This window comes from Dreissena polymorpha, chromosome 3 (assembly GCF_020536995.1).
Source record: "Dreissena polymorpha isolate Duluth1 chromosome 3, UMN_Dpol_1.0, whole genome shotgun sequence".
NCBI classification, from domain to species: Eukaryota; Metazoa; Mollusca; class Bivalvia; order Myida; family Dreissenidae; genus Dreissena; species Dreissena polymorpha.
This window is the reverse complement of record NC_068357.1, coordinates 71,790,244-71,912,139: the sequence shown is the minus strand read 5'-3', so window position 1 is coordinate 71,912,139 and position 121,896 is coordinate 71,790,244. Positions and strand designations below refer to the sequence as shown.

The window sequence follows — 121,896 nt, the reverse complement described above, 5'->3', positions numbered from 1 at the left end:
CGGGCATTTAACCCGGTCACCTAGTTGAGAAGCGGCTGTACCAACCACTGCTCTAACCGGAGAGCCAAGTGTTGTACTCACGGCGAGGAAAGCCCAATATTAGCAGCGAGTAATATACAGCTGAAACTGAAACAATCAAATCAAATGAAATATTTGAGAAAATGAGAAGAGTACGTATTATGGACTAAAACAAGGAGTAGAATAACCCTCGGGTTGTCAGACTCCCTATATATAGTCGTCATTTAAAGACTATGAGAGAGTCACTGATAGGGATGAATGAAGTATGGAAGTAAGGAAGTAAGGAAGTAAGTAAGTAAGGAAGGAAGGAAGGAGGAAGGAGAGGAGGAAGGAAGGAAGGAAGAAGGAAGGAAGAAGGAAGGAAGGAGGAAGTAATGACGGAGAAGGAGGAATGAAGTGAAGGAGGACGGAAGTAAGGAGGAAGGAAGGAAGAATGAAGCAGGAATAATGACCTGCAGTATTGCCTAAGCCTTAAAGGAGTCCGAAGATGAAATAAGGAAGGAAAGAAGAGTGAGGCCGTACGTTCGAACGAACGAGCGAAAAACGTACGTCCCTACGTACGTACGAACGAACTAAAGAACGAACGAACAAACGAACGAATGAAACGAACGATAAAAGGAACGAACGAAACGAAACGAACGACGAGCAATAAAAGGAACGAACTTAATTAAAATCTGGGTATTACATGTATACCCCTGTGTACTGGGGTGCCTTGCTGTGGGACACAGTGTAATCGGACCCTTATCAGCCAATACTCAAATACATGTACACTGCAGCAAAATATTTCAGTCAGCAGAGACAAAAATTCACATATTAAGATCATACCAATACACTGACCAATACACTGAGTGGAAAACAACCTGGATTGGTCCCAGGCATTCCTTTAATAAGGTCTTTCAATTAAGCCTTTAAAGCGACTTGTTGACAGACATTAGTATTTTTGTAAAAAAATGTGAGTTAAATGTATTTACTAACAAAACTATGATTTTGTATATAATCTAAAAAAGTTGAATAAAACTTGCTGCATTCACCGGGACCTTTTGGAAGCAGAATCTAATGCGCTACCAATGGGCAATTTATACATCAGAACTTCATAGCGAATTAAAAACCGTATGTAAGAAATAAGCTCCGGAACGATTTTAAAATCTGGACAATGACTAATACAAAATTAGCCACACTTATTTTCACGTAAAAACGGAAGAATATAAACACAAAATGAAATAGACCAACAACGATGCCTGCTTCAACGTAGTGAAATGACGTATTTGTTTTGACGTCACAACGGTATATCACTTTTCCAATTACAACTCGGTTAGAAAGAAATTAATTATGTTTATTAAAATAAAAACGGTACAATAGTGTATAAGACTTAATATTTTTATCTGGTTATAATTTAAGATTTAATATCTATTTTACTTAAGAAATTATTAAATACAATTATTTAATGGTCGCGGGTATGTTTTTATTACTGTTTATCGAAATCGATGCAAATTATCACATGTGATAGATTAAATTTGTTCAACTTTAATAATTATGCTGACATGTTTGAAATACACAGACAACTGTATCCAACATACAAATTGATATTTAAAAAATTCTTAAATGTATCTAACTTCAACAGAAAAAGCTATATATAACTCTAACAACGGGGGGGGGGGGGGGGTAACTTCCTATATTCGGGTATAATATAGGGGTGTGCCGATTTTATGGGGTGTGTTTTTCGACTAAAATTATAGATATGGGTATGGTTTTGAGCATCTCAGTATAGATATGGGTATTGAAATCAGAAATTTGATTGTATATAAATGCATATAGATTTGAAAGTATCAGTATCAAAATAGGTATGATATATGTCATTCTTGTATATAAATGGATATCAAAAAAATTTAGTAGCGGGAAAGATATAATAGCAAATTCAATAAGTATACTGTATTGATATGAAAGAGATTAAAATTCTAGTATGAAATGTGTCCACTTTATCAAATTCTAGTATTTAAATGGGTCCAGTTTATCAAACTTCTTGTATTGAAATGGGTCCACTTTCTCAATGTTATCGTATACAAATGGGTATGCTTTTTCAAAAATCTTGTATACAAATAGGTCTACTTTATCAGAGTTTCGGTATAAAAATGTGTCTCAGCGGGACACACCTACCCTAAAATTTGGGAAGTTACCCCCCCCCCCCCCCCACCCGGGCTCTAGCACGGGTCTCACGTGTGACCAAAAGCAATTTAAAGAAAAACCAGATGTTTTATTTAAAGATGGCACACATGCGTTACAAACTGGGTTCATACATTCACGTTCGTGTATTGAGTTTATGAATTGTAAAGTTGCAACTAGAATCTAGAATTACAATATCCAATCAATTAAATTGTAGATCTTTGGTAAGGTAAAATATTGTACAAAATCTAGCAACATAGATAAACAGCCTGCCTATTTTATCTGATCTCATGTTAAGTATCCGTATACATTTCGATGTATTGCATAACTAGAATAATCGATTTTATATTTGACAGTGATCATCAAAAAGCCACTTATTTCTGGCCAAATAGCCCGAAGTGACCTTGCCCTGCGTAATGCGCATGCGCAACATTAGCCAGTCTCTGATCGACATTGCAACTTCCGCGATTTGTTTTACATCGCTAAAAATAATGTCGGATTCCTTGGAATTTGTGCCATTTCTATGCTAGTTATGAGGATTATAAATATAAAATGTGATTAATATTTTAGTTTGAAATTCCATCGGGTCTTCAAATCAGCCATGGTGTTCTTTAATGGTTCAATGAAGCTTAAAATCTGCGAGGCAGTCGATCTGAGACCGACCGATTACTCGGCACGGTTTTCCATGGGTGCTTCGAAGAAGGAAGAGGAAAAACCCGCACTAGACCCTTATATTGCATTTGACGTAGATGAGCTGCATGTAGCGAGAACTACAACTAAAATAAAAACATCGAAACCAGTTTGGAACGAAGATTTTACGGCCGAAGTTCATAACGGACAGGTGTTCGGATTGACTGTTTTTCACGATGCTGCCATTCCACCAGACGATTTTGTCGCTAATTGTTCACTAGCATTCCAGGATCTGAAGTCGCAGTCGGATATATGGGTATTTAAACTCTTTCATCACAATTTTGTTTGACACCCGTTGTGGCATTCTTGGAGTTGCATATCATTTCCACGGATAGACCAAATGTAGGACACGCACCGACTCAGTGTAATGGCGCCCGTATTTCGTCAATAAATTAACATTTATATTCGTATACATAAAACAGTGCACGATAAAATGCGTTTGTTTAATTTAATAAGGTGTTGATATGTTGTTTTACTGTATCTTATTTGTTTTTATTGCAGATTGACCTAGAACCTAGGGGGAAATTACATGTTATTATTGAACTTCATGGCTCAGCTTCAGAAGGTAATAACCAACTGGGTTATCTGATCATTAACATATTCTGCCTACTGTCTCTATGGGTTGGCATCCAACATCAAATTAGTGCTAAATTGATTTTCTTTCTTTGCATAATGGTGTGTTGTGACCATTTCAGATGTTACTATGTGTTTGCAGCGCAGTTTAATTATTTTTGAGACATATTTTTGCTATCTAATTAATGGTGGATTTGTGGTCACTAAGCAAAATATGTGCAGCACATATTATGGCATGCTTATGATAATTAGATGGTGTTTTATTCTGAGTACTCCATGTCTAAAAACAAAAAATAGCCCAACATAAATATGTCAGGAATAGCTTAATATAAAAGTGAACATCAGCAATCTTGCCAGCATATGATAATGGTATTAATAATTTCAATTATGTGAAGACATGTATTGGTTGTCAGCAATAATTTGAATGTACACATAAATCACCTTTTGTTGGGTCTTTTCAACATTTTAAGACTTAATTTGATTAATGCTTGTTTAAATGTAACGATAAATACCATTAATGTTGGTAATTAAAAATAAATATGTTCAGCGTTTTTCCTCACCACTGTTTGAATGGTATTCAGGTACTGGTGAAATTGGGATATTAAGCGTTGTTTTCAGCCAAAGTGTGAATTTAATCACTTTCTTTAAACTAATGCACTAAATGTATCCATTTTTAAAACAAAATTTATCTTGTTACTGAATTAATGTAAGAAAAGTATCTTTAACATTCAGGTCCAATTTCCAAATCAGGACATCCCATGCAAAATGTCGGGACATATGACTAAAAAGCGAGACACCTAAAACGATCAATTATTCCGTCTTAATTGTAGTCAGTAATCAGTATATTACTTACAAAAACTCATAATGTCTTGCAAATATTGACGATAGATGTCAGGGGTCTCATTAAGATTGTAATACCGGAGTCCTTAGACTCCAAACTTGGAAAAGTAGGAGTCCAAATTAAAGGAGTCCCATTGAATATTGGACACGTCTTCAAATTTCAGCAAAAAATCCATTTAAATAAAGAATGAATAAATAACAATTATACATAATTTAATTTTTGGTTTCATTATTGAAAACCTAGATACAAAATGTCCATTAGGAATCCCTCTCATTACATTCTCTCTATTGATCATTGTTGCTTAAATAAAAAATCATGTAGAAAAAACAACTACAACATAAACAACTCTCTTAAGTAAAGTGTATACATTTGCTTTTTTGTCTAAACTAAACATTATAATTCAGGGTTGGCATATTGACCGGTCGATTGAGTATTGACCGGGCCGGCAGTCAATACCCGGTTAAAACCGGTCAATACTGGTCATTACTGGTTAATATTGGTTAATACTGGTCGATTGAAAATTGTAGCATTTAAACATGACAAAGGAAGAATTTAAGCTATTCTATATTAAATCAATCATTATTCTGTAATTGATAAACTTTTTGTGAGTTATCTAATGTAAAAAAAATAAATTTAAGCTGTAAAAAATACTTCTTTATTATTTATGTAAACGGTCTCAAATACAAAAGAACTAAGGCAATATCTTTATCACAGTGTATCACATCTGTTACTGAAGTATTATTGCTATTGTAGTTACCATAGTATTTCACTGATCTATTGATAGATCTATTTGATAAGCTGATGGACAAACAGAACTCTTGTGGTTTCTAGGGTCATAAATGATCTGGCTCCTAAGCCTTTAATGGTAATAAAATGCATGCACTGGTATGTCTCTGGTAGAGACAATGAAGCAAATCTGGCCTTAGGCTATTTCATTTCACTCAAACAAAATGAGATAACTTGCTATTATTGTTATTAATTTAATAGATACTTCTAACTTGCCTCCTTTCTATATTAAGAGGGGTTTTATATTTTAAAGTTCAATTGGTCTTCAAATGAAAAAGCAATCAAAGTTCTTGATTTTGGCAACAAATAATGTTTACTAGAAATGGCGCGGCAGAGGCCGACGCGTATCCCCACGCCGAATGTTTGACCTAGGTGTGCCCCAGGGTTGGTAATGGGGCCATGCATAGCTGAGATTGACCGAATTGTCATAAGAGAAGTTCATCATCAATTAGAAGTGAATTGGTGTAGAAATGAAGAAGTTATAGTAAAAGGCAATTTTGGGTGGGTGTGACATATGTGGGCAGGGCGCCCCAGGGTTGGTAATGGGGCCATGCATAGTTGAGATTGACCGTATTGTCATAAGAGAGGTTCAGTATCAATTTGAAGTGAATCGGTGTAGAAATGAAGAAATTATAGTAAAAGGCAATTTTGGGTGGGTGTGGTCTATGTGGGCGGGGCGCCCCAGGGTTGGTAATGGGGCCATGCATAGTTGAGATTGACTGTATTGTCATAAGAGAAGTTCAATATCAATTTGAAGTGAATCGGTGTAGAAATGAAGAAATTATAGTAAAGGCAATTTTGGGTGGGTGTGGTCTATGTGGGCGGGGCCCCAGGGTTGGTTATGGGGCCATGCATAGTTGAGATTGACCCTAATGTCATAAGAGAAGTTCAGTATCAATTTGAAGTGAATCCGTGTAGAAATGAAAAAATTATAGTAAATGGAATTTTTTGGTGGGTGTGGCCTATGTGGGCGGGCGCCCCAGGGTTGGGATTGGGGCCATGCATAGTTGAGATTGACCCTAATGTCATAACAAAAGTTCAGTATCAATTTGAAGTGAATCCGTGTAGAAATGAAAAAATTATAGTAAATGGAAATTTTTGGTGGGTGTGGCCTATGTGGGCGGGGCGCCCCAGGGTTGGGAATGGGGCCATGCATGGTTGAGATTGACCGTATTGTCATAGGTGAGGTCCAGTATCAATTTGAAGTGAATCGGTGTAGAAATAAAGAAGTAAATGTAAAATAACCTAAAAAAATGAGTGATAATTTCTGACGCGGCCCCACCCCAACCCCTATAACTTTTGACCCAGGGGTCAGATCAAAATTCCAAATAGTGCAGGGTCGCACATATGCTCATAGCTACCATGTGTGTAAATTTCAAGGTTCTAGTGCTTTTAGTGTAGGAGGAGATAGTGGCCAGGACGGACGGACGGACAGACGGACGGACGGCGGAGATCACCACAATATCCCCACCTTTTTTTCAAAAAGCGTGGGGATAACAATTGTGGGTCTACTCTAAACGCTTCTTTTCAGTTATTTCTTTCTTTTAAAAATTATTTCTTATAATGTTTTTTGTTTTATATCAATGGAAAATAAAATATTTTTTCACTATTTAGTTAAAGAAATCCAGGCAAGAATACATGACAAGTAAGGGTTGTGTCAAAGGTGCCATGTAAGGCCCTATTATCAGTTTTGGGTGCCCTAACCTGTATAGGTTTGAAGACTGTGAAAGACTGTGGAGACAGTGGGGCATGAGGAACAACTAATACACAGTAATTGACAGGTTCTTGTTGAATCAAGCACAGAATTTTCTGAGCATTCATAATTCGTTAGAATTGGAAAAAAATTCAATTGACTAGAAAAATCCAATTGACCAACTTGACTCATTTGCAAAATTTTGAGAGATTGGCCTACAAATTGCATGAACAGGTATAAAATAGTGGGTATTATTAGCTTAAGACATTATTGGCAACATGTCTGTTTAATTTATATTTTCAATATTGTTTAATTAAGCATGGAATATTAATCAAAATTGGGGGTTAAGTTCAATCGACCAGTATTGACCAGTAATGACCACTTTGGGAGTATTGACCGGGGCGGTTTTAACCGGTAAAAACCGCCGGTTAAAACCGGGGCGGTCGATTGGTGCCAACCCTGTTATAATTACCTTGCAATCATTTCCATTTGAAACAACAATAAAACCAGTATTGATATGCACAAGTCTCTGACAATCACAACATTGTAACCGATGACATCACTTGAACCTTTGCCTCCACAAAATCTGCAAGCTGTCAGCAGACCTCAAAAGTTCTTTGGTGTGAATGCAAAGTTTGGGCCAGTTTCTGGAAAGTTAAAACTGTAAATTTGTAACACATCAACAAGTGGCCATTTCAAATGTCATAAATAAATGCTACATTCCTGGAAGAATGCGAGGTTTTTTTTGGTCCGATTTTATAGCCTAATAACGGCTATGTTCCCAATGGCAAAAGGTATACTTTTTTCCCATAATATGGGAAAAAAAAAACAATTTTTTTTTTTTTTTTAGCAGTGTCAAATGATTATTTTATCACAATTTTATTTCAAGTACATGTAACAAAGTACATAATAATGATTTATATGATTTTGATCTTTTAATTTGAATTATATACAGAGTTATATCAATATATATGGTTGTACTAAAATGCTACCAAAGAAGGCTACTGAATATATTTTCCCAATTTCTTGAAAATGTCGATAAAATTCCCAAATCCAAAGCCATGGGCTATCTTCCCAAAAAGGGGGAAAAAACCTGAATGCACATGACATACTGTCAGATACAGCGTTAATGCGAAAGTCCATAGTCTATTAGAGGATGGGATGTGAGAAAACTATCGGACATTTTACTGGCTTAGATTAATGGGATTTTTAAGTAAACATAAGTGAGGAAATAAATTCTTTCTGTGCATTGATTCAGTGATTTTTTTTTGCCCAAAATTACCGCTGATATTCGGCTGCTTCCCAATTGCAAAAAATGACGTTTTTTCCCAAAAATCTGACCAAAATTTCCCAAAAAATGACCAAATTTTCCTACTTAAGCCAATAAGATTACAATGTAATTAAGCGTTAATTTCGTAGAACGAGTGCCGATCGAGCTTGTCCAGTCTTTGCCGAATGACAACTGACTTACGAATGTTCGCGAATGTAGCCGAATACGATTTTACGTTGCTATCCACACATCTCTCTCTATATTGCGGAGGATACCGACGATAGTCGATGTATCCCGATTGTTAACGCCTGTTTTTACACACATCCAAGATGGCGGCAAGCAGACGAGAAGTTTGCGATGAGAAGCGAAAATGATAAATAACACTAAAATTAACAGCAGATATCACATGGTTATTAGGAGATAATTTAATGTGTGTGTCAATTAACGCAAACTACTATGTTTGAGATGAACAACAACAAATATTTATTAGAAATGTTCACAGTGAATGTGTGTCATGGAAATCTGTGTTGGTAAATTGGAGTTCACAAAGTTAGTTAAAGCATTGAAGACGAGAACTGTTTGAAAATGGAAAGAGACAAACATGATTTGATTTATATGTTAGTGGATCTGTGTATATTCAGATTCATATGCATATTCTGCTTTATTATGTTTGTCACGCTGTATAGTTTGGTGAAATAGCATTGGACTGAGGATGTCAATTGTGCAAGATATTAAAAGGTAAACAAATGAAATGTATTATTTTAGCTCCATTTAATACAACATTAACACAGCAAGAACACAAAAGCGTGTTTGTTAATATTTGTTAATGTTTTCACCATATCATATTTTACTTTAAAAAACATCCTGAATTAAATTCATATTCTTAAAGAGATTATCATTAAATCATAAAGGTACATGTATATTGAAGAATCTATAGATTATTGCAAGTTTAATATGCACGTGGAAGGATATTAACTAAATGTTGTAAGAAGACATGAAAGCAACACTATAATATAAAAATGCTGTCAAACATGATGATGAACTTAGCAATTTTTATTCTGTTCTTATTATCATATTTATAATGTTTCCCAATTTCATGGTTTATCATGCTATTTTTCCCTTTTTCATGGTTTATCACCCTAATTTTCCCAATTCAAATGCCACAGGCTGTAATAAAAAAAGCAAAAAAAATCACTGTGATTGGTAAATATGATATCCGGGAAGAATTTGATTGACAGCTGGTATCATGACTTTGATGTTGGGGAAGTGGGCTTATTGTGTTACACTGTCGCACTACACACACATGAATGTGATGTACAATCATAGCACAAACATCTGGACCAAACTGGAATTAGTTATGAATCTCCATTCAGCGATTTTGTTCCTTCTTGATAAAGCACCGGAAAACGGCACTTTCTAAATGGAGAGGAAAAAACTACAAATTTTCCAATTGCTTTTCTAAAAAAAAATATTTTTATGCTCCCCTTCGAAGAAGGGGGAGTATATTGCTTTGCTCATGTCGGTCTGTTGGTCGGTCCTTCCACCAGGTTGTTGTCAGACGATAACTCAAGAACGCTTGGGCCTAGGATCATGAAACTTCATAGGTACATTGATCATGACTCGCAGATGACCCCTATTGATTTTGAGGTCACTAGTTTAAAAATAAAGTGCAACATTAAGATCCCTATGCAGCTCTATGGCTTGAACCTATGTTAATATAATATTGACAACTTGGCAACATTTAGTTATCAATTTTAAAGTATTTGGGAGCAACAACTCAAATACACCAATTTCCTTATATATGAAGACTTTACAATGTGAATTTTGAACTTTTTCAGTGTTTTTTTTTATGGCAATTTCGGGGCCGATATTCGGCTCCATTCCCCTCAAAAAAGAGTATATATTTTTCCCCCATTTTGTAAAATAAATCCCCTCCAGAAGTTAAATTATATTAAAATTTTTTTTTTTTTTTTATAGAATGAACTGTCTCATAATCATGATAAATATATCTCAAATTTATTTCATAAACAACTAACAAAGCATATAACTATAATATATATTATTTTGATTTATTTTAAAGAGTTGTTTTAAATTATACTAAGTTTTTTCCAATTCAGTGGACTTTTCACATTAAGTGCATTTTCCTCCTAAAATGGCCAAGAAAAGGCCTGATGTGTCTATATTGTGTCAATATTTGATGATAAAATCATTCCAATTTGTTCCATTTTATTGATATCATAAAAATGCTCAAATTTGCCCTTTTATCGATTAAAAAGATCCCAATTAGACGCAAAATGGCTAAGAAAACGGAGACTGTGCATGAAGGCTGCTGAACTGTCTGAAACTAATGTTGAAAAAATCTTTGATATATATTTTAATTTTAAGAAAAAGGACAAAGACATTCAGCTGTGAATATTATATTCATACAAATATGTGTATTTATATAATATATATATATAATATAATATCATTTTCCTAAAAAACGATGCATTTTTTCCCCTTTGGACGGGCCCCGCCACCATTTCCCTATAATTGAAAAAAACACTGTTTTTGTTGAAAATTATGTTATGGATTCCCTTAAACCGATCCATGCTAAAATGATGGCTTCAATTCCTAAGTACGCAAAACAAGACACAAGAGTGTGGAGCATTGTTAACTGTGATTTATTGCAATAGCCATGTCTTGACAAGCTCTGTCATATGGCTTGCACACACACTCTATCAGAGGCTGCATTTTTAACATTCTATTGCATTAACAAGTACATTGTTGAGGTGACATATAACATTCTAAGTACTGCATTAACCCTTTACCACTTAGATACGTATTTTGACGCATTTGTAGTCCATTAGAAAGTTAATTAAAGACCTTTCTAACTAGATAAAAAAAAGTTTTAAGGCTTCATTTCCAATCCTTAGATACTATGACCAGCAAACAATAAAACCTGAACAGACTGCGAGTTACTCGCAGGCTGTTCTGGTTTTATGCTGGTTGCGCATAGCCATTTTCACTTTGAGGTGACATTCAACAGTGACAGTCTTTGCATTAATTTTTTTCAAAGCATAAGACCTGATCCGTCTACAAGCTTAGAAATTTCACAAGCCCAAATCAATTTGAACTAGTGCAAACTTAAGATAATTAGTATGTAGCAAAGTTTACTATGAATGCATTGAAAAGCATAAAACAATAAGATAAAGGCTTTTGTAGTTCTGTTTTATTTATTTGAATGAATGTCTGAAAACAAACTAGTGAACACCAGATGTTCTCAAATCTTATCACTGACTATGTCAATGCCATTAAAATATTAGCCGTTTGGATTTGGAAAAATAATGTCATTTAACTTAGCCCTTTACCACTCAGAAATGGACTTTTGACGCATTTGAAGTCTTTTAGAAAGTCAAATTAAATTTAAGTCCTTTTTTAATATATTCAAGTTTCATTTCCAACCCTAAGATAATCATAAATGATGAGTAGCAAATAGAATAAAGCTGAACAGAATGCAAGTTATCCGGCCCCATTCCCAAAATGGTGAAAACAACACTGTCATATAAACCTTAAATTGGTATAAAATGACCCTTAAAAAGATATGGATACGCATACTAATTTGTTACACCTGGTCCCTTTTAGAGCCCCCAAAGGAGCCGCGGGTGTTCAAGGAAAAGGAAGGGCTCCTCAACCGGCGACGTGGCGCCATGCGGCGGCGGGTGCATCAGGTCAATGGTCACAAGTTCATGGCCACCATGCTGCGGCAACCCACATTTTGCTCATTATGCCGTGATTTTATTTGGTAAGTCTGGTTGCAACCCACATTTTGGTCATTATGCCGTGTTTTTATTTTGTAAGTTGGTTGCAGCTTAAACATTTACCTTGGGAATACTCTAGAGGCCACATTAATTTTCCAACAGTCAGAATATTTGTCTCATTGATATGTTTACCGAGTTCAAAAATGTCCTGTGGGAAAAAAACCCAGTAGGTCTGCTTAAAGAAAAAGCTTGTCAACACTCTTGAAGCCACATTTAATATAGTTTAATCTTCATGAAACTTGGTCATAATATTTGTTTTGCCCCCCTTCGAAGAAGAGGGGGTGTATTGTTTTGCACATGTCGGTCCTTATGTCCATCCGTCCACCAGATGGTTTCCGGATGATAACTCAAGAATGCTTAGGCCTAGGATCATGAAACTTCATAGGTACATTGATCATAAGCCGCAGATGACCCCTATTGATTTTGAGGTCACTAGGTCAAAGGTCAAGGTCACTGTGACCCGAAATAGTAAAATGGTTTCCGGATGATTACTCAAGACGCTTATGCCTAGAATCATGAAACTTCATAGGTACATTGATCATGGCTCACAGATGACCTCTATTGATTTTCAGGTCACTAGGTCAAAGGTCAAGGTCACAGTGCCAAAAAATGTATTCACACAATGGCTGCCACTACAACTGACAGCCCATATGGGGGGCATGCATGTTTTACAAACAGCCCTTGTTTTCATGATGTCTCAGTTGAATTTTAAAAATCGTTTTGGTTTATCAAAAGCATGGCCGTTAGTGAACTGGGCAGTTTTTCTGATATGGGTGTAGTAAGAACTTGTTAAAACATTATAGGTAACATTTTTAGACAGATCTTTTTGAAACATCATGGTCAGAACATTAGTTCTTTTGATAGCTTGGCCAAGTTTAAAAATGGTTGTGGTTGGTAAACAAAATGAGGCCGCCAGGTGGGTGGGTGGCATTTTTCCTAATATGGCTATAATGAAACCATATGAACACAAGCAGTCTCATATTTAGTCCAATTTTCATGAAACTTGATCAGAACATTTGTTCTTATAGCTTGACCAAGTTCGAAAATGGCTATGGTTTGACGAAAAAAAGGAAGCCAGGGGGCATGGCAGGGCAGGTTTTCTTATGTATGGCTTTAGTGAAACCTTGTGAAAACTATAGAAGTAACATTTTTAGTCCAGTCTTCATGAAACTTGGTCAGAACATTTGTATTCATTGATTTTTTTTGCCCAAAATTACAGCCTCTTACAGGCTGTTTCCCCATTGCAAAAAGAATTAAAAAGGCTGTATCTTAAGGGCAAAATGTAGCATTTCCCCGCAAAATCTGATCAAAATTTCCCCCAAAATTTGCCAAACTTTTCCAATAAACTCAATAATTGGCTTATTGAGTTTATTATACAGCAATTTTATTCCCTAGCACTGTAATTTATAATCATATTAATAATTTTTATTTTTATGCCCCCGGATGGAAAGATCGGGGGTACCGGTATATTGTTTTTGGCCTCTCTGTCTTGTCATTCATTCATTCATGTGTGTCCCAAAACTTTAACCTTGGTTGAAGTTTTGCAATAACTTTTGCATTATTGAAGATAACAACTTGATATTTGGCATGCATGTGTATCTTATGGAGCTGCACATTTTGAGTGAAAGGTCAAGGTCATCCTTCAAGATCAATTATATGGCTTCAAAGGGGCGCAATAGGGGGCATTGACAAACACATCTCTTGTTTCTCAATTGCATGGACTATCACGCTTTTTTTCCCAATCCAAAAGGCACAGGCTGTAAAATATAAATTGAAAAAAAATCACTGGTACTAAAAATATCTCGGTCGAGTTCAAAAATTATTACGCTGTGTTGAAAAAATAGCCAACATGGGTGGAGCAGTTTTCCTTATATGGCTATAGTGAAACCTTGTTATCGCTCTATTGCAGGGCCCTTGCTACACTTTGGGGGTTTGGGGCCGGGGTCCATAGAGGGGGGGAATTTCGCAACTATATGGGTGAAAATGCGAATCTTAGAAGATCTTTTCACCAACCATTCAACACTTAAAATTTCTATATTTTAATGTACAGTAATTTACATAAATATACATTAAATCAAGCGTTAATAGCACGATTCCAGTTGGCAACATTATGTATAAAATAAAAAAATAAATATATAAATAATTTTTAGAGGGGGGAATTTTTAGCTGAAATAGGGAAAAAAAGTATACTATTTTAAGGAGGGAATGGGGCCGCAAAAACGGCCAAACGAGGGCCCTGTATTGGGACCTTTTTTTTAATCCAATCTTTATGAAACTTGGTCCGAGCAGTTGTCCTATAGGATTATCAAATCTCGTTTGTATGCTTCAGCACATGATCTGTGTTTGTGACTGGTTTGAATCATGGTCAGAAAGTGGTGTATCTTCAATATGTTTCGCATCGTTGCCGAAATTCTGAGTCAACTTATCTTGTGTATTATTTCTTAATTGAACACTTTTTTTTGCAGGGGCCTCGGTAAGCAAGGCTATCAGTGTCAAGGTACGTTCAATCAACTTTCCCCCATCCTGCAAAAATGGGTCTTGTGCCATATGTAGCCGTGAAGCTTCAGACCAGCCTGTGGAGTAGCACTGTCTGGTCAGGAACTTCCCTGTCTGCTATTTAGTCATGCACACTTTCTTATAAGCGGATAGTGTAACTCCTGCGCAGGCTGGTATGGAGCTACCCTTGCCGCATATGGCATAATACCCTTTTTCGGATTATGCAGGTGAAATGTGATATATTATCATAAAATTGTTATTGTTGAATTTAGATTTTGCATTTCTTGTTGGTGTTGAATTAAAAATTAATTGTTTATTGCAGTAAGGTATCATTATGGCATACTTGACAACCACAATAAAAAGTGCTCTAGGAAAGTGTTGCTATTATGTTAGGCGTAGTTTTCTTCTTGTTCTCTAAATGCTGACCTTTTTGTTTTCAGTATGTACATGTGTTGTTCACAAGCGCTGCCATCAGCATGTGGTCACCAAATGTCCAGGCATTACGGACAAGGCTTCTGGGGAACTAGAAGAGGTTTGTTCAATGCACTAGTTGGTTGTCACAGATCATCAACCCTTTCCCACTCAAAAGCAAAGTGAAAATGCCTATGTGCAAACAGCATAAAACCAGAACAGCCTGCGAGTAAGTCATCAGTTTCTATTGGTTGGAAATGAAGCTTTAAAAACTTGAATCTAGTAAGATAGGTCTTTAATTAAATTTAACTTTCTAAGGGACTACACATGCTTAAAATGCGTATCTTAGTGGAAAAAGGTTAACCCTTACCTCTCAGATACCCTGTTTGTAGTCCCTTAATAAAATTAAAGACCCTTTTTAATAGATTTAAGTTGTTAAGGCTACATTTCCAACTCATAAGATACTGATGAGCTGCAAATGAGTTACTCGCAGGCAATTCTAGTTTATGCTGGTTGCATATAGCCCTTTCACTTTTCTTCTGAGTGACAAATGGTCAAATAATTTATTATTGACAAATTTATTTGTTCTTGCTATCATCTTTTTCCCAAAATTATATAGCTTGCCAAAATTAACCTGAATGATCGAGCAATATATTAATTTCAATACTGGAAGTGGTTTGATCAGCTGAAATGAATATCACTGAATATACTGTTGAATACTCATTAAACTCGTGAAAAAAGTGCACAAGAAATGCTTGTAAATTTACTAAACCAGACATGCATTAAGTGGCAGGCAAATGTTCAGCTATTCTCACTTTGAAATTGCAGCAAAGAGGACAGGCCGGCAGGGTATACTGGTTTATTGCTGCAATTGTTTTCCTTCTTTATTAAGTAACAGAAAACAGCACTTTCCCAATATGGCAAAAAGTACAAATATCCGAATTATCTTTCCGAAAAAATTCCCTATTGGATTTATATAAAAAAATGCACCATTTAGTTAGTTTCCCTATGGCTTGATCCTAAGTAATTATAATATTGATAACTTGCCATCACTTAGTTATAAATGTTTAAGTATATCTGAGCAAAATATCAAATACACCAATTTCCCAATGTGAATACTTCATGACCCCAATTTTCCAAATGTTTGGGGTTTTCGCGCACATTTTTCCCAATTGGGCTGGTACTGGTACTTTTCCCAATAGGGCAAAACAATCACTGCTTCTCATGGTCAGGGGGCATACTATAAGAGTATTTGGATTATTGTTTGCAGGCGGCGGGCACTAGGTTCAATATAAATGTTCCACATCGATTTTCCATTCACAACTGCAAGAGACCGACGTTCTGTGACCACTGCGGCTCGTTGTTGTATGGTCTCTTCAGACAGGGACTGCAGTGTGAGGGTACGTACAAGCGCAGTCATATTTTGTTTCTTATCCCTTTACCACTTAGATACGTAATTTGATGCATTTGTAGTCCCAGACAAAATTAAATTTAATTAAATACCTTTCTTACTAGATTCAGGTTTTAAAGGAATCATTTCCAACCCTTAGATACTGATGAAAAGCACACAGCATAAAACCTGAACAGACTGTGAGTTACTTGCAGGCTGTTCCGGTTTTATGCTGTTTGCACATAGCCATTTTCACTTTGCTTCTAAATGGGAAAGGGTTAATATTTTGTTGTGAGTCAGGTTTTTTTGGTTTCTTTTGAGACAGGTTTCATACGTCTTGTCCCATTTGTATGCATGTAAACAATTTTCTTTCACCCTGATTTCCTTAAAGCCTTTTTTAGAATAGAAATGGTTTGTTAAAGTAAATTTTTTCCTCTATCAACTTATCCATCTTTCAGCCCAAAATCTGACATATACCTTCAAAGTATGTAAGATAAAATGAATAAATAACAAAACACCAACTTCATATTTAATTTGTCAGGGTTAATGCATGACCCTTTCTTTCTCAAGAGGTTACATATTAGATGTCCTTCTTTTAACACAATTATACAAAATGTTGCAATAACTTGAAAAGTATATAGAAAATAATCATAAAGAGTTTGTATAGATATTAACAGCAATGTATGTTTATCCATCATATATTTTTTAACAGATATCAATTTTGATTAAAAGCAAATCTTAAAACAGCTGTTACAAATGGACATCTGATTACATTATGAAACCATTACACCTACAGCAATTAGATGCACACTCTATGGATTGCAATTAAGTGGCAGGCAAACATGTATAACCTTGTCTGTCAGATCAAACTTGCAAACCTTGTCCTATATTTTGCCTATAGATTGTTGATGTAAATATCAACCTATGATTGCTGAACTCAGTAATTTATTGACAAATGTGCACATGTTAATAGAATTTGATGTCATTATTATGATTTATGGTTATTATTATCACCCAATGGTCATGATGAAGGTGGTCTAAATAGACGGGACATATTTGTAATGGTTTCTTTTTAAGAAAATGCTCATAACAAGCAATTTCTCCTTTTGTCATGATACTGTCAAGGTTAATTGATTCATGAGAAATATACTATCTGCATTTTATTGTCTTCAAACCCATCACAGGTACAAATGAGTTAAACAAAATTGACAAAAGGCACAACCATTCACCATATACCTTTTCTTTTAGTTCTGCAACCATCCATAAACAAAATTTATTTGGCGGGGGATTTCAATTCAATTTGCCTGTTTCCTAGAAAATGACTTGGTTAGTTTCTCAGGAACATACTTGAATGACATAATGATCATTTACTTAGGAGATAATAATTTGAAGCAAAATGTTGTATTACTGCTAAACCATTATGTAATTTTATCATCACCTAATTTTGGGTTATTGTCCCCTACCGGTTTCACCGGAGGGGACTTATGGTTTGCGCTCTGTCTGTCTGTCAGTCAGTCACACTTTTCTGGATCCTGCGATAACTTTAAATGTTCTTAATATTTTTTCATGAAACTTGAAACATGGATGGATGGCAATATGGGCATTATGCACGTCATTTGGTTCCTACGTCAAAAAGTTTGGTTGCTATGGCAACAAATAAACTAGAAATACTGCTGAAAATGGTGGTTTTCTGGATCCTGTGATAACTTTAAAAGTTCTTAATATTTTTTTCATGAAACTTGAAACATGGATAGATGGCAATATGGACCTTATGCCCGTCATTTCATTCCGTTCCTGCATCAAAAATTCTGGTTGCTATGGCAACAACTTTTTTTTTCTGACAATGGTGGAATTTCTGACAATGGTGGAGCGGGTAGGGGACTATATTGCTTGGCAATAGTCTTGTTTAAAGTATGACAATTGAATGGGCACTTAAATTTGTTTTGCTGTAAAGGCCTTATTTCGTATTAAAAGTGAATGCCCTAAGTGGGACACTGTTTCATGTGCTTTAATTTACTTAATGAGATACAATAGTTGTGTGCTTAATTTACACATTTTAAACTTTGACTAAAACTTTAAGTCCCACTCTTTAAATACTGAAAAAAACCTGCATAAATCGGTGATAATGGACATCTTACTGACTGAAAATAACAACAAAATAATATCAATTAATTACTTCTTTCTATTTGCATTCCATAGATTTTGCCTTACATAATGCAAGCTGGCATGGGACATACATAATTCTTAATGCTGCACGAAATATGTAATTTTCTAGTTTTTCTGATGTTACTGTCTGCTCAATATCCATAAAAGCCAAGTTTTATTATGTCTGATGACACTCATTCTTAACCCTGGAAATCAGTGATAAAGATCATGTTTATTGGTTGTATTAAATGTTTATGACAAATAAATGTTGTGTTAATTGATACACACAGCTGGATTGCTAGCAGGATCTGCTTGTCAATTTTGTCCCACCTTCTTATACTCATTGCTTCGAGTGTAATGGTTGCTCTTCATTAGCTTGGTTAGCTAGTTCAGGGCTGTTTTTCCTGTAACTGTTGCTCTTCATTAGCTTGGTTAGCTAGTTCAGGGCTGTTTTTCCTGTAACTGTTGCTCTTCATTAGCTTGGTTAGCTAGTTCAGGGCTGTTTTTCCTGTAACTGTTGCTCTTCATTAGCTTGGTTAGCTAGTTAAGGGCTGTTTTTCCTGTCTTGTGCAGCTGACTTGTCCCCTCACTTGGTCAAACAGGGTTCCCAGCCAACTTGGAAATCAGGGAAAACCTGGAAAAAGACTTTCACTTTTTCCAGTCAGTGAAAAGTCAGGGAATTAGGGAAAAGTTCCTGAAATCAGGGAAAAATCAGGGAATTTTGTTTGGTCAGACTTTCCCGACTTGTGTCCAAAAGTCCATACAATTAAAACAGCAAATAGATTCCTCTGCATGGCTATGGTGACTTTGTAGTATACATGTAGCTTAGTGTACTACCTGTATTAGTAAATACCTACTTTTTTCTCTCTGTTTATGTAGCAGCTGTGATGCACTTATATTGATATATATATATATATAAATATATATATATATATATTATCAGGGATCATATTTTCCCGCAACATCAATCGGTCCGGATATAAATGGGGAAAAGTATCCGAAAATGTATATCCGAAATCATGACAAAATACGTTAAAATATATACCATCGATTTTGCCATTCATGAAGGTGGTAAAATACATGTAAAATTCCCTTAGGCCACGACTTTTTTTTTTATTGGTTTACAAAAATTATTTTGAAAATGGTCCATCGGGCGGTCGAAAAAAAAAAAAAAAAAAAAAATAAGTTAATACTAATAACATCAGAACAAAGACATCATATCTTTTATAACCTTAACACAGAGACGAAAAATCAAATTATGCAATGAAACACATCTATATCTTCAAATGAAATGAGTCACCTAAAAGCACCTTTTGTAACATCAGGCAATTTTAAACACTCCATTAAATGACATGCGTTCTTCTCCCATTAAAACGAAAAACTGCGCTTCATTTCCGTAATTCGATGCGCACCATTACGCAATGCGATGCCCGTTGCATAAATCTTATATAAGATAAACTACTCATACACAAAGTATGTGTTTGCTCTTATTGGACTTATGACATCGTCCATGAAAAAAAATCGAGGTAGATCGATCCCCGCGTCGTCGCGGTAAAGTTGTTGTTGTCATGAAAACTCGTTGATTTACAAAGCAAAACGTCTTATTTGAACTGACGCGAATTAATACAATCATATTTGTCAACTTGGCTTTTGCTTTATTTTGATAATTTAATCCAAAGTTTAATGTTAGCAAGTGTTTTTACTGGAATTGTAAACAAGGAGCCAGTTAAAGTCTTACGAAAATGTGCAGTCTGTGTGAATTGACAGTTTGACGTCATCAAAGGAAAGCCGCTTGCTGTCTGAAGCAATAAAGCGACAAATTTCGCGCCGACAAAATTGGCTTCCTTTGTCTAGCAATCAACATGCCGAACCAATCGTGCGTTTGTTTCTCAATTGCAATCCTCCAATTTAATTATAATTATAGCACGTGCATAGCTCCGCCTTCGAATCTTTTGCAGAGAACGGAGGCGGAGTTTAACGGTTAATTGAGCTAGTATTTTACGCAAGTTGAGTTCCGATTTGCCGAAATTACTCGGCCCTAAGCATTAAAACGACAAATACATTTATCAATGATTTTCCGAGATATACCGATTTGTTCCGATTTCCAAACTTTCTGTACAGTTCCTATAAACTATGGCGGACGTGTTTACAAAATTCCTAAACACATATCGTAAATAATGGCAGTGTTTTATTGGATTATTTATACTAATTATCAAATTGCAAGGTAATACTTTTTTATCTACTATAATATCGGGTTTGTTTAATATAATAAACATGTTAAACAATATAGTTGCGTCACAGACTCGGAAATAAATTTTGATGCGGTCGACATTTTACTGACGCTGATTTTCCTATTGTCTGTAATTAAATAATTTTTGAGAAGTGCCCATAAAAGGACTGGTCGTACTGTGTTACATTGAAAAATATCCCGATCTCTGTAATATATGTTAACCAATCGTTGATTGTACTTACTTGATTTTATTCGCAACCGTACTCAAACCGGATCGTTTTTTTTCTCGTTTCGCTCGTTTTTCAGTGCGGTCGGGAATAATATATATATAAAAAAGACGATTTTCCGATTTTATTTTTTTTCCCATTTTCCAAAAATTAGGGTCGGCGGTTTTGTAAACCAAGAAATATAAAAGTCGTGGCCTTAGGCATTTATTTTAAACGGAACGAGATTTCTCAACTGGTTTTATCATTTGGTATTTCATTGTTTTTTCGTGTGCTGTTTTATCAGACTTTTTTCATCGTTGTCAATATTATTTATCTGTGTAAGTCTAAACTGATGTTTTAAATTGTTGTCGACTCGATAATAGCTTACAAACATGCACTGAACCAAACAAATGTCTGTGCGTACGTAGGCTACCGACAACAAAACCAAGTAACTAAGAAATAATTTGTTGTCAAATAACCCACGGCCGATAGTTTAGATGCGTAGGGATTTAATCACGAGAGCGAAGCGTTTGAAACCACGCATCTAATTTTCCGGTCGTGAGTTATTCAACAACAAAGTATAAAGTACACGAATTATTTCGATTCTAACATGGTTTTACTAAAGATTTATTCAATGTATATCATTTTTCTTGTGTACTATTTTATGTATAGTTCCGCCGATAAAAATAACTTTCGGCTGTTCTGTCGATCAGATCCGCGACTTTCATTCATAATTATTTTACCCGATTATTACACTGGTGGAAATGTATTGGCATGTTTTGTTTAGTTACAGCACGTGCATTCAGACGCGTCTTTTCGGATGCGTCTATAATCTGCTGTTCACAAGTTTTTGATTCTTGGTCTGAAGAGCAATAAACCGGTCCTGACCGGTTTAGAGACTGCAGCTAATGGTTTATCACACCTAATCGAGATAAGAATGTCATAAGGGTGTGTTAGCATGTACACTGTGTAATCGATTTCATGACATGGGAATTTTAATAGCAAACAGAATCGGACCGACTGTTTGGGATTTTCAATCGGTCTGTCATGACCCCAATCGGTCTAGGACCGACAAAAACGAAAATAATATGATCCCTGATATATATATATATATATATATATATATATATATATATATATATATATATATATATATATATATATACAGTGGAAACCCTCTAAACCGGATATCATCTCTATACCGGAATCTTCTAAACCGGATACAATTAAAACAGCAAATAGATTCCTCTGCATGGCTATGGTGACTTTGTAGTATACATGTAGCTTAGTGTACTACCTGTATTAGTATGTATATATATACAGTGGAAACCCTCTAAACTGGATCATCTTTATACCGGAATCCTCTCTAAACCGGACAAATTGTCCGGTCCCATTTTTTCCCCTATAAAACCATGAGTAAAATATCTCCTGAAGATCGGAATCCCCTCAATTTTGAAAACTATGGTCATTCTTTGGATTGAAATTGAGTCATTCCATATATAATTGTACCTCTCCAAACCGGTGTAGGTGATGACCGGTTTATTGCACCTCAGACCTAGAGTCAAAACCTTGTGAATAGCAGATTTAAGACACGTGAAATTACTAAAAGTGGTCGAAAATTTTGCAAACTGTAAAAATCGCAAAACAATTTAACGATACTTGGCCTGTGATGTACATATCGATGAATAGAAGTGATAATACGGATTATAATTACTGATAACAACCATTGAGTTCTTAATGTGTTTTGTTTTCGATGCAGGAAGCCATGCTAAATTTCAATAAGTTTAATGCTATTTAATTTTGAATTGATTATTGCAATTGCTAATTAACTTTGTCTCTGTATGAATATATTTGTTTTTAAAATACCTCGTGTCTAAATAGTCTATAGGATTGATTATGTATCATTATGCTGATGTTTTTTTAAATATGCATGTTATTTATTGTTATTATTGTAAAATTCGGTTAATAGCTATTCATAGCTAATGTTTCTTTGTTACACATGTACCGACTTAAAATAAAATTTGATTTGATTTGAAGTGTCATATAGAATGGTGAGTTGCAGAATTATTGAAGCAGTTGCATTTACATATTTATTTAGATGTTCAATTTGGCAATTAAGATAACTAAGACTTAAAATGTCCGAACCTCCTCCTTAGTGAAGGCGCTTTGAATTGCTGCTCGAAGACAATATCCAACTTATCAAAGAGTCAGAGACGTCGCCTAAACATACACTCAAGCTGCTTCACTATGAATGAATGTTTTATATATAAATAAAATATTTAAATTTGCTGAAAGTATGTGATTTTAAAATAAAATAGTAAAATAGTCAACTTCCCCTCTAAACCGGAATCCTCTCAAAACTGGAATTTCTCTCAGTCCCAGGGACGTCCGGTTTAGAGGGGTTCCACTGTATATAGGAAATGTGTTGTTAGTAAGCTATCTGCTTCTCTGCAAAGGGTCTAGGAACTTTCTGAGTTTGAATTACATTGAATTTCTCTTAAAACTGATGTTCGAGGTACATGTACTGTTAAAAAATCATTATGATAAGTTACATGATGTAATTCTTTATGAACATTCTCTAAGTACTGTTGTTCCTGTTACAGTTTAGAAATGTTGAATTACTCAACAATATGTTCCAATTATTGTTGTTAAACAAACATTAATTGAAAATAAATAAAAAGGCGAGGAAAGGATGGCTGTGAGGGGAGATGGGAGGCCATTGCTTAAAAATTACATAAATATAATACATGTTCTTGTCTGCAACTGCTATTTGTTGAGGGTGTCTTAAACAAGAAATAGGTCGAAAATATGATCCTGGAATTCGTATTTTCCATCAGGGAAAAATCTGGGAATTTTGTTCATACAAAAAGCTGGGAACCCTGTCAAAACATGTGTTGTGAACGTTTAAAGTTTAAAAAAAAAGTGAGTCACAAACTTCAGGAAAAAAGAGTCGCAAACTTGTTTAAGTGTGAAACAGACAGAGTGATTAAGTTATCATTTCTGGATCAAGTCCATGTGCTCTGTGAAAAAAGGGTTTAATGCATGTGTGTTATGTGTCATCCCAGATTAACCTGTGCACAGGCTAATCAGGGACGTCAATTTTTGCTTTTATAATATTTTGCTTTGGAAAGAAAGTCTTCTTAGCCCTAATCAAGTTTAGGCGGAAAGTGTCTTCCCTGATAGAACTGTGTGGACTGCACAGGCTAATCTGGGACGACACTGTACGCACATGCATTAAACCACCTTTTCACTGAGCGAGGCTCATTTCATTATCAAACTTAATTGTTTACTTGCATTCTGGTTGGTCTTCATTCCAATTACACCCTGTATTTGTTGATAATACAATTTTCTGTCATCATGATTGAGGACAAAGGCAAAGTGTTGATGATTAAATAACTCCACTGACAGAACTATTCCCATTTTTTCACAAAGTTTGGTACACAAAGATGAGCCTCATTTTGATATTAAGAGTAAACAACTATGTAAAAATAGCAGAAGCTTGTATTTATGTAGTTTTGTGTGTGAAATTATTTCTGTTGCTACCTCTAATTGAAGAATCGTCAGCATCATGACTCAATGAACCTTGCTTACTGTCAGGAGCTTTGTGAAACTTGTTTTTCCGTAAATATCACTGCCGACATTGATACTGGGTCAATGGGTAAACAAGTACTAGGACACAGTCATGATCTAATAAATTTCTTGGAACTATTCTTCAGCCATCTAATATTCATGGAGAGCAGTTTTCAGTTATTTGCATAACCATGTAAACATATTCCTTATGAAATTTTAAGAATATATGCAGAGAAAAGGTGTCAGTATGTTATCTGTTTACTGCTTGATGACAAAACAAAAACACAATCAATTCAAACAAACAAACAAAATACTTGTATCTTCAGTGGACACTACACTATTAAATTATTAATTGTGAACTACATGTATATTATAACACAATTTTCGCTCAATGATAAGTTGGTGAATAAGTATTGAGTGTTTTGATCATCCAGATATGCTCCTGTTTGCCCCATACTTGCAATATTGTAGACTTGCCGATTCAATTGCCCACTTCAGTGTAGAGCTTTACAATTCTGGTCAACTGTGGATGTTTCCTGTAACTGTCATCAGCCCAATATGTTTGACTCAGGACCTGTGTTGCTTCTTATACATAACTTACTACACGTACTTTGTTTTGAGATGAGTGATAGTTTTACTGGAGATTGACAAAGATGCATTTGTTTTGTTGCCAAACATTTGTTGATTAAACGAAAAGTTTCCTACATTGTCACATGTTGAGTTGAGACTTCCGTTATGAATTGTTGACATTACTTCTGTGCTGTTTTCTCTAGGTTTCATTGTGCTCAAATCATCTATAAGAGAATTGATACAAAATATCAAGGATTGGGTGTGAAACAGTTATTTCTGCTTCACATATCTATATCAATGAAAACAGATTTTCATGAATTGACATACACATCATCACTTTTTAAAATATATTATACAAAAAATACCCTTATTTCTATTCTATGACATGATATTGTTTTTTGTAGCATAAAGGAACAGTACTTTGTGCTGGATGTTCGTAAGGTCTGACATTTTCATCAGACGTTTCCACAAAATTGAATATAGGAATAATGAAAGAGCAATATTCAATGATCATTTTATTAATCTTTCCAACCCGATTTAGATCAACTTAAAACAACTTTTATGAAATAAATCACATAATTTGTATAAATAACATTTAACATTTTGTGTAGCAAATATATACAAATTGAATGAAATAGCCCTGTACTGTCTCTTTTCAGTGTGCAAGCTGAATGTGCACAAGCGTTGCCAGAAAAACGTTGCCAACAACTGCGGCATCAACACCCGTGACCTGGCGCAGATCCTGCAGGAGCTAGGCATCACCTCAGAGAAACTGTCGCAGAAGGGCAGAAAAAAGGTGAGCAAAAGCACAGCAGGGCAGGGAAAGGTGAAAAACTATTGCAGAAGGGAAGGACAAATGTGATAAATAGCACAGAAGATGAGAAATAAACGCAGAAGGGCAGAAAAAGGATGATTATCGCATGTAGAAGGGCATGAGAAAGGTCTGTACACAGACATTAGAGATGTCCGTACAAAGGCATGAGAAAGGTATGTACACAGGCAAGAGAAAGGTCTGTATACAGGCATGAGGAAGGTCTGTGTTTAGGCACACTAATGGTCAGTACACAGGCATGAGAAAGAACTGTACACAGACATGAGAAAGGTCTGTACACAGACTTGAGAAAGGTCTGTACACAGGCATTAGTTAGGTTTGTACACAGACTTGAGAAGGGTCTGTACACAGGCATGCTAAAGGTCTATATATAGGCATTAGAAAGGTCTGTACACTGGCATGAGCAAGGTCTGTGCAAAGGCATGAGAAAGGTCTGTACAAAGGCATGAGAAAGGTCTGCACACAGACATGAGAAAAGTCTGTACACAAGCTTGAGAAAGGTCAGTTCACAGGCATGAGAAAAGTCTGTACACGAGCATGAGAAATGTCTGTACACTGGCATGAGAAATGTCTATACACGGGCATGAGAAAGGTCTGTACAAAGGCATGAGAAAGGTCTGTATAAAGGCATGAGAAAGGTCTGTACACAGACATGATAAAGGTTTATACACAGACATGAGAAAGGTCTGTACACGGGCATGAAAAAGGACTGTATACAGGCATGAGAAAGGTCTGTACATAAGCATGAATAAAGTCTGTACACAGGCATGGGAAAGGCCTGTAGACTGGCATGAGAAAAGTCTGTACACAGGCATGAGAAAGGTCTGTACACAAGCATGAGAAAGGTCTGTACACATACATGCGAAAGGTCTGTACACAGACTTGAGAAAGGACTGTACACAGGCATGAGTTAGGTCTGTATACAGACTTGAGAAAGGTCTGTACAAAGGCATGAGAAAGGTCTGTACACAGACATGAGAAAGGTCTGTACAAAGGCATGAGAAAGGTCTGTACACTAGCATGAGAAAGGTCTGTACACAGGCATGAGAAAGGTCTGTACACAGACATGAGAAAGGTCTGTACACAGACATGAGAAAGGTCTGTACAAAGGCATGAGAAAGGTCTGTACACTAGCATGAGAAAGGTCTGTACACAGGCATGAGAAAGGTTTGTACACGGGCATGAGAAAGGTCTGTACACCGGCATGAGAAAGGTCTGTACACAAGCATGAGAAAGGTCTGAACACGGGCATGAGAAAGGTCTTTACACAGGCATGATAAAGGTCTGTACACAGACATGAGACAATTCTTTACAGAGGCCTGAAGAGAATGCTTTAGCCTACGATAATATCAATAAGCAGTGCTCTGTGAAAAGCAGGTTTTGTGAATATTCGTAAAGTGTTGTCCAAGATTAGCCTGTGAAGTGTGCACAGGCTAATCAGGGACAACACTTTCTGCTTTAGTGATATTTTCAATTTCAAGAAAGTCTCTTCTTAGCAAAAAATCAAGTTTTTACTGAAAGTGTCGTCCCTGATTAGCCTGTGCAGACTGCACAGGCAAATCTGGGACGACACTTTTAGCAAATGCATTTAACCCCTTTTTCACAGAGCACGGCTTAAATAAGTGTACTGTTAAGTCTTCAGGGAAAGGAAGACCCAATTGTTCTTAGATCAAGAGATCAAAGGTCAACGTCCCAGGGTCATACAATTATAAAGACATCTCTAAAAAAAAAATGCCTGTTTTGACAACTTGGCTGCTAGCAAAAGGGACATAATACTTTTACAAACATCATGTTTTTATGCCCCAGGATCGAATGATCGGGGGAAGTATTGTTTTTGGCCTGTCTGTCTGTCATTCTGTCTGTCATTCTGTCTGTCTGTCTGTCATTCTGTCTGTCTGTCATTCTGTCCCAAAACTTTAACCTAGGTTGAAGTTTTAGGTTAAAGTTTTGCAATATTGAATAACTTTTGCAATATTGAAGATAGCAACTTGATATTTGGCATGCGAGTGTATCTCATGAAGCTGCACATTTTAAGTGGTGAAAGGTCAAGGTCATCCTTCAAGGTCAAAGGTCAACAACCAAAAAAGCGGCGCATTAGGGGGCATTGTGTTTCTGAAGAGATGTTCATTACAACATCTCTTGTTGTAATAAAATTTTGTAAAGGCTTTGATCATTTTCCTGCACTGTGTTGGCTTCTTCAGACAAGCCTTGTTTACAAGATGCAATTCACACTCTGAGGTGTTCATTATGAATTCTGATTTCTCTGTAAAACCTCTCTGTAAGTGTACTGTTACTTTCTCATGTCATTTGTTTTGCCCTGTTGAAAGACTTTTTATGCCCATGGTAGGGTGGCATATAGCAGTTGAACTGTCCGTTAGTCCGTCTGTCTGTCTTTCAGTCTGTGGGACTGTCCGAAAACTTAAATATTGGCCATAATTTTTGCAATATTGAACATAGCAACTTGATATTTGGCATGCATGTGTATCTCATGGAACTGCACATTTTGAGTGGTGAAAGGTCAAGGTCATCCTTTAAGGTCGAAGTTCAAATATATGGCTTTAAAGCGGCCCAATAGGGGGCATTGTGTTTCTGACAAACACATCTCTTGTTGTAAACAAGTATTGCTTAATTATCCCCCGCCATAGGCGGAGGGATATTGTTCTGGCGTTGTCCATCTTTCCGTCCGTCCGTCCGGCACTTTTGTGTCAGGAGCCATATCTTGGAAGTGCTTTGGCGGATTTCATTGAAACTTGGTATGAGTATATATATGGATAAGAGGATGATGCATGCCAAATGGCATTGTACACCATCGGTTAATAAGGGAGTTATGGGCCTTTGTATCTTAAAAAAATGCTTTTTTAGCTCAGTGTCAAATATAACACTTTTGTATCCAGAAGCATATTGGCGGGGGATATCAATTCAATGAATTTGCTTGTTTCTATGGATGTGAATGCAATGATAAATATTTAAGAAGTCAGTTTATTGTAAGGATGAAGGTACTTAATTATTTGTATATGTGACAATTTCACACACAATATTCTGTATTTCAGCCATCAATAAGTGAGAATGATGCTACGCAGAAACCGGGGCTTGAAAATAATAGATTTGTTGCAATGTTGCCAGGTAAGTTTAGGATTGTTTCACATTTTAGGAACAATACATTGAACTCACGTTTCATAAAATTTTATAGATTAAATACCTAATTACTTTCACTCCATACCACTTAAGTACTCTTTTGATGAGCATCAACTGTTTTTATGCTCCCCCGAAAATTTATTTTGGAGCATATAGTCGCCGCTTCATCTGTCCGTGTGTGCGTCTGTCTGTCTGTCTGTCTGTCCGTGCACAATTTTTGTCCGGGCTATTTCTCAGCAACTTATGACTGGAATTCAATGAAACTTTGTGGGAAGCTTCACTACCAAGAGGAGATGTGCATGTTATCAACCGGTTCTGGTCGGATGATTTTTCACAGAGTTATGGCCCTTTGAAATTTTGAAATTTTCCATTAACTGTACATATAGTGCAATTCTTGTCCTGGCTATTTCTCAGCAACTAATGACTGGAATTCAATGAAACTATTTGGGAAACTTCACTACCAAAAGATGTGCATATTATCAGCGGGTTCTGGTCGGATGATTTTTCACAGAGTTATGGCCCTTTGAAATTTTCTATTAAAAAATTATTGTCCCCCCAACTACTGTGCCCTCAAGACGTTTCCTTTTATTTGAATATATAGTGCAATATTGTGACAAAAAAACCTTTAGGGAGTATCACCTGTCTCCGACGGTTTTATTGTTATAAAGATGTCTTAAAATGTGTTTCTCAAACCAAATAGTTGTTAATTTTACAGGATCATAAACAAGTAATTTTAGTGAACCCAATTCTGGGACTTTAGTATTTTCATCCCTTGATATTTTTCTCAAATCATATCCCTGGACTTCATGCTTCCTGATAATACCATAGCAGGAACACATATGTTTTACCATTTTCCCCATCGGGCTGGCTACATCCCTGGCATTCATTTGATGTTTCATGTTTATAAATATGCAGGCACTTCTGCATGTTCCATTTATAACATACAAATACTTGATTATTCCTGTGTATAGCATAAAGGATCATCTTATTTAAATTTTGTGAAATTCAAACCTCTCATTCCCATCATTAGTTGCCGCTGTTAAGATCTGATCACATTCAGTTTACATTCTTTTTAATAGCATGTGAATGTTTTCTGAACAATCAAATAGCATGTTGGGTAACCACGTTTTGCGTCGCTTTACATGTACTTCATGGGTGATGCAGTTGGCAGGTTGGTGGAGACACTTGCTTACACCTCAGCAACCTGGGTTCAATCCCACATGGGCAGCAGTCTTGATTTAACACACCTCAGCAACCTTGGTTCAATCCCACACGGGCAGCAGACTTGATTTTAACACACCTCAGCAACCTTGGTTCAATCCCACACGGGCAGCAGACTTGATCTTAACACACCTCAGCAATATGGGTTCAATCCCACAGGGGCAGCAGTCTTGATTTTAACACACCTCAGCAACCTTGGTTCCATCCCACAGGAGCAGCAGTCTTGATCTTAACACACCTCAGCAATATGGGTTCAATCCCACAGGGGCAGCAGTCTTGATTTTAACACACCTCATCAACCTTGGTTCCATCCCACAGGAGCAGCAGTCTTGATCTTAACACACCTCAGCAATATGGGTTCAATCCCACAGGAGCAGCAGTCTTGATTTTAACACACCTCATCAACCTTGGTTCCATCCCACAGGAGCAGCAGTCTTGATTTTAACACACCTCAGCAATATGGGTTCAATCCCACAGGGGCAGCAGTCTTGATTTTAACACACCTCATCAACCTTGGTTCCATCCCACAGGGGCAGCAGTCTTGATTTTAACACACCTCAGCAATATGGGTTCAATCCCACAGGGGCAGCAGTCTTGATTTTAACACACCTCATCAACCTTGGTTCCATCCCACAGGAGCAGCAGTCTTGATCTTAACACACCTCAGCAATATGGGTTCAATCCCACAGGAGCAGCAGTCTTGATTTTAACACACCTCATCAACCTTGGTTCCATCCCACAGGAGCAGCAGTCTTGATTTTAACACACCTCAGCAATATGGGTTCAATCCCACAGGAGCAGCAGTCTTGATTTTAACACACCTCAGCAATATGGGTTCAATCCCACAGGGGCAGCAGTCTTGATTTTAACACACCTCATCAACCTTGGTTCCATCCCACAGGGGCAGCAGTCTTGATTTTAACACACCTCAGCAATATGGGTTCAATCCCACAGGGGCAGCAGTCTTGATTTTAACACACCTCATCAACCTTGGTTCAATCCCACAGGAGCAGCAGTCTTGATCTTAACACACCTCAGCAATATGGGTTCAATCCCACAGGAGCAGCAGTCTTGATTTTAACACACCTCATCAACCTTGGTTCAATCCCACAGGAGCAGCAGTCTTGATCTTAACACACCTCAGCAATATGGGTTCAATCCCACAGGAGCAGCAGTCTTGATTTTAACACACCTCAGCAATATGGGTTCAATCCCACAGGGGCAGCAGTCTTGATTTTAACACACCTCAGCAACCTTGGTTCCATCCCACAGGAGCAGCAGTCTCGATTTTAACACACCTCAGCAATATGGGTTCAATCCCACAGGGGCAGCAGTCTTGATTTTAACACACCTCATCAACCTTGGTTCCATCCCACAGGGGCAGCAGTCTTGATTTTAACACACCTCAGCAATATGGGTTCAATCCCACAGGGGCAGCAGTCTTGATTTTAACACACCTCAGCAATATGGGTTCAATCCCACAGGGGCAGCAGTCTTGATTTTAACACACCTCATCAACCTTGGTTCCATCCCACAGGAGCAGCAGTCTTGATCTTAACACACCTCAGCAATATGGGTTCAATCCCACAGGGGCAGCAGTCTTGATTTTAACACACCTCATCAACCTTGGTTCCATCCCACACGGGCAGCAGACTTGATCTTAACACACCTCAGCAATATGGGTTCAATCCCACAGGAGCAGCAGTCTTGATCTTAACACACCTCAGCAATATGGGTTCAATCCCACAGGAGCAGCAGTCTTGATCTTAACACACCTCAGCAACCTTGGTTCCATCCCACAGGAGCAGCAGTCTTGATTTTAACACACCTCAGCAATATGGGTTCAATCCCACAGGAGCAGCAGTCTTGATTTTAACACACCTCAGCAATATGGGTTCAATCCCACAGGGGCAGCAGTCTTGATTTTAACACACCTCAGCAATATGGGTTCAATCCCACAGGGGCAGCAGTCTTGATTTTAACACACCTCATCAACCTTGGTTCCATCCCACAGGGGCAGCAGTCTTGATTTTAACACACCTCAGCAATATGGGTTCAATCCCACAGGAGCAGCAGTCTTGATCTTAACACACCTCAGCAATATGGGTTCAATCCCACAGGAGCAGCAGTCTTGATCTTAACACACCTCAGCAACCTTGGTTCCATCCCACAGGAGCAGCAGTCTTGATTTTAACACACCTCAGCAATATGGGTTCAATCCCACAGGAGCAGCAGTCTTGATTTTAACACACCTCAGCAACCTGGGTTCCATCCCACAGGGGCAGCAGTCTTGATTTTAACACACCTCATCAACCTTGGTTCCATCCCACAGGGGCAGCAGTCTTGATTTTAACACACCTCAGCAACCTTGGTTCCATCCCACAGGGGCAGCAGTCTTTATTTTAACACCACTCAGCAACCTGGGTTCAATCCCACAGGGGCAGCAGTCTTTATTTTAACACACCTCAGCAACCTGGGTTCCATCCCACAGGAGCAGCAGTCTTGATTTTAACACACCTCAGCAACCTGGGTTCAATCCCACAGGGGCAGCAGTCTTGATTTTAACAAAAGTTTACACTCTGGCTTTAGAGGCGCACACGAAATCATAGGTGACGATATAAGGTCATCTGAACATGACCTCATATTTAATATCAACAGATTCAGTCAGTGGATAGTATAGAAGTGTCAGACTGCACAGGCTAATTTGGGACGACACTTTACGCACATGCATTTTGCCCAATTTTCTCAGAACACGACAAATTTGAATGAGATAGTGATTTTACTGGTTCCCCGATTTCCTAATTTTAGAGCCAGACGACCGTGTGTCCAACAACAGCCTGTCAGTGAGCTCAGGTGATGAACGCGACCCCCGCGCGCGCAGTCCCTCACAGGAGCGCTGCCGCAGAAAAGACAAATACACCATTAATGAATTCAATTTTATAAAGGTTTTAGGCAAAGGAAGTTTTGGAAAGGTGAGTGTTTGAGTAGTGTGGTATTGGTGCTGCGGCAAGGGGTTGTTCAGAATTTCTTTCAGTTGATTTCATCAGTTTCTTTGCCGAGATTGCTTCACAAACAGCAGTTTCCAACCAATTGCAAACTTAGTTAATCTACCGCAGAAGGAGGGGGGATATAGGATTCATCAGTTTGTCTGTCTATACCTTTTGACAGATTTTCATGAAACTCCTGTAATGCTTGCAACACTGTCAAATTATTTTATTTTTTATTCAAAACAAAAGTAACCTCTATGCTAGAGTGTTTTCATTCCTTAAAAACATTTATGAACTAAAGTTTCTTTTCTTTTAATGACAAAATTAATGAAATTGCTTTTAAACTTTGGAATGAATATTATATTTAAGTCGTATTCCGACTGTAATGATATTTTTCAAGGAGTGATTTATGAAGTGGGTATGTAATTTTTTTGAAGAAATGTATAGTTCAACAGTTCATAGGTTTCTATTCCCTCTTATTTAATCTGCTAGCCCATATACACAAATAGTTGGTGAAAGATTTTCATAATGTTTTCATAATCACTTTCTTAATATAATATCCAGGAAAAAAGGTAATTTTGCTAAATCAAATATATTCAAGGTTTACAACTTCTGTCACTTGATTCTATAAATGTATTATTGCAAAATAATGTAAGGGCCCTCTGGTTTTCGTTTGGAAGGTACATTTCTATGAGAAATATTGGCAGAGATTCCTCTTGGTTGCAGGTGATGCTAGCAGAGCGGAAGGGCTCAGAAGAAGTTTATGCAGTCAAAATTTTAAAGAAAGACGTCATTATACAAGACGATGATGTGGATTGTACGATGACGGAGAAACGGATTCTCGCGCTCTCAGCCAAGCACCCGTTTCTCACTGCCTTGCATTCCTGTTATCAGACAAAAGTAAGTATCTCAGTTTTTTCTGTGTTTATAAAATGAGTTGTGTTCTGAGAAACTGGGCATAATGCATGTGCGTAAAGTGTCATCCCAGATAAGCTTGTGCAGTTCACACAGGCTAATCAGAGACAATACTTTCCGCCTAAACTTGATTTTCGGTAAGGAGGGACTTCCTTGAAACTAAAAATACCATAAAAGCGGAAATTGGCGTCCCTGATTAGCCTGTGCGGACTGCACAGGCTTATCTGGGATGACACATTACGCACATGCATTAAGCCCAGTTTTCTCAGAACACAACACAAATAATGAAACAGTTTGTCTAAATAGTTGATGTTTGGTTGCAATGGCAAGGATTGAGAATTATGAATGGATTTTAATGTGTTGATGAGTAAATATGGTAGGCACTGTGTTATTGAAGATCTGGAAAAAAAGGGTATTATGACTGAATATTAAGATCACATTAAAAAGACATAGATGATGAACATGTTCTTAAACGGAAAAGATGTAAAGGAAAAAATATTAATACTTTGATAAACATAATTTGATTGGCGACTATATTTTAAATATCGTATGCCAACTTAAATTTGTCAAAGGATGATTGAAAAGATGGGCTCAAAATCTGTAAGAAATTCAAGTTTTGTGACAAATATCTTCATTTCGCAATTTCCTGATGAACATCCTCAAAAGTCAAATTCACATTATAAGCACAATTGAAATCTTGACCTAGCATTTATAATATTTAAATTTATTGATGTTTGTTGTTTTCCTTGTCAGAAACTACATTTATAATATTTCATTACTAAGTACACCACGAATTATCATTTATATATAAATTTTTGATCTACTGAAAATCCAGAACTGTAATGTTAATTCAATATAATTTTAAGACTTTTATTGTCTACTTATGAGAGATATATAATAATATAAAACAGGATCCCACTAATATGTATGGTTTGCTTATAGGATTTGTTAAAACAATTCAGTGTACTCTTACATGAAGAACTGAAAGAACCAGTATTTGGATCTGGTATCCATTTGTTTGTGATACAACATTTTTTACCACATGCAGGGATTCAATAACCATGTTTGTGCTTGAGTTACCATCTTTTTGTCTGCATTTTCAGGATCGCTTATTTTTTGTGATGGAGTATGTGAACGGTGGAGATCTAATGTTCCAAATTCAACGAGCACGAAAGTTTGACGAGCCGCGTGCACGTTTCTACGCTGCTGAAGTGACTCTAGCACTAATGTTCCTACACAAACATGGTATTATCTATAGGTAGGTGGGGCTTGGACAAATCCTCAGAATATTCCATATTCTAGACAATTCTTTAGAAATATGTACTCTAGTTTAGTTTAAACCTATTTAATTTATCTCAATAACATTAAAAGCCTAAGGCTTATTTGAAATGCTCTCGTGTAAGTTCCTGGGACTAGAACTAGTACTTTGTGTCTCTGGAGGAGATCTTAAGACAGTATAGGCCACAGTTTTCATCCAATCTTTATGAAATTTGGTCAGAATGTTTATCTTGATTAAATCTGGGTTGGGATTATATTTGGGTCATCTGGGGTCAAAAACTAGGTCACTAGGTAAAAAACTAGGTCATATAATAGGTCAAATAATAGAAAAACCTTGTGTAGACAATAGAGGTCGCAGTTTTCATCCAATCTTTAAGAAATTTGGTCAGAATGTTTATCTTGATGAAAACTGGGTTGGGATTGTATTTGGGTCATCTGGGGTCAAAAACTAGGTCACAAGGTCAAATAATTGAAAAATCAGCAACAATTTGTTTGTGTAGACAGTAGAGGTCACATTTTTCATCCAATGTTTATGAAATTTGGTCAGAATGTTTATCTTGATGAAATCTGGGTTGGGATTGTTTTTGGGTCATATGGGGTCATTAACTAGGTCACTAGGTCAAAAACTAGGTCAAATAATAGAAAAACCTTTTGTAGAAAATAGAGGTTAGCAGTTTTCATCCAAACTTTATGAAATTTGGTCAGAATGTTTATCTTGATGAAATCTGGCTTGGGAATGTATTTGGGTCATCTTGGGTCAAAAACTAGGTCACTAGGTCAAAATTAGGTCAAATAATAGAAAAACCTTGTGTAGACAATAGAGGTCACAGTTTTCATCCAATCTTTATGAAATTTGGTCAGAATGTTTATCTTGATGAATTTTGGGTTGGGATTGTATTTGGGTCATCTGAGGTCAAAAACTAGGTCAATAGGTCTAGTATAGAAAAACCGTCAACAATTTGTTTGTGTTGACAGTAGAGGTCACAGTTTTCATCCAATCTTTATGAAATTTGGTCAGAATGTTTATCTTGATGAAATCTGGGTTTAGATTGTATTTGGGTCATCTAGGGTAAAAACTAGGTCACTAGGTCAAAAACTATGTCAGTAGGTGAAATAATAGAAAAACCTTGTATAGACAATAGAGGTCGCAGTTTTCATCCAATCTTTATGAAATTTGGTCAGAACGTTTATCTTGATGAAAGCTGGGTTGGGATTGTATTTGGGTCATCTTGGGTCAAAATTTAGGTCACTAGGTCAAATAATAGAAAAACCTTGTGTAGACAATAGAGGTCACAGTTTTCATCCAATCTTCATGAAATTTGGTCAGAATGTTTGTCTTGATGAAATCTGGGTTGGGATTGTGTTTGGGTCACATGGGGTCAAAAACTAGGTCAATAGGTCAAATATTAGAAAAACCTTGTGAAGACAATAGTGGTCACAGTTTTTATCCAATCTTTATGAAATTTGGTCAGAATGTTTATCTTGATGAAAACTGGGTTGGGATTGTATTTGGAAAGTCATGTGAGCGATTCAGGGCCATCATGGCCCTCTTGTTTCTGTTATTCATCATGCGTTGTCAGTCAACATTTGCCTGTATGCACTCTCAATGCGCCAAATTTAATGCCCAATTTTAATAAAACTTTGCTAGAACATTTGTTGTTTTTAATCTGGTTCACATGGCTCAAAAACTAGGTCACTATCAAATTAAATAAATTTCTCTTTAATTCTTTAGAAGTGACATTTTTTTGTACAATTTTCATGAAACTTGCTCAGAACATTTGTTTAATGACATCCTGACCAAGTTTGAAAATGGTTCCGATTTGTTAACAAAACAAAAAGCTGCCACGTGTGTATGGATTTGAAACAAACAATTGAAGTTCATCTTTCATTTATGAAACAGTGATAAGCCATTTTACATGATAATTTCAAAATTATTTCTTATTCAACATTATCAGGTAAATACTGGCCCAGTTGAAATGATACCTTTATTGTCCCCAACTGGTTTCACCGGAGGGGACTAATGGTTTGCACTCTTGTTTGTCTGTCAGTCTGTCACACGTTTCTGGATCCTGCAATAACTTTAAAAGTTTTTCATATTTTTTCATGAAACTTGAAACATGGACAGATGGCAATATGGAGATTATGCACTTCATGTCATTTTGTTCATACATTAAGAATTCTGGTTGCTATGGCAACAAATAGACTAGAAATGCTGCTGAAAATGGTGGATCCTGCACACTTTTCTGGATCCTGCGATAACTTTAAAAGTTATTCATATTTTTTTCATGAAACTTAAAACATGGATAGATGGCAATATGAACATTATGCACCTCATTTAATTTTCTTCCTACTTCAAAATTTCTGGTTGCTATGGCAACAAATAAAAAAAAAAACTGACTGGTGTAGCTGGTAAGGGATGTGCTTCTTTTTGTATAAAGCAAAAAATGTAAATACAGCAATTATTTTGTTCTTAGTTTGTAGATCAAATCTCGAGTCAATCTGCCTGTGTAGATCAAATCATCGAATCAGTCTGCCTATGTTGATCAAATCATCAAGTCACTCTGCCTATGTAGATCAAATCATCGAGTCACTCCTATGTAGATCAAATCATCAAACCACTCTGCGGATGTAGATCAAAACAGCAAGTCACTCTGCCTATGTAGATCAAATTATCGAGTCACTCTGCCTATGTAGATCAAATCATTGAGTCACTCTGCCTATGTAGATCAAATCATCAAGTCACTCTGCCTATGTAGATCAAATCATCAAGTCACTCTGCCTATGTATATCAAATCATCAAGTCAGTCTGTCTATGTAGATCAAATCATCAAGTCACTCTGCCTATGTAGATCAAATCATCAAGTCACTCTGCCTATGTAGATCAAATCATCAAGTCAGTCTGCCAATGTAGATCAAATCATCAAGTCACTCTGCCTATGTATATCAAATCATCAAGTCACTCTGTCTATGTAGATCAAATCATCAAGTCACTCTGCCTATGTAGATCAAATCATCAAGTCACTCTGCCTATGTAGATCAAATCATCAAGTCAGTCTGCCTATGTAGATCAAATCATCGAGTCACTCTGCCTATGTATATCAAATCATCAAGTCACTCTGCCTATGTAGATCAAATCATCAAGTCACTCTGCCTATGTATATCAAATCATCAAGTCACTCTGTCTATGTAGATCAAATCATCGAGTCAGTCTGCCTATGTAGATCAAATCATCAAGTCACTCTGCCTATGTAGATCAAATCATCGAGTCACTCTGCCTATGTAGATTAAATCATTGCATCACTCTTGTCATGTAGATCTAATCACTGAGTCACTCTGCCTATGTAGATCAAATCATCAAGTTACTCTGCCTATGAAAATCAAATCAGCGAGTCACTCTGCCTATGTAGATCAAAACAGCAAGTCATTCTGCCCATGTAGATCAATCAACGAGTCACTCTGCAGTCTTTTATCATTCACAAATTAGTGAGCATGATGTACTATTGTGTTGTTCTGTCCACAGAGATCTGAAGTTGGACAACATTCTGCTTGACAGCGAGGGCCACTGTAAGATCGCAGACTTTGGGATGTGCAAGGAGGGAATGTACGAGGGAAAGCTCACCCAGACTTTCTGTGGCACACCTGACTACATCGCGCCGGAGGTAACTAGTATTCACCAATACCTGTCTGGCCTCATAGCCTCGTATCAGATTCTCCATGTCTTCAGATCCACATGTCCATCCTCAGCTCCCATTGTTAGAGCCGATGTCTGTCCTTGTCTGACCCCATCCTATTAACCCTTTACAACTTAGATGCGTATTTTTACGCATGTGTAGTTCCTTAGAAAATGACATTTAATTTAAGACCTTTCTTACTAGATTCAAGTTGTAAAGGCTTCATTTCCAAAACTAAGGTACCGATGAGCAGCAAACAGCATAAAACCTGAACAGACTGCAAGTTACTCGCAGGCTGTACTGGTTTTATGCTGTTTGCACATAGCCAAATTCACTTTGCTTCTAAGTGGGAAAGGGTTAAGATCTAATCATGCATGGGCAGCAACTTAATTTCATGGGCAGCAAACATTGTTTTACATTATAGAATTTCTGGGGACCTCTAAAAAGGAAACTATCTTGTGTTTTTCAGATCCTTTAACTCAGATCCTCTGTATTGTCAGATCCTTTCAGGCAGATCCCCTGTGTGTTGTCAGATCTTATAAATCAGATCCTACAAAACAGACCCTATAAACAGATCCCCTGTGTTGTAAGATCCTGTAAATTAGAACCACAGTGGGTTGTCTTATCATATAAAGCAGATCCAAGTGCATTGTAAGATCCTTAAGATCAGATCCCAGTGTGTTGTCAGATCCTATAAATCAGATCCCAGTGCATTGTAAGATTCTATAAATCAGATCTCATTGTGTTGTCAATTCCTATAAATCAGATCCATGTGTATTTTGTCAGATCCTTAAAACCAGATCCCCTCTGTTCTGTCAGATCCTACAAATCAGATCCACTGTGTTTTTGTCAGATTTTTAAAATCAGTTCCCTCGTGTGTTTTGTCAGATCCTTTAAATGAGATCCCCTGCGCGTTTTGTCAGATCCTGTACATCAGATTCCCTGTGATATGTCAGATCTTTAAATAAGATCCCCTGTGTGTTTTGTCAGATCCTTTTAATCAGATTCCCTGTGTGTTTTGTCCGATCCTTCGAATCAGATCTCCTGTGTGCTTTGTCAGATCCTTCAAATCAGCTTCTTTGTGTGTTTTATCAGATCCTTTAAATCAGAACCCTATGCGTTGTGTAAGATCCTTTTAATCAGATCCCTGTGTGTTTTGTCAGATCCTTTAAATATATTCTCCTGTGTTTTCAGATCCTGCAGGAGCTGGAGTACGATGCCTCAGTGGACTGGTGGGCCCTGGGTGTGCTCATGTATGAGATGATGGCGGGGCAGCCACCCTTTGAGGCTGAGAATGAGGACGACCTGTTTGAGTCCATCCTTCATGACGACGTGCTCTACCCTGTCTGGCTCAGCAAGGAGGCAGTGTCGGCCCTTAAAGGGGTGAGTGGGGAGAGATTCAGAGTTAATAGCCATGTACCTGTGTAGTTTACTCTGGAATTACAGACATTATGGGCATAACTAGACACTTGTAACTTGACAATCAGAAATTAATTATGAAATCTATTTTTAAATGAATAAATTGCATGATTATTACGTAATGATAAAAAGATATAACTCCAGCAAATATTGATTATCTTAGCAATTACCTGATTTACCTTGATTTTGTAATAAAATGTTATGTTTGTGATGTTCATTCAGTGAATATAATATGAGTCGTGTTCTGAGGAAACTGGGCTTAATGCATGTGTGTAAAGTGTCATAAAAAATTAGCCTGTGCAGTCCGCTAATCAGGGACGACACTTTCTGCCTAAACATGATTTTCGGTTAGGAGGGACTTCCTTGAAACTAAAAATACCATAAAAGCGAAAGTGTTGTCCCTAAAAAGCCTGTGCGGACTGCACAAGCTAATCTGGGATGACACTTTACGCACATGCATTAAGACCAGTTTTCTCAGAACACAACTCATATAGAGTCCCAAATATGTTGTGTTTTCATCCTCTTTTATTGTATGGATCTCTTTAACTTGTACAGACAAATGTCCTCGCTGTGTATATGCTCTTAAAAAAAGAATTATCAGTGTCTGTGGTTCATGTCTGGTTATCTTATTTTCAGTGTGCAGCTTTTTTAATTGAGTAAGATATTCGGCTGTTTGGTTAGATAAACCTTGTTGGTGAGATAGTTTTGACAATAGCAATTGTATGCATTTATTGTATTTTTCAGTTTATGACCAAAAACCCTGCTAAGCGGCTTGGGTGTTTCAAGAATCATGGAGCGGAAAAGGCCATTTTAGTCCACCCATTCTTTCATGAAAAAATTAACTGGGAGCTTCTAGAACAAAAAGCAGTTAAACCACCATTTAAACCTAAAATTGTGAGTTTTTATTAGGATAATTATTTAATTTTCAACACATTTTATTGTACCATACAGTTTAACTGTTTAAACAATACAGAACTATTGTCACCAATGCAACATCGCTGCAAGACAACATTTCTTACCAGTACCAATTTGAATCTCAGATAATTAAATATTGAACTTTATTGATAAAAGGTTTCAAACACTGAACCATTTCTAGGGCAAGGTCACTCGTAGTGGTCAAAGTAAAATAAAACCTTTCTCCCATAAGAAGCAAAGTGAATATGGCTTTTGCAAACAGCAAAAAACAGAACAGCCTACAAGTAACACGCAGTCTGTTCAGGTTTTATGCTATTCACTGCTCATCAGTATCTAAGGGTTGTGATGAAATCTTTAAAACTAGAATCTAGTAAGAAGGGTCTTTAATTACATTTAACTTCCTAAGGGACAACAAATGCAGAAAAATCAGTTACTTAGTGGTAAAGGGTTAAACTGAGACTTAGTTTGGCCATGTTTTCCTTCATCACCTTTTCGGTTGGAATTTATTTATTTATTATGTTTATAAATAAATAAAAGTTATGAAATTAATTGTACTAATGATATCCATCTGATTTTATTATACAAAAGTATCCTTGTCATGTTGATGAATTAAATATAGATTTTAAATTAACTGAATCGCTTGATATGTTTTTAGCTCACCTGAGCGATAGCTCGGGGTGAGCTATTGTGATCACTCGGCGTCCGGCGTCCGTCCGTCCGTCTGTAAACAATTTGTAAACATCTTCTTCTACTAAACCATTGAGCCAATTTCAACTAAATTTCATGTGGAGCATCCCTAGGTCATGGGACAAAAGAATTGTTAAAAAAAATTTGATCACATAACCAAGATGGCCGCCATGACCATATATGGTAAAAACCTTAAAAAATCTTCTTGTCAGAAACCGCTCATCAGATTTTCAAAAAATTTCACAGGGATGACCTTTGACGGCTCCCCTGAAAAAGTTGTTCAAAGAAATTTGATTCGTCAAAAAACATGGCCGCAGGAGCTCGTTGAACTTTGCATGTTTATTCGTTTTTGCCTATTTTGTGAAAACTTTCAAAAATCTTCCACATTTTTTGTCCGATCCTTTCCAAATTTGCACAGTGTCTTTATATCAATGAGGACACGAACCCTACAAAAAATGAGCATTATTGGTCCATGAAGTACAGAATTACCTCCCCTTGAATTGAGAAAATGGTGTTTATGCAATAAAGTCCAAATTTTTCATCCAATTCTTTCCAAACTTGTTAGGATTTAGCATGGTTCAAACAAGGGAAACAACTACGATTAATGCATGTTCTTTTTATTACAGATTTGCCTCCCTTTAATTCATTCAAAATCTCATTTTACAGCAGAGATTCCAAATCTGACCTGTAAATGAGCCCCATATTTACTGCCAGTGCTAGGTTACCTTTTCCCATTTGATCATTCTTAAGTATTGGTCTTGTAATGCTGCTACTGCTTCTGCTACTGCTACTGCTACTGCTACTACTACTACTACTACTACTACTACTAGACTACTACTACTACTACTACTACTACTACTACTACTACTACTACTACTACTACTACTACTACTACTACTACTACTACTACTTCTACTACTACTACTAGTACTTTCTACTACTACCACCACCACCACCACCACCACCACCACCACCACCACCACCCCACGTCTACTATTACTACTTCTACTACTACTGCCACTACTACTACTACTTTTACCACTACTACTACTACTACTACTACCACTACTACTACTACTACTACTACTACTACTACTACTACTACTACTACTACTACTACTTCTACTACTAATACTACAACTACTACTTCTACTACTACAACTACGACTACAACTACTATTACTACTACTACTACTACTACTACTACTACTACTTCTACTACTACTACTACAACTACACCACCACCACCACCACCACCACCATTCACAGTGACAAAAAACGTATTCACACAATGGCTGCTACTACAACTTATAGCCCATATAGGGGGGCATGCATGTTTTACAAACAGCCCTTGTTTCTATGGGATTTTAACCACAACTGTTCATGTTTATCTCCGACACATATTTTTAGGTCACCTGTCATGAAGTGACACGGTGAGCTTATGTGATCGTGTGATGTCCGGCGTCCGTTGTGCGTGCCTGCGTGTGTCTGTGCGTCCGTCCGTCAACAATTTGTTTGTGTAGACAGTAGAGGTCACAGTTTGCATCCAATCTTGATGAAATTTGGTCAAAATGTTTATCTTGATGAAATCCGGTTTGGGATTGTATTTGGGTCATCTGGGGTCAAAAACAAGGTCAATAGGTCAAATAATAGAACAACCTTTTGTAGACAATAGAGGTCACAGTTTTCATCCAATCTTTATGAAATTTGGTCAGAATGTTTATCTTGATGAAATCTGGGTTGGGATTTTATTTGGGTCATCTGCGGTCAAAAACTAGGTCACTAGGTCAAATAATAGAAAAACCTTGTGTAGACATTAGAGATCAGTTTTCATCCAACCTTTATGAAATTTGGTCAGAATTCTTGATGAAATCTGGGTGGGATTGTATTTGGGTCATCTGGGGTAAAAATCTAGGTCAAATAAATAGAAAAACCTTGTGTTGACAATAGAGGTCACAGTTTTCATCCAATATTTATGAACTGTGGTCAGAATGTTTATCTTGATGAAATCTGGATTGGGATTGTATTTGGGTCATCTAGAGTCAGGAACTAGGTCACTAGGTCAAATCATAGAAAAACATTGTGTAGACAATAGAGGTCATAGTTTTCATCTGATCTTAATGAGTCAGGTGAGCGATTCAGGGCCATCATGGCCCTCTTGTTTCAATCTTTTTTGAGTTTTATATAACCTAAAATTTTCATGAAATGTTTCTTGTCAGGTTGAAATCACATGTTAACGGTAGTTGTTGAAAACTACAAAAGAAGGTATTTCTATTCATGTGGAAACCACCTTACTCATGTATATTTAATTCTCCAGAAATCAAAGACAGATGCCAACAACTTTGACAAAGACTTCACGACGGAGGAGCCAGTTTTGACACCGATCGACCCTGCAGTGGTCAAGGCAATCAACCAAGAAGAATTCCGTGGCTTCTCATTCATCAATCCGGATTACGGGAAGCTTGACCAGGCTGGTGGGGCGGTGGGGGTCGCGTATCAATAACGAACAAATTACTGCAAAGAAACAAAAGAATTATATTCAATATTCAAGACGGCTTCAAGTTGTTTTTGTTTGAAATTTTCTTTTTCACTCTCAGATTCTATATCTATGTGTATATTGTGCAGTGTGTTTTTCGTACATGGTTCTTTTCACCATGCAAGAAGCCTGTCTTCTGTGATCCCAGGCTTGGACACATCGTCACCCGTGGTATTCCAGCAGATGAAGGAACTCTGATGTTCATGTTAGTTACAGTCTTTCAAACAATTTTATACATTGTGAACACATTGATATTCTGTTACTTTTGTTTGTTGAACACACACGAAATCATGCCTTTAGAGCCAGAAGGGCTTATGCGTATTTTAGTGCATATGCTCCTGGCTTTTATGGGCAGATAAAGAGTTAGATACAAAAGACAAAGCAGAACTTTATCATTAGGAAGTATCACGAAATCAGGGTGTTTGTAGATTAAGCTTTCTGTGAAACAAAGCATGGTTAGATATTAATGTGTTCACAATGGTAATATGCCTGTTGTGACAGAGTTCTAGAGAAACTATCATTTGTCGTCTGTATGTGTCCATTTAAGAGGATCTCTGTAGGCTGTGTGGCCCATCATACCTGGTGATTGGTTGCCTGAAGACCAGGGCCACCTGGTGATTTGTTGCCTGGAGACCAGGGCCACCTGGTGATTGGTTGCCTGGAGACCAGGGCCACCTGGTGATTGGTTGCCTGGAGACCAGAGCCCTTAGGTGCAAAGCTCTTACATGCGGAAGTGTGTAGAGGTATTGATATAAGTAGCCCTCTAGGAAAACCAGGCTTTATACATGTACATTTAAAGTCGTCCCAGATTATCTTGTGCTGTAGGCACAGGATTATCAGGAGTGACACTTTCCACAGTAATGGAGCTTTTTGTTTAACAGAAGATTGTTTTAAATTAAAATCCAATGTAGAGGGAAAGTGTCATCCCTGACAAGCCTGTGCTAACTGCACAGGTCAATTAAGGACAATACTTTATGCACTTGCATTAAGCTGGACTTTTCAAAAAGCACGGCTCATATGTTTTTTTTACATAACTTATTACTTATTTGTTCCAAGATGTAGGCAAACTAAAGTATTAAATTAAAAAATTGTATTGTCTGTTTTCATTCTTATACATGATAAAAAGTAAGTTTTTGCTTATTAATCTAAAGTTGATAGCATAATACACATTATTGATTAAAACTGGCCATAATATGATCTAACCGTGGTAGCCTCATAATTTTTTTTTAATGGTTTATGTTTTATATGACTGCTTTTGTCTAAATGATTCACATTGTCTTACAACAAGTGCATGAGGAAATTGTATTGTTTGTGATAAGAACTATCAGTGCAATTTTATTTGGTCTTCTGAAATTTAATTGATAAAAGCATCTTGCATACATGAGGATTGTTTTACATTCTCCTTATTTTGGGCATTTTATTACAAGTTCTGTGAAATTCCTCCCTCCCTCAGTTGTATGATTTTGGTCCCCTATGGGTTGAACAGATGGAACTATAGGTACTAAGATTTAAACCCCGGCCCATTGGTGGGTCTGTCTGTCAGGATTCTAAGATAACTCAAAGAGTATGTAAATTGTTGATCTGATTTAATCCTTTTGCTTCGTAAGCATCATCTATTTTCCTGTGAATCTCAAGGTCTTGCAAAATATGAATTGTTTATTTATATATCTCATTTTTTGTACTTTTATCTATTGAAAGTAAAAAAAAATATGTTTCTGTTGCTTATATACCATGTTTATGTATAGCCTGGAAAGTTAATGCATAATGTCAAAAATAAAAAAGATGTTATCTTAAAAAGCAACAGTTTTTTTCAATGATTTCTTCCTAATTGTAAATCAAATTTATATTATACTGTTTTGACTGCACAATGCACAACATTATCCCTGTTGTTATTATGTAAACAAAACTTATTTGGATATTATCTTATACTGAGAAAAGTTCTGTGAAAGTGACAAATCTGCCTGCAGATAGTGTTGGCATTCACTTTTATGTTCCGCAGTTGTGTTGTGCACATGTTGCTAGCAAATTGTTCCTTGAAAGCCAGAAGGGCTTATCAGTGTTATTTGCACTATGGCTTTCATGGGACACTTTATGTTTGGTTTTAACAAACACGTCATTTTATGTTCATACTGGGTTGCATCTGTGTACTTTTGATTGGAAATTGTTCACACTCTGTCTCAAACCCACTTTGTTGAAAACAACTTAATGGCAGCTTTTTAACAGTTTTATTTTCTTTTGTGTTACCAGTTAAATATTAAGTCATCTGAAGTCTTTATTCATTTACTTGAAAAAAAAAGCATTATCATTATTTCTCTTCTTTATAATTAGATTGATGTTTTGTTCATGGTTACTCAGTATTTGGTAAATTGTTATTCAGTATTTGGTTAATATGGCAAATAAAAGATGTAACTAAGCAAAACATTTATTTTTAATTTGTCTCAAATAATGTAAAGGTTTTAGTTGAGAATTATTCAATACATAAAATGTTTAAAAACATGCTAGAAAGACTAGCATCTGTTGATTAAAAATATGTAAATAAAAAATACTTTTACATGTTGAAAGTGCATACCAATAACTAGTCAATAATAATTCCATAAAAGGCAATTTTTATGTCACAGAAATAGGTTTTGAGAATAATGTAAATGTGAAAGATATATTTAGCAAAAATTGTTTGAACTTTGTATTGTATTTTACAGACTAGAAAATGCAGATTTGTTTTTGTGAAATGCATTTATGGAATGTGTGTGCATGTTCATACAGATTGTTCTGTCAAATATATTGGTTTAAGTTTATGTATTTTGATAATCAATCTCTGAAGTAGAATGTTAATTTGCTTTTATATTTACTTGTTTGTTTGTAAGATTTTTTGACATAATGATAACCTATGTTTAATGATTAATGGTGTGTTTTTTAGAGAAATTTATTCTTGTTGAATGCATGGAGATATTATGTTACTGTTATTGTACAAGTTTTGTATTGTTAAACTTTTATTTTATCTTTTGTTAAGCAGCTAAATAGTAACTCTATTTCCAAGTTAAAATAATATTTATTTAATGTATGATGTATTACTATACAACATTTATTTGTACTTTTAACATGTGTGTATGGTATTCTGATGTCTACGAGTACTTCTAGTCCACAATGACAGACTAGTGATCTGTCATAGGTGTGCGAGTCCAGTCCAGTCAGTGTGTATTGTGTGTGAACATGCAGTCTCATATCTCAGTACAGTGAATGTTTATTAGGCTTCAGTCTGACGTAGTGCGTACAAGATGAAATTTTTCCATTAGTTTTGTTTGCAGAAAAGTATGGAAAGCAAATAATAATTTTAGGCCCGCTCGGGGAAAACTAGGCTTAATGCATGTGCATAAAGTTTCTTCCCAGATTAGCCTGTGCAGACTGCACGGGCTAATTAGGTCCGACGCTTTCCACTTAGACAGAATTTTCATTTACAAGTGACTTCATTAAAACAGAAAAATCCATAAAAAAAGCTGGAAGTGTGGTCCCTGATTAGCCTCTGTCTGGGATGACACTTTACATACATTCATCAAGCTGAGTAGTATCAGTATGAAGCTTATTGACTATTGACATTCAGGCCATTTTTCTACAAGACAATGAATCCATTTCGTAGTTGACGCTCTAGAAAGTTATGCCAAACTCTAACCAGAGATTGATGTGTTCAGTTTGAAACATTTTTAGCTGTGTGTATGAATGAAGTGAGACATATTTGCAATATCTCACTTTAGGTGTATTTAATGTTTAGGCCCTATTAACTCTTAAGAATTTGACACCTCAAGTGATTTTTATACGCCCGTTTTTAAAAAGGGACGTATTATAGTTTCACCCTTGGCGGGGGCGTCCACAGCAGTGTCCGCTCTCTAATTCAAATAGTTTTCATCCAATCTTCACCAAACTTAATCAGAAGTTGTATCTAGACAATATCTAGGTCAAGTTCGAATATGGGTCATGCCGGGTCAAAAACTAGGTCATGGGGTCACTTAGTGCATTTCAAGGATTTAGCATTATGTCCGCTCTCTTATTGAAGTAGTTTTCATCCGATCTTCACCAAAGTTGGTCAGAAGTTATGTCTAAATGATATCTAGGTTGAGTTCAAATTTGGGTCTAGCCATATCAAAAACTAGGTCACAAGGTCACTTAGTGCATTTCAGGCATTGAGCATGGTGTCAGCTTTCTCATTGAAGTAGTTTTCATCCGATCTTCACCAAATTTGGTCAGATATTGTATGAAGACAATAGCTAGGTCAAGTTCGAATATGGGTGATGCTGGGTCAAAAATCTGGTCACGGGGTCACTAAGTGCATTTCAAGGATTTAGCATGGTGTCTGCTCTCTAATTGAAGTAGTTTTCATCCGATCTTCACCAAATATGGTATGTAGTTGTGTCTAAAGGACATCTTGGTTAAGTTCAAATATGGGTCATTCCGGGTCAAAATTTAGGCCACTAGGTCACTTAGTGCATTTCAAGCATTTAGCATGGTGTCCAAAACCTTCAAACGGGCGTATCTTGTGACAGTTTGGCACTCTAGTTTTAACATGGTTGTCTTTGTATTTGCACACTGTTTTAATAAGCAGTAATGTAATTTTATGTAACCTTTCTAAACTTCATTTTTAACTAATGATAAATATCCACACTTAAACTTTTTCTGTACATTAATTTCTTGCTGGTATTAAGTTCTTTAGGTTCGGAGGGTATGATTAGAGTGGTTTAAACATGACAATATCTAACATTAATAACAATATGCAACAATGTGGGCTGTAGAACATTTTGAAAAGGAAGGTTTAAACTTCTACAGATAACTGATTCATGATAAGTTGTCCATAATTTATTTTTAGTTGTTAAGACTTGTGACCTAGCTCACATGTGAACTTGCTTTTTGGATTGCATGTTATGTCTTTCTTGGTGCATCATAAGCTATTTGTGGAGCATTGTCTGAAACTTTTTATTCAAACAACGTCTTTAACACTTGTATTTAAATGAAACATTACAGATTTGATCCTTGGGTTACACTCTATCAAATTAGTTCTTATCGTTTTGGTCCTAAGCATATTGAGATCGCCAGAGGTAAAAATAGTATTAATAGTTCAAACATTAACAATCTTCTCTAAAACCACAAGTATTTTATATTTGGTGTGAAATCTGGCCACACCCAAAGGTTTGAATAAATAAAAAAATCAAATTCTCTGAAATGCAAGGTTCAGTGGTAGTATTTGGTGTATTACATTGTGTAGTGGTCCTCTCATAAGTTTGTACAAATCACTTCCCTTTGCTTCGGGTAAAAAATGGCAATGATGCAAGCGTTACATGATTAATAAAGACTTATATACAAATGTATTGAATAATCTTTTCTGAAAGTCCAAGAGCTTTGATATGTTTTTATTTTTCATCAGATGATCATGACCCTGGGGTCAAAACATGACATGCTCCAGGAGGAATATGATAAATATAGACTTTAAATATAGACTCACAATGACTTAAAAAATCTTCTGTAACTGCAGGGTTCTTTTTATTTATTTGCAGTGTAACACTGTTCATTGGTCTTCTTAATTTGTTCAAATCATGATCCAAAAGTCAAAACTGGCTATGCCCCAGGTCACATGATAAATCTTCACATATTTACTAAATAACCAAAATTCTTTGCCCTTTTGATAAAAGTTGAGGATAAAATATGGATGACTGATATGTGAGTGATTATATGAGAAAATATGCATAAAATGAGATTAATTGCATTTAAATAAGAAACATTTTGAGACAGATTCTATTAATTGTTCAACAGTATGGTATTCACTTCACTTGTTAAAACAAGTCATCCACTTCGGATAAAACTGTGCTGTAAACCACGCCAACATAATGTCATGATGCAGCTCATCAAAATATTGAACATTTGTATAATCTGGTATGTTGTTGTTGTTTTTTAACTATAAATTATATGTGTGAGTGTATATTTATGTCAGATTTTTGTTACAGACAGATTGTTTTGATTCTATATCTAGTTACCTACTATACAATCAGTACCGCTGTGAGTGTCAAACTCGGAGGTCGTCAGTTGTCTCAAGTTGTGTCAACATCGTTTTTATGTAGGAATATCATTTCGTTTGAATGTCAACGGAAAGGTACTTGATACAGTCTTATTGTATGTGCAATAAAATAAATACCAGTTTCATACGGTGTGTTTCGTTCTTTTACTTTAATATGAGAGGGAACTGCTATCAAGTACATGTTATAAAAACTAAAAGTGGATTCAAGATATCCGCTGCTTCATGTGATAATGGGTCTTTGGCCATGTGCAGCCAGCATAGCTCCAGACCAGCCTGCACATTTGCGCAGTCTTATCAGGTCATTTGCACCGTCATGTTAGGACATAATGCACAGTGTTGTCAGGAGCTTCTATATCTGCTATAGTTATGAAGGTTTAGTAGTCGCGTTAGCAGATGCGCAGGCAGGTCTTGAGCTACACTTGCACAATATGGCACTATACCTAGCAGTGAGCTACGCTTGCACAATATGGCACTATACCTAGCAGTGAGCTACATTTGCACAATATGGCACTATACCTAGCAGTGAGCTACATTTGCACAATATGGCACTATACCTAGCAGTGAGCTACACTTGCACAATATGGCACTATACCTAGCAGTGAGCTACATTTGCACAATATGGCACTATACCTAGCAGTGAGCTACACTTGCACAATATGGCACTATACCTAGCAGTGAGCTACACTTGCACAATATGGCACTATACCTAGCAGTGAGCTACATTTGCACAATATGGCACTATACCTAGCAGTGAGCTACACTTGCACAATATGGCACTATACCTAGCAGTGAGCTACACTTGCACAATATGGCACTATACCTAGCAGTGAGCTACACTTGCACAATATGGCACTATACCTAGCAGTGAGCTACACTTGCACAATATGGCACTATACCTAGCAGTAAGCTACACTTGCACAATATGGCACTATACCTAGCAGTGAGCTACACTAGCACAATATGGCACTATACCTAGCAGTGAGCATCACTTGCACAATATGGCACTATACCTAGCAGTGAGCTACACTTGCACAATATGGCACTATACCTAGCAGTAAGCTACACTTGCACAATATGGCACTATACCTAGCAGTGAGCTACACTTGCACAATTTGGCACTATACCTAGCAGTGAGCTACACTTGCACAATATCGCACTATACCTAGCAGTGAGCTACACTTGCACAATATGGCACTATACCTAGCAGTGAGCTACAATTGCACAATATGGCACTATACCTAGCAGTGAGCTACACTTGCACAATATGGCACTATACCTAGCAGTGAGCTACACCTGCACAATATGGCACTATACCTAGCAGTGAGCTACACTTGCACAATATGGCACTATACCTAGCAGTGAGCTACACTTGCACAATATGGCACTATACCTAGCAATGAAACTTGGTCAGAAGATTCGTCTCAATGATACCTTGATCGAGTTCGAAACTGGGTCAAAAACTAGGTCACTAGGTAAAAAAAAAGAAAAACCATGTAAACACTGTAAAAGTCACATTTCATGCCCAATCTTCATGTAACTTTGTCAAAATGTTTGTCTTAATGATGTGTTGGTTGAGTTCAAAAGTGGTTCCGGTCCGTTGAAAAACATGGCCGCCAGTGAGCAGGACAGTTGTCCTTATTTGGCTAAAGAGAAACCTTGTGAACACTCTAGAAGTCACAATTTTTGCCCAATCATCATGAAACTTGGTCAAAACATTCGTTTTATTGATATCGCGGACAAGTTTGAAAATGGTCCAGATTGGTGAAAAAACATGGCCACCAGGGGGCGTGGCTGTTTTCTCTATATGTATCGGTATATAGTGAAAACATGTGAACACTCTAGAAGTCACATTTTTGGTCCAATCTTCATGAACGTTGGCCAGAACATTTGTTTCCAAGATACGTGAGTTAAGTTCGAAACTGGTTCCGGTCCGTTGAAAATCATGGCTGCCAGTGGGACGGGGCAGTTTTCCTTATATTTATATAGTAAAAAAAGCTTGTGAACAATCTTGAAGTAACATTTTTGCCCAATCATCATGAAACTAAGTCAAGACATTGGTTTCATTGATAACTCGAATGAGTTGGAAAATGGCTCAGATCGGTGAAAAAAACACACTTTTTAACTCAGGTGAAGTGTTAGGATTGGTCTTTGTCTGTTGTCCGTCTGTCCACATTTGGTTTGTAAACACTCTAGCATTCACATTTCTCAAGCATTCTTTATCAAAGTTGCTGAGAAGCTATATGGCCGCAAGATCTCAGTCAAGTTTGATAATGAGCAAAATCACATAATAAATTCCAGAACTATTGCCCTTAGATTTAAAACTTTTCATTATATTAAACAAAATCCTTGTAAACACTGTAGAGGTCACAACTTTGTTTCAGATTGGATGAATCTTGGTCATAATATTTATTTTTGTTTGCAAAGTTTGATGTTTGGTCATGAGGGGTCAAAATATAGGTCACCAGGTCAAATCTTACAAAAACCTTGTAAACACTCCATACGCCAGAGTTTTGGGTTCAATAATGATGTAACTTGACCAGGATGTTGGTCTGGACAATATCTAGGTCAAGTTTGACGTTTGGCAATGTGGAGACAAAATCTAGGGCATGGGGTTTAATCTTACAAAAACCTTGTAAACACACTAGAGGCCATAGTTTTGGTCCAATAATGATGATACTTGACCAGGATGTTTTTCTTGATGATATCTAGGCAAAGTTTGACATTGGGTCATGTGGGGTCAAAATCTTGGTCACGAGGTCAAAATCTTACAAAAAACATTGTAAACACATGTAGAATTAGCATTACTTGCAAATGTTTGCATTGCAAAATGGACAATGGACATATGCTCACACTGCAAAAGTAAACAGAAGACAACCAATCTAATATGCTCTAGAGTACTGAATTTTCAACTAAGAAATGAACAAGGCCTTTTTAAAAAAGGTGAACGAACTAGGGCCATCTTGGCCATCTGTGTTATGCTTGTGTTATGGCTCACTTTTCTGGCACGGGAAGCCTTTTCGATTATATGTCGCCGATAGCGTTAGTCAAAATAATTACGTTAAAAGTCCCCTTTCGCCTTTGATATTTACATCCAATATTCTGACATTAAAGTTTTTACTATCAATACTTTTAACAAGTGTTAAACTCATTTTACTTAGAAAAATAACAATGTTAATCGACGACTAGGCTGCCCGTGCCAGAAAAGTGAGCCGATCGAGAGGCTTTCCGTGTCACAACGAAAGCGAAAGTAGGCATTTGTTAAGTAAAATTGACGATAATTACTATATAGCGTACATTGAACGTAAAGTTTTGATCATAAAGATGATATCAATGACATTAGATATTTGACATATTACGGAAAAACTATGTTAAAAAGTCATCAAAGTGGCATGTGTGCACGATTGTTCCACAACCCTCGTCATCATTCTATCTTCGATAGAGTTTGTGATAAGCGTTTGGACCTGCGGAATACTGTGAACCTGTAGCTGGATAATATGATTCAACTTATGGACCACCTCTTTTTATGCACAAATGTGATTACGGGTTTTAATTCTAGATTTTCTTGTCTGTTTTGTGAATTACGATCATCCATTTTTCATGTTTATAACAGAGAGGCAGCCGAGAATGAACAGAGAGGCAGCATTTTGACAGAGAGGCCACCGATATGCATCTACACCGTGGACCACATGCTTTATAATATCAAAGTTATTTAACTAGGTCGATTGTGTAACTGGGTTGATCAGGACTGATCAGCACTGCCTCAGTCCAAGTACGACTAATGACATTATGTCAAAGGGACTTTGTATACTAATTGCTATACACACTAGAAAAAATGTTAAATTGTTAACATTACAAACATACCTGTATAAATTACATCTAGGAATTCTTCTCTTGTCCGCAACATTTCTAATGCAAAATGCCTCCTCACAGCACAATTTTTGGCGCTTATAAGTTGGCAATAAGATGCTTGTTTGTAGGTCCACCCACGTTTTTTCCGTATTATTTTAAGCGTTGCAATGGACAAACTAACACCAAAAACATATAAGATTTTGTCTTTCACCTCAGAGGCAGTTAGTTCTTTATTTTTTCTGTACAAAAAATTCTCAAACTCGTAATGTTCCTTTTTCACCTTTATTGTTCGGTGGGTGGGACGATTATTTTTCTAATTTCTCTGTCCGTAATTGAATACGAATGTTCCAATCTCAATCTCTTCGCAATCACCACTGAATTGTATCCATCAGAAAACAACTTCTTTTTTTAAATTCAATATACGACATACAATGTTTACATGTATGTGATCATAAAACAAATTGATACCATGTAGCAACAATAATGTTCAAACATGTTATACAAGATATGCTAATATATACTTTTTTTTTAAAGAAAAAGAGAGAAAAGAAAAGAAAGAAAAGAAAAACAACAGAATAATTATGAATAGGGATGAGTTGTATGACGAGGGTAGAAAGCATACTGGACTTGTTATGAAAATTTAATGCGTTTCCATTTTTGTTCAAATATATGAAGTGTATCATTGTTTAGTAGGGCTGCACCGAATATCCGAAATATCCGAGATTCGCGGATCCAAACAAGAATTCGCGGATCTAACCGTGATTGGTAAAATCGGTTTCGAATCCGGATCTTATTTGAGTTTAACCTTTCGTTTGCGTTAATTGTTTCTTTTGCCCTAATACGTTTCGTTAAATTGTTTCTTTCTGTTTGAAAGGCTGACTGGTATGTAGTTTGTCACAATTGTCGAAACTTTTTTGACAAAAACATGGTACTACACAGTCTTCTTTCGTTTTCGATGGTGCAAAATGGCGCAGAAGAAAAATCGCGATGCACCTAAACAATTAAAATCCTCGGTGTGGAAACATTTTGGGTTTTATCAGCATACTAATTCTGGCTTATAAGTGGTCGTTCCGAAGTATTTTATTGATACTTATTGCAGATTGCGTGTGATGCGTTTTTTGCTTGTTTAAATACAGCGTTATTCATATGATATCTGACTGACATAGATGTGTTTAATATGAGACATTATTATTAATGTTTGTCGTTATAATGCTTACACTATTTCGTGTATGTGCGATTTTGAGAAATTTGCGGAATCTGGACCCGGGTATAATTTTTTTTTCGAACAACGTACGTCAATTTTGTCATCTACTTAGTATTTGTTTTTGTTTCTGATGTCGTTATTTCTGCTTCCACTACTGCTGTTGCGGCTGCAGCTGCATCTACCAATGCTGCTAAAGTAGTATAAATATTAGTAGCTGTAAAGTTTATAATAATAATAAAAGTTAATTACTTTTCTCATAAGACATATATAAGTTCTGGTGTTTCAAAACATAATTTTGTTTATAACAATATAAATTATAATTTATTTTGCGTATTTTTACTTTCAAATTAGGATTCGAACCGATATTCGATATCCGAGCCTTTGGATTGGAATTCGGATCCGATTGAAATTTTGGATTCGGTGCAGCACTATTGTTTGGGGCTTTTTCTTTTTCAATTTGAATTTCCAGTTTTAAATAATTGATAAAACAGTTCATTGTAGGTGTTATATTTCTGTATTTCACACTGAATATGAAATATTTCATTAATATAATTATGTAATTCACAGCATTATTAACCCTAAACTGATGTTTAAGAGAGATAGTTTAACATTTAATTGATGTTTCTCTAGAAAGGTTGTCAATTGATTCCATAGAGATTGAATATTTTTACACTCCCAGAAAAGGTGTTATTTTGTTTCAATATGTTCACTACACATATCACATAGATTTGTATTGGCTAGGTTGCACTTAAAAAGAAATTTATTTGTAGCTATGATTCTCTGAATGTATTTATATTGAAAATTTCTTAGTGTGCTATCAGTAGTTGATTTATATGGCATGACGAATATTTGTTTCCAATTAAATTCATTTTCTCCAAAAAGGTTTTGCCATTTAGTTTGAGCTTAAGAGATTTCGGCAGGGTTTTTAAGTTGAAGTGTGTAAAATTTTTGTTTGTTTTGTTTTGTTTTGCAATTATGTTTTCTACGAAAGTTTTGAGTACATGGTGTGTTATTTGTATTGGTAACAGCTTTAATATGTATGGGTATACTTTTGATCTATGTGTAGTACATCAGGAAATTACTTGGAGGTATTCCGAATATGTAGCATAAGTTATCAAAGGAATAGAAGTCGTTTTTCTGTAGTCGTACAATTGATCTACATATGTTATGTTTCGTTCGAACCAATTTTTATAGAAAAACGTTTTGTTATTAGAAGTTATGTCTTTATTGTTCCATAAAATGATTTTACTGTTTATTTTGGTTTCTTAATTTTGAGTAACTTTACAGCATGCCGATAGAACATTCGATAGAAATATGTTTTTGGTGGAAATTTAGTCTAAGATGTTGTTGTCGACATTACATTCAAAAAGTAAGGAGTCACCATATGTTTTAAGGATTTTCGGGTAGAATAATTTCCATTTACTCGTATTGGTGTTATATAATATATTTTGACCCAACTGCATTTGATTGCATTCAGGAATTAATCTATATCTGTTAGTCTGATACCTCCATATTCTACTGATTAAACGAATTGAGTTCGCTAAATTTTATCAGGTTTACCTTTCCCTATGAAATTAAATATTTCTTATGTTATATCTTCAATAAAATCATTTGGTGTGTTAGGGAGAACTGTTAGTGTATAAATTAATTTAAGGAGTGCAAACGTTTTCAACACTGTTTTTTCCGATTTGTGTAAGTTTACGATGCTGCCATGATTTTAAACAATTATTAAATTTTTGTAGTTTAGGCAATATGTTTTTTAGAATTGTTTCATTTTCATTGTTTGTAAAGGTTATTCCTAACGTTGTTGCTTCATCTGATGTCCAGTTGAATTTCATTTCTTTGTTAAGATGAATAAATTTGTTTAAATTTACCTACTCGTAGCACAGTGCATTTACTTTTGTTTAGTTTAAGACCAGATGCTGTTCCAAAAAGGGTTAGCGATTCTTTTCTTTTTCAATACAACTGAAAAATCTCTAATTGCGTAAAATTGATTAATAACATTAAAATGGCAACATGTGAATGTTATATAAGCGAAGATACATCATATACCATTTAATTAACCCACACACTACCAATAAAATGGAGTACACAAGTTAAATTTTAAGAAATTATTTTTTTATAATTTTTATGTCACCCCGAAAACGTTATTTTTTACTATTGTAACCACATAAATATAATTTAAAACAATTATGTCATATAGAATTCTGCGAAACTGCTCAAATATGTTCATCTACGTATTGTTATCATAAAACACAAATAACAAAATGGGGTCACCGCACTTTTAACAGAGAATTTTTGTTTTAAATATCCCTACCGTCTGCGTCAAATTTCATAAAATACAGCAATTAGGCAAAACCCAAGTACCGGTACATAGATTGTTAGAAATATGCACAACCATTAGAAATTGTTTACAATCTTAACTGAGATAACAACAGTTTACCAAAATACATTAATAAAAAACAATATTTAATCACAAACATAATACCTTACAGTTTCAAACTCGACCTTCGACCCAAACAGGAGGTGCGCATGCGCGAACGTTAAGTCGTGTTTTCCAACAGTGTGATGAAAATTTAACTAAATAATTATTTCTACGAAGAATAAGCTTTTAATTTAATAAGGATTGGTATTGGGTAACTTCTCTATGCACATTGCACTAAATATGTCTGGCTAAACGGCCCCAAAGCTGGTTACCGCCCTCAACCACCACTTTTCTTCATACCCCACCACATTGTCGACGTGTCATCCAAGATGGCAGCCACCATGACGAAAACCGGAAACACATTTTTCCTCGAACTTCTTCTTATATTTACATTATCAGCCTACATCTCCACCACGAAACAACCACTAATTGAGTGCTTCACCTCCATGACGGCAGCCTCACTTAACATCTCACATGTAAAAGGTTTTACCTTTGCCGAACGCCGAAATTTACTGTCGAAACGAGACCGGATGTGGCACTTCAGGCAAGGTAGATGTCTATTCATCCTACTGCTGCTCCTCGCTGGTGATGTTGAAACCAACCCTGGCCCAGGAAATGCATCAATCTGCCTATGTGGTCTCTGCGATAACCCTGTCACCTGGTCACAATTAGGCGTTTGCTGCGATAACTGCGGCGTATGGTTTCACAAATCCTGCGAAGAGATACTTTCGGGAAACATGTCCCACCTAAACAAATCCAGTGTTGTCTGGAATTGTTGCAGATGCAACAGCATCAACATCGATAGTTTCACCTTCAATAGCTTTGAACTTCATACCTCAAACGTCTTTACACCCTTACTCGATACAGATACCTCCTTTGTCTCAGTTACGTCATCCTGCTTCAGTCCATTACACTCCAGCAGCCCTCATCCACACACAACAGGAAAAAACAGAACCTCTTCCACAAACAGTTCACATGGAAACTCCAGCCAACAGCATACGTCCAACCATGCAACTGATCGTAACAAGACAATCCTACGTTTACTGACCGTTAATTGTTGCGGACTACGTACCAACAGATCAAAATTTATAGCAGCACTAGACTATATCAAGCCAGACCTAATATGTGGCACAGAGTCCTGGCTGCGCGGAGAAAAACCAGGTGCTGATCCGGATAAAAATGCTATCCTGTCGAGCGAAGTGTTCCCGCCAAACCTGACTGTACACCGAAACGACAGAACATCAACCGTGGGAGGAGGAGTATTTACTGCTGCGAGTGCCAACATCATGATGGACGCCCAACCACATCTCACCACTGATTGTGAAATAGTCTGGTCCAAAGTACAAACCTGGAAGGGAAAGGACTTAAACTTATGTTCCTTTTATATGCCTCATCGCAACATCAACATCATCCATAAACTACACGAATCTATCCGCCAACTAACATCAACTGCTAAAGAAAAGTACATCATCTTAGCCGGCGACTTTAACTGCCCAGATATTGACTGGCCCAACCTGATTGTGAAAAAAGGAGCCACTGATAGAGATGTCCAACAAGCCTTGGTAGACCTATCCATAGAACATCGCCTCACCCAAGTCCACGACCAACCTACTAGGAACAACAACATTATCGACCTCGTATTCACTAATAACCTATCTCTAGTTAAAACATCATCAGTCCCTGGTTTAAGCGACCATGCCATGGTGGTTACTGACATAGATATCATCCCCCAGAAGATTAAACAAAATCCTAGAAAGATTTTTATTTTCTCTAAAGCAAACTGGGATAGCATCAACGAGGACATGCAGCATCTCTCAGCCACAGTCGTTACTGAAGCAGAAAGCCAAGATTCAACCATTCAGTCACTATGGGACACTCTAAAAGCAGGCATTAAAAAGTCAATTAATAAACACGTACCATCTAAAATGAGCAAGAAGCACAAGTCTCTACCATGGCTTAACAAAAACCTGAAAAGGATGATCAGACGTAAATCAAGACTCTACAAACACGCTAAAAAGTAAACAATGGAACACCTTCAAGTCCTTCCAAAAAGAATGTAAAAAGGCATTTAAGAAAGCCGAAATCAACCACATCAACAACACAATACAAAAAGGCCTCGATTAAAAGAACACCGAACCCTTTTGGAGTTACGTAAAATCCCGCAGACAAGATGGCTCCGGCGTTGCTCCCCTGAAAAAGATGGATGGACTTGTGAGCGACAGTAAGGAGAAGGCCCAGTTGCTAATTGACCAGTTTAAATCTGCGTTCACCAAGGATACAGGGGATACACATCTTCCAGACACCACAAAGAGATATCGTACACAAATACCCCCACTCAGTATCACCACAATAGGCGTTGAGAAGCTCCTCCGTAACATCCACCCTGCCAAAGCTCAAGGACCAGACATGATACCGAACTTAGTATTGAAGACCTGCGCCAGCCAGTTAGCACCTGCTTTATCAACAATATTCCAAATATCTATAGACTCTGGTAAACTCCCTCGAGATTGGAAAGACGCTTTTGTTTCACCTGTTTTCAAAAAAGGCGACGTCCACCTAGCTGAAAATTATAGACCCGTCTCCCTAACCTGTGTAACATGCAAGCTTCTAGAACATATCATATGCAAACATATCCTAAACCATCTGGAAAATAACAACATCTTAACTAAACTTAACCATGGTTTCCGAACCGGATTCTCCTGTGAAACACAACTACTGACCACTGTCCATGACCTTCTCTCCAACTATGACTCTGGCACGCAGATAGATATGGCTATCCTGAAGTTCAGCAAGGCCTTTGATACGGTCCCACATAAAAAGCTCCTGCATAAACTGAAGCAGTATGGCGTCACAGATAGCATAAACCACTGGCTTGAGGACTTACTTACAGACAGAAGCATGAATGTTGTTGTGGAGGGAGAGAAATCAAACCCGGTAACAGTCGACTCCGGTGTTCCACAGGGCACAGTCCTTGGCCCTCTGCTCTTCCTCTGCCACATTAATGACCTACCCGATTCAGTTAAGTCCTCGGTCCGCCTATTTGCAGATGACTGTTTACTTTACCGAACCATCAGAAGTCGCCATGACCATGAAATTTTACAACAAGATCTGAACAAACTTGAAACCTGGGCCAACACATGGGGCATGCGATTCAACACCAAAAAATGCTACATCCTAACCATTAACCAGAAAACCTCAAAATTTTACCAACTCGAAAACCACATCCTTCAACAAGTCCCAGAAAACCCATACCTCGGACCGACAATATCAGAAGACTTAACTTGGAGCTCACACATAAATAAGATCACCAAAAAAGCAAATTCTACACTTGGCTTCCTAAGACGCAACCTGAAACACTGCCCCGAATCCTGCCGTAAAACAGCATACTTTGCCTTAATTAGAACTACTCTAGGATATAGCTCCATTGTCTGGGATCCACTCCTTCAAAAAGACCTTGATAAAATTGAAAAGATCCAAAAACAATCGGCGAGGTTCATAATCGGCGACTACTACACCAAAACACCAGGCTGCGTGACAAACATGGTGAAGAGTATGAAGATCCCACCTCTCCAGGAAAGAAGGAAGGCCAACAGACTGATCTTCTTCTTCAAGGTGGTTGAGGGGCTGGTGCCAGCAATGCCTGGCCAAGACTTCCTTACCCCAGTCCGGCAATCTAAGCGTAGAATTACCCCTAAACATTTTAAAGACTTCAAAGCAAACAATATCGTTGAACAATACACAGTTAAAAACTCTTAGTGTTTCACTCCAATCCAGTGCAAAACCCAACTATATAAAAACTCATTTTTCCCTAAGACATTAATAGAGTGGAACAATCTTGAAGAAAGTGTTGTTCGCGCAGACACAGTTGACACGTTCAGGTCAACTGTCCTACAGTGGGACTAACCACCCTTTCTTCCGTTGCGCCTATGCCGAAACGTCCTGCAACGTACCTATCCAGATCCAGACCTTAATCATTAATAACTTACATGTACTTGTTCACAGATTGCCACATGTTTTGAAGTTTGTGATTTAATGCTTTAAATTGATAAATGTAAACAACATGACTAAAGGGCTCCAGTATAAAACAAGAATGAAATTAAAGAAAGAAAAAAAAGTTAAAAAAAAAGTCCATAGCGCGTACTCGTAATTTATATTGTTGTTCACTGTTTATTGATATTGTTAAAGTAGATTTTAATAACAATAAATAAGGGCTGAACCAATACAGCATGGGAGCCAACACTATACATTGATCGTTTACAGACATTAGTACGGGTAAAAAATGATTGCAATTTGAATTATATTTTACTTATACATAGCTTTAACAAGCTAATTTCTATTTATTTGAGGTGACTCTCGATTTTGCTCGAGCGGGAGTTTCGACGCTCTCGGAATATGATTTTTTAGGCCACGGCTAGTCTAACCAGTCTTTGAATTATGAGTGGTTTATTTGCGTGGCATGCTCATTTCCTTTAAACAGCGCGAACAAATTTCCCTCGAATGACCACGCCCGTTGGACGACGTTAGGTTGCTTGAGACGGACGGATGCTAGTCCATAAACGGACTCCCAGAGCCTGTGAAAATTTTTGCTATGGCCGCTCTGGCACTCCATATGCACCAATTCATAAACATGGATGCAGTTCAGCGCACGGAATCCGTGCGCTTCACTAAACAGACGTCGTTCGAGATAAATTGAGGAAAATAATGAATAAACTTCATAAACATGCTAAATTTACCTGAATGGCAACCTACGGATGTTATCCTTTGCATGCACCCTGTAAAACACGACGATGTTTCAACACTTTTTTCTCACTGACATTGTTATTTTTAAATTTGAAACAGTGTATTCTGTATTGAATACCACATCGTTATCGAATTTAAAAGGCTCCATCACATAACCCGACGTCCAAAATATTGGTGTACTGCGACCTAACCGATATTGGGTCAATTTTCCAATATGGCGGATACAGCGTACGAACGAAAAACGTAGTCAATAAAAAGCAATTATTTCTTGCTTTAATGGTACCATTTGGATGAGTTTGTGGTTTAGACAGGTAAACTTTAATAAGTTCTTGCAGTTTCAGTGTTCCTTAACCCTTGCATTGTTGATAGCATTTTGCACCCATGGACAAGAGAGATGCATTGCAACTCTCAGCAACCCATTGGGTTATAAAGCTGAGAGTTGAGTTATTGCAACTTGACGGATGCCATTTTTTGTATTTAGTTTTGTGAGATCTTCGTTCACAAAGATGCCAGACGCTTTGAATTGTTTTGCATTACGGAGAATGTCTATCTTGGTTTGTCGTCTGACAAATCTTACGATCACAGGCCAATTCGTATAATTTGGTTTATATTTTCCAAGCCTGTGGGCTATGTCTATATCGAAGGGCTGAATGGGGATACCCAGGTGCGCATTTACCAGTGAGACGACTTTGTTTGTCACCGCCACCGATGATTGACGGTCCTGATCTTCTTGAACACCGGCAATTTTAACGTTGTTTCGGCGACTATACTGCTCGGTGTTATTCGCAAACTCTTCATGGTTTATCGAGTCACCGGTTTTCTTGTTTTCTAGAATTGAACTTTGTTGTTTAAGATCTTCGATTTGTTTGGATTGTGTTGTGTTTTCCTGTTTAAATACTTCAATCTCACGCTTTTGTTATAAAACGTCGCTTTCGAGAATTTCAATGCGGCGAATGACGTTTCCAAGAAGCTTTTTTTTAAATTGCTCAACTGTTTCCTTAATCATGTCTTTTATGAAGATTGAGTCGCCTTTTGTGAGAACGCGGGATAATTTGTCGCTTATTTCATCTAAGCGTTTTTCAATAGTCATTCCACTTGGGTCGCGAGCTTCACGTTGGGTATTTGTAACAAATGTGGTCATTGTTTTCAGCTTTTTGGATTCCGGTTTTGATTTGTTTTCTTGAATTTTTGGCTTGACTGTTGTTTTTGCTTGTATTTTCGCTTTTCTCAAACACTGACGTTTCTAGCAAGCTTGTGTTTGTAGACGTTTCGCTTGCTGTAGACGAAAGCGTCCGCTTACCTCCATTCATTTTCACCTATTTGAGCGTCTTTAAATGAGGTATTAAGGCCTATATTTATGATTAACGGTAACGGTAAATGTTGCTGCTTATACAAGTTTGATTGCAGGGTTAATTTCGCAAATATTGCCTCTTCATGCGTGACGATTAATCAGTCAGGCAGAGCGTGACGGAAGAACGGTACTCTCTTGCCCGCTCAAACCGGCTCAGAATGTTAACAGGGACAAAAATTCCCCACCCGGCGTATTTAGCCTTGAAAAAGTCAGTTAATCGAAATACTTATTTTGTTTCACATAATTTCATACGGACTTTTTTTTTTAAGGGTAAGTCCTTCATATTCAAACTTATTTCACACTTTTCGCACTTCAAAACGCACTGTTTGCACATGTTTTTATAAAATTCGAGCTCTACATTTTATTGTGTGTTGTTTACACCGGAACCGGAACTTCTTTATTTTTGATAGTTCTGTAAGGCATTGTTATGGAAGCATATTTTTCCACTACTTACCAGATGAAATAACGTGAAAATAATGGCGGATTTCGCGAAAAAAAATAATTCTCGATAACAGATACATTTTCACGAAAATAAAATAAATTATGTTAACCCGAATTTTTCCCTGTTAGTGCTCTAAACTGCCACCACATAAAGATAAATTAAAGTTTTTCGGAAAATAAATCACCTTTATCGAAAACAGATAACTTTTCATCAAACCTTGGAAATAATACATTTTCACGAAAAAGTTATGGAAGCATATTTGTGGCACTACTTACCAGATGAACTAACGTGAAAATAATGGCGGATTTTGCGAGAAAAAAAATTCTCGATAACATTTACATTTTCACGAAAGAAAATAAATAATGTTAACACCAACTTTTCCCTGTTAGTGCTTTAAACGCCACCACATAAAGACAAATTAAAGTTTTCACGAAAATAAATCACTTTTCTCGAAAACAGATTACTTTTCACGAAACCTTGGAAATAATACATTTTCACGAAAAGAGTAAAATAACGGAAGACTTTTCTTGAAAACTTTTCACGAAACCTTAAACAATTCGCGAAAGTTGCCAGATCTAAAAATAGATGCACTTCAAAGCCTTTAACGTGGATACCTAACGGTGTTCTACGCGTGGTCTGTAAGTATGTTTTATTTAACTAATACAAAGTAGATCTATTAATTGTATAAAAGAATGATATTAATTGTTATTAAATATGTTTGAAATGTTTTTGGTCTACACTTCTTTTATATATATAATTTGGGAAGGCACGTATTCATAAAAATCAATGTTTTCATTGGTTAACTTATATTTTTTGTTACAGCTGTCCCAGAGCTTTTTTTACTTTTTGCTGTGTCGTCAATATACTGCAAAAGAGGTTGCCAGTGGGGAGGAGGAGTTTATCAGGCCGAACTAAATCTACTTGACCGCCAACATGATAACATGAGATGCCACCACATATGTTCATTTATACTTGTGTACTGTTGGATTGTGTTTTATAATTGCTATGTTTTTACAATACTTGTAGAGCACTTATTAAACCAGGGTATCTTAAGTGTGGATATTAATTCGGATATTGATTTCAAATTTCTTAATGTCAGATTGACATTGCATGTGTAAATATTTGGATATTTTTATATAATATAGTTTGTTTAAATTTTTCCAGATTTCATTTCTTACACAATGAAAGTGTATATTTTAGCAATAGTGTCAAATGAACAAATTTAAGACAATGGAAGTCATTTTTGATAAGGCTGAAAATAATTAATATTGTAAAATTAACTATAAAATACATTTTAAATTCACCCAAGACATTGCTTGATAGCTGGTAAAAATATTCCTGCTAATGAAAGGGAAACTGTGTCCCTTTGTGTAAAACGGTAATTTTTTAAGATTTTATTCTCGAGAACAAAGTTAAAACTGAAGTTTTCTGGAAAAAAACGTATACTTTTAGTAACATTTAATATAATATTAATGTATACTTTTAGTAACATTTTAATAAAAAGATAGCAAATACCAATGAACATAAATGATATACATGGTTATCTTTGAGATTATTATTTAATAAAGCTTACTCAGTTTAAAAGGCCTGTCTGTGAAGAGTTTGAAATATTTCTGTATTACACAAATTTTCAAGTTTTTTTCGCATTTTATATCCTTCAGTTTAAGATGTTATCCCCCCCCCCCGAGGTCGGCGGGGATATGGGAATCGCAATCGTCCGTCCGTCTGTGTGTCCGTCCCGTTTTTGTCCGGATCATAACTTTGCCATTTATCACTAATTTATTTCACTCATCTTGCTACAAAGGCCCCCTACTATTAAACGATGTGTCTCGCCATAAATTAAGATTGCTACCCCCAAGATCACTGTCACACTTATAGGCCAAATGTCCATATATGACAATATGATTAGTGTCCGGAGCGTTACTTCGTCATTTATCAAGCAACTTTCTTTTAACTTGGCAAAAGTGATCCCCATCATAATACGATATGTCGCGCTTTACAAACCAGGGTCCCTACCTCCAAGGTCAAGGTCACTCTTATAGGTCAAATATCTTTTTATGACAATATGATACTGTTTTTGGTGTCCGAAGCATGACTTTGTCATTTATCAAGCAAATTTTAATTAACTTGGCTCAAACGTTTCCCATTTTTTGATGATGAGTCGCACATAACAACCATGTCCCATTCTTCAAGGTCAAGATCACACTAATAGGTCAAATGTCTATATATGACTATATGATACAATGTTTTGTGTCCGAAACATAACATCTTCATTTATCAAGCAATTTTCATCTAACTTGGCACAAATGTTCACCATCATTTGCCTATTTGTCGCGCTTAACACCCAGGTTCCTACCCCCAATATCAAGGTCACACTTATAGGTCAATTGTCCATATATGACAATATGATAGTGTTCCGCGTCCAGAGCATAATTTCGTCATTTATCAAGCAAATTTCTTTTAACTTGGCAAAAGTGATCCCATCATAAGACGATATGTCGCGCTTTACAAACCAGGGTCCCTACCCTCTAAGGTCAAGGTCACTCTTATAGGTCAAATATCTATTTATGACAATATGATACAGTTTTTGGTGTCCGAAGCATTACTTTGTCATTTATCAAGCAAATTTTAATTTAACTTGGCTCAAATGTTCCCCATTATTTGATGATGAGTGGCACATAACAACCATGTCCCATTCTTCAAAGTCAAGGTCACACTAATAGGTCAAATGTCTAAATATGACTATATGATATAATGTTTTGTGTCCGAAACATAACATCTTCATTTATCAAGCAAATTTCATCTAACTTGGCACAAATGTTCCCCATCATTTGCCTATTTGTCGCGCTTAACACCCAGGTTCCTACCCCCAATTTCAAGGTCACACTTATAGGTCAACTGTCCATATATGACAATATGATATAGTGTTTCGTATCCGGGGCATAACTTCGTCATTTATCAAGCGAATTTCATTTAGCTTGGCACAAATGTCCCCCATTATTAAACGATGTGTCACGTTCAACACCCAGGTCATAACCTCCAAGACCAAGGTCACACTTATAGGTCAAATGTCTATATATGACAATATGATACAATTTTTTGTGTCCAAAGCATAACTTCGTCATTTATTAAGCGAATTTTAATTAACGTGGCACATATGTTACCCATCATTTGACGATGAGTAACGCTTAACACCTAGGTCCGTACCTCCAAGGTCAAAGTCACACTTATAGGTCAAATGTCTATATATGACAATATGATACAAGCTTTTGTGTCCTGAGCCTAACTTCGTCATTTATCAAGCAAATTTCATTTAACTTGGCACAAATGTTTCCCATCATTAGATTATATGTTGCTTTTAACACCCAGGTCCCTACCTCCAAGATCAAGGTCGCTCTTATAGGTCAAATGTCCATATATGATTATATGGTACAATGTTTCGTGTCTGGAGCATAACTTCGTCATTTATTAAGCGCATTTCATTTAACGTGGTTCTAATTTTTTTCCCCATCATAAGACTATGTGTCGTTCTTAACACCCAGGTCCCTACCTCCAAGGTCAAGGTCACTCTTATAGGTCAAATGTCCATATATGATTTTATGGTACAATGTTTCGTGTCCGGAGCATAACTTTGTAATTTATTAAGCGCATTTCATTTAACTTGGTACTATTGTTCCCCATCATTAGACAATGTGTCGCGTTAAACACCCAGGTACCTACCTATAATGTCAAGGTCACACTTATAGGTCAAATCTCCATTAATGATACAGTTTCATGTTTCATTCGTGTCTGGAGAATAACTTCGTCATCTTTCAAGTGAATTTTATTTAACTCGGCACAAAGGTTCATCATGATTGTCCAGTGTGTCATGCTTAACAGCCAGGTCCCTACCCACAAGGTCAAGGTCACACTAAGACTTATAGGTTAAATCTCTATTTATGGTACAATGTTTCATGTCCTGCCTGCGTCCGTAGCACAATTTCGTCCGCGAAGTTCTTGTTTTTTTGTGTTTTTTTCTTCTTATTTTCTTACCTTTTTGATAACATTGATTTCACATTGATTGCTATGCTGTGATATGACAAAAAGTCTGTCTTATTTTATATAAAAATTTTCTAAAATAAACAGTGTCATTATTAATTTTATTTGCCCTTGCTTGACTTAATCATGTTTATGTGTTTTAGCTCTACTTTTCGACGCATGTTGAGTTATTGTTGTCAGACCATTGTAGTTGAGGACATCAGTCTTGTTTAAGTGTGTGACTGGTGTCCATTTTTCAACAACTATCAAAGGTTTTCACCTCTAACTTTGAACACTTGCAGCCAGTTGTGTAAACTTTGATAAAAGTAATCATTGGTTATCTTTTTCAATATCTCTGGTGTTTGGATAATTTACTTTGGATTCCAGTTTTTTAAAAAGATTCACGAGACCATCACATGCTTTGGATATTGTTTTGTTGTTGTTAAAGTTAACCAAGGTCTTAACCAATTTGGACAAATTTAAGCAGTGCGCAAAGATAACCGGCGGATAAGATATCCAAGTTTTATACAATGGGCTGTTGTTAACTATCAAAAGGAGAACACCAACTTGCAAGACAGATAATCCAAGAAATATTTTGGCAGAATTATACCCCATTTTCAACGTATATTTGTTCACTTAGATTTTCATTTTATAATAATAATCTAGCACTGCCCTGAGAAAAGTCGAGTGTGTGGATGTCGAACGGTTCTTGTTTAAATATCATCTTGATTACCATCAAACAAATTCAACTAATACAGCTACCTCTGACTTACCTTTGCACTTTCGCATACTCTATGTAGTTGTACCTTAACAAATAGTTAGTTGTACATAACTATTGATGTATTTATCCATGTTTACTGGTGTGTTTGAGGTATGTTTCTCAAAGGTCAAGGTCACATGTAGACTACTGCATAATAAAAATTAGTTTGGATATGAAACACTCTTATTGTATGGCATAAAACTGCTATTCTCACCCCACATTGGCGGAACAATGCAAGACGAGAAGTGCCTTATGACAACCCCTGCATTCAAGGGAACACGAGAAAATGACACCTGACAGCCCTCTGACACGACTGCAAGAAACAATGATATCAAATTTGACAGTCGTAATGAGTCAGTTTCTCTCGTTTATCTGTAGTCTTTACAGAACCGTCTCAAGGCTCACCTTGTGTTGCATTGTTCATACCGTATGCCCAAAAAATTTATAACTATTTGACAGTATAAGGGCGATTACCACACATGGGCAGAACAGAAGCATTCCATCGTTCATATGACATTTGAAAGTGTTACGCAAACAGTGCAGTGATCCAGAAATTATATTTCCAGACACTCTACCCTTCGTGTAACAGTACTTCCCCCGTGACGGTATTGATTCCATATACACCGTAACCTGGTTTGTGTTTTATTTTTATTTCAGGGTGTTCATAACAAATAAAGCTAGCATTTTGGCCACATATTAAAATGATATTTTAAAGCGAAACTGACAAAACATGTATTGTTTTATTGACACACAATCATACATGGCAATGACAACGCATACAAAGCCAACAGCTTGTTTAAAACTAGTACTTGCTCTGCTTTCAGACACAACTATATATATTGATTGACATTTTGTCAACCAATGCACAAGTTAGCTAGCTTGTAAGGAAGTATCATTAAGTTCATTTTTGTTTCATTTCCGTGTTAAACGAGGCGTTCAATGTACATGATTATTGCAGCAAAAAGCTCTGTTCCTTCTTCTCTGTTTCTAGGTGGGTATTGAAGATTCAAATCTCCGACAGCTGCTCTTGCAATTGTCAGGAACTCTTGTGATACACCAAGTTCTGGAGGGCGTTGAGAATACTACCGTTCCACATCATTTAATTCCCTTTGGTCAACCAGTGATATTTTACAATCTCTTGCGCCATGTACTTCTGGCTGAAAGAACAACACCTCAGGTTTTCCTGCAGGACATGAAATTCGGTTATTTCGACGAACACAATGAGTATTCCAAATATTGCAAACTTCATTCAGGTCTTTACTAATGACAAGAAGAAAACAATATCTAATGCATTCTAAGTGCACACTATCAGATGTGTCCAGTAATCCGAAATCACTCATATCTTTAAAATGGTTCATCCAGACCTTTCCACACATTTCTCTAAGACTCCGCCAAAACCTCTCAATTCAGACATTTCTGTTAGATGAAACATAGACGAAGCTTTGGATCCCCTGGTACTGATCTGCGTCTGTCCATCGTAATGCCATTTGCACATCACGGACAATAGAATTTTCTATACCGCGTCACCGTAAACCCGAACTGGAATGCCATCAATTTCCCTAATGTAATCTAAATAAAAGCCAGATATGTACATCAGCAGCACCTTGTGAATCAATGAGTCCTAAAATAAGACGAACCATCTCAAATGTAGCTGCAAGTCCATGATTAATCAGGAGTCTTTGACGCATTTGCCGGTAACCAGCATTTTCACCGGAAGCTGATAACTCAAGCAATATTTCTTGAATAAGTTCGTCGAGACTGTGCTGACTTTGGCCTCTAGTCAGGCGGTAACGTCTCAAGACTCGGAAAATTGATCGTTCGCTTGTTATTGTTCCATGTCGTATGGCCATAACTCCAAGAATTTCACGTATAGAATAACCACTCTGACGATACAAAACAATAAGCTGTGATGATGACATACCCCGAAGATCGGCGTCCTGAATATCGTATGCGGGCATGATCTGGAATTACCATAAAGAAAATTAGAGATCTATTATTCAAATAAAAAATCCAATGGTCTAACAGGTGGCTTTCCAAAGGGGGAAATTGGTACTGTACCGTTTTCGACCTTTGAACTCTAAATGTGACATTGACACTGTATAGACTGTTGCATTAATGAATACAGAAAAATCGCACATCCATTTCTCACCCAGTAATTTGCATTTTTGTGTCTGAAAATAAATATGTAAAAACAGCTTCATGTATTTTCGTCAACAAAGATGCATTTACATAAAAAATAAAACAATAAAAGGAAACTTACTACTTGCTATAGTATGCACGTACACTCCAGTTCTTGGTCTGTAGGATAAAGACAATGTTCACCAATTGAAGAGCATCTATTTTTATATAACTGGCATCTTCCGCGAATTAATATTCATAATTTCATGAAGTTATCTGATTTCGAGAAAAGTTATTTGTTTTGCGAAATCTTCCATTATTTTCATGAACATTTTATCTGTATGTGTTGGCAGTTTAGAGCACTAACATGCATAAATTCGTGTTAACAAAATATATTTATTTACGTGAAAATTTATCTGTTTTCGCGAAAAGAATTTCTTTTTCGCGAAATCCTCCATTATTTTCATGTTATTTTAAGTTGTTAAGTGGTGGCACAAATATGCTTCCATAGTTAACATAATATATTTATTCCCGTGAATATTTATCTGTTTTCGCGAAAAGAATTTCTTTTTCAAGAAATCCTCCATTATTTTCATGTTATTTTAAGTTGTTAAGTGGTGGCACAAATATGCTTCCATACATTTTATAAGAAAATCTTTGGGGAGGTTTCTTCGTTGTTGTTGTTAAACTAACTTCCGCCAAATGCTTGATTTTCTAAACTAAACTAAACCGAATAAAACATCCAAGGATACTTTGCACTATTAGAAGATTGATAATTTCCTTTTATTTTTGGTCTTCACCATTTGGAATTTTATATAAAAGATATATCGATTATACGCACATTGAAGAACGAAGTTAAGCCGCGTTTTACTGTAGCTCGCGATAATAACTCCGCCTTTTCAGCCCTACGCATGCGCAGTACTACATTCTAAACACATTTTTTAACACATTTACAAATAATGAAAGTGCTTTATGCTCCACTTCCTGTTGAGAATATGTTAATTTCTATTTATGAAATTCTTCATATCCTTAAACCAGGGCCTAATGAATTTGACCTCTCCCAGAACAGTAAACAAAGGAAATAGAAAGTAGGTTTGAGATCACTATCAACCAGAACAGAATTGTTGTACGAACGAAATTTGTTAGTTTCTTAGAAGTTTTTTTCACGTAAAACGGTCTTTGAAAAATTACTAAAAACGGTGTCAGCAATATTCTTGGAAGAAAACGTTAGAAAAACGTTTCGAAAAAAAAAAATTAGAATTACCCAGTCTTTCTACTGGTCCCTACATTTCCTACTTTTCTCTACTTTTCCCTACTTTTTTTTCTTAACCCTACTTTTCCCTACTTTTTTCAAAAATAGCCCTATTATCCCTACTTTTTTATTTTGCAAGTAAAATAAATAAGATGTAAAAAGAAGGCTTACATGCTTCTTCTTTAGATATTTTGCAGAATTTCCATCCATTATGAATCTTTTGTAATGAGTACAGTTCAGATGTGTTTGAGGGATCACCTTGTGATGTCCATCCTTGAAAGAACCATGGTTCCTTGGCTAGTCAGGACAGACATACTGGTCTTTAGGTAAGATACTATCTTTTTACACTGAAAATACATTCATGTTCTATTTAATCATAACATATGTGCTTCTTGAAATAGAGGTGACAGATATGCACGATTCAGCTAGACTTTACGCTGCCAAGTTTCTTTTTTTCTCAATGATGCTACTAACTGAGGTAACCCACCAATGCCATGCTGCGTTTTAAACTTTTTGGGTTTAATTCGTAATTACAGATGCTGCTTTCCTTTCTTACAAAATACATTTAAGTTTATATGTTAAGCTTGCTTTTCCTAACTGTCATATTAATCATAAATAATTTTGTATGACCCCACAAAAAAGGGAGGAGGTGATTTGCCATTGTTTGTCTGTCTGTCCATCTGGCTGTCCATAGCCCAAAGTTTGTGTCGCACAGAACGCAAAAGTATAACTGCTAGAGCCATCTTTTTGTGAATAGTTGTCAGCACGTGAACTTGTATACCTGAGTATTTTGATGCAAGTGTATGAGATATCTATGGAGTTATGGCCCCTGATTAAGCAAACGATAGGAATCTTTGTGACAGAGCCAAATTGTGGGGGCATCTGTGTCCTATGGACACACATCTATTTTTAATAAATTGATTAGAATTTGATTAAAACCATGGCATTTGTAGTTTGATATGCATTGACCAACTGCTTTGACCAGACTTGGTCCCATATCTCAAAGATAAATCAAATGCAAAAACTCCAGCCACATCAAAAGGGAGTGAAACAAGTTGACAAACGTACATAATACAGTTTTATTATATGGTAACACATGCAGTAATAATTGTCTGAATTGGGCTGTGCAGAATGCGCTGGATTGGTTGATGACCCTGCGATCAATCTAATTAATTCATAAAAGATTGAGAGATTAAAAAAGGCAGTTAGATAGGTCTTTCTGTAAAGACTATAATTAAATAAGCTTATGTTTATCAATCATTTGAATTTAAGGTTTACAGTCAACTCGTACCTAAGTCAACTCGCACGGTAGTCAACTCGCACGTTTTTTGGTTAACTCGCACGGAAGTTTATTTGTACCTAAGTCAACTCGCACGGTAGTCAAAATATTGATGTATTAATGGGTTCTAAACGAGTAATTTATGCATAAAAACAAATGATTAATACTTTCAGAGTTTAGTTAATACTTTTTATTGAAAAATATTTACAAAATAACAAAAAACTAATTTTCACAAAATATTGTTTATACGATGGTAACGTTATCGGCACATTAAAACTGACATTTTAATTTCTTTTAAAAATATATTTTTTAACAATTATTTTAATTTTTATTACATTATTAATACACATTATCAAAGCTTTATATATGTACACAAGTAGACATACATCTATATACTTTTATTGTAATATTTATTTCAATATATTTACACACATTATCATAGCTTTACAATATGTACACAAGTAGACATACATCTACATACTTTTCTTTTAATATTTATTTCAATATCTACACACATTAACAAAGCTTTACAATATGTACACAATGAGACATACATCTTTATTTTTTTATAAATATTTTCACACATAATCAAAGATTTACAATATATACACAAGGAGACATACATCTATATACTTTTGTTTTAATATTTATTTCAAAATGTTCACACAATCAAAGATTTACAATATAAACACAAGAGAGATACATCTAAGTATTTTTTTTATTTCAATATTTACAAGATATTTACATTGTAGTTCAATCAAGCACAGTGCTTGTACTTTGTGCTCATCTGTTTTATACATCTTTTCAAGCACAGTGCTTGTACTTTGTGCTCATCTGTTTCAGTAGTGCCGTTGCGGATACCTCGCCCCGCCTGTACAATGACCACAACCTGGCAATCTGGCCTTGCATGATTTTCTGCTGGCGTCGCTGGTAGCGAGTCAGTTGCAGCTCCGTAACCAGCTGTACGTTCCGAAGTGCAACGTTTGCCTCGTCAGAAAGAAGACGGATGAGGAGGTACATGGGGGGGGGGGGGGCAAATCCCCGCTCTCCCACTGAGACGTCTGTGCCAACCTGAAGTTAAATTTGAAAGGAAATTAATGTTTCGTCTATACTTAGCATTACAAAATCATAATAAAAGTAGTCGCAATAAAACACATGTTTAGATGGCAATAGCATCAGATTTTTTTTGCCTTCTACGTCGTTGTTGGTTCGAATGCTCATGCCGAACACCGACCAGCATGGCACAGGCCAAGTTGAAGACACGAACCATGTTGAGCGTATGTAGCTCAAAAGTCCATCAAATCTGCGAGGCGCGATGTCGACCATGGACTCGAACATCTCGGGAATGTGTTCTGCCGGTAAGAACGGCAGACACAGTATTTTCCTTATGTATGCGTACGTTTCTCTTCTCGTGGCGTTCTCGATACGAGCCCCTAAGCCTAAAATAGAAATGTATAACATTAAATAATATTAGTCTCATTTGCCTATTTATTTAGACGATTGTATCAGTATAAATAAATATATTACCGGAAAACACATACTTAAATGATATACCTGCACTTGGCGCCAAACGGCATGCCCCCAATGGAAGGCACAGCCATGGATCTTGGCGTCCTCGCCGAACACGTAGCGTAGGGCCTTCCACATGGCCTTCTCAAAATCAACTACAAACTCTTCTACTTCTACCTCTCTGCACAGCAGACGGCCAATTTTCTTAAGACAATAACACATGGCAGTATTTAAGAAATGTTGGCATTACCGACATATTAAATTACGTTTAAAATCACAAACCATTTTTTAAATTAAAATGCAAGTTACTAGAAATTTAAATGCTAACCTGTAGAACTTTGATGTAGTCGACTGTTCGTCGCCCTGACATCAAAACAAATATCAGGGGTATCTGCTTGGCACAGTCGCCTCGCCTCACGAAAGCGTAAACACTCGTCAGATTGTCGAATGGTTTTCGCACAACCTGAAAATAAACGCTATGTTATACATCTACAAATGTCTTTTCGTAAAGATGATATACAAGTATAGCGAATGCAAAGATACCGAATACATAAACAATTACCTTAAATGTACCGTCCAAGTACCATCTCTCGGCGGTCTTTAGGCGGCTCAACTGCTCGTCGGTGGCGAAGATTAGGTGTCTCCTCCCGTAAACTTTTATGTCTCCTTTCAAAAAACCACCCGGCAGGAAGTCCTCTTGTAGCTAAAAATTGAAAAAAAATAAGTCTCCGTCAAGCGATGAATGTGTAGAATTATTTCAAATAAGATAATCATCAGTATAATCCAATGGCTAATTAAATACCTTAAAGTCCAAATCCCGGGGATCATCTGGACGGAGCCGTTGCCTCTTGCGGTTTACAACCCGCATGATGTAGTCGAGGTTTGGGTGTTCGATGTCTGTTTGCGTAAGAACCTCGCTTGCCACGTTCTCCACAATACCACTTGCTGCGGTGAAAATCTGTTGGCTAGCACAGTGTGCGGCCTGCAAATACACGAATATACAAATATCGTTTCACGTACGTGGTGTAAAAGAAGTTTATGACAGCCTTTTCGGACGTTAACTATTATAATTCATAACAACTATTACATTTATCACATTTAACACATTAACAACCACATACCTTCTGGGTAATGATTATTTTACTCTTCTTTGAAGGAACTGGCGGGTGGTTGTGGTTTAGGTGGCCCTGGTTGAAACCATCCTTGATTTCCCGCACACGTGCTGGACATCTCGTTGATTTATTCCGGACACTTCAACACCAAACAGTACTGCTATGATGTCGCTCCTGAAAAGGAAACGGTTCGTATGAGATATGGAAAAGTAACCAATAAAATATATGCACTAATATTACACTATTTTGGAAAACTTACCTTCACGACGTATGTGTAGCCGATGCTGTCACACAGCAGGTCTTTACCGCGCTGCGATCCGCCTGCTACTACCTCAAATATCACAGGAATACCCTCTGTAAAGGACTCGGTAGGCGCCGCGTCTTCCAGAGACCTGGAATTTAGCATAGTTGTGTGATCAGGGAAAAGACAGCGAACATAACCTTTATACATGACTCTTACAAGTAAAACTCTAATTAAAAACACTTAACTTAATAACTTACTCTTCTAGTATTTCTCTGGGTACTTGGAAGGTAGTATTCACTGCCAGGGTCAGATCTCGAACACGGCTTATGTCATCCTCATCCGAAATTCCACTGACGTCACTGGCGGTAGAACCCCAAACATCAGTAACATCATAAGTTGGGCGACACAAAGGAAATCTGAAACATATCCGATACACAATGAATAGAAAGTATGGAACGTTTCAAACTACCTGTTCATTAACATGCGTGTCTTCTGTATCCATGACGTCGGTCGCATTGCCAATTGCAGTCTCTTCTTCGGAACCCGCCTGTGCTACATTCTGTGCAGACTTTGAAATCTGAAACATATGAAGCGCACCATAGCAAGGTGTATGATAAGTACTAGTAAAAATAATAAAATATACCAAACTGTCTCGATACACTTTGAATAGAAATTATGGAAAGTTGTACAATACCTGTTCATTAACAGGCGTGTCTTCTGTCTCCATGTCATCGGTCGCATTGCCAAGTGCCGCCACTTCTTCGGATCCCTCCTGTGTTCCGTTCTGTGCAGACGTTGAACAAGGCTTGCAGACAAACGTTATGTCCGTTTCACCGCGAATGGCGGCAAGTACTGTTTTTGTGTAATGCCTACAAAGACAAAACATTTTCCCCCATAACTGTTACGAACATTCAAACCATTGCAGGTTTTGCAACACTGTGCGTTATTAACAAATAGTAATACACATAATTAAATAAGTTAATTAATCCTAATTAACAAAGATTCATTTAATTTCAATTAACGAAGTCTCAAATATTTATTGTATACTGTTAGAAACGCTTAATTTTATGTCCGGAATTGTGCATCTTATTTTCGGGTAACAATATATCAAATTAATAGAAGTTTACGCACTTGCGTTAAGACCCGGTTTCTCAAAGCAATACTCATTTTGTAAACACATTGTCCATTTGGAAGTTCAAATCATGCTTGTATTTTATGAAGTTGTAGAAATATTTAATACATGAACACATAATAAGTAGAAAATGGAATTAATAAACAAATAAATAATGCATGCACATATTTATTAATAACTATTAATTATTAAGACGTTAAACAATTAATAAAGATCCCGTTACGTATGGAAAACTTATTGAGCACACAATTATAGGGAAAAAACGTATAACAATAATGTCAACGTGAGTACAGATACGTATAGCTTAGCTAAGTATCATATAAACCGCGCATATATGATTATCATACCTACACGTATTTAAACATGGTTGTACGAAACAATGATTAATTTTACAATAATTCTCAATCATACAATTTTACAAGAATCAAATGTTTATTTATTTAATACCTTAATAAAATTTACCAACATTTTTAAAATTTGTACATGAGTTACGGTTCTACATTAATTAATTAAATATTAAATTGTATAGCATGAACAAATACAAAATATTTATTTAAGTATTCCATACTACAGCCTTATCTCTAGACAACCCCTATCAGTAATAGCCTTATTTACTCCTCGATAATCAGTACCCTCGTCAGCTCTGAATGACTGACAGATTATCTGTTTATTGTAATTTTAGTGGTGAGAAATAGGGTATTGTTACTGATTAGGTGACAGCTGTTTTCAATATCTTTCATAGCTCATTAAAGGTAAAAAATATAAGCTTATACAAAGTTTATAACAATTAAATAGAAATTAGAATACAAATAATAAAATACTTTCCACTATTATAAATCAACACGCGAACAATTAAACGTATTTGAATTAATAATTGCAAATTACATATATTCCGATATTGGTTAAAAATACTTGGATCGAGTGATAACAGTATCACAAAAACAAACATTCATCTATAATACAATACAAATAAACAACGTTTATTAAATAACTTCAAGCAAAGCTGGTATATTGAGAAAAGCTGGTATATTGAGATAACTTTATGACAAATCAGAAATAAGAAATACAAAACACCACTAACACGATTTCGATTATCTTCGCATCAATTAGAAATCTAAAGAGGTCGTTATAATAACATAATACGCGAAAATAGAAAATGTAAGTTTTGCAACGGACACGCTATAGAAAATGAGTATCACTTTCCACTTGTTTGAAATATTATAGTATACAATGACATGAATGGTACTTACCGGTTTCGCATGTTCGGTGTTGCCATTTTTGGCAACTATCGCCAATTATTCAATTGCTTGCTGCCTTGGACCCACATTCATTGAACACAATATACACGGATAATCAATCACACAAAAAACGCACGAATTCGCTATACTATGTATTCCGTAGCACATATATGTTGATAATGATAACCTATTCTTAATTTAGTCGATTTATATACATTACTAAGAAACTTTGATCTATTATGAAATAACCGCATGCAACAAACATCACCTAATTTTCGTTTTAATTTTCTTTAATTTAACTCACACCTGATTATAAAAGTAAAACATTTTAATTACAAGCTAAATTAACATTCTCTGTTTTGTGACAAACATTAAAGTATCACTGATTTATTATCATACCAATTTAGTTTAATTGATTAATGCTTTGCCATTTTAATAATTGTTAGTTGTATATAAGACCTTTCACACCTATTACAAACATTCATATAACCCGTGAAAAACACTGACCACAAGTGTAAAAGAGCCATTAAATGTGACAACCGTATATTCAGATTATTGAAAAAGGACATAATAATAATTATTTTAACTTATAAACTTCTTATAAACTACTGATCATATTACATTTTCATCTATTTCTATATATTTTACGAGGCGTGCGAGTTGACTTTGAAAAGTGCGAGTTGACCAGAAATGCCGTGCGAGTTAACCAAAAACGTGCGAGTTGACTACCGTGCGAGTTGACTTAGGTACGAGTTGACCGGCACCCGTACATTATATAAAGAAGTGAAACTCCAGCTGTACTAGATTCACAAGAAATATCATGTACAAATATCATCATCATCATCATCATCATCATCATCATCATCATCATCATCATCATCATCATCATCATCATCATCATCATCATCATCATCATCATCATCATCATCATCATCATCATCATCATCATCATCATCATCATCATAACCCTAACCATAACCCATCACCACCATCACCACCACCGCCACCACCACCACCGCCACCACCACCACCACCAACACCACCATCACCACCTCCACCACCACCACCACCACCACCACCACCAGATTTCCTGGGCAAAAACACTTCTTCGAGACCGTAGGAAATTGCTCGGCCCAGTTATAATTGATCGTACAAAAGCGCAGGGGGGGGGCGATGGTTTTACCCATAAGGTCTTGAGATATCTGAAAACGGACTTCAGATTCGTGCGCAGCGTTGAATTCTTACTCTAGAAACAAAGTTTGATTCCAAACCTCGAACATTGACCTCTTCAGTAAAATTTTGACCCTGATACATCAGGGTGAAAATTTCAACCTGATGGTGAACCCCTCCAAATCGTCCCAAACTCGGTATTATACTGTATTATTCATTGCTGATTACGAATCTGCTGTTCATTTTTCGATATCTGGACCCCTTCCGGAACTATGGAGCTGCAGAGATGGTGGGGTTAATAAAAGGATTTAACGGACTTTTTTTACTATATATATATAAATATCAGTCCCCTATTGAACATTTTCAAATTTTCTTAATTTTTCTTTCGATTTATTCTTAAATTCATCAATATCTACTTACACAATACCTAATATTCCGGGTCTAGACATAAAAAAATATATAAAATAACGTATTATGTTTACAAAAAATGGACAAAGAGCCCCAGGGTATGGCACTTTGACCCCCCTTAGCCTACCCCGGGCTAATATTTAGGTCAAATTTTTAATTTTGTTCGGTTTGGCATACAAATATAATTATTTGTGCCAAGTTACAGCCTAACAAGTGCAGATATGACGGAGGATAGTTTAAAGAGCCAAAATGCGGAAAAATCAATAATATTCAATAACATCTTACTTGGACACGCCAAAGTCAGACCCCTACGCACCCTAGGGTTAAGGCACGTCAAAATGTTTGTCGTACCTCTTCCAACAAATCTAGATATTCGTCAGACGCATTGAGTCACATTAAAAAGCTATTACATGGCCAAAAAGGCCTTTAAAATTACCCAAAAACATAGGGTAGGTCACTTTGACCCCCATTAGCCTATCCCCGGGCCAATATTTAGGTCAAAGTTTGTATTGTGTTCGGTTTGGTATACAAATATTATAAATTGTTTCAAGTTTCAGCCCTACAAGTACAAGAATGAGTGAGTTTGGTAGTTTAAGTGACAAAACCCTAAAAAAAGGCAAAAAATTCCAGAGTCCCTCCCTTGGCCACGCCCTAGCCTGACCCCTTGGCTCCCGTGCACCCCTTAGAGCGCTTCAAATTGTCCGTCTTGCTTTGTCCTACAAATATAGATATTTTTAGGCCGATTATGTCACAATTCGAATTTATAGAAATTTAAACCCGTCCAAAAAACGGTGAAAATAACGTGAAAAACGGGTTTTCAAACCCACACGGAACACCATACACAAATATTATTATTTTTTCTATAAATCCTGCTTGATTTTTTAAGACCTTTCCAACGGTATATAACATGATTGGGTACTTTGTGGCTACGATAGTGCGGTATTTTGTATAATTTCTCACTTTTGGCCAAATTTAACGAAAATCAATTTTCTTAGCCGACTTCTAAGGGCTATAACTGCCTTATTTATGGTCCTAGGGGCCATAATCAACTACCGTTTTGACGGAAATTCTATTACAATTTCGAAAATATATATTGTTTAGGCTCTATCTGCAAAAATAAATTAACTGTGATCGTCAGAGTGATACATTGTGAAAAAAAACCCTCAAAAAACGGGCCGGAAAAAGGCCCATAACTTTCTTATTACCCCCTTACCCTGTCTGTAAACCCCTCAAGCTCTAGATATCTAACCCCTCTATCTTTTGACGCGATATCAGGTATCCAAGTATCACAACAGAGGAGCATTATATATCAAAAGACAGTTTGATCGTAAAAAAGTTCGTATTTAACACTGTTGCAAAATTCAAAGGACCATAACTCCTGAACGGATAGTTCGATTCCCAAAATTTAAACTGTTCCTGGTGGGGCTTGGCAAGACCTTTCCAACGGTGCCCATATTGTGGGGGGTCACATGACCTTCATGAAGGTCATCTTCTTGTGCCACAAATATGCCACAATATTCACTTGCAAACAGTATCCCCCGAGACCCGATGTGAGTGAGAAAATTAGTTTTAGGGGTGAACTTTTGACCCCTAATGGGGTTGAGGTGTATGCTTGGTATATAAGTTCTGTACCCTTAGGGGGTGCCAACGCAATCCAGTTGCCGGACTAGGGTCGAAGATTTACGGACTTTTTTACGATCAAACTTAGGGTTAACTCTAGGGTCCAGATGGAATCTTAAAATTCGACCCTCCGGTCTGGAAACGCTTCTTTCGCTTCAGCTAAGTCCAAATTATATATGTACCAAATTTGACCTCTCTAGGTTTACCCTATTTTTTATAAGGTTTGAAAAAATGCAAAAGTAAAAAGGCGACTTACATCCTTATTATGTTTATAATTCGTGTTGCACATATCACGTTTATAATTTCCCATTATTGTACGTGTTTGTACCTCAATTTTCGGCTATAAACTGAATATATGATATCGTATATACACACATAATCTGAGCTTCACACTTTGCACGTTGAATTCATGTGTATGGCTTTAGAGAATACTATTGATTGTTTGCTCCGCTGAAAATTTACGCGGGAAATTTATCTATTATGTTGTATTGCTTCATTGAAAGTTTAAATGGCTCCGTTGAAATAAATGTTAATTTCCTACTTGCATTAACTGTTTATCTCTTTGTTTATTCAGAAACTAATTTAATTTGTCATTTAGCTTCTTTTGCATTTTTTCGACACAGCCGAGAAGACACTGTTGCACTTTTTGTTTATGAAGAAACTAATTTAATCTGTCTTTTAGCTTCTTCTGCAGCATTTCGACGTGGCCGAGGAGACCTCCCCATCATGGAAAATGGCGATGATACGACTTCTGAAGCTTCAATTTCACTGCACTCTATCGGATAAAGCATATTTAAAGGTCTTGCTTTGCATTGACCGTTCCAAGGCGGTGACCCCAGCTTTATTCATATTTTGTGTTTATGTTGGTTTGTATTGTGCTGTATTGTGCTGTTTTGTACTGTTTGGGCAATCGGTCACTTGCCTTAAATAAAGGACCAACTAATTGTTTTTAATGAGAATTCAATACTGCTCCAGCAGTTGGAGTTTCACTTCTTTATATTGTTAAGACAGGTCCTGAAACGAGGTACACTTTCGCAGATCGTATATCACCATCTTTGCTTTTTCATAGACTAGAAATTCTTCCTAATTTCCAGGTACCTCTAGGAACATTATCCTTAATTAGAACCACATCACCTACACTAGGATTCTCAGACAGCAATATCTTGATTTTAAATTTGTCTGTGTTCTTTCACGTAGACTAGCTAAATACTCCTCTCTCCAGAGTCGCCAAAGTAGTTGGCCATACTTTATCAGGATACTTTAGGCTGGCCTCCTCTGTACTTTAGGCTAGGGAACGAATTGAGGCGTTAGCTTCCCTTGCTTTCCTCAATACGGTGTTTGTACACAAACTCCTCAAACAGAATAACTAATAATACAAGAGATCATAGACACCAGTCAAAGTAAATGAATGTTGCTGTTAATATTACAAACATACATTAGCATACTAAAGAAATAAAACAGTAATTAAATTACAAAAATAAAATCAATTTAAATAAATTCAGTCATCTAGGTTACTCAGATACATCAGTTTCATATTGTAGGTGCATGAGTATTTGTCTACAGGCTTGTTATGTTTGAAGTAAATGACTGTGTATCAAGCCAATGTATACTTGGTTTGTGTTAAAAAAAACCCAGGCTTTTCCATGTTTGCTACTATCGACTGTGTATCAGGCCATTGTAAACTTGTTTTTTTTTAAAAACAAAACAGGCCTTTACATGTTTTCTTTTTTACAAATACATACATTTTTAAATGCATTAGTTGTATGCAGGGACTCAAATTATTATGCCACCCCCCATTCATTGATATTGTTTGCCTGGATGTCGGTCGGTTTGTCTGTCTGTCGGTAGACCAGTTTGTATATCAATAACTTGTCAACGAATTGACTGATTGGCTTAATACTTCCTTGGTCAGTTTATGAAATGCGGGTCACAAGGTCAATTGTCAAGATCACTGTCACAATAAGTATGAGAATCTTTTCCGATCAATAACTTGTTAACAAATCGACCAATCGACTTGATACCTCACATGTGTATTGGCATTGGGCAGTTGATGAACGCTATTGCGATTGGGGTAACTAGGTCAAAGTTCACTGTCACAATATGTGTTAATATCATATCCGATCAATAACACGTCAGTGAATGGACCGATAATCTTGATACTTCACATGTGCATAGGCCTTAAACAGTAGATGACACCTATTAAAATGGAAGTCACTAGTTCAAAGCCCTGTTGGAGGGTGGGGGACATATGTCTTTGACTGCGGAGCTCTTGTCTTAGTTGAGACTATAATTTGCACCTATTTTGGTGATTTTTTTAAATGATATTTTTTAAAGGCTGTCTCTTCCATGTCATCGTTGAAAAAAGAAGGGTAACTATTTAATTTTGACTATGTTCTAGTCAACTTCAGTCACATTCAAAATTACATGTTTACTTTCTGATTAATGCAACCATTCCCAATCAATGATGAAGTAAGGAACATCAGACATGTTTATTGATTGATATATACATATAATAACAGGTTACTGCCTGATCTTTTTGTAATATATCAGGCAAGGCTTAGAATAATATAACGGCGAGGTTTTATTCGTGCCGAGCCTCTTTATCATACATCTACGTCCCCAATTCTAAAGAAATGATGAAAAATCGCTAAAAAGCTGCAGTTGTAGCTCGAATATGACTTTTGTCGTTTGGCGTGTTAATATTGACGTCATGAGCACGCGCGCTTAATATTTGTAAAAAATGTTTTTTGCTGTTTGTATTGTGTTTAAAATGTATTACATCTTGGTATCAAATTATTTGTTTTGTTCATTCTGATTCGAGTTTACTAAAAATGATTACTTTATAGTTGATTCAGAGTAATATGACCATCCTCCACACATGACTGATATAAGAACTTCCTGTTGACCATGATATACAAACAAATATCAGACAACGTTATATCAGGCAGATATCATTGCGATGGTATGATAATAGTTGATATTAAACACATTATAAGTCTAGTTTTGTCAGTTTAACAACATGTTTATGATTAGTTTTAATTTTAAATGCGCTGTGTTCGTCTGCAACAAATGATTGAATAATTAAATAATGAAAGGAACACGAAGCTCTATAAATATGATATTCTTAACTGATATAGATATTCTTAACTGATATAGATTAAATTGGAATTTTTGGGCATTCCCTTACCAATCCATCAGTTAGACTGTTGCCAAGCTTTCATTTGTGACACCTACACACACATAGTGACACCACAGCAAACAAAAGTCACAGCTCAGCGATGGAAGTGCCATCTACACAATCGAGTCCTCAATAGAGGCATAAATACACTTACAGTTTTGCTGCTAGATTCGTCCTAATGATATCTTGGGCGACTTTAAAAATGAATCCGGTTTGTTGAAAAACATGGCCTCAGGGGTTGGGAATTTCCCTTCCATGGTTTAAGTAAAAACCTTGTTAACACTCTAGGGTCCACATGTATTTTCCGATCATCATGCAACTTGGTCAGAAGATTTTTCCCAATGATATCTTGGAGGAGTTCGAAAATGGTTCCAGTTTGTTGCAAACATGTTAATAATAGGGTGAAAGACGCAGATACGCAGCCTATCTGAAGCACTGCATTAATATCTTCAAATATGGTGACAATCTTTATGAGCATAATATCTTTTGCTCAAAGTTAACTTTCATGATCACCTTTTATCCATTGTCTGTCGTCCGTTGTGTGTCATGAATATTTGCCTTTGTTAACACTGTCGAGGCAACATTTATTGTCGGATCCTCATGACACTCGGTCAGAACATTTGTCGAAATGATACCTCGGCTGAATTCGAAAATGGTTCCTCAGTGTTGAAAAACATGGCCGCCAGGGGGCGGGGCATTTTTCTTATATGGCTATTGAAAAAAAGCTTGTTAACAATCTTTAAATTCACATTTATTGTACAAGCTTCATGAAACTTTTTCATGACATTTGTTTTGATGATACTGGAGGAGTTCGAAAATGGTTCTGGTCGGTTGAAAAACATGGCCGCCAGAGGGTCATTTATAGTTCAATCCTCATGCAACTTGATTAGAACATTTGTTCTAATAATATCTTGGTCTGCAAAGTCAGTTTCTTTGTATCTCAGGAGAGCCACTTTTTGGGCCTTTCAGGCTCTTATGTTTCAAATTCATTTGTATGAGTAGTTTTTGATATTATATGTTCTTATTGTTTTATTTGTGAATGTTTTATATCTATATTTTTTTTCATCATAAATTGTTGATTTTTTATAACTCAAGTAGTTCTGTTATATCCGTTTGATTTTATTATTGGTTCTATTTTTAATTTTAGATTGTCTACCAGTTCAAACAACAGTATTCTGTTTAGTTAAAGTTGTTGCGACAGAAAATAATTTTATATACAATTTTATTTTCAGACACTTAAAAGTTGAAATGTTTATGTGTTATTAGGCATATTTCGCCTTTATTTTAATAAGAAAGACAAACCGAAAGAAATATCTGCGTTTTAAAACTAATAGATATACATTTTGACAGAAATATAGTCATTGCCTCGTATCAGTGTATGAACCATCGCTTTAAATTCGTGGAGGATTCTTTCAGCCTCAGATCCTTGTGCACCTGTGGTTTGTAAAACCGGATGTAATTTTCTTACCGATTGTGGCATGAACTCATGATGGGCATGTTTCTTTAATTTATGTTGCAATGTATATGTCACTGTCATTTTCACAGGCAAGTTTAGTTGTGTCGTTTTCGGCACCTTATTTTCCAAACAAGAAATTACCCAGTTTTGAAAGAACTCTTTGCAGACACTTTCTTATTTCCACAACACTCAGCATCACAGGGCACCTTCAGGACAAAAATGTATTTTGTGGTTCACATGATAATGTGGCAACTAATTATATTTGTTATGCCCATTTAGCTTTGAATTTAATTATAATATCCATCTGCCAGATTGTCTTTCAATTTCATTAGTCCCATTTACTTTCTCCATGTACTTAATTTTTAAACACCCTCTAAAACAGTCATGTTTGGCGCACTTAAAGAAAACTTTATCTCCATTAAAATTTGTCCATTACACGAGCAGGTTGCTGTGCCGTCTGGGCAGCCTCTTATTAAGTGGCATTCATTATAAACAACAAGTCCTGAGTAGAGCTGTAACGATTAGGTTCGATGCATCGAAAAACCGGTTCAACGCCGCCGATTCGATTTCGATACCAATGCGGCCAATTTCGATTCAATTCACTGCAATCTTGATTGATCCGCAACAAGTCACTTACCGGGACCAGAAGCTTGTTGAGGTGTGGATTGAGTGCAGGTCCTACTACCTCACTGAGCTGTACGAGAGCCTCAAGTCCCACAAGCACCACACTGCTGTCCCTCGCACCCTGTACAACAGCACAAGCCACGGCTCTTATTTCTCAAAGATCCTAAGAACAGTTTAACTTACAAATGAATTGCACATTAGAATGCGATTGTCACACAGATATTACAGTCATCAGTAAAAAACAACATTTTGACCTTGACCTTCTACCCAGGGACTTGGTTACACCACTCAGTATGTTTGTATCTACCTATAAAAAGTTGTAGCCTTAATTTATAACATTGACAATAGACGTTTCTTGCACATGACATTCCTTTTATCATGCCTATAATGGTTACCACGTTTTTTTGAAAATCAACCCCTGAACCCCTGCAAGATTTTTTTCTTTAACCCTTTACCACTTAGATACGTATTTTGACGCATTTTTAGTCCCTCAGAAAGTTCAATTAATTAAATTAATTTAAGACCTTTCTTACTAAATTTAAATTTTAAAGGTTTCATTTCCAACTCTTAGATACTGATGAGCTTTACCACTTAGATACGTATTTTCACACATTTGTAGTCCCTCAGAAAGTTAAATTTTATTAAAGACCTTTCTTACTAGATTCGAATTTTAAAGGCTTCATTTCCAACCCTTAGATACTGATGAGCAGCGAACAGCATAAAACCTAAACAGACTGCGAGTTACTCGCAGGCTGTTCTGGTTCTATGCTGTTTGCACAAGTCATGCACTACTTAGTGGTAAAGGGTTAAACCTTACTTTCCAAATCCGTCGTCTAAACGTTCTTGTCATTTATAATACGTCTTGTGATTGGTCTATAGCCAATATGGCATCAAATGCATGAATGAATAACATGCTGAGCATTACATCTGTCGGTAAAATGGCTTCTTCAACCATGCCGAAAGACGCACCGTCAAAATTAAAATCAAAAGTATGGGGACATTATGGGTTTCGCGAAGGTTCTGATGCAAAGGCAACTTGCAAAACATGTTTTGTTGACGTAAGTTACCCATATGGTTTGTTTACTAAACTGTTTGCATTCTGTAAAAAAGTAAACTGGAAGTTGTTTATATACTTACATGTTTTTTTTGTTAAACACATGTGATACATTGTGCATTTTATGTAATTTAAGAATAACTCAACAGGAAGTTTTGTTCAATAAATTTGTAACTTATATATTAATGTTGCGTTTTTAAATTTTATTTAAAAAATTAAACACTTTAAATGTACAACATACTAAGTTAATAGTCAATACCAAATATATTAATTTATGCTCTGGTCAAACCAAAGATGAAATAGTTTGCAAAATAAGCAGCAAATAGTTTAATCTGAATCGAATCGAAAATAATCGAATCGGACCATTTGGTATCGAAATAGAATCGAATCAAATGATGGGTCAATCGTTACAGCTCTAGTCCTGAGTCTTCTAATGTAAAGACCTTGTGTTTAGTCACTTGCATTTTAAGGTAAGCCTTAGCAGTGGCTTCATATTTGCTTCTTTCATTTGACAGCAGGTACATTTATTAGCCCCTTTGGTTTCTGCTGCAGAATGTCTCTGACCACTGTATCATTCCCCTTCTTTTGGAACCTACTTTTATTAGCCCACCTGAGCACAAGGTGCTCATGGTGAGCTTTTGTGATTGCCTTTTGTCCGTCGTGCTGCGTCAACATTTGCCTTGTTAACAGTAGAGGTCACATTTGTTGACCAATCTTCATGAAATTTGGTCAGCAGATTGGTCTCAATAATATCTTGGATGGAATCGAAAATCGTTACGTTTGCTTGAAAAACATGGCTGCCAAGGGGCGGGGCATTTTTTCTTATATGGCTCTAGAGGCCACATTTATTGTCCGATCTTCATGAAACCTGGTCAGAATATTCATCCCAATAATATCTTGGACTAGTTTAAAAAGGATACCGGTTGGTTGAAAAATATGGCCGTCAGGGGAAGGTGCATTTTTTCGTATATGGCTAAAGTAACAACTTGTTAACACTCTTAGAGGAAACGTGGTCAGAAGATTTGCCCCAATGATATCTTAGATGAGTTCGAAAATGGTTTCGGTTTGTTTTAATAACATGGCCACCACGGGGCGGTGCATTTTTCCTTATATGGCTATATTTGGCTTTAGTAAATCCTTTTTAACACTCTATGGGCCACATTTATTGTCAAATCTAAATGAAATTTGAGCAGAAGATTCATCCCAACAAAGTTCAAAAGTAGTCGCGTTTGCTAGAAAATCATGGCTTCCAAGGGTCTGGGCAATTTTCCTTATATGGCTATATATGGCTATAGTAAAATCTTGTAAACACTACAGGGGCCACATTTATTGTCCGATCTTCATTAAACTTGGCCAGAAGATTCATCCCAACAATATCTTTGACGACTTCAAAAATGACGCCGGTTGGTCGAAAAACATAGCTGCCAGTGGGCGGGGCATTTTTCCATATATGACTATTAGTAAACCTTGTTAACACTCTCCAGGCCACATTCATGTTTTTATCTTTATGAAACTTGGTCAGACGATATGTCCCAATGATATCTTGGATGAGTTCGAAAATGGTTTCAGTTGTTATAAAAATATGGCCACCAGGGGGCAGGTCATTTTTCGGCGTAGCTGTCTAAGCTAGTCCAAGTGTCCAATAAAATTCAAATAAAATTTCCCGCGGCTGGACACGAATGAATATAATCCCCCAGAACATTGGAAACATGACCGCGTCTTTGTAGTATAGCATGCAATACTATTTACTGCATGTTCAGCATGAAACAATTTTATCTCCAATGAAAAGGCTTGATGTATAAAACAGTTTTACACTCCACTATTGACATCAATACAGTTTGTATATGCCCCTTAATATTCAGAGGATTGTCAGTGCCAGAGCGTTTGTACTTAAGGGCTATGTTCTCATATTTAGTAATTACTTCCAAATTGCTATCTGTGTACTAGTATATTAAAGTTAATAAAGGTATCGTTTTCCCTACCCTGATATTCGTTTTGTCAATGTTTAGGTTTTATGATGTTCGCTGCTCATCAGTATCTAAGGGTTGGAAATGAAGCCTTTAAAATTCGAATCTAGTAAGAAATGTCTTTAATAAAATTTAACTTTCTGAGGGACTACAAATGTGTGAAAATACGTATCTAAGTGGTAAAGCTCATCAGTATCTAAGAGTTGGAAATGAAACCTTTAAAATTTGAATTTAGTAAGAAAGGTCTTAAATTAATTTAATTAATTGAACTTTCTGAGGGACTAAAAATGCGTCAAAATACGTATCTAAGTGGTAAAGGGTTAAAGAAAAAAATCTTGCAGGGGTTCAGGGGTTGATTTTCAAAAAAACGTGGTAACCATTATAGGCATGATAAAAGGAATGTCATGTGGAAGAAACGTCTATTGTCAATGTCATAAATTAAGGCTACAACTTTTTATAGGTAGATACAAACATACTGAGTGGTGTAACCAAGTCCCTGGGTAGAAGGTCAAGGTCAAAATGTTGTTTTTTACTGATGACTGTAATATCTGTGTGACAATCGCATTCTAATGTGCAATTCATTTGTAAGTTAAACTGTTCTTAGGATCTTTGAGAAATAAGAGCCGTGGCTTGTGCTGTTGTACAGGGTGCGAGGGACAGCAGTGTGGTGCTTGTGGGACTTGAGGCTCTCGTACAGCTCAGTGAGGTAGTAGGACCTGCACTCAATCCACACCTCAACAAGCTTCTGGTCCCGGTAAGTGACTTGTTGCGGATCAATCAAGATTGCAGTGAATTGAATCGAAATTGGCCGCATTGGTATCGAAATCGAATCGGCGGCGTTGAACCGGTTTTTCGATGCATCGAACCTAATCGTTACAGCTCTACTCAGGACTTGTTGTTTATAATGAATGCCACTTAATAAGAGGCTGCCCAGACGGCACAGCAACCTGCTCGTGTAATGGACAAATTTTAATGGAGATAAAGTTTTCTTTAAGTGCGCCAAACATGACTGTTTTAGAGGGTGTTTAAAAATTAAGTACATGGAGAAAGTAAATGGGACTAATGAAATTGAAAGACAATCTGGCAGATGGATATTATAATTAAATTCAAAGCTAAATGGGCATAACAAATATAATTAGTTGCCACATTATCATGTGAACCACAAAATACATGTTTGTCCTGAAGGTGCCCTGTGATGCTGAGTGTTGTGGAAATAAGAAAGTGTCTGCAAAGAGTTCTTTCAAAACTGGGTAATTTCTTGTTTGGAAAATAAGGTGCCGAAAACGACACAACTAAACTTGCCTGTGAAAATGACAGTGACATATACATTGCAACATAAATTAAAGAAACATGCCCATCATGAGTTCATGCCACAATCGGTAAGAAAATTACATCCGGTTTTTACAAACCACAGGTGCACAAGGATCTGAGGCTGAAAGAATCCTCCACGAATTTAAAGCGATGGTTCATACACTGATACGAGGCAATGACTATATTTCTGTCAAAATGTATATCTATTAGTTTTAAAACGCAGATATTTCTTTCGGTTTGTCTTTCTTATTAAAATAAAGGCGAAATATGCCTAATAACACATAAACATTTCAACTTTTAAGTGTCTGAAAATAAAATTGTATATAAAATTATTTTCTGTCGCAACAACTTTAACTAAACAGAATACTGTTGTTTGAACTGGTAGACAATCTAAAATTAAAAATAGAACCAATAATAAAATCAAACGGATATAACAGAACTACTTGAGTTATAAAAAATCAACAATTTATGATGAAAAAAAATATAGATATAAAACATTCACAAATAAAACAATAAGAACATATAATATCAAAAACTACTCATACAAATGAATTTGAAACATAAGAGCCTGAAAGGCCCAAAAAGTGGCTCTCCTGAGATACAAAGAAACTGACTTTGCAGACCAAGATATTATTAGAACAAATGTTCTAATCAAGTTGCATGAGGATTGAACTATAAATGACCCTCTGGCGGCCATGTTTTTCAACCGACCAGAACCATTTTCGAACTCCTCCAGTATCATCAAAACAAATGTCATGAAAAAGTTTCATGAAGCTTGTACAATAAATGTGAATTTAAAGATTGTTAACAAGCTTTTTTTCAATAGCCATATAAGAAAAATGCCCCGCCCCCTGGCGGCCATGTTTTTCAACACTGAGGAACCATTTTCGAATTCAGCCGAGGTATCATTTCGACAAATGTTCTGACCGAGTGTCATGAGGATCCGACAATAAATGTTGCCTCGACAGTGTTAACAAAGGCAAATATTCATGACACACAACGGACGACAGACAATGGATAAAAGGTGATCATGAAAGTTAACTTTGAGCAAAAGATATTATGCTCATAAAGATTGTCACCATATTTGAAGATATTAATGCAGTGCTTCAGATAGGCTGCGTATCTGCGTCTTTCACCCTATTATTAACATGTTTGCAACAAACTGGAACCATTTTCGAACTCCTCCAAGATATCATTGGGAAAAATCTTCTGACCAAGTTGCATGATGATCGGAAAATACATGTGGACCCTAGAGTGTTAACAAGGTTTTTACTTAAGCCATGGAAGGGAAATTCCCAACCCCTGAGGCCATGTTTTTCAACAAACCGGATTCATTTTTTAAGTCGCCCAAGATATCATTAGGACGAATCTAGCAGCGAAACTGTAAGTGTATTTATGCCTCTATTGAGGACTCGATTGTGTAGATGGCACTTCCATCGCTGAGCTATGACTTTTGTTTGCTGTGGTGTCACTATGTGTGTGTAGGTGTCACAAATGAAAGCTTGGCAACAGTCTAACTGATGGATTGGTAAGGGAATGCCCAAAAATTCCAATTTAATCTATATCAGTTAAGAATATCTATATCAGTTAAGAATATCATATTTATAGAGCTTCGTGTTCCTTTCATTATTTAATTATTCAATCATTTGTTGCAGACGAACACAGCGCATTTAAAATTAAAACTAATCATAAACATGTTGTTAAACTGACAAAACTAGACTTATAATGTGTTTAATATCAACTATTATCATACCATCGCAATGATATCTGCCTGATATAACGTTGTCTGATATTTGTTTGTATATCATGGTCAACAGGAAGTTCTTATATCAGTCATGTGTGGAGGATGGTCATATTACTCTGAATCAACTATAAAGTAATCATTTTTAGTAAACTCGAATCAGAATGAACAAAACAAATAATTTGATACCAAGATGTAATACATTTTAAACACAATACAAACAGCAAAAAACATTTTTTACAAATATTAAGCGCGCGTGCTCATGACGTCAATATTAACACCCCAAACGACAAAAGTCATATTCGAGCTACAACTGCAGCTTTTTAGCCAATTTTTCATCATTTCTTTAGAATTGGGGACGTAGATGTATGATAAAGAGGCTCGGCACGAATAAAACCTCGCCGTTATATTATTCTAAGCCTTGCCTGATATATTACAAAAAGATCAGGCAGTAACCTGTTATTATATGTATATATCAATCAATAAACATGTCTGATGTTCCTTACTTCATCATTGATTGGGAATGGTTGCATTAATCAGAAAGTAAACATGTAATTTTGAATGTGACTGAAGTTGACTAGAACATAGTCAAAATTAAATAGTTACCCTTCTTTTTTCAACGATGACATGGAAGAGACAGCCTTTGAAAAAAATTTCATTTAAAAAAATCACCAAAATAGGTGCAAATTATAGTCTCAACTAAGACAAGAGCTCCGCAGTCAAAGACATATGTCCCCCACCCTCCAACAGGGCTTTGAACTAGTGACTTCCATTTTAATAGGTGTCATCTACTGTTTAAGGCATATGCACATGTGAAGTATCAAGATTATCGGTCCATTCACTGACGTGTTATTGATCGGATATGATATTAACACATATTGTGACAGTGAACTTTGACCTAGTTACCACAATCGCAATAGCGTTCATCAACTGCCCAATGCCAATACACATGTGAGGTATCAAGTCGATTTGTAAACAAGTTATTGATCGGAAAAGATTCTCATACTTATTGTGACAGTGATCTTGACAATTGACCTTGTGACCCGCATTTCATAAAGGGTCATCTACTGACCAAGGAAGTATTAAGTCAATCAGTCAATTCGTTGACAAGTTATTGATATACAAACTGGTCTACCGACAGACAGACAAACCGACCGACATCCAGGCAAACAATATCAATGAATGGGGGGTGGCATAATACACTTTACATTAGAAGACTCAGGACTAGAGCTGTAACGATATACAACCGTATATTCAGATTATTGAAAAAGGACATAATAATAATTATTTTAACTTATAAACTTCTTATAAACTACTGATCATATTACATTTTCATCTATTTCTATATATTTTTTCGAGGCGTGCGAGTTGACTTTGAAAAGTGCGAGTTGACCAGAAATGCCGTGCGAGTTGACCATAAACGTGCGAGTTGACTACCGTGCGAGTTGACTTAGGTACGAGTTGACCGGCACCCGTACATTATATTCACATAACCCGTGAAAACACCGACCACAAGTGTAAAAGAGCCATTAAATGTGACAACCGTATATTCAGATTATTGAAAAAGGACATAATAATAATTATTTTAACTTATAAACTTCTTATAAACTACTGATCATATTACATTTTCATCTATTTCTATATATTTTTTCGAGGCGTGCGAGTTGACTTTGAAAAGTGCGAGTTGACCAGAAATGCCGTGCGAGTTGACCAAAAACGTGCGAGTTGACTACCGTGCGAGTTGACTTAGGTACGAGTTGACCGGCACCCGTACATTTTATAAAGAAGTGAAACTCCAGCTGTACTAGATTCACAAGAAATATCATGTACAAATATCATCATCATCATCATCATCATCATCATCATCATCATCATCATCATCATCATCATCATCATCATCATCATCATCATCATCATCATCATCATCATCATCATAACCCTAACCATAACCCATCACCACCATCACCACCACCGCCACCACCACCACCGCCACCACCACCACCACCAACACCACCATCACCACCTCCACCACCACCACCACCACCACCAGATTTCCTGGGCAAAAACACTTCTTCGAGACCGTAGGAAATTGCTCGGTCCAGTTATAATTGATCGTACAAAAGCGCAGGGGGGGGGGGCGTTGGTTTTACCCATAAGGGCTTGAGATATCTGAAAACGGACTTCAGATTCGTGCGCAGCGTTGAATTCTTACTCTAGAAACAAAGTTTGATTCCAAACCTCGAACATTGACCTCTTCAGTAAAATTTTGACCCTGATACATCAGGGTGAAAATTTCAACCTGATGGTGAACCCCTCCAAATCGTCCCAAACTCGGTATTCTAGTGTATTATTCATTGCTGATTACGAATCTGCTGTTCATTTTTCGATATCTGGACCCCTTCCGGAACTATGGGGCTGCAGAGATGGTGGGGTTAATAAAAGGATTTAACGGACTTTTTTTACTATATATATATAAATATCAGTCCCCTATTGAACATTTTCAAATTTTCTTAATTTTTCTTTCGATTTATTCTTAAATTCATCAATATCTACTTACACAATACCTAATATTCCGGGTCTAGACATAAAAAAATATATAAAATAACGTATTATGTTTACAAAAAATGGACAAAGAGCCCCAGGGTATGGCACTTTGACCCCCCTTAGCCTACCCCGGGCTAATATTTAGGTCAAATTTTTAATTTTGTTCGGTTTGGCATACAAATATAATTATTTGTGCCAAGTTACAGCCTTACAAGTGCAGATATGACGGAGGATAGTTTAAAGAGCCAAAATGCGGAAAAATCAATAATATTCAATAACATCTTACTTGGACACGCCAAAGTCAGACCCCTACGCACCCTAGGGTTAAGGCACGTCAAAATGTTTGTCGTACCTCTTCCAACAAATCTAGATATTCGTCAGACGCATTGAGTCACATTAAAAAGCAAGTACATGGCCAAAAAGGCCTTTAAAATTACCCAAAAACATAGGGTAGGTCACTTTGACCCCCATTAGCCTATCCCCGGGCCAATATTTAGGTCAAAGTTTGTATTGTGTTCGGTTTGGTATACAAATATTATAAATTGTTTCAAGTTTCAGCCCTACAAGTACAAGAATGAGTGAGTTTGGTAGTTTAAGTGACAAAACCCTAAAAAAGGCAAAAAATTCCAGAGTCCCTCCCTTGGCCACGCCCTAGCCCGACCCCTTGGCTCCCGTGCACCCCTTAGAGCGCTTCAAATTGTCCGTCTTGCTTTGTCCTACAAATATAGATATTTTTAGGCCGATTATGTCACAATTCGAATTTATAGAAATTTAAACCCGTCCAAAAAACGGTGAAAATAACGTGAAAAACGGGTTTTCAAACCCACACGGAACACCATACACAAATATTATTATTTTTTCTATAAATCCTGCTTGATTTTTTAAGACCTTTCCAACGGTATATAACATGATTGGGTACTTTGTGGCTACGATAGTGCGGTATTTTGTATAATTTCTCACTTTTGGCCAAATTTAACGAAAATCAATTTTCTTAGCCGACTTCTAAGGGCTATAACTGCCTTATTTATGGTCCTAGGGGCCATAATCAACTACCGTTTTGACGGAAATTCTATTTCAATTTCGAAAATATAAATTGTTTAGGCTCTATCTGCAAAAATAAATTAACTGTGATCGTCAGAGTGATACATTGTGAAAAAAAACCCTCAAAAAACGGGCCGGAAAAAGGCCCATAACTTTCTTATTACCCCCTTACCCTGTCTGTAAACCCCTCAAGCTCTAGATATCTTACCCCTCTATCTTTTGACGCGATATCAGGTATCCAAGTATCACAACAGAGGAGCATTATATATCAAAAGACAGTTTGATCGTAAAAAAGTTCGTATTTAACACTGTTGCAAAATTCAAAGGACCATAACTCCTGAACGGATAGTTCGATTCCCAAAATTTAAACTGTTCCTGGTGGGGCTTGGCAAGACCTTTCCAACGGTGCCCATATTGTGGGGGGTCACATGACCTTCATGAAGGTCATCTTCTTGTGCCACAAATATGCCACAATATTCACTTGCTAACAGTATCCCCCGAGACCCGATGTGAGTGAGAAAATTAGTTTTAGGGGTGAACTTTTGACCCCTAATGGGGTTGAGGTGTATGCTTGGTATATAAGTTCTGTACCCTTAGGGGGTGCCAACGCAATCCAGTTGCCGGACTAGGGTCGAAGATTTACGGACTTTTTTACGATCAAACTTAGGGTTAACTCTAGGGTCCAGATGGAATCTTAAAATTCGACCCTCCGGTCTGGAAACGCTTCTTTCGCTTCAGCTAAGTCCAAATTATATATGTACCAAATTTGACCTCTCTAGGTTAACCCTATTTTTTATAAGGTTTGAAAAAAAGCAAAAGTAAAAAGGCGACTTACATCCTTATTATGTTTATAACTCGTGTTGCACATATCACGTTTATAATTTCCCATTATTGTACGTGTTTGTACCTCAATTTTCGGCTATAAACTGAATATATGATATCGTATATACACACATAATCTGAGCTTCACACTTTGCACGATGAATTCATGTGTATGGCTTTAGAGAATACTATTGATTGTTTGCTCCGCTGAAAATTTACGCGGGAAATTTATCTTTTATGTTGTATTGCTTCATTGAAAGTTTAAATGGCTCCGTTGAAATAAATGTTAATTTCCTACTTGCATTAACTGTTTATCTCTTTGTTTATTCAGAAAGTAATTTAATTTGTCATTTAGCTTCTTTTGCATTTTTTCGACACAGCCGAGAAGACACTGTTGCACTTTTTGTTTATGAAGAAACTAATTTAATCTGTCTTTTAGCTTCTTCTGCAGCATTTCGACGTGGCCGAGGAGACCTCCCCATCATGGAAAATGGCGATGAAACGACTTCTGAAGCTTCAATTTCACTGCACTCTATCGGATAAAGCATATTTAAAGGTCATGCTTTGCATTGACCGTTCCAAGGCGATGACCCCAGCTTTATTCATATTTTGTGTTTATGTTGGTTTGTATTGTGCTGTATTGTGCTGTTTTGTACTGTTTGGGCAATCGGTCACTTGCCTTAAATAAAGGACCAACTAATTGTTTTTAATGAGAATTCAATACTGCTCCAGCAGTTGGAGTTTCACTTCTTTATATTGTTAAGACAGGTCCTGAAACGAGGTACACTTTCGCAGATCGTATATCACCATCTTTGCTTTTTCATAGACTAGAAATTCTTCCTAATTTCCAGGTACCTCTAGGAACATTATCCTTAATTAGAACCACATCACCTACACTAGGATTCTCAGACAGCAATATCTTGATTTTAAATTTGTCTGTGTTCTTTCACGTAGACTAGCTAAATACTCCTCTCTCCAGAGTCGCCAAAGTAGTTGGCCATACTTTATCAGGATACTTTAGGCTGGCCTCCTCTGTACTTTAGGCTAGGGAACGAATTGAGGCGTTAGCTTCCCTTGCTTTCCTCAATACGGTGTTTGTACACAAACTCCTCAAACAGAATAACTAATAATACAAGAGATCATAGACACCAGTCAAAGTAAATGAATGTTGCTGTTAATATTACAAACATACATTAGCATACTAAAGAAATAAAACAGTAATTAAATTACAAAAATAAAATCAATGTAAATAAATTCAGTCATCTAGGTTACTCAGATACATCAGTTTCATATTGTAGGTGCATGAGTATTTGTCTACAGGCTTGTTATGTTTGAAGTAAATGACTGTGTATCAAGCCAATGTATACTTGGTTTGTGTTAAAAAAAAAACAGGCTTTTCCATGTTTGCTACTATCGACTGTGTATCAGGCCATTGTAAACTTTTTTTTTTTAAACAAAACAGGCCTTTACATGTTTTCTTTTTTACAAATACATACATTTTTAAATGCATTAGTTGTATGCAGGGACTCAAATTATTATGCCACCCCCCATTCATTGATATTGTTTGCCTGGATGTCGGTCGGTTTGTCTGTCTGTCGGTAGACCAGTTTGTATATCAATAACTTGTCAACGAATTGACTGATTGACTTAATACTTCCTTGGTCAGTAGATGACCCTTTATGAAATGCGGGTCACAAGGTCAATTGTCAAGATCACTGTCACAATAAGTATGAGAATCTTGTCCGATCAATAACTTGTTAACAAATCGACCAATCGACTTGATACCTCACATGTGTATTGGCATTGGGCAGTTGATGAACGCTATTGCGATTGGGGTAACTAGGTCAAAGTTCACTGTCACAATATGTGTTAATATCATATCCGATCAATAACACGTCAGTGAATGGACCGATAATCTTGATACTTCACATGTGCATAGGCCTTAAACAGTAGATGACACCTATTAAAATGGAAGTCACTAGTTCAAAGCCCTGTTGGAGGGTGGGGGACATATGTCTTTGACTGCGGAGCTCTTGTCTAAGTTGAGACTATAATTTGCACCTATTTTGGTGATTTTTTTAAATGATATTTTTTTAAAGGCTGTCTCTTCCATGTCATCGTTGAAAAAAGAAGGGCAACTATTTAATTTTGACTATGTTCTAGTCAACTTCAGTCACATTCAAAATTACATGTTTACTTTCTGATTAATGCAACCATTCCCAATCAATGATGAAGTAAGGAACATCAGACATGTTTATTGATTGATATATACATATAATAACAGGTTACTGCCTGATCTTTTTGTAATATATCAGGCAAGGCTTAGAATAATATAACGGCGAGGTTTTATTCGTGCCGAGCCTCTTTATCATACATCTACGTCCCCAATTCTAAAGAAATGATGAAAAATCGCTAAAAAGCTGCAGTTGTAGCTCGAATATGACTTTTGTCGTTTGGCGTGTTAATATTGACGTCATGAGCACGCGCGCTTAATATTTGTAAAAAATGTTTTTTGCTGTTTGTATTGTGTTTAAAATGTATTACATCTTGGTATCAAATTATTTGTTTTGTTCATTCTGATTCGAGTTTACTAAAAATGATTACTTTATAGTTGATTCAGAGTAATATGACCATCCTCCACACATGACTGATATAAGAACTTCCTGTTGACCATGATATACAAACAAATATCAGACAACGTTATATCAGGCAGATATCATTGCGATGGTATGATAATAGTTGATATTAAACACATTATAAGTCTAGTTTTGTCAGTTTAACAACATGTTTATGATTAGTTTTAATTTTAAATGCGCTGTGTTCGTCTGCAACAAATGATTGAATAATTAAATAATGAAAGGAACACGAAGCTCTATAAATATGATATTCTTAACTGATATAGATATTCTTAACTGATATAGATTAAATTGGAATTTTTGTTTTTGGGCATTCCCTTACCAATCCATCAGTTAGACTGTTGCCAAGCTTTCATTTGTGACACCTACACACACATAGTGACACCACAGCAAACAAAAGTCACAGCTCAGCGATGGAAGTGCCATCTACACAATCGAGTCCTCAATAGAGGCATAAATACACTTACAGTTTCGCTGCTAGATTCGTCCTAATGATATCTTGGGCGACTTAAAAAATGAATCCGGTTTGTTGAAAAACATGGCCTCAGGGGTTGGGAATTTCCCTTCCATGGCTTAAGTAAAAACCTTGTTAACACTCTAGGGTCCACATGTATTTTCCGATCATCATGCAACTTGGTCAGAAGATTTTTCCCAATGATATCTTGGAGGAGTTCGAAAATGGTTCCAGTTTGTTGCAAACATGTTAATAATAGGGTGAAAGACGCAGATACGCAGCCTATCTGAAGCACTGCATTAATATCTTCAAATATGGTGACAATCTTTATGAGCATAATATCTTTTGCTCAAAGTTAACTTTCATGATCACCTTTTATCCATTGTCTGTCGTCCGTTGTGTGTCATGAATATTTGCCTTTGTTAACACTGTCGAGGCAACATTTATTGTCGGATCCTCATGACACTCGGTCAGAAAATTTGTCGAAATGATACCTCGGCTGAATTCGAAAATGGTTCCTCAGTGTTGAAAAACATGGCCGCCAGGGGGCGGGGCATTTTTCTTATATGGCTATTGAAAAAAAGCTTGTTAACAATCTTTAAATTCACATTTATTGTACAAGCTTCATGAAACTTTTTCATGACATTTGTTTTGATGATACTGGAGGAGTTCGAAAATGGTTCTGGTCGGTTGAAAAACATGGCCGCCAGAGGGTCATTTATAGTTCAATCCTTATGAAACTTGATTAGAACATTTGTTCTAATAATATCTTGGTCTGCAAAGTCAGTTTCTTTGTATCTCAGGAGAGCCACTTTTTGGGCCTTTCAGGCTCTTATGTTTCAAATTCATTTGTATGAGTAGTTTTTGATATTATATGTTCTTATTGTTTTATTTGTGAATGTTTTATATCTATATTTTTTTCATCATAAATTGTTGATTTTTTATAACTCAAGCAGTTCTGTTATATCCGTTTGATTTTATTATTGGTTCTATTTTTAATTTTAGATTGTCTACCAGTTCAAACAACAGTATTCTGTTTAGTTAAAGTTGTTGCGACAGAAAATAATTTTATTTACAATTTTATTTTCAGACACTTAAAAGTTGAAATGTTTATGTGTTATTAGGCATATTTCGCCTTTATTTTAATAAGAAAGACAAACCGAAAGAAATATCTGCGTTTTAAAACTAATAGATATACATTTTGACAGAAATATAGTCATTGCCTCGAATCAGTGTATGAACCATCGCTTTAAATTCGTGGAGGATTCTTTCAGCCTCAGATCCTTGTGCACCTGTGGTTTGTAAAAACCGGATGTAATTTTCTTACCGATTGTGGCATGAACTCATGATGGGCATGTTTCTTTAATTTATGTTGCAATGTATATGGCACTGTCATTTTCACAGGCAAGTTAAGTTGTGTTGTTTTCGGCACCTTATTTTCCAAACAAACAAATTACCCAGTTTTGAAAGAACTCTTTGCAGACACTTTCTTATTTCCACAACACTCAGCATCACAGGGCACCTTCAGGACAAAAATGTATTTTGTGGTTCACATGATAATGTGGCAACTAATTATATTTGTTATGCCCATTTAGCTTTGAATTTAATTATAATATCCATCTGCCAGATTGTCTTTCAATTTCATTAGTCCCATTTACTTTCTCCATGTACTTAATTTTTAAACACCCTCTAAAACAGTCATGTTTGGCGCACTTAAAGAAAACTTTATCTCCATTAAAATTTGTCCATTACACGAGCAGGTTGCTGTGCCGTCTGGGCAGCCTCTTATTAAATGGCATTCATTATAAACAACAAGTCCTGAGTAGAGCTGTAACGATAAGTTCGATGCATCAAAAAACCGGTTCAACGCCGCCGATTCGATTTCGATACCAATGCGGCTAATTTCGATTCAATTCACTGCAATCTTGATTGATCTGCAACAAGTCACTTACCGGGACCAGAAGCTTGTTGAGGTGTGGATTGAGTGCAGGTCCTACTACCTCACTGAGCTGTACGAGAGCCTCAAGTCCCACAAGCACCACACTGCTGTCCCTCGCACCCTGTACAACAGCACAAGCCACGGCTCTTATTTCTCAAAGATCCTAAGAACAGTTTAACTTACAAATGAATTGCACATTAGAATGCGATTGTCACACAGATATTACAGTCATCAGTAAAAAACAACATTTTGACCTTGACCTTCTACCCAGGGACTTGGTTACACCACTCAGTATGTTTGTATCTACCTATAAAAAGTTGTAGCCTTAATTTATGACATTGACAATAGACGTTTCTTCCACATGACATTCCTTTTATCATGCCTATAATGGTTACCACGTTTTTTGGAAAATCAACCCCTGAACCCCTGCAAGATTTTTTTCTTTAACCCTTTACCACTTAGATACGTATTTTGACGCATTTTTAGTCCCTCAGAAAGTTCAATTAATTTAATTAATTTAAGACCTTTCTTACTAAATTCAAATTTTAAAGGTTTCATTTCCAACTCTTAGATACTGATGAGCTTTACCACTTAGATACGTATTTTCACACATTTGTAGTCCCTCAGAAAGTTAAATTTTATTAAAGACCTTTCTTTCTAGATTCGAATTTTAAAGGCTTCATTTCCAACCCTTAGATACTGATGAGCAGCGAACAGCATAAAACCTAAACAGACTGCGAGTTACTCGCAGGCTGTTCTGGTTCTATGCTGTTTGCACAAGTCATGCACTACTTAGTGGTAAAGGGTTAAACCTTACTTTCCAAATCCGTCGTCTAAACGTTCTTGTCATTTATAATACGTCTTGTGATTGGTCTATAGCCAATATGGCATCAAATGCATGAATGAATAACATGCTGAGCATTACATCTGTCGGTAAAATGGCTTCTTCAACCATGCCGAAAGACGCACCGTCAAAATTAAAATCAAAAGTATGGGGACATTATGGGTTTCGCGAAGGTTCTGATGCAAAGGCAACTTGCAAAACATGTTTTGTTGACGTAAGTTACCCATATGGTTTGTTTACTAAACTGTTTGCATTCTGTAAAAAAGTAAACTGGAAGTTGTTTATACACTGTATCATTCCCCTTCTTTTTGGAACCTACTTCTATTAGCTCACCTGAGCACAAGGTGCTCATGGTGAGCTTTTGTGATTGCCTTTTGTCCGTCGTGCTGCGTCAACATTTGCCTTGTTAACAGTAGAGGTCACATTTGTTGACCAATCTTCATGAAATTTGGTCAGCAGATTGGTCTCAATAATATCTTGGATGGAATCGAAAATCGTTACGTTTGCTTGAAAAACATGGCTGCCAAGGGGCGGGGCATTTTTTCTTATATGGCTCTAGAGGCCACATTTATTGTCCGATCTTCATGAAACCTGGTCAGAATATTCATCCCAATAATATCTTGGACTAGTTTAAAAAGGATACCGGTTGGTTGAAAAATATGGCCGCCAGGGGAAGGTGCATTTTTCCGTATATGGCTAAAGTAACAACTTGTTAATACTCTTAGAGGAAACGTGGTCAGAAGATTTGCCCCAATGATATCTTAGATGAGTTCGAAAATGGTTTCGGTTTGTTTTAATAACATGGCCACCAGGGGGCGGTGCATTTTTCCTTATATGGCTATATTTGGCTTTAGTAAATCCTTTTTAACACTCTATGGGCCACATTTATTGTCAAATCTAAATGAAATTTGAGCAGAAGATTCATCCCAACAAAGTTCAAAAGTAGTCGCGTTTGCTAGAAAATCATGGCTTTCAAGGGTCTGGGCAATTTTCCTTATATGGCTATATATGGCTATAGTAAAATCTTGTAAACACTACAGGGGCCACATGTATTGTCCGATCTTCATTAAACTTGGCCAGAAGATTCATCCCAACAATATCTTTGACGACTTCAAAAATGACGCCGGTTGGTCGAAAAACATAGCTGCCAGTGGGCGGGGCATTTTTCCATCTATGACTATTAGTAAACCTTGTTAACACTCTCCAGGCCACATTAATTTTTTTATCTTTATGAAACTTGGTCAGACGATATGTCCCAATGATATCTTGGATGAGTTCGAAAATGGTTTCAGTTGTTATAAAAATATGGCCACCAGGGGGCAGGTCATTTTTCGGCGTAGCTTTCTAAGCTAGTCCAAGTGTCCAATAAAATTCAAATAAAATTTCCCGCGGCTGGACACGAATGAATATAATCCCCCAGAACATTGGAAACATGACCGCGTCTTTGTAGTATAGCATGCAACACTATTTACTGCATGTTCAGCATGAAACAATTTTATCTCCAATGAAAAGGCTTGATGTATAAAACAGTTTTACACTCCACTATTGACATCAATACAGTTTGTTTATGCCCCTTAATATTCAGAGAATTGTCAGTGCCAGAGCGTTTGTACTTAAGGGCTATGTTCTCATATTTAGTAATTACTTCCAAATTGCTATCTGTGTACTAGTATATTAAAGTTAATAAAGGTATCGTTTTCCCCACCCTGATATTCGTTTTGGAAATTGAACATTAAATATGTAAAAGAATAAAGTTTAAAATAAGCCATCGTTCCAGCAGTGGAAGCCGTTGTTCCAGCAGTGGAAGCGTGACCTCACTTTAATGCATTGCATTCCAACCCGCAAGGTATCAGGGTAAGTTTGCGGACAGTAAAATAATCGTTATATAATATAGACGCTATCGCGTGAACTAAATGAACTGGAATTTTCTTCTGACCAGAAATATGTTAAATGAAGATATTCGGCGATGTTATCATGGTATGTCAATAATAGATTCTTAATGTGTTTTCAACAATACCATGATATATATTATTTTGATTAATTTAACGAGATGTATTCCACTAGTGACCAATGTATTAAGCATGAGCGCGATGATTCTCGAAACTTTAAATAATCAAATCAAATAGCAATGCACAACAAACCAGTACAACAGGTTTGTTCGAAGAACGCACGTATAAATATTTAAAATTTGTACGGATAGTTTGCGTGGGGCCCGTTGACTTAAATGTTTTAATTTCACTTCCATTTTTCTTTTGGTGTCCTGTTTTGAATCTATAGATTCATAATAACTAATATGCAATAATGTAAAATAAGCAGCGAAAACTTCGCGAAACATCCCGTACTGCATGTGATTCAGCTTAGAACTGCACAGAAAAAGACATTCGCTGTCTTTGATCTCATTCATTGAACTCTTTACCTTTCACCAACTCCAACCACAATCAACGCCATATATCTATTTAATGCCCCCGATAGAAGGCATATAGTGATCGGACTGTCCGTCCGTCTTTTCGTCCGCCAGTCCGTCACACTTTGCGTTTAGGTTTTGCTCATAGCTTGTATGTCGCTTCAAATAGCAATTTCATATTTGGCATGCATGTGTATGTGAACAAGGCCTTTTCCATACGCGAACAAATTTTAACCCCTGTGACCTTGACCTTGAACTAAGGGTCCGCGTTTAGGTTTCAAAATCTGTGTTTAGGTTTCGAAAAAAACTCATAACTACTATGACCCTTGAGATATAACCTTCATATTTGGTATGCATGTGTAAATGGCCAAGGCCTTCCCAAACGCACACAATTTCGACCCCTGTGATCTTGACCTTGAACTAAGGGTTCGCGTTTAGGTTTCAAAATCTGTGTTTAGGTTTCAAAAAATGCTCATAACTTCTATGTCCCTTGAGATATAACCTTCATATTTGGTATGCATGTGTAAATTGACAAAGCCTTTCTATACGCACACCAAATTTTACCCCTGTGACATTGACCTCGAACTTATTTCACATTGAAAACCTGGTTTTGTGACAATTTTGTCCCTTGTTTTATTTTCTTTTTTTTTGCCCCCGGTACGGTCGCATATAGCAGTTGAACTGTCCGTTATTCCATCTCTCAGTCTGTGCGTCTGTCAGAAAACTTAAACATTGGCCGTAACTTTTGCAATATTGAAGATAGCAACTTGATATATGGAATGCATGTGTATCTCATGCAGCTGCACATTTTGAGTGGTGAAAGGTCAAGGTCATCTTTCAAGGTCAAATGTATAAAAAATACAATCCAAGGGAAGTTATAAGCTTTTAAAGGGAGATAATTTCTAAACCTGCCTTATTATATATTGGCATGTTATTTCAAAGCGGCGCAATAGGGGGCATTGTATTTCTTACAAACACATCTCTTGTTAAATATATTTCTTGTTCCTAATATGGCTATATAATGCTTGAGTAAAACCTTATTAACACTCTAGAGGCCACATTCATTGTCCGATCATCATGTAACTTGGCCAGACTATTTGTTCCAATGATATCTTGGATGAGTTCGAAAAGGATTCCGGTTGGTGGAAAAACATGGCCGCCAAGGGGGCGTGACAATCTTCCTTCTATAACTATATGAAAACCTTGTTAACATTCTAGAAGCCATAATTATTGACTGATCATCATGAAACATTGTCAGAAGATTTGTCCCAATGATATCTTGGACAAGTTCGAAAATGGTTCCAGTTGCTTGAAAAATATGGCCACCAGGGGGCTGGGCATTTTTCCTTATATGGATTCATGAATCTTCATGAAACTATGTTGGACTATTTGTTTAAATGATATCTTGGATGTGTATGAAAATGGTTTTGGTCTGTAGAAAAACGTGGCTGCCAGGGTGTTTACTAGGCATGATAGTTGGTAAAAACATTTTGTTCGTATGACATCTTGTCTGCACAGAACAGGTCAGTTCCTATGAATCTCAGGTGAGCGACTTTCGGCCTTCTAGGCCCTCTTGTGTTAGTAGGAAACATTGTAGAGCTCCATTTTTTGACAGTGCCACCCTGAATCTACTGCCTTGTCTTTTTAATGTATTCACCGTCTGATAGTCTACATGTATATCCATAATGGTACCCTTCTGATACAAGGCCTCGCAAACATTTTGATACATGTACCCGGGTTCATTGCTGTCTTTGAATGTCTGGGTGACCAATGGAAAAATTGTCGCTGGAGATGCGTTTGCCTTAGATTCCATGACTGGAGCTATTTCTGAACTGTCAATCTCAGGGGGCACCTGGAAGTAATTCTACAGCAGGTACTAAATGTTCAGATTCACGTAGGTCCTTAATCTGTTACAGTTCAAAACACGAATAGCTAGACAGTACAGCCCAATATGATAGGTGGCGTCTATAAGACTCACACGCAGCGCAGCAATCTGTTCAACTGTTGGTTATGACGGATTAACATATTTACGAATTTACGACCATAGTCCTCATTGGTTCGCCTGATTCCACGAACATAATTGTTTTCTTATTGTCAGTTCTTTGAACACTGTTGGTTCTGCTGCACTTGTCTTCGGATGTACCCAGGAGCATATAATATATGTGCAGAATGGTTGTTCCACCTGTGGCCTGAAGCTATTCAAGCTTGACAATGAACCAGAAGTTGTTACATAATCACCATGTGAATTCTGAAGAACATGGTTTGTGTAAAGACAGCACAACGAACACATGAGTTGGGTTTATGTAGAAAGAGACTTTATTCTTATCTCTTACATCTAATATAATTGACTGTTACAAATTGTAAGACTGCTTATTTTCTTAAGAATATAAATATTATTGATAACATTACATCCCTCTCTTCATAATAAAATAATATTTCAAGTTAAATGGTGAGCCAAGTCTTAAATTCTGATGACAAGCATTATACTGTTCATATTGAACACAGCTGCATTGACTAATAAGATTACTGTATGTTGTTCTGTATGTAGAGGGACTAATATAGATTGCACAGGGGTATTATGCCCAGGGTCCGGTTTAATGAGAGCGACCATGGTCGGGCGACTATGGTTGTACCAGCGAATAATCGTCGTGCGACGATAATCGGGTTTAATAGAGAGCGACGATCGTCAGTCGACCGCGCGTTGTTCGACATACTGTCGAGCGACCGTAGTCCACGCCTCACACCACGACTGCTCGTCGTTTACGCTTTTTCGGCACCCAAAACCCGTGCCAGGAGACTCCCAGACAATATGCGACGGTGCCAAGATCGTCTGGGCACCTGTAAGACAATCCCAGACAGTCTGCGACGGTTTCAGAAGGTCTCCCACTCCAGCTGGACACCTGCAGGAGACTCCAAGACAGTCTGCGACGGTGCCAAGACCATCTGGGCAGCTGCAGAAGAGATCCAGACAGTCTGCAACGTCGTCAGAGAGTCTTACGGACCGACGAGGCACCTGCAGGACACTCACAGATAGTGTGTGACGGTGCCAGTCTCCAAGACCGGCGGTGCACCATCAGGATACTCCAAGACATTCAACGATGGTGCCAAGACCGTCTGGGCACCTGCAGGTGAATCCCAGACTGTGGCAGAAAGTCTCTCAAACCTCCGGGGCACCTGCAAGATACTCTAAGACAGTCGGCGACGATGCAAAGACCGTCATGGTACCTGAAGGCGACCCCAGACGGTGCCAGACGGTCTCACAGACCGTCATGGTACTATCAGGAGACTCCATGACAGTCTGTGACGACGGAAATACCGTCTGGGCGCCGGCAGGAGACTCGCACATGGTGCCTGAAAATATACCATACCGTCGGGGCACAAGCAGGAGACTCTCAGACAATCTGCGACGGTGCCAAGACCGTCAGGGCACCTGCAGGAGACTCCCAGACATCGCAAGAAATTCTCCCAGACCGTCAGGGCACCTGCAATAGACTCTAAGACAGTCTGCGACGATGCCAAGACTGTCTGGGCACCAGCCGGAGACTCCCTGACAGATACCTTGACCGGTGGGGCATATGCAGGGACTCAGAGACAGTCTTTGACGGTGCCAAGACCGTCTGGGAAGATTGAGGAGACTCCCAGACAGTCTGCGATGTTGCAAAGTTCGTCTGCAATAGACACCTAGACAGTTTGCGACGGTGCCAAGACCGCCCGGGCACCTGCAGGAGATTTCCAAACAGTCTTCGATGGAGTGAGAGATTGTCTGACACTGTTACAAAGTGTCTGGGAGTCTGCTGAAGTTGCCCAGAAGGTCTTGGCACGTCGCATAAAGTATGGGAGTCGCTTGCATGTGCCCTGTCGGTCTGGGAGACTGTCTGACAGCATCGCAGACAGTTTGGGAATTGTCTGTATGTGTTCTGACGGTCTTGACACCATCGCAGACTGTCTGCGAGTCTCCTGCAGGTGCCCCTCCGGTCTGAGAGACTTTTGGCAACGTCGCAGACTGTCTGGGGGTCTTCTGCAGGTTCCCCGCCGGTCTGTGAGACTGTCTGGCACCGTCAAAGACTATCTGAAAGTCTCCTGCAGGTACCAAGACGGTTTTGGCGCCGTCACAGACTGTCTTTCAGTATCCTGCTGGTGCCGAGACGGTCTTCGCACCGTCGCAGTCAGTCTGGGATACTCCTGAAGGTGCCCTGACGGTCTTGAGACTTTTGGCACCGTCTGGGAGTTTCCTGCAGCTGCTTTGACGATCCTGGCACCGTCGAAGACTGTCTAGGAGTCTCCCTGGGGTGCCTCGCCGGTTTGTGAGATTTTCTGGCAACGTCGCAGACTGTCTGGGAGTCTCCTGCAGGTGCCCAGACGGCCTTGGCACCGTCACAGACTGTCTGGGAATCTCCTACTGGTGCTAAAACGTTTTAGGCACCGTTGCACACTGTCACGGATTCTCATGCAGGTGCCCTGTCGGTTTAAAAGACTGTCTAGCACCGATGCAGACTGTCTGTGAGTCTTCGCCAGGTGCCCAGACGTTCATGATATCGTTGCAGACTGTCTGGGAGTCTCCTGCAGGTCCCTATACGGTTGTGTCACCGTCGCAGATCGTCTAGGAGTCTCCTGTAGGTGCATCGCCGTTCTGGTAGACTTTCTGGCCCCGTCGAAGACTGTCTCGGGGTCTTATGCAGGTGGCCAGATTGTCTTGGTACCGTCGCAAACTTCAAAGGAGTCTCTTGCAGGTGCCTCGCCTGTCTGGGAGACTGTCTTGGCACCGTCGCAAACTGTCTGGAAGTCCCCTGCACGTGTCCTGCATGTCTGAGAGACTGTCTGGCACCGTCGCAGACTGTATGGAAGTCTAGCGCAGGTACCCAGACGGTCTTGGCTCCGTTGTAGACTGTCTGAGGGTGTACTTCTTGACGAGTGGTCAGTCAAGTGCATTCCTCTATCTGTCCCGTCGCTTTTTTTTACATGAGCCTGCTGTCTGTCCTCAAAGCCACCCCGCACGCGTTTATGGCTGCCACAATCTCCTACCACTTTTTTGCTTGTTTGCCTCGGTCACCAATGGCCCGTTTTTTCCCTGCAGCAGGTTCTTGTTCTCAATAACAAGCTCTAAAAGGATATCCATATCTTGTTTGGACCACGAATGGCACTCGAATCGTTTTTGTCTTCGTCTTTCATTTTTTGTGTGTTTTTTCGCCATCGGATGTTAATGGCAGAAGTGGTAATTTTCCTTTGAATAGCGACAACTACGACCGCAGTCGACTGACCACACCGTCGTGCGACCACAGTCGCGGCAACTTGCTCCTTGAACGCGACGAGACGCTCCACCACACAGTCAACCGACTACAGTCGGGATTTGTAGTTTTTCATTAAACCGGACCCAGAACACGGTGCCAGTCTCAGATTCTACTTAACAGTGTTCTCTCTACAGTTTATATCACACATACCCATTTTCTTGTGGGCTACTTCACTTTGTTCAGAACTTGTAACCAGCGGAGTCACCGGAACATGAGCTAGGTAACACATTAGGGATGTGCGAAATGTCTTTGTTGTGATGTTTAGGTTGCACCTGTGTACTCTTCGGTATATTCACTGGAAAATCTGGCGCAACAATTGTGTCATCGAGGAAATCCATGCCCTTCGAATAGTTTGTTATATCAGTAGAGGCTCGTAGATGTTTGCGATTTCTGCGTAACAATCTGCCTCCACTCTCGACAACACGAGATCGCTGCTTTTTGAATTGTTTGGTGACAGTTCCTGGTGCCCACACCTTGGATACTGCCTTGGGACTACAACGAACGCTAGCACCCGGTTCCAATGGGGGTAGCTCCTTTGCTCCTCGACGTTGGTCGTAGTTAAACTTTTGCCTGTGTTTGTCTATGTCGAAGTGTTGCCCTTCTCAAAAAAAGTGTGTGAAATGTAAGTTTTAAGTACGTTTTGCGTGTGTTAAACGTGGCGGTATTAGCACTGCGTTTTATGTGCGCTTTTTCTTACCGAGTGAGTTTTTCACAAAAACAAACAAACAAGAAACTGTGCGTTTTTGTGGGTATATGTGCGCTTTTATGTGGGTTAAATGTGCGCTTTTTATAAGGGCATTTTTGACTGACATTTATGTGTGTAAAATGTGCGCTTTTAAGTGGGTTAAAATAGCGCTTTTCGCGATTTAAATGTGCGCTTTTTTATTTAAAATGCTTACATTTAACTCACTTAAAGCGCAGTTTTAATCCACATAAAAACAAACATGTGTGTCAAATGTGCGCTTCTATGTGGGTTAAACATGCGCTTTTTATAAGTGCGTTTTTGACTGCCATTTATGGGTGTAAAAAATCTGTTCATTAATGACCACAAATAGGTATTAATAACATTTAAGATAACAATAACAAAAAAAAATACAACCATAATTATTCAAATGGTGTTGTTTTTCCTTTAAATTGCATTACATTTACTCATCCATTTACATTTCCCAGTGACAATACATACATATGATAATGATCATAATTAATTCAATACACTAAATAAAAAAGGGATGCAGAATTGCAAATACAAACCTGTTACAACAGACTGTTCTTCAGTATTCCAAAAATACAGGCAGTTGTTGAACTAGACTATATCACTTTATATGTCTTTAACCACCCACTTTGAATCTCCTTTGCAACAAACATTTTGTTGATTTACACATTGTAGTAAATACACATTTTTTTCATCACACAATACTTCATGCTGAAAGTATTTCAAGACATTTAACACTAGAATTATATGTCTTAATGTTGCTCAAAATTGTATGATACCTACAATTTTAACTCAAAGAAAGTCAGTGACTGAAACAAGCTTGTTTTCAATAGCTTCCTGCCCTTCAACCAATCAAAAGTCGCTTGTTTTGAAATAGATGGTGCCACAACTAATCAAAAGTCTATCAACATCCCTTTGTTAGGCTTAGATGATGCACTGATAGGGATTAATGTTTATGATGCTAATCTCTTATCTGATCTACTGTCTCAGCCAATTACTCAATCTGGGAAATACATGTATCCACTGATAGGCACACTTCAACACCAAAATATTTATTGAATAATACACAGCACCATTAGCATACTATATTTAATTGTGAATATTTTAATATAACATGCTGAATGGTATTAGCAAATAATAGAATTATTATCAATATTATTTTAATTGCCTTTTAAAATGTATGTTAATAGTCAATGTGGTAGACATTAATTGTATTTGGGTATAAATATCAGTATAAGAAAGTTCAACTACTTATTTTTTATGTTGAGGAAATATAGTTGATACTATCAAGCTACATAATAGTTTTGACACTTTCAATATTTTTAATTAGTTACCCACAGTCTGATTTAGGTGGACATTTTTAGAAATGTTTGAGATTAAAACGAAAGCAATGTTATATGCATTGAAATTGTATTATAAAGTATATTAACATTAAACAGGTTCATATGCACAACAAGTAACCGCTTTGAATTCAAACTGCACCTTATATTATAACAGGTTACTGAGGTATATGTCTTTGTTTATTCATTCGATGCAAATAAATTGCTAGAGCCTGCAACAATTTTGTTTCTTGTTCAATTTCTGTACAACATTTGCTAAACGGTTGTTAAAGACGCACTTTTTAAGAAGTGTGTTAAACATGTGTCTTTTTAGATACATCCGTTAAAAACAGATCATATGATAAAAACGCACTTATGAAATAAAAGACTAACTTATGCTTAAAGAAGACGCACATCAAAAAAGAAAAACGCAATTTTGTGAGAAAAACCCACATTTGTAAATCTTAAAACACACTTCTAAGATAAAAGACGCACTTCCTAGATAAAAGACGCACTTCTTAGATAAAAAAACCCACACATTTTGCTCACATTCTCAAAAGCGCACTTACAGATGAAGAAAACACACAAAAAACAAACTGTTTCACTTAAATAACGCACTTGAAAAGAAAAAAAAAACGCACAAAATGCGCACTTAAATGCACTTTTGAACACTGAAAACGCAGATATTAACAAAAAACACAGAATTAACGTACTTTTAAGTGCGTTAAATGTGTGTTTTGGTTAAAAGTGCGTTTAAAATTGGTAAGGGTTATTTACTGATTCGAAATTATGCGATGTCGGCCTCAAACTTCCTTGGACGCTGGCAGGGTGTTACACGGTCTCCTGCTCATTAGAAGGGACATTTTTAAACCCACCATTGGTATTGTCCTATAGTCGAGTGGTGCCATGTGTTTATCCTCTGCTTTTCTCCACAGTTTTTTACGGAATGTATGGCCCTTTCTGCTTCACCCTTTGAGTTATAGTGAGGACTTGATGTCCTATGTTCAAATCTGAAATCTTTGCAGAATGTTTTGAATTCGGATGAAGTAAACTGTTGACCGTTATCAGACCAAAGTCTTAGCAGAATACCGTTACACGCGAAGACGAACTTTATTGCGCGATTGATTCCACGTTTTGTTTTTCTGATTCTAGTTTGAGCACGTCCATATACTTTGAATAAAAGTCAACAAGCTCGAAGTATTTATTAGATTCGAAATCAAACAGTAATCATCCGACGAGACTATACGCCAAGTCTGGTGTCGCGGTCGGTTAAAGGGTTCTGCACTTTGACTGTTTTGGTACTCGGCACACTTTTTACAGTATGAAATCAACTCCTCGCGTTCATACGCCAAGATATGGCCTCTCGAGCGCTTTGATTGTGCTTCTGCATACCGAGATGTGATTTGTGGATCAGCATGTCATTTCGAAGGCTATATGGTATGACTATTCTTAGGCTTTTGTATGTGAACCAATCAAGCACAGATAGCTGATCCCGTGAATCCCAGTATGGTCTGGTTTCTACTGTAAATCGGTTACATGAAGCAAATGGAGTTCTCTCTGAGTGTTGTTCTTGATTTTTTGATATTTTTTCTTACTGACAGACAGCATATTTACTATGTCTGTGTATGTGGGGTTGTTATGCTCCCCATATATATGTATATATATATATATATATATATATATATATATATATATATATATATATATATATATATATATATATATATATATATATATATATATATATATATATATATATATGGAGAGCATATAGTTGCCAGTTTGTGTTTCCTTCCTTACTTCCTTCTGTCTTAATTTTGTTACCGTTTCTCATAGCGCCTTCAATATTTTACCGATCTCTTACATATTTGGCATGAAGGTACCTTGCATGGACCTCTACCTTTTCAAGAGGTTGAAGGTCACTTGGGTCAAGGTCACTGAGGCTAATAATATATTTTTCCGTCACAATTTTGTTACAGTTTCTCATAGCACCTTCAATATTTTCCAATCTCTTACATATTTGGCATGTAGGTACCTTGCATGGACCTCTACCTGTTGATGAGGTTTGAGGTCACTGGGGTCAAGGTCACAGAGGCTTATAATAGAATTTTCCATCTCACTTTTGTTACTTTTTTATCATAGCACCTTCAATTCTTTACCGATCTCTTTCATATTTTGCATGTAACTACCTTGCATAAACCTCTACCTTTTGAGGAGGTTAAGGTCACTGGGGTTAATGTCAAGGTCACCGAGGCTAATAATAGATTTTCCTGTCACAATTTTGTTACAATTTTTCATAGCGCCTTCAATATTTAACCGATCTCGTACATATTTGGCATGTAGGTACCTTGCATGGACCTCAACCTGTTGATGAGGTTTGAGGTCACTGGGGTCAAGGTCACTGAGGCTAAAAATAAATTTTTCCATCTCAATTTTGTTACAGGTTCTCATAGCACCTTCACCATTTTACCGATCTTTTACATATTTGTCATGTAGGTACCTTGCATGGATCTCTACCTGTTGATGAGGTTTGAGGTCACTGGGGTCATGGTCACATAGGCTTATAATAGAATTTTCCATCCCACTTTTGTTACAGTTTCTCATAGCACCTTCAATTCTTTACCGATCTCTTTCCTAGCATGGACCTCTACCTTTTGATGAGGTTTGAGGTCACTGGGGTCATGGTCACAGAGGCTTATAATAGAATTTTCCATCTCACTTTTTTTACAGTTTCTCAAAGCACCTTCAATTCTTTACCGATCTCTTTCATATTTTGCATGTAAGTACCTTGCATAAACCTCTACCTGTTGATGAGATTTGAGGTCACTAGGATTAAGGTCAAAGTCACCGAGGCTAATAATAGATTTTGTTGTCACAATTTTGTTACAGTTTCTCATAGCGCCTTCAATATTTAACCGATCTCTTACATATTTGGCTTGTAGGTACCTTGCATGGACTTCTACCTATTGATGAGGTTTGAGGTCACTGGGGTCAAGGTCACTGGGGCTAAAAATAAATTTTTCCATCTCAATTTTGTTACAGTTTCTCATAGCACCTTCACTATTTTACCGATCTCTTACATATTTGTCATGTAGGTACCTTGCATGGACCTCTACCTTTTGATGAGGTTTGGGGTCACTGTGGTCATGGTCACCGAGGCTAATAATAGATGTTTTCCTCACAATTTTGTTACAGTTTCTCATAGCACCTTCAATGTTTTTCCAATCTCTTACATATTTGGCATGTAGGTACCTTGCATGGACTTCTACATTTTGATGAGGTTTGAGGTCACTGGGATGAAGGTCAATGTCACGGAGGCGAATAATAGATTTTCTCGCGGTCACACGTTGGTTACAGTTTCTCATAGCGCCTTTATTATTTGATCGATTTCTTATTTATTTGGGATGTAGGTAACTTGCATGGACCTCTACGTTTTGATGAAGTCACTGGGGTCAAGGTCACCGAGCTCATAATATATTTTCTCAATGTCACACTTTTTTCCAAACAATTAAACCATATATCGACAAAGCATCATTGGGGAGCATCCATCAGGTTTACTGATATCCTTGTTGAACTTGGAATCCGACTCGATGTTTTGATCGTTTGTCAGATATGCCCGCTGACCATTACACCCGCGATAGTGCATTCTCATTGGTGCCGATAGCAAGGGTTTTGCGCTGTTCTAACGGGTTATGGTCGGAGTAAACCGTGACTGTTTTTCAGAAAATGTATCGATTGAATTTTGTTGCGCTGAACATCTCTTTTTCGATTTTAGCATAAAGCTTTTCAGTTTCACTTAAAGATTGAGAAGCATAAGCGATCGGACGTTAACATTGCATGAGAACTGCACCTAACCCGTCATTGCTAGCATCACACTATCGGTTGTGCGCAGACGTTTCAACTCTCTAAAACACCCATATGAATTCGACATCTGACTTCAAGTTCTGATCGAGGCGTTAGGTTGTAACATGTCGTGCGTTCAACCACCTGCTTAAGTATTTGATCATGATGCGCGATGTCTCGTCCTTCTATTATGATGTCGTCAATTATCGCGTAAAAGTTGTCTATGCCTCCCAACATCTCATATACATGTATTATCTTATGGTATACTTCAGGGATTGATTTTGTACCGAAGGGCAGCCGCAGCCACCTATATCTTCTTATTGGTGTGTTGAATGTGGTGAAATAAGATGATGCATAATAATCTGTACTTAATCTGTAAGAACAAGAGTTCACGTCTAATACGCAAAACACAGTCGAACCCGGAATGTTCGTTATGACGTCATCAATTGTTCTTATTGGATGATGTTCTCTTTTTATCACCTTATTCAGTTCTTTCGGGCCAATGCAGATGCGGATTTTGTCATCTCGTATCGAGACTACAATGGAACTGACTCATGCAGTGGGTTCAGACGTTCTGTTGTTATAACCATCGGCCTCCAACTTGCGAAGTTTAACAACTGCGCGTGGGGTGTCTGCTACAGGTAGCTTGCACAGTGGGTGAACGAATCCCTTTGTATTTTCGTCAATTGTGACTTTGTAATATCCAGGCAGGGTATTTGTTGTTTTATGAGATCGGAAAGTCGCGTTCTATATCCAAAGATTCTTCTTTGTTGATGCGATGTAGAAGCCCTAGTTGTTCTGCCACAACTCAGCTCACGATGCTTTCTTGTGTGAGGTCCACAACATCAAACACCCTGTTAACAGGTCGTGAAAGTGTTGAGCACCCGGACGAAGATGTTTAGCGCGAGTGTATGTTCTTAAATGTGTATAAGGCAGTCCAGTATTGGGATAACGTGAATTTGTTTAAGAAAGGAATACTTATATACATTACGATGCCAATTCGAAATGATATATTTTCAAACAAGACTCTCGCTGATATTTTAATATGCAACGGACACGATAAGCAAGTAAATATGCTCAGCACAAAAGAAGTCCCGAATCTATTCACATCTATTCACATCATCAGTAAATATAGTCACATACATTATGATCACACCATATAAGATTTGAAATTATAAGTGATTTATCATTTTGTTTTGATTGTTCAAAAATTCTTCCTTGACAATATGCCAGGCCCTCGAAAACACTCCCGCTGCGGCTGAACTACGTTACAATGAGAAGTGCGTCTGTTAGTTCTTATTAAATGCTCTGAGCTTTTATAAGTACATACGTACGGAGGGTTAATAGCTGGGAGTTGAATTATTGCAACTAGTACGACAACGCGATACGGCGTCATAACTACAACGTAACGGCGTCTTTCGTTTGTTGACGATACAGGACGTTGTTAAAATAAATAATAATAACGGTAATGTTGAATATTTTTTGTATGTGTAAGCCAATGCTCATTTAAATACTGATATTGTGTTCCTCTGTTACAGCTTGCCATGTAATTTATTCATATGTTATGTGATAAAATCGAAGTTTTACAAACCTGTATAGACAACTCATATAATTATTGGAATATAATTCAAAGTCTGACATTAAACAGAAGAAAATGCAAATAAAAGGAAGCAAGAACGAATATTGAATCATTCTAATCAAGATCTGTCTCAATATTAACTCCATGTATGTGTAACGAGATTAATTTTCGATGAATTAAAATGTTACGGCGTCTTACAGAGAGTGTTACAGCGCATTAACTTCAATATGTTTAAGGTTACGGTATAGTATCGACGGGTACTAGAGGTTTCGGTAAATAAAAACAAGTTCGGTAAATTGTATTCATATTGTAAATGTTGTGGAGGGTTCGGTAAAATGGATCTTTATAGAGGTATACCCATTGTGTCACACCGGTCCATTGTGTCACACCGGTCTTACTGACCTGTGTGAATGCGCGCTAAGCATTGTGGGAAACGGACTTTTTTCCATCATGGCGTTGGTAAACATAATAAACACGGAAGTGAAAAATGGTAATTAATTATTATCAAAAACAGGCCCCATCAAACCGGGCCAGCTGAAATATATACATGGATGCAGTTTGTGCTTCAAAAGGAGCCACTTTTCATGTCAGTCTATTGTTTGTAAGAATCACCTAACACGTAACTTAGACTAACTAAACACGTTGCAAGACTGTATCTTCGAAATAGTAAATAAATCAAAATCATTAATAAATATTTATAATTTAATACCTGCTGAAATTTGAGGACGTAAACGATTTAAAATAAACGCTGTGAACATTACAAGGAATCTTACATGTAGGCCTCATGTGTGAAAGGAATAATCAGGGATAAAATAAATGGAGTTCAAAGGATCTAACATTTTGAGGAGGAAGTCATGGTATCTTGGACATTTGGCACTTTCATATATTTATTTAGTAGATACTGAAAATGCTGAATGTGCTAATTGCAACATCAAAGACGAGCAGGTGAGATTTTTACAGCTTTATTTTTCTTGACATAAAGTCGTATGTTTTCCATTTAATTTATATGGCGCTCTAGTCTTATTTATAAGAATTTAGAGATACTTTTTATATGGGCTAAATTCTTTGCTCCAAATATTACCCATATAAAAAGTAGCTTAATATTTAAGAGCGTCAACAATTTGGACTAATGGTGCTCAATTTTAGCTCGGCTGTTTTCGGGGAAAACCCTAGGTATTGTCATAGCTCGTCGTCAGATGTCCGCGTGGTGCTAAAACCTTTACATCGGCTCTAAAATCAAAGTGCTTCCACCTATAACATTGAAACCTCACATGTATATGCACCGTGATGATTTCTACACACCACACCCATTTTGGGGTCACTCGGTCAAAGGTCAAGGTCACTAACCTCTAAAAAATTCTTTTAAATTTCATTTATTCAAAACTGCACCGCAGCCTAGCTTGGCACCCATAATGTGGTGCTCTTGTTTATATATAATTTTAAAAATGTATTAATAACCAGAATAGTTTATGCATGTATAAATAAAAAGATACAGCCATGAACAGTGTGTTTTAATTTTTAATAAATATGCTTTGATTGCGTATATGCAAAACAATGAAGTCCATATATTGTTAACTGATTTTTAAAATGTTGAATGTCACACATTACGTACCAGTCCGTTTATATACCGAAACTTTATGTACCACTATCTGACACTTTATGTACCATATTTATAATATAAAGAGATAACTAATTTAATATGAATGTGTGTTATTGATGAAATGTATTTTGTGTGATAGTATTTATGAATTTAGACTTATATATTGGCGATAGATTTTATATTTTGTCAGATTGTCTAAGTGTCACTGAGTGTCTTAGTTTAATTTATTAGCTCAAGTACATGTAGTACTTAATAAATGATTTATTAGTCTTACCTGAAATTGAAGTAAATTATAAAAATTCATTTGTCTCTTATCTTATCCTGACTAAGGATTATAAAGTCTAAAATGTTTGTATTATATTGTATAATTGAAATATGATACTTTGAAGAGAAGAGAGAATGACCTCAATGTTCAAACTGTAAAAAAAATCAAAATTATTTCCTTCTTTAGACTTTAATCATGTTTAGAGAATGACCATAATTCATCAGGACTGCTATGAATGAATGGACAATAACACCTATATTTTATGTAGGTGGTACATAAAGTTTCAAAGTACCGGTAGTACATTAAAGGTCTGGTACATGTACATAAGGTGTTACACCCTAAAATGTTCATGGTATCAGTGTTTCAATAATGTAGTGTTTCTTATTATGTATTGCTTAGGTTGTTTTGTTTCAAATTTCAAATTTGCATTTATTTTAAAGCATTTTCAGTCACTTTGTGAATTCCATGTTTTTTGTAATAAGGTGAATTATGTTGTACATGGTGTCAAATATTAATTCATGGTCGCTATGCTGTAGAGAATGATGTCCGCTGGACGTGGGTTCGATCAATACTCTGGGAGTTCTCCTTATCATCTCCATGGACAACAAGTTCTGGTGTACCAAGTAGTAGTAGTTGTAGTAGTAGTAGTAGTAGTGGTGGTGGTGGTGGTAGTAGTAGTAGTAGTAGTAGTAGTAGTAGTAGTAGTAGTAGAAGTAGTAGTAGTAGTAGTAGAAGTAGTAGTAGTAGTAGTAGTAGTAGTAGTATAAGTAGACTAGTAGTAGTAGAAGTAAGATCAGTAGTAGTAGTCGTAGTTGTTGTTCTTGTTGTAGTAGTAGATAATTAATTAATTAGTAGTAGTAGTAGTAAGAGTTGTAATGGTTGTGTTTGTATTTGTATTGAATTCT

At 36.9% G+C, this 121,896-nt stretch overlaps 1 protein-coding gene and 1 long non-coding RNA gene across 4 annotated transcripts; one reads left to right on the top strand and one right to left on the bottom strand.

The window, feature by feature from the left end:
* Positions 1–2,582: 2,582 nt before the first annotated feature.
* LOC127874698 (calcium-independent protein kinase C-like) lies at positions 2,583–50,625 on the top strand. Its single transcript, XM_052419234.1, has 15 exons — positions 2,583–3,124; positions 3,370–3,433; positions 11,656–11,815; positions 14,297–14,328; positions 14,768–14,859; positions 16,009–16,138; positions 25,509–25,645; positions 28,732–28,804; positions 32,846–33,009; positions 33,751–33,924; positions 35,043–35,197; positions 38,738–38,876; positions 40,083–40,271; positions 41,052–41,201; positions 44,227–50,625. The coding sequence occupies exons 1-15, from the start codon at positions 2,780–2,782 to the stop codon at positions 44,410–44,412; spliced, it is 2,190 nt and encodes a 729-aa protein (XP_052275194.1). The 5' UTR covers positions 2,583–2,779; the 3' UTR covers positions 44,413–50,625.
* On the bottom strand, positions 30,549–32,395 carry LOC127874706 (uncharacterized). Of its 3 annotated transcripts, none has more exons than XR_008047058.1 (4): positions 32,343–32,395; positions 31,919–31,971; positions 31,813–31,865; positions 30,549–30,593 (listed from the first exon to the last, which is right to left on the bottom strand). It is a non-coding gene; the product is annotated as an uncharacterized LOC127874706 (long non-coding RNA). The 3 variants fall into 3 exon arrangements; XR_008047057.1 differs by lacking the exon at positions 30,549–30,593 and adding an exon at positions 30,920–30,964; XR_008047056.1 differs by lacking the exon at positions 30,549–30,593 and adding an exon at positions 31,397–31,441.
* Positions 50,626–121,896: the final 71,271 nt, after the last annotated feature.

What these genes read in the sequence shown, in the direction of transcription:
- LOC127874698 (XM_052419234.1), top strand. Translation starts at nt 2,780, where the DNA reads ATGGTGTTCTTTAATGGTTCAATGAAGCTTAAAATCTGCGAGGCAGTC. An exon ending in GCAAGGCTATCAGTGTCAAG is followed by an intron (nt 14,329 to 14,767) that starts GTACGTTCAATC and finishes TTTTGTTTTCAG; the next exon opens with TATGTACATGTGTTGTTCAC. An exon ending in AAACATGGTATTATCTATAG is followed by an intron (nt 35,198 to 38,737) that starts GTAGGTGGGGCT and finishes TTCTGTCCACAG; the next exon opens with AGATCTGAAGTTGGACAACA.